General features: G+C 32.0%; 3 protein-coding genes across 4 annotated transcripts; all 3 read right to left on the minus strand.

Annotated features, from left to right (window-relative positions):
* Window positions 1-12,013: 12,013 nt before the first annotated feature.
* On the minus strand, window positions 12,014-14,351 carry LOC126883448 (zinc finger MYM-type protein 1-like). Its single transcript, XM_050648991.1, has 2 exons — window positions 13,521-14,351; window positions 12,014-13,405 (listed from the first exon to the last, which is right to left on the minus strand). The coding sequence occupies exons 1-2, from the start codon at window positions 13,828-13,830 to the stop codon at window positions 12,219-12,221; spliced, it is 1,497 nt and encodes a 498-aa protein (XP_050504948.1). The 5' UTR covers window positions 13,831-14,351; the 3' UTR covers window positions 12,014-12,218.
* A 465-nt stretch (window positions 14,352-14,816) lies between these two features.
* On the minus strand, window positions 14,817-90,324 carry LOC126884125 (gustatory receptor for bitter taste 66a-like). 2 transcript variants are annotated; one of them, XM_050649970.1, is made up of 2 exons: window positions 90,119-90,324; window positions 14,817-15,132 (listed from the first exon to the last, which is right to left on the minus strand). In XM_050649970.1, the coding sequence occupies exons 1-2, from the start codon at window positions 90,200-90,202 to the stop codon at window positions 14,869-14,871; spliced, it is 348 nt and encodes a 115-aa protein (XP_050505927.1). In that variant the 5' UTR covers window positions 90,203-90,324; the 3' UTR covers window positions 14,817-14,868. The 2 variants fall into 2 exon arrangements, with proteins under 2 accessions (XP_050505927.1, XP_050505928.1); XM_050649971.1 differs by lacking the exon at window positions 14,817-15,132 and adding an exon at window positions 34,690-35,944.
* Window positions 90,325-127,348: 37,024 nt separating this feature from the next.
* LOC126884126 (uncharacterized) lies at window positions 127,349-133,368 on the minus strand. The gene is made up of 2 exons (XM_050649972.1): window positions 132,449-133,368; window positions 127,349-127,606 (listed from the first exon to the last, which is right to left on the minus strand). The coding sequence occupies exons 1-2, from the start codon at window positions 133,298-133,300 to the stop codon at window positions 127,349-127,351; spliced, it is 1,110 nt and encodes a 369-aa protein (XP_050505929.1). The 5' UTR covers window positions 133,301-133,368.
* Window positions 133,369-144,179: the final 10,811 nt, after the last annotated feature.

The raw sequence follows: 144,179 nt of genomic DNA on the forward strand, positions 1-144,179 counted from the left end.
TATTAAAATACGCCTCCATTTTTTACCAGAATCTTAAAACTGAATATTTAATCTTCAATTTAAGCACTTGTCAACCTCAAAAATGATAACTTACTTATATAAGTTTCCAAGCCTCGAAAATACAAATTTTCGCCTTTTTTAGAATTAAATCTATTTTTAGAGGTTCAGTCGAAGGATCTAAAAGCAAATAGCCAAAGAAATTTTCTAAGAAGCTTATAATATATCTTAAAAACTACCGTCAAAAAATTTTTTGTGCAATTCGAAGTTGGCAGAAAAAAGTTGCACGTCTTTGAAAATGCGAAAATAGGCGTTTTTTGTAAAAAGAGCACTTTTAAACGACCGTAGCTTGAAAAATTGTGAAGCACGAAAAAAACTTTATAAAACAAAATTGTAGACGTTTTTTAGATCTTTCGACTAGTTACTACCTAAGTATAGCTGCGTTACTTAAATGCTGTTTTACAGCTGTTTGAATATGGTCATTTTTGCTAAAAAGTGGGTCTTCTTTAATTTTTACCAAAATGGCGCCTTGACGTTTGACAAGAGTTGAAAAAATTCAAGTTAAAAGTAGACATCAGTAGATAAAGTATGACGTTTTCAAAATCATTTTCTGTGAAGAGGGACCCTTGAAAATAATTCTTCAAGAAGTGGTAGAATTGTTATTTTTTGGTTTTTTTAAGGCTCACAAATGGCCGCCTGAGCTCAAAAAAATCTGAAAAAATCCAGAGAGCCATTTTTCTTGTAGAATAACAACATACTAAAATTTGGGGGCAATCGCTAGACCTCCCCCCAAAATTTTCGAAAAAGTAAAAATATTGCTCATAAACATTCTCAATTTCTTTGCAAAACTAAAATGCAGCAGCTGCATAATACTCTGGTTAAAGCGGAGAGTGCAGGAAGAGTCTATACCGGTTTAGGAGATCTTTTTCTCTCATCAGTAAACCCATATCCTCTTCTCTCCGCTTTAACAATTTACCATATCTTGGGCCTTCCCGAATTGCAAAGAAAGAAATGTCACGGATGAACTAGTGCCATCTACCGAAAAACAAACTAAATTATCAATCGAAGTAGCGCAGAAAACGACAATAAATATCGCCACCTTTATTACCAGATAGTTAATAATTACAAAATAATTAGTAATTTTATTAATTTTGATAAACTTGACAAAAAACAAAAAAATTATAGACTAAAATCACTAGCCAGTTGTGTCTGAGTTTAGCGAACCGACTATACTAGGTATCTCGTACAGCATGGTCGATGCAATATTCGGGTTCGGCGACCTCAAAAACACCGATATAATAAATTTCAACTATTTTCATAACGAATTTCTAAAAAAAATCCAACAGATGGCGTAGATACCGGGCACCAGGTACCTCGTACAGCATCGCCGAAGCAATATTTGTATTCAGCGACCTCAAAAACCTCGATATAAAAAAAATGTTTCTACGAGTTTCATAATTAATTTCCATAAAACTCCAGGAAACAACGTGCATTCCGGTATACCGGGCAACAAGTACCTTTTACAGCCTCGCCGGCCTGATATTCCTGTCCCGGACCTCAAAAACCCACCAAATATAAAAATTAAACTTATTTCCACGAGTTGTGACTTTTTAATTTTTAAACATTTTGGTATGCAATAAAACACTGAAAACGTTTGTTTTCTATACTTCAACAAAATTTATTACGACTCTGTGACTACAGTTGTTTCGGCAGAGTGCCTTTCTCAAGTGATTTAGATTACTATGGGTTTGCCTTTTTAAAGTCTATTAACTGAAGAGGTTGAGGAGTGGGGAGCTGTTTGTCTCGAGTTGGTCATTCAGAATTATATTTGTATTTTTCAATTTATTAATTTTCATAGATTCTAATAAAGATAGCTTAAGGCCTTTCTTTTGAATATGCAGAATTTGAAACTGTTCATTAACCTTCGGAGTACGAAGACTGGGTCAAGCGTGACCCGAAATTTACTTATTTCTTAATATTTTATGAAATAATTTTTTTACAAATCCGATTGATCGTAAGTTCTCCTTATTTGTTTCAGTCTATTTTTTCGTATATAATTCGTGAACATGCAAATTACAGTTTTTCCTCTACGTAACATCTATAATGCCGGGTTACTCCTGACCCGGTCTTCGGATTTCTAAAAATATTTTTAATATGTTTGTAGGTACACGTAAATCGCAGCCGTCTCCTGTTTACGGGTATACGTATTCAAATATATGGCCGGAGCGAATTTACCTATGCCCGTTTTCTGTAAGGTATTAAAATCTGGCCGCCGGAGCGAACTAGTATATACCCATGGGAAACCATCTTAAAAAATTTAAATACAATAATTTAGGATTATAATTGTTATGTTTGTTTGTTTTTTGTTGAATTAAAGATACTGTTTATTAATACTAACTATTTAAAACATCCTTATAAATAAAATGAGAATGGGTCACGCTTGACCCATCTTCGTAATCTAAGTAAGTCAAATAATCTCCGTACTCCGAAGGTTAAAAGAATGATTATGATCTAGAAGGTGAAGTGCGTATGTAGAAGTGTTTGTTTTTCTATTGTTGAAAGCCAGTTTGTGTTCTGTTATTCGTTTGTCAAAGGTTCTGCCAGTTTGACCGATGTAAGTTTTCGGACAGGGACCACAAGTTAGTTTGTAGACACCACTCTGTACTTGTTTTCTCTTTCGGCTCTTACTGTTCTTAATATATTTGCTTAAGTTGTTGTTAGTTCTGAAAGCTGGTGTTATTCCTTTCTTTTTATGTATCTGGCTATTTTTGTTGTTATCATGCCAGTATATGTGATAGATCAGAAGGTATTGGGTTCCTTCTGTGGTGGTGGATAGACTAATTTCAGGGCTTTCTTATGGAGTTTTTGGTTTAAAATTTTGTTAATTGTTTGTTCGTTATAGCCATTGTTTACTGCTATTTGTTTAATGATGTTCAGTTCTATCTCGAAGTTTTTTTTGACATGGGAATTTCTGTCAGTTTATGTATCGTGCTATGGTAGGCTTATAATTTCTGTTGTGTAGGATAGGATGATGAATTGTGTATAGTTGTGTCAGTATGGGTAGGTTTATGATATACGGAGAACTCATGTTTGTTGTGTAGTCTGGTAATTGTTACGTCTAGAAAGTTTATGGACTTATTCTGTTCTGTTTCCATTGTAAACTCAATATATTGTTATATTTCTATTTGATATGAAAATTAAATTTTGATAATTATAAACAGAATTCAATTTAATATAAAATATTTTCAATTTTCTCAATCACGGGCATATAAATTTAGAACAACCTGTATACAACAAATTGTTATATTTAATTTTAAGAAGTGATTAGAAGAAGCATACGAAACTCGGGACAATGCGCTTAGAATAAACAAAGTGAATGGCGCATACCATTATCGTTGTTCGCGGAAGGTTCGATCATTAGCCTATGCTAAATAAGACTCAGTTGAAATAGATAATAGTTCATTATCGTTGTTCGCGGAAGGTTCGATCATTAGCCTATGCTAAATAAGACTCAGTTGAAGTAGATAATAGGTCATTAAATTTTGTAAATAGTAGAAAGTAATTTTAGAATGGGAATTAACTATTTCTTTTTTGAAATCCATTAAGCATATTTAGAAAGATTAAAAATTGGTTTTGAGGAATACTGCGAATGAGAGTTGGTGGTGGAAGGTTGATTTGTGAATCTGGAAGGGATATTTAGAAAGTAGGGGAATGAATGAAAAAGATAGATCAGAATGTTTTGAGCTGTCGAGAAGTGAAGTCCAGTAGTAGACGGTAGTGTACGGAGAGTGAGAAAGCCGGTGTAGTTCCGTGAGTGTGGAGTATCTATCGTGGAACGAGAGGTAGGCCAGGTTGAGAGTAAAGAACCTCCTTGAGCCAAGATTTCCCGGTAGCTGATTGCAGTTTCGAAAAAGGTAGAACACAGCATCACGACAGAAGCAGGAACGAGAGCTATACGAGCTAGTTTCAAAGGAGAACATTACTGGAAGCCAGGACGAGGTTTGATCGCAGCCAAGGATAGCAGGAAACGGATCTTGTGTGAAGACATTCTCAGTTCACCAGAAAAAGGTCAGTCTCATTTGTTTGGACATGAATGTATGGGTTTTTCGTATTAAATACCACATTTAAAATTGAAGAACATAATCAATAATATCAGAAAAGCTTCATCAAACTTAAATAGAATTGTTGCTAATAAATCATAATAGTTAAATGTTAATAAAAACTTTCAATTGGAAACCAAAAGGAAATAAGATTCCCATGTGTAAATGTTATGTTTAAGAATAATAAGATATAGCAAATATTAAGCAGTGATTGCCATTTAAATAAAATAAACAATATTTTGATTATAATTGTAACCCATATGTGTGTATTATTTTACTCTTTTCTTTCCTATCCCGATTAGGAACCATTGAGAAATACTTAGAAGCCACGTAAGTAAGTAATTAATTTTATAAAAAGCCCTGAGATTGAAAACATATTGATATGTGATCTGGTAAATTAATTAGATTATTATTAATGCATTGATTAAATTAAATGACATATAGGAATATTATCTCATATCAATAATCAAGATCACATCAACTGTCGTCCAACGTGGAAAGCATTGAAAAGTATTTCTAGTGGCAAATTTGAAGGATAGAAAGAGTAAAGCCGGTATTTGAAAATTTATATGCCTGTGGTAAAAAGTGAGATACTTACATTTGATAACATACAATTTTAGTAATTACGTATTTTTTATGGGAAATAAGCCACAATTTTACTAAAAAATGAATTTATTAACGTTTCGAAGCCCAAATCGGGTTTCGTTGTCAAAATACAAAATACTATTGTATTTTGTATTTTGACAACGAAACCCGATTTGGGCTTCGAAACGTTAATAAATTCATTTTTTAGTAAAATTGTGGCTTATTTCCCATAAAAAATACGTAATTATAAAAATGCCACAAGGAAATAGCTTCAGAACAACATACAATTTTAGATCTCTTTAGGTACAAATTTTACATAACTGATTTAATATTTTATTTTTACGATATTTACATTTGATATATTTATTGACGCTATATCTATTGACGAGAAAACTTGAAGCAACAGAAATGGATTTCTGGAGGCGCTCAGCAGGAAAATCAAGATTAGAAAGGGTAACCAACAACAGAATTAGGGAAATAATGAATGTGAAACACACAATAGTAGATGACATTAGTACCAAACAGCTTAGATGGTATGGACACGTACAAAGAATGTCCGAAGAACGACTCCCGAAACAAATCCTAACGTGGACCCCTCATGGTAGACGAAAAAGAGGAAGACCCCGCCTGAGTTGGAGAGAAGGCATAAATCGAGAAATGAGAGAAAGAGAATTGGATGAAGACCTTTGGATGGACCGAAGTGAATGGCGACTAGGCATCGGAAGACGTAGGAGAACGTTTTAAAACCGATATATATATATATATATATATATATATATATATATATTTATTGACAATTTATAATATTTGGGTGAGAAAAAGTCGTCTTGGTAACATACTAGTCAAATCTTATATTTGGCGGGGACAGTACTTCTTGAAAACAAATGTCTGTGACAAGAAGCCAAAGCAAAGACAACAAAAAACAAAAAGAACATTCAAATCAAGAGAATAATTCAGACCAAGAAGATATTTTAGACACGACAATCATGGCATCAGAACAGCAAGAATTATCAGGTATAGATAAATTATTACAAATGATGCAACTCCAGTCACAAAGAATGGAACAGAAAATGGATGAAACACAACAAAAACTGGATGACAATCAAAGAGAAACAAATCAAAAAATGGATGAAACACAACAAAAAGTGGATCAAAAAATGGATGAAACACAACAAAAAATGGATAAAAATCAGGAAGGAACATCAAGGAAAATGGATGAAACACAACAAAAAATGGATGAAACACAACAAAAATTGGATCAAAAAATGGATGAAACACAACAAAAAATGAAACAAGCAATAGAAGAGAACAACAAGAAAATGGAGGAACGCATAGAAAAGGAAGTAAAAGGATGTTTAACAACAATGAAAAACGAGATGAAAGAACAAGAAATGAAAATTCAAAATAAAATAAAGGAGATAACGAATTGCCAGAAAAAAGAAATGGAAAGTTTGGAAAACAAGTTTGAAAACGCTATTCAAGCAATCAGAGAAGAAATGGAAAGAAAGATTGCGGAAATCAATATTCAACAAAATGTAGGAGAAAGAAGAGAAATGGTTATACATAGCACAGATGACGTGAAGATAAGGTTTGGCGGGGATGTAAGAAGATTACACCCAGTGCCGTTCATAAATAGCCTGAAAAAGAAAATACAGCACATCGGAAATTTCGAAACAGCAAAAGAAACTATCAGAAACCATCTAAAATATGAAGCAAGCCTATGGTTCGATTTCAAAGAAGAAGAATTTGACAGTTGGCAACAATTTGAACAAAAATTTTTGAATTATTTCTGGGGAAAAGTCCAACAATTGGAAATTAACAAGGAATTGCAAAATGGGAAATACAATGATAGGATGGGTATATCAGAAAGGACATATGCATTACAAATTTACTATAACGCAAAACATTTACAATATAATTACTCATCGGAACAATTAGTCGAACTGATTGCAAGACATTTCGAAGAAACGCTGGAAGACCATATCACATTGCAAAACTACAAAGACATAGATAGTTTATGCCAATTCCTACAAATAAGAGAATCACGTTTAAGAGAAAGAAAATCAAGAAGGTCGCGAGAAGATTACAGGCCCCGAGAAACACAGGATTACAGAGATAGAAATCAAAATAGGAGGGACTATACAAGACGAGATTTTTATCCCAGAAGGGAAAACGAAAATAGAGACAACGGAAGAGGAAATTATGAACAAAGAAATAGGCAATGGAATGAGGACAGAAATCGAGAATACCAGAATAGAAACACCACACGCTCAAATCTAGAAAACAGAAATAATGGTAAACAAAATGAACAGGGATATCGAGAAAACCGAAACAGATCCGACAGACCAAGAGAAAATAGAAGAGAAGTAAATAATACCCAGACAGATGAATATGACGGAGAGAGACATTATGACGAAAATATAAACAACGATGAGCAACCGGCGTCTTTTCACGACGGCGCTCACTAAAAACCAAAAATCAAACAGGAATCTTTTGTAACCCCAAGGAGTTTATTAAATTGGCAAGAAACAACGAAAAGAAAAATGGAGTTAATTTAAAATTTGTGGATGGATTTATCAACGAGAAACCAATTAAAATTATGATAGACACTGGATCTGAAATAACATTGGTCAACAGAAAACTAATAGAAGAAGTTAACTTAACAAATTTAATTTACAAAATACCTAGGGTAAATTTAGTGGGCGCAAACAAACGGACATTGGCAACTATAAATGAAGGCATACGAGTAATGGTACGACTGGGTAAGAAGATGTATGCACTACAATGTGTAATAATGCCAAACATGTCACATGACATGATAGTAGGAGTTGACGAATTGGCAGAAAAACATGTAGTGATAGATTTTAAAAATAATACGATGAATCTAACAGAAGAAAAAGAAGAAGAACAGGACAAGGAACAGGAGAAACAAAATACGGACGAATCAGGTAAAGAACAAACAGTGGAAATGAATTTGGCAACGAAGCAAGGACAAAGAAGAAAAGGGAGAAAAAGTCAGAAAAAGACAAAAGAAAATGAAACCTGTGGCTCCTCAAAAGAAGAGTTGAGCCCAGAAGAAGAAAAATTGAGAGTATCAAAAGCAAAAGAAAACTGGGATTCCTCAAAAGAAGAGATGAGCTCAGGAGAAGAAGAAATAAAGCTAACAAATGAAAGCGAAAAAGATATGATCGAAACAGTGGCATTTGAAGAGGAGGCATATGAAAACGAGGATGCAGAATACACGGTAAAAGTATGTGAAAAATCTGAGGAAAAAGACAGAAGATTGATATGGGAAAAAGGGAAAAACAACATAATAGCCGACACTCTAACACAGGATGAGGACACTGAAAATAAGGAAACAATTACTCTACAGGTGGGACTAATTAGAGTAATACAAGAAGAAGGGGTATAAGACGTAGATTAAAGTAAGGAAATATACAGGGAGTTGATTTTGCCTCGAGAAAATTTATTTAAAAATTCAGATAAATTTTATCGAATACAAGGCAAGGATTTGTTATATTTCTATTTGTTATGAAAATTAAATCTTGATAATTATAAACAGAATTCAATTTAATATAAAATATTTTCAATTTTCTCAACCACGGGCATATAAATTTAGAACAACCTGTATACAACAAATTGTTATATTTAATTTTAAGAAGTGATTAGAAGAAGCATACGAAACTCGGGACAATGCGCTTAGAATAAACAAAGTGAATGGCGCATACCATTATCGTTGTTCGCGGAAGGTTCGATCATTAGCCTATGCTAAATAAGACTCAGTTGAAATAGATAATAGTTCATTATCGTTGTTCGCGGAAGGTTCGATCATTAGCCTATGCTAAATAAGACTCAGTTGAAGTAGATAATAGGTCATTAAATTTTGTAAATAGTAGAAAGTAATTTTAGAATGGGAATTAACTATTTCTTTTTTGAAATCCATTAAGCATATTTAGAAAGATTAAAAATTGGTTTTGAGGAATACTGCGAATGAGAGTTGGTGGTGGAAGGTTGATTTGTGAATCTGGAAGGGATATTTAGAAAGTAGGGGAATGAATGAAAAAGATAGATCAGAATGTTTTGAGCTGTCGAGAAGTGAAGTCCAGTAGTAGACGGTAGTGTACGGAGAGTGAGAAAGCCGGTGTAGTTCCGTGAGTGTGGAGTATCTATCGTGGAACGAGAGGTAGGCCAGGTTGAGAGTAAAGAACCTCCTTGAGCCAAGATTTCCCGGTAGCTGATTGCAGTTTCGAAAAAGGTAGAACACAGCATCACGACAGAAGCAGGAACGAGAGCTATACGAGCTAGTTTCAAAGGAGAACATTACTGGAAGCCAGGACGAGGTTTGATCGCAGCCAAGGATAGCAGGAAACGGGTCTTGTGTGAAGACATTCTCAGTTCACCAGAAAAAGGTCAGTCTCATTTGTTTGGACATGAATGTATGGGTTTTTCGTATTAAATACCACATTTAAAATTGAAGAACATAATCAATAATATCAGAAAAGCTTCATCAAACTTAAATAGAATTGTTGCTAATAAATCGTAATAGTTAAATGTTAATAAAAACTTTCAATTGGAAACCAAAAGGAAATAAGATTCCCATGTGTAAATGTTATGTTTAAGAATAATAAGATATAGCAAATATTAAGCAGTGATTGCCATTTAAATAAAATAAACAATATTTTGATTATAATTGTAACCCATATGTGTGTATTATTTTACTCTTTTCTTTCCTATCCCGATTAGGAACCATTGAGAAATACTTAGAAGCCACGTAAGTAAGTAATTAATTTTATAAAAAGCCCTGAGATTGAAAACATATTGATATGTGATCTGGTAAATTCATTAGATTATTATTAATGCATTGATTAAATTAAATGACATATAGGAATATTATCTCATATCAATAATCAAGATCACATCAATATATACCTTCTGCTCTATCACATATACTGGCAAGATAACAACAAAAATAACCATATACATAAAACAGAAAGGAATAACACCAGCTTTCAGAACTAACAACAACTTAAGCAAATATATTAAGAACAATAAGAGCCGAAAGAGAAAACAACTACAAAGTGGTGTTTACAAACTAACTTGTGGTGACTGTCCAAAAGCTTACATCGGTCAAACTGGCAGAACCTTTGACAAACGCATAACAGAACACAAATGGGCTTTCAACCATTGAAAAACAGACACTTCTACATACGCACTTCACCTTCTAGATCATAATCATTCTTTTAATGAACAGTTTCAAATTCTGCATATTCAAAATAAAGGCCTTAAGCTATTTGTATTAGAATCTATGGATATTAATAAATTGAAAAATACAGATATAATTCTGAATGACCAACTCGAGACAAACAGCTCTCAACTCCTCAACGTCTTCAGTTAAAGACTATAAAAAGGCAAACCCATAGTAATCTAAATCACATGAGAAAGGTACTCTGCCCAAACAGCTGTAGTCACATAGTTGTAAAAAATTTTGTGAAAGTATAGAAAACAAACGTTTTTAGTGTTTAATTGTTATATAAAATGAACTTTCATCAAGTAACGGTCGAATCCATCAATTACTTTGATATGCACTTTGTAAAATGCGACTTCCGCCTACAACAATGCAATTTTTATTGGTACCTCATGTTAATGGGACAACTGGTTTCCTAAATCGAATGCAAAAGGTTTCATAACGATCCGTCTTTCTTTAAAAAATTAAGAGGTGTAATTCTTTGTTTCCTCGCCTAAAACGCAGAGATGACACGCCACTGTCTTTATTATTTACGATGAACCACTTGGTCGGAAATCGTCTCCAACTAATACCATGCATCACAGTAATTAGTTTTGAGATTGCAATCTCTGCCTCTGGTGGCTCTGGCTCTGCTGTTAGTGCTAGTGCCATTTCTACGAGTGTGTGTCTTTCGAATTATTGTTATTAGATATTTGTTTACAAAAGCTATTATTAAAACGAGTCTCTGCTGCAAAATCACTCCTTGGTTCTAGAAAATGTTGTTTTAAAATTAGAAATGTAAGATTTTGATTTCCGACCTCAGCAGGTTTATTAATTGTCATAGAGTTATTTCTCATTCAGTTACTATTTTTCCCCCAAAAATTATCGACCCTGGTCTGTGACAGCGACTTGTCGCTTAAAATATCTTAGAAGCTAAGGTTTTTCTACATTTGCGGTTCACTTTCATTTAACTAACTTTATTTATTACAATCTGTTCAGTGCCGGTTTAACACAGTCTGCCGCCCGGTGCTGATACGGATGCCGCGCCCAGGCTCAAAAATATTTCTTAACTTTATTTCAATTCAACAGAACATATTTTGAATACAAGTTTATTAAAATAAAAAAAACAATTACAAGTTTTTTTGGTTTCAAACTTAAATGAAAACTAACAATATACAAGGAACAAATTAAGGGCGAACTTCACAAAACTTGAAGGAAAAACTTCAAGTAAAATAAAAATTTACTTAATAACATTCAAACAGGGAACATTAGGTAGGTGAGCAAATACCTTTACTATTGAAAAGCTTGTTTTCTTGATTTTACTGAAGCGAAGTTTTCGATGATATCAGTTATATTTAATTCATTTAGCAGGTCCTCGTTAATGGATAAGACTGCTAAGGAGTTCAAATTTTCTTGGGAAATTGCATTTTACCCTTTACCCTTTCCAGTGTCGAAAGAAAGCGTTCGCCACTTGCATCTGCGACCATTATGGAGAAAAAAATACGCAGGCAAATATTAACGTTTGGAAATGAAGATATTAATTTATTTGCGTATAAAGCCTGTACCAATTCTAAAGGAGTGTATATTTTTAATTGGGGAAGAGACGTTAACAAATGATTTAAATGAACACATTCTTGGGGAAAATACTCGTCCAAATCCTCCTTGTAGTTTTGGTGTAATTCGGTTGCCGATCTGAAAATATCTTCATCTTCCGTAGCTTTTAGTTTAAACAAAAATTCAAATGCTCTTGAACAAGATTTATAACTATCAGATCGGCGAATAATCTCCGACTTAAGATTGTCTATTATACAAACATAACATTGTGTTCGCATTTTTTCTTTTTGGCTTAAGCTTGCCTCCGAATTCATTTCTCCTAATTGCAATTTTTTTGATAATCCTCTTCTCAGCATAATTTTCGTTCCCTGTTAACAACATTCCTAAGACCTCGTAGTGATCAAAACGATCACGTAAGAAATCAAAGTAATCTGCTAAAGATGATAACAGATGAGCGGTTGTGCTTAAATCCATATTTTCCTTTTGTACTGATTTATTCACTTCATTAACCCTTTGTAAAACGTCAAGCCAAAATGATAAAATTATTCCGTTTTCCAACAAATAAAGTTTTTCCGATAGAGAAGCTGCTTCAACTCTTACTATGTTTTTCTCATTTATATCCGTTGATATTCCAATCAAACATGTTTTAATCAAACCGTAATTGCTTTTTAACGCTTTTACGGCATTAAAACGAGAAGACCAACGGGTTGTATTCACTCTCTTAGGTAACAGTGTCTGCCCCGACTCAGCCGAATCCTTTATTGCACGAGACAATAACTCCCACCTATGTGTAGACACGGAAAAAAATTGTAGATAGCTTGTACCAACATAAAAAAAAATGTTGCTTCCAAACAACAATCTGCTGCATTTTGGACAACCAAATTTAAAGAGTGAGCAGCACACGGCACAAAGATAGCTAAATCATTGTAAGCTTTAATTCGTTCTTGCAAACCAGAATACTTTCCACTCATATTACTGGCATTGTCGTAAGACTGGCCTCTACAGTTCTTAATATCTAATTTCAAAGACTCTAACATCCCAATAACTGTTTCCTCAAGTTGTTGTGAGCTATGCCCAGTGTTTTTATAAAATCCCACGAATCTTTCCACGGGATTCCCTTTATTGTCACAATATTTCAAAATCACTGTAAGTTGGTCATGGTGTGTTATGTCAGGTGTTGAATCTACTCTTATAGAATAGTATTTGTTTGCCTTAATTTGTCTCACAATTTCATCAATGACTCGATTGGATAAAATATTCAGTAATTCGTTACATATATCTTTTGATAGATATGACGTTTTGCCCTTACCTAAATTTGCTCGTTTATTAATATGATCTTTCAAAAATGGATCATATTCTGACAATAGTTCCAGTAAACCTAAGTAGTCTCCATTCCGTTTTTCGCTAATTATTTCATGAGTACCTCTAAATGCCAATTCCCTGGTAGCCAGAAACTTTATTACACTTATGATTCTTTCTAGTACTTTCACCCAATATTCTTTCGCAGTGCTAATTTCCTTTTCGAGTTCTACATCAACTCTTCCTTGCTTTAATAAGCGAGTCATATACATTTTCAGATTATCTATATGATCATTGGATCTTTCATGTTCGTCTAATCTTTCCTTACTTTTATTCCATAATGAAAATCCTGTTTTAAATTGGTTCTTTTTATTTCCAAATAATACACAAAAAAGACAAAATATATTGCCAGTGCTCTCGGAGTAAATTGCCCAATCGCGGCGAACCACTTCTCCATTAACAAGTCTTTTATAAAATATTTGCTTACCGGCATACCTGTGTTGTTCCCCGAAATTTCTTTTTGACATTGAAAAGTCCATATCTGTAAGATTCTGTTCGACCCATTTTTCTAGAATTATTTCTGCATAATTATGGGAATCTTGCCAAAGTGCCGGATCTTTAAAATTAAGTAAATCCTGTTTTGGATCTGAAAAGAAATTAAAAAAAATTATTTGTCATTGTCCTGTTTTATTTACCATTTGTAAAGGCACCTTTATCTTTTTGCATTTTAGCCTCGTTAAAAAAATTTAAATATGCCTTACCCGAGTTACTGGTGGTTGCTTCTTCATATTCTAATACTTTTGAAACAGGTGATACTAAGTGCTCTGGCTCTGGCACTAATTCTGAAGTCTCCAAAATAAGTTCATGTGGTTGAATATGAATATATTTATCACTAGTAGCACTAGAACTACTACCGGGTTGGGAAATATTTGTAGTGTCGTCTTCTTGATTTCCATCAGGTGTAAAAAATGCTGTCATTTTGGGTATACCTTTCAAAATTTTATTTTGTCTTTCTTGCTTTTCTTGATTCCTTTTATGCCAGAAAGATCCAGGTTGTTTCCGCCCTTCCATATTTTTCTATTGAATATTGATTATATTAATGTTTAATTTACAAATTATAATTACCTATACAGTTTCAAATGTAAGTCAAACATCTTACCTTAGTTTAGTTGTACGTTTGTAAGTATTTCTATTTCTACTCGTATTTATACAACTGCCTGGTCTGTATTAATAGGATAGAACAAATTTTACTAATCAACTCTACTGACCTACGCCTTATTATTTTCTGGTTCAAGTGTTCAATAGTAAGCAGTTTCTGTTTTGTTATTTCGGTGCGGCGCGCCGGCCGGCACCCGTCAGGCCGTCTGCCAACCCAAACGTGTATTTTGCGGTGTTCGCACATTATTCTTAATATAAGCTGTAGAATGATATAATTTTACGGCGCGCGGCATGTTTGTACGTTATCTGACATTTAGATAACATAAACTGAACACAGTGCATAAACCATATAGGTACGTCGACGTTAATAATAATAATTTATTTATAAATTATTGTTAAGTTTTCAAGTTAATGATAAAACAGAAAAAATTTTATTATTATATCATGTGGATTGTATGCGAATTTTATTTTACCATAATCATATAATTTCGGAACAGCACGCGCTTCGCGCGTACCGCCCTAGAACCTTCAACCGCCCGGTGCTACAGCACCCAAAAGACCCCTGGTTAAACCGGCGCTGAATCTGTTATCAAGATAACAATAAACAATATGTTTGACAGAAGGATGTAACTGCATATTAGAATATAGTTCTTAATTCCAAACAACTTTTCATAATAGCAATTTTCAATATTGTGAGAAATAAAGCTACTTTACTCTTGAGTGAAATTCAAACCTTTTGACATACCTCGTATAACATTCAAAAATTTTGATATTTGATGGTTAAATCTCAGGTTTTGGACCATGTAGAGCTTTTTATGAAGAAAACTTTTTTTCGTAAAATTAATAATAAAAAAGTTTTCCATATGGATACAACTTACAGGGACATACTCTATATCTAAAAATTCCTTTATTCAAATAACTTACATATTTTCTAAAATACTAATACTATCTTTATTGTAGCTCAAATTGTATGATAATTATTATATATGAAGTAAGACTGGAGATCAAAACCAGGACGAAACTTTTATTAAGAGTGAACCATCCTGCTACTGACATCTCTGGAAATAGGTCTTGCATAAACCTTGATAAAGAAGTTAGTTCTTCTGTTAGTACTTGATCCTCAGCATTAGGATGGAGTAGATAGCAAGTAGTGATTAAGTTTTCAGCTGCTCTAGAGACTTTGTCGCTGGAGAAAGCAATGTAAAAGATATATACCTAAAATACCAAAAATAAAACAGAATTAGTATAGTCATTATGTACTTCAAGCAAGTAGTTATCAAAATATGAGTTCAATACAATAGAAAAACCTGATTTTGTTCCTCATTATTTTCTCTGAAATAATATATCTTGAAGTTTCTTTTCTATTTTTCCCTCCTTCTTCAATTTACTAAAAGATATATAGTTCAGATTTTTGCATTTTTCCTTTCCATTAACAATGTTTTCGATGCGGGATCAAACCACATGCTATTAAGGAGCAAAATATGGATGGTATTAGCCAAAGACAAAAACCGAAAGGTAAACGGAAGACGAAGATCCAATGTCGATGCTCTTAAACAAGAAAGAACAAGAATCGAATTCTCATAAAGACTGAAAATGAGCTGAACAGCAGCGCCCCAAACATCAGGAAACAGTGGAGGAAATATGAAAGAACTTTAAAGACAATATCAAAAAATGAAAAAATATTGGGATGAAAAAATACAACAAATACAACTCAGAAAATGGATAACCCGTGACACATTACAAATGATAGCCAGACAAACACTCGAATACCTACCAGACGGAAGAAGGAGAAAAGGAAAACCCGATAATGGTTGAATAAAAACTGTAAAAATATTCCAGGGTAATAAGCTAGAAACTGACCATGTTCGGGACACTCAAAAATCCAGGTAACTGACTACTTTTTCAGTTATTGTAGATCTATAGGAAGAAAACCTACCTGTTTTCTGCCTGGAGCTCGCATCCGTTTTTTAATTATTAACAATTTAGTGCAAAAATCGCGATTCTTTCGATTTTTTGCACCCTATTCAAAAGCTAAATAGTTGACATATAATTACAAAATTTAATTTTTTAGAACATTTAAAAACCTTCAAAATGCCGATTTCTGAAATTTAAAAAGTTAATTTGTTAAAGTTAATATCTTTATTTTCTTTCCGTACGACTTTGTTCCAAAATGAATCGTTCTAAAGTTATAAGCAAAGAAAAAAGAAGAAAATCGATGTTTTTCGAATTTTTTCGATATTTTAATTTTTTTATTAATTTGAGACGGGCACATTTGAGAAGGAGCATAATAGTCTAGTAAAATAAAATTACACTACATATAAATCAAAATGTAAATTCGTACAGGTTGAAACAAATTTTATATCAAAGTTTAGGTGGGTACAAAAGATATTTTCAAGAAAGTATCCAAATCATACAAGGGGATCATTGTTTAAATAATTAAAAGGGGTCATTTTTGCAAAAAACTTACTTTTTTAACTGCTGAGGTCATTCAATTACTAATGAAGGTATATAGGATTGTTTTCTGCAAAGTCGAAGGATAAATTTTTCACATAAGACTTACAAAATTAAATTTGACCCCTATTTATTTAAATAATTAAACATAAAATTTTAAAAACAAATTTGCAAAAAATTATTTTTAGCGTTTTAAATAAGCACTATAAAATATCTAATTTTACATTAGAAGTTACTATGTTATCAGTATTAATGAAAAAAATTGGTCCAAAAATATTTAATATTTTTTGAGATATTGAGTTTGTTTATCAAATGTTACTCTATTTACAATTGCAAAAACGCGGTTGTTGCCAAAGAAGTATTCACCTGTATTAAATCTTATTATTTTTATTTTTTTGTATATTTTCCATAAATGTATTGATAAATTCAAATTTCAATTAAACTTCCCCCTAAACTGGCATTTGAAAATTGTTCAAATTTGTTTATAATTTGTTTTTTTAATAACGTCGCGGGGATTACACATTTTGAAATACCGTTTCGATAATTGGATTTCTGGGAATTTTTCACTAATTAACAAATTTTTTGTCTTTTTTTCTTCTTCTTTTTTTTTCTTTGAGTTGTATTACTACCCTTTTAGGGTTAAGTTTCATTAAGAATGTCGAATCTCTAAGTTGTAGATTCTAGACCTAAAAATATTAAGATTGGTCTAAAATCACTTAAATAAAATATGGCTGCTTACTGAGTTACATGGTGTTTTATTTAAAAATTTAAAAATTATTTTTACCAAGTACTTTCAAACTATTTAATGTATACATATCATACTTGGAAGAAAGTGTGGGTACTATACAGTCTACTAAAATGTGATAAACAAAAGTTTCTAGCTACTACCAGAGGCGTACGACAGGGAATAGCTAATGGTTGACCCTTCCCAAATCCTACGCCACTGAGAGAATTACTATTTTAGCGAAATTTTTCGATTCTCTAATACTTTCTACTCAGTGGCGTAGAATTTGGGAAGGGTCAATCATTCACTATCCGCTGTCGTACGCCTCTGGCACTAGCTAAAAAAGTTTATTAATCACAATTTAGTAGGGTGTACAATAGCTACACATTCTGCCAAGTATGATGAGGATACGTCAAATAGTTTTAAAGTACTTGGTAAAAATAATTTTTAAATTTTTAAATAAAACACCCTGTAACTCAGTAAGTAGTCACATTTTATTTAAGAGATTTCAGTTAAATCTTAATATTTTTAGGTCTAGAATCTACAACTCAGAGATTCGACATTCTTAATAAAATTTAACCCTAAAAGGACCCGTAGTAATATAACTCCAAGGAAAAAAAAAAGAAGAGAAAACGACAAAAAAAATTTGTTAAATAGTAAAACATTACCAGGAACGCAATTATCGAAACGGCATTTCAAAATACTTAATCCCCGCGACGTTATGAAAAAAACAAATTATAAACAAATTTGAATAATTTTCAAATGCCATTTTAGGGGGGAGTTTAATTGAAATTTGAATTTATCAATACATTTATCGAAAACATACATAAAAATAAAAATATTGAGACCTTAAGCAGGTGAATATTTTTTTAGCGACAACCGCGTTTTTGCAATTGAAAATATAGTAACATTTAATAAACAAATTCAATATGTCAAAAAATATTTAATATTTTTTTACCAATTTTTTTTGCTTAATACTGGTAACATAGCGCAACTTAGTGTGTAAAAAAAGATATTTTATAGTGCTTATTTAAAACGCTAAAAATATTTTTTTGCAAATTTGTTTTTAAAGTTTTATATAAAATTATTTAAATAAATAGGTGGTCAAATTTAATTTATTAGTCTTATGTGAAAGATTTTCTCTTCAACTTGGCAGAAAAAAATCACACAGACCTTCATCGATAAGTGGATTACCTCAGCAGTTAAGAAAGTATTTTTTTGCAAAAAGACCCCCTTTTAATTATTTAAACAATGATCCCGTTGTATGATTTGGATACTTTCTTGAAAATATCTTTTGTACCCACCTAAAATTTGATATAAAATTTGTTTAGCCTGTACGAATTTACATTTTGACTTTTTTTTATTTTATTAGGCTAGAAGTCAATTATTATTGTTGAAGTTGTCACCAGCTTTATCTGCAAAAATCTGAATGCCACCTCGCACAACCAAAAGATAGACGTTTTTCACAGATCCGCTCTGGTCTATTAAGTATTTCAAAAGAAATGAGAATAACTGTACCTTAAATTTCATACAAATTTCAGTTTTCTTACTCTATAACTAAGATATACGCTAACAAGAAGTAGAACTAGTGGAAAAGTAGATTTACTTAGGTCATGAAATCAGAATTGGCAGAGATAACCAAACGTGCGAAATATAAAGAAGATTAGCTCTTGTTTGGGCAGCCTACGGAGCGCTGACAGACATACTTAGGAGCAGTATACCGATCAGTTTAAAAAGACGAGTGTTTGAACAATATGTGCTACCGGTAAAGGCATATGGAGCAGATATGTTATAGTCAAAGCCCGAATTTCAGGCACTCCTAGGTTTGACTAGGCCATCCTCAGGTCTGACTGACGGTCTTAGTCAAAGCCCGAAATAAATTACAGTTTCGGCGTTCGACTATTCAAACCTAGGAGAGACTAAGTTGGTTAGGCAAAGGTCGAAATTTAATTTAATGAAATCGGGAATTGACTAGTCAAACCCCGATCAGCTATTAAAATGTCGTAATTTATTAGATTAGGTTTAATAAAACCTAATTTTTTAATTTCATTGTTTATTATTTTTATATGGTCATAATTAAAATAAATAAATTAGTGTTTATTCTCCCATGTTGAGGCATTATGGCATTTAATATAATATAATTATTAAGAACACTTATATTTAGAAAAACGAAAACTGGTACGCTTGTTTATGTTTATCTTCCAGAGATAAATCGATTCCATCAATAATTACGAATTTCTAGTACCGGTCATAGGCGTCCGTTTTGAGTAGGGCAACGGTTATTTTATAGCCTAACTTTTTTGTCTTTAACTTCGAAGCATTTTTGACACTGAATTATTAAATTATAAGTCATTCTAGTACTAAAGCGTACTCTTACTTTAAGTCTATAAAATGCACCGTTTTCTAGAAAAATCGATATTAAAATTTTTAGTTTTTTGAATTTGAAAAAAATTTTCAGTAGTAATTGCACGAGAGTTCTAAAATTATCAATTTGTTTCCCGAGTGACACTTTGACAGTTTTAATTTCACGACCCGAAGGGGAGTGAAATTATGTCAAAGTGGCACGAGGGCAACAAGTCGATAATAATTTTAGAGATCGAGTGTAATTCGCTGAGATTATTTCATGAATAAAACTGTCTTTTTAAATAATTTTAACTAATATTTTATTGATATCTTCACCCGGATATTTGCTAAACCTGTTTCTTGGTGTTCTCTGTGACAAGTTGTAAAACATTAATTGTCACTGAATGTTCATATTTGCACAGTAACGAAGGGCATCTGACGCAATGCTTGACGACGGGATATTATCAAAAATTATCACTTTAATTTTTATTTCTGTAGCTTTCTATTGGTCAGAATCTCCTATGAATGAAATAATCAGAAAAATACGGTGTATTTTACCGACTTAAAGCAAAAGTACTTTTTAGTACTATAATACCTCACAATTTAATAATCCAGTTTCAAAAGTGCTTAGAAGTCAATGACAAAAAAGTTATGCGATAAAATATCCGTTGCCCTACCCAAGACAGACGCCTATGACCGGTACTAGAAATTCGTAATTAGTGAAATCGATTTATCTCTGGGAGATAAATAAGCGTATCAGTTTTTATTTTTCTAAATAGAAGTCTTCTGGAGATACTTAAGAAAACCAAATGCCATAATGCCTCAACATGTGAGAATCCACACTATTTTTTATTTTAATTACGACAATATAAAAATAATAAATCTTAAAATTAAAAAAGGGCGTTTTATTAAACCTAATCTAACAAATTACGACATTTTAATAGCTGATCGGGGTTTGACTAGTCAAACCCCGATTTCATAAAATTAAATTTCGACCTTTGCCTGACCAACACAGTCTCTCCTAGGTTTGACTAGTCAAAGGCCGAAACAGTAATTGATTTCGGGCTTTGACTGAGACCGTCAGTCAGACCTGAGGATTGCCTAGTCAAACCTAGGAGTGCCTGAAATTCGGGCTTTGACTATAACAGATACACTAACTAAGTCAACAGCGTCGAAAATGACGGTTGCTCAAAGTCGTATGGAAAGATCCATGCTGAGCGTAACTTTAAGGGATAAAATAAGAAATTAAGATGTCAGACAAAAAACCGGTATCACAGATGTTGTAGAACGTGTTGTCACGCTCAAATGGAACTGGGCAGGACACGTCGCCAGGCTGAAGGACTCAAGATGGACAAAAGAACTAACGGATTGGAGACCAAGAGAAGATAAACGCAGTAGTGGAAGGCCGCCTACACGATGGACAGATGATATCGTGCGGATTGGTAAAAACTGGCAGCAATCAGCACAAAACCGTTAAGTGTGGAAACAATTGGGGAGACCTATGTCCAATAGGGGACGTAAATTGGTTAAATAATGATAATGATGATGATAACTAAGATACTCACAAGCAGTATTATCAACTGTGGTGCATAAAACCAAAGAGCGTTAATAAAGTATACTTTTCCGTACAGGATTACCTGTGCCACAATCTGAACATATACCAAACTAAAGTAGAAGAAGCTAACTACCACTGTCATTATGTAGTGTCCAAAAAGATTCGTCATGTCATTTACCAAATCAGATACTATGGAGTAGCATGACTTAATATTTGCTAAGTTTACTGTAAGCATCCGTGTGTTAACAGAAACCTCTACAAGTTCTTGAATCATTTTAATCCTTCTTTCAACTACGGTCGACATTTGCTGGAATAAAAAAACTATGACGAACATATTAATGGAACTGATCACTTCTACTACACTGATTATATCAAGAATGATATTGTTGGATGTCGTGTTTACGAAACACTGATAAGCTAGCAAAAATAGAGCCATCATTGCTGTATAAGTTATTGTAAATACCATTTTTCTATGAGTAATAGTAGAAGTTCCTAAGCTTTTTTTTAGAAGAGACAATTTGTAAAAAATCGACTTCCAGGTCTGTCTTTTGAACAAACTAAAGACATAGGTCATCTGAATATAGCACATAATAACTGCATTAAATACAAATATAACAGAATTCAGGTTAATTTCAAAGTATTCACAGAGTTCATAAAATATTGCATTAATCAAAAATTCCATCAATACCAAAAATATGCTAAATATTCCATAGAGGAATATATGTAATTTAAACCTGAAGTCGTTTTCAAAACTTGAAGCAAATAGGCCCAAAATCTTTCCAATTTTGTAGAAAAGGTTCATAAGCTCTGTGTCGACAACAGTTTCTAGTGCAGTCTTGGTTTGAAACATGTTTGTTAATGCTCCTTGCACTTATTGATGCATTCTAACGTTTGTAGTGAATTGTACAATAATAGAAATTATCTACATATCAAATTAAAGATAATGGTGTTAAAACTAGTGCCTTCAACCAATTTATTAAATTAAATCAATCAAATAATGTTGTTTAAAGGGGAATAGAGTGTCATTTGAATTTGTTTAGAAAACATTAAAATATCTACTAGAGAAATTGTCTAACCCATTAATGATGAAGTTATTTTTAATAATACCTTATTTTATTTTAGGATCTTAAAATATATATAAATTTAAATATACATAACTTAAAAAAAAACTTGATTTTATCTATTTTAAAGTCTATATAATGGGAAAAATCCGGAAAAAAAGGTGTTTTTGTTCGGGTTTGAAGATGGGGAACCTTACAGAAAAATCTGAAAAAATCAAAAATACAGTTTTTGATACAATATACAAAATAAAAAAACTAAAATAGCAGCCATTTCCAAAAGAAAGTTATATGCTTTAATCGATAAAAAAAATCAAATAATGTTGTTTAAAGGGGAATAGAGTGTCATTTGAATTTGTTTAGAAAACATTAAAATATCTACTAGAGAAATTGTCTAACCCATTAATGATGAAGTTATTTTTAATAATACCTTATTTTATTTTAGGATCTTAAAATATATATAAATTTAAATATACATAACTTAAAAAAAAACCTTGATTTTATCTATTTTAAAGTCTATATAATGGGAAAAATCCGGAAAAAAAGGTGTTTTTGTTCGGGTTTGAAGATGGGGAACCTTACAGAAAAATCTGAAAAAATCAAAAGTACAGTTTTTGATACAATATACAAAATAAAAAAACTAGAATAGCAGGCATTTCCAAAAGAAAGTTATATGCTTTAATCGATAAAAAAAATATATATTTGGAGATTATGTGCACTCTTCAATATACAGGTTTATAAATGTAGACCTGTTTGTAATAGCCTAAACTAACCTACGCCTGCGAATTTTTTGAAATTTTTAAATTGATTGCATCTCACCTAAAAAATAAAAACGAAAAACTGATGTTTTTGTTGGTGGGAGAAGAATAAGGGAGGGACCGGTTGAAATTGCGTCAGAATGAAAAAAAATTAAATTCTGAAAGTGAGGGCATTTTGACTATCATGACGAAGGCCTATTTTGCCTATTTTTTCACATAAATTTGAGTTTGTTTACTCATCATTGAGATACTTACAAGTAGTATTACCAACTGTGGTGCATGTTGACAAGGTATGCTTTTCCGTACAGGATTACCTGTGTTACAACCTAATCACACACCAAACTAAAATAGAAGAAGCTAACCACCACTCTCATTAGTGCCTTAGTGAAAATCAAATAATGTTGTTTAAAGGGGAATAGAGTGTCAGTTGACTTTGTTTAGGAAACATTAAAATATCTACTTTAGAAATTGTCTAACCCATTAAAAATGGAGTTCTTTTTAATATTCTCTTATTGTATTTTAGGATCATCATAGAAGACAACAGAAACCTTTGACAAAAGACCAGAGAAAAACTCGGATTTTTTTAGATTTTTTGTAGGTTTAAACTTGTTTAGCCAAATTTTATGAATATTGTAAAGGACTAATTATCTTTGAAATTTGAAGTGTATGAACGTCTTAACAGTTATTTGTGATATAGGTGTTAAAAGTACACGTTTAAGGCACGCACATGAAAGTTTACAGAATGAGCGAAAGCGAGTTTAGCAATTCACATGAGTGCCTTAAAAATGTACTTTTTAACACGCATATCATACAATATTTTTTCTAAAAACGTAATTACAGGACAATATCTACAAAAACTTTTACTTGAACTTGACTGATATTCCAATTTTATATTTTTTGACATTACATCAAAGTTGCATATACGGTCAAAATACAAACTGCAGTACCTTAAATTTTTTATAAAGCACTAGTGCCTTAAAGTAGCATTTTTAACGCTCGTATGGAGTGGCAAAAATGCATTTTTAACACGGTTGTAGAAAAAATATATAAAAATTTATACATACATAACCTAAAAAAACCTTTATTTTATCTATTTTAAAGTCTATGAAATGTGAAAAAATTCCGAAAAAAAAACGGTTTTTTTGTTCGGGTTTGAAGATGGGGCACCTTACAGAAAAATCTTAAAGAATCAAAAATATAGTATTTGATAAATTATACAAAATAAAAAAAAACTAGAATAGCAGCCATTTCCAAAAGGTAGTTATATGCTTTTAAAAAAAAATATTTTGAGGTTATGTACACTCTTCACTATACAGGTTTATAAAAATAGACCTGTTTGTAAAAGCCTGAACTAACCTAGGCCTGTGAATTTTTTGAAATTTTTAAATTGATTGCATCTCACCTAGAAAATAAAAACGAAAAACTGATGTTTTTGTTGGTAGGGGGAAGAATAAGGAAGGGACAGGTTTAAATTGCGTCAGAATGAAAAAAATTAAACTCTGAAAGTGAGGGCATTTTTCCTGTCCTGATGAAGGTACCTTTTCACACAAATTTCAGTTTGTTTACTCATCATTGAGACACTTACAAGTAGTATTACCAACTGTGGTGCATAAAACCAAAGAGCGTTAACAATGTATGCTTTTCCGTACAGGATTACCTGTGTCACAACCTGAACATACACCAAACTAAAGTAGAAGAAGCTAACCACCACTGTCATTAGGTACTGTCCAAAGAGATTCGTCATGTCGTTGACCAAAGCAGACATTATGGAGTAGCATGACTTAATATTTGCTAAGTTTACTGTAAGTATCCCTGTATTAACAGAAACCTCTACTAGTTCTTGAATCATTTTAATCCTTCTTTCAACTACAGTTGACATTTGCTGGAATAAAAGAACTATGACGAACATATTTATGGAAGAGATTGTTGCTTCTACTATACTGATTATATTAAAAATGATATTGTTGGATGTTATGTTTACAAAACACTCATATGCTAGCAAAAACAGAGCCATAATTGCTATATAAGTTAATGTAAGTACCATTTTTCTATAAGTAATAGTAGAAGTTCCTAAGCTTTTTTCGAGTAGAGACAATTTGTAAAAAATCGACTTCCAAGTTTGTCTTTTGAACAAACTAAAAACATATGTAATCTGAATATAACACATAATAACAGCATTCAGTACAAATACAACAGAATTAACGTTAATTTCAGAGTAGTCCCAGATTTCATAAAATACTGCGCTAATAAAAAATTGTAGAAATACCACAAATATGCTAAATACTCCATAGAAGAATATGTGTAATTTAAACCTGAAGTCGTTTTCAAAACCTGAAGCAAATAGGCCCAAAAGCTTTCCAATTTTATAGAAGAGATTCATAAGCTCTGTGTCGACAACAGTTTTTAGTGCAGTCTTGGTTTGAAACATGTTTTATAATATTATGCTACTTGCACTAATTGATGCCGTCAAGCGCTTGTAGTGAATTGTACAATAATAGAACTAATCGAAGAATCAAATTAAAGATAGTGGTGTTGAAAATACTGCCTTCCACCAATTTGTTAAATTAAAATCAATAAAATAATGTTGTTTTAACTGAAGGAGAGTGGCATTTAAGGTTGTGTAGCAAACATAAAAAATATCTACTTTAGAAATTGTTTAACACATTAAGGATAGATATTCTTTTAACAAAACTCTTATTATCTGTATTACGATTGCCTTAATCTTTCTACCTATAGTTAGGGTTACCATACTTTATTAAGGCCAAATCCGGACAAGGGTAGTCCAAGGGGTTGTAGAAAATGTAAAATGTGAATTTGATTGTGTTGCTACCTCTACATTGTACATATATGTACAGGGTGTAACAAAAATACAGGTCATAAATTAAATCGCATATTCTGGGACCAAAAATAGTTCGAATGAACCTAACTTACCTTATTACAAACATTTTCTTCTTCTTAAGGTGTCTATCCGTTCCAGATATTGGCGATCAGCATGGCTATCCTAACTTTACTTGCTGCTATTCTGAATAGTCCGGTTGTCGATGTATTAAACCACTTTCTCAGGTTTTGAAGCCAAGATATTCTTTTTCTCCCAGGTCCTCTCTTTTCAAATACCTTGCCTTGAAGAATGAGTTGCAACAGGCCATATCTCTGTTCATTCCGCATAACATGGCCAAGATATTCTAGTTTGCGCTTTTTGATTGTGTTAATAATCTCGCATTCTTTGACTATTCTACGTAGAACCTCAACATTTGTCACACGATCCACCCACGAAATTCTCAAAATGCGCCTGTAAAACAAACATGCACATAAAAAAAGTTACAGCCCTTTGAAATTACAAAATGAAAATCGATTTTTTCGAATATATCGAAAACTATTAGAGATTTTTTAATGAAAATGGACATGTGACATTCTTATTTCAGGAGCATCTTAAAGAAAAATTATAGTGAAATTTGTGCACCCCATAAAAATTTTATGGGGGTTTTGTTCCCTTAAACCCCCCAAACTTTTGTGTACGTCTCAGTTAAATTATTATTGTGGTACCATTAGTTAAATTCAATATCCTTAAAACTTTTTTGCCTCTTAGTATTTTTTCGATAAGGCAGTTTTTATCGAGTTGAGGCCTATTTTTAATATGTTTACATAAAAATTTTATGGGGTTACGTTCCAAATAAAATATTACTGCGGTACCATTAGTTAAACACAGTGTTTTTAAAATTTTTTGCGTCTTTATATTTTTCGAGAAGGCACCTTTTATCGAGATGTGGCTTCTTTTTCAATATGGTTCAAAATATACCTAAAAATGTAAATCATACATAACTTTTCATATTATTACTACCAAGTCTCCATTAATCGTACTTAACCATATACAAATATGTGGTGTATTTGAAAAATATTCAAAATATCTCGATAAAAACTGACTTTTCGAAAAAGTACTAAGAGCCAAGAAAGTTTTAAAAACATTGTGTTTAACTAATGGTACTACAATAATAATTTAATTGGAACGTACACAAAAGTTTGGGGGGGTTTTAAGCGAACAAAACCCCCATAAAATTTTTATGGGGTGTCCAAAATTCACTATAATTTTTTCTTAAGATGCTACTGCCATAAGAATGCCACATGTCCATTTTTAATAAAAAATCTCTAATATTTTTCGATATATTGGAAAAAATCGATTTTCATTTTGTAACTTCAAGGGGCTATAACTTTTTTTATGTGCACATTTGTACTAAGGTAAGTTAGGTTCAATCGAACTATTTTTGGTCTCAGAATATGTGATTAAATTTATGACCTGTATTTTTGTTACACCCTGTAGTATATACTATAATATGTTGTATATATTATATAGTATAGAATGTTTTTACACTGTGTCGGTCAGAAATCTGTATTGACTTCGCATTTTGAAGACGTTTTAGTTCATTGTAGAAGTAATTTAAGCAACATATCTAAAGTAGGTCAAACCCAACCATATAGATATTCACTGAGTTTGTTAATAAAGTTAGCATTATTAGGCACGCTTGTTTTATTGATTGTAAATAATAAAATAATGGAACTTCCCACAAGTAAGTAGCAGAACCAATTACTTAATAAATAAAAATAATACGTTTCAAAATAGGTAGGTATATGAAGGTAATTTGGGATTTAATGTGCAAAGTATATAGGGTGACCGTTAAAAATATTTTTGATTTAGTTTAACTTGTTGGACTGTTCAATGACAAGGTTGATTTTACGCCAGTCAATGGGAGCAAGAATATAATATTACCTGCGAATTCTATCCTACTACATGGATTTTAATGAAATTTTGGGTCTAGCCTCTACTTATCTCCTAATTCAAAGTCTACCCTATGCCGATGTGTGCTTTTATCTTGGGGGTGGTTCCCACCCCTTCTTAGGGGTGGACAATTTTTTGTTTAAAATTACCATGTAATTCGCTAGAGAACCAAATTCTAAGCAAACACTGTTCTATAATTTTTTTTAAAACTCAATACTTTTTGAGATATTCGTGCTTGAAAATTGGCCATTTTCATTGAAACATAATACCTTTTCGATCGGTTTTTTGGGAATACCTTTAAAACAGTGCATCTAACTAAAAAAAACTATATTAAACAGTTTTGTAGGTTATAAAAAAAAACAAAGAGACACTTGCCTTCACAAACCTTCTAGTTATATTACAAAAAGAGGTATGGTAGGTGAATATAGTTTGTTTTTTGGTAAATTCTCAAATTGGTGTATTCAACTTGAAATAACAGAGAAACGGTCGATTTTAGGTATATAATGTTACTAATACTTTTTGTAGTCCTTGAAAATACCTTTAAAATGAGATATATTAAAGGTCCATTACATTAAAAATAAGCGAGATATGCTGCAAACAAAGTTGATAACTAATGTATTTTAAGAAAAAATGAGAAGTAATTTTAACCCCCATTCACCAAAATGTAAATGCATGGTTTTCCTTTTACAATACCTTTAATTATAGTGTTATTTCTATGTTCAAAAAGTTGGACGGGTTTAAAATGAATGATTTTTGAAAAAAAAAAGATCAAATTATAGAGCGCATTTTTAAATTTTCTTAAAAATCTTCCTTTTCCTCCATGTAACTTGAAAATGGTACAGTACAGATACAGTACTGAAAAATAAAAAGGAAATTTTTATCTGAAAAAGCCCTACATTTATGTGTGGTATCTTTTTGTCGTATCTCTTATCTTTTTCGGGTTACATGGAGGAAAAGAAGATTTTTAAGGAAATTTAAAAATGCGCTCTATAATTTGATCTTATTTTTTTTTCAAAAACCGTTCATTTTAATCCATCCCAACTTTTTGAACATAGCGTCGCCTCAAAGCAACAGTAGGATATGTACATATCCTACTGTTGCACTAGTGCACCGATCAACCAGTTAAGTCATATGGGACCGATGCGATGTGTATGGTATATACGCATGTACGGTGCACTCGTGCAACAGTAGGATATGTACATATCCTACTGTTGCTTTGAGGCGACGATAGAAATAACACTATAATAAAAAGTATTGTAGAAGAAAAACGATGTATTTAAATTCTGATGGACGAGGGGTTAATATACTTTTTATTTCTTCTTAAAATACATTAGTCATTAAATTTTTTGCAGAATTTCTCGCTTAGTTTGCATGTAATCGACAGTTAGTATTGCTCATTTTAAAGGTCTTTTCAAGCACTACAAAAGTTATTAGTATCATTATACACCTAAAATCGACAATTTCTCTGTTATTTCAAGTTGAATACACCGATTTGAGAATGCGGCAAAAAATCAAACTCTTCTTAACTACCATATCCCTCTTTCTATTTTAACTAGAAGATTTATGAAGGAACGAATCTCTTTGTTTTTTTATAACCTACAGAAAGATTGTATATAGTTTTTTTGTTAGATGCATAGTTTTTAAGGTATTCGCACAAATCCGTCCGAAAAGGTGTCATTTTTTAATGAAAATGGCCAATTTTCAACCACGAATAACTCAAAAAGTAATTGTGTTTTCAAAAAATAATCATAGATAAGTTTTTCCTTAATATTAGGTTTTCTAGCCTTTTCCGTGGCTATTTTAACCAAAACATTTTTCACCCCCGAGAAGGGGTGGGAATCACCCCAAGATAAAAGCGTACATCGGCATAGGGTAGACTTTGTTTTTTGAGCTATTCCCTACTTACTGTGAAAATATCAAGTAAATCGATGTAGTAGGATGGAATTCGGAGCCAAATACCCTCATTGACTGCCCTATTTAAGAGGAAACAGTAGCGATCAACAGGTAGCGAAAACGCGTTCCAAGATTGCGGCTGTAATTTTGAATATTTTTTCGAGATATTTGGCACACATATTTGTAATATAATAAAGAATGGCGGTACAGAGCTCAATTTGAAAAATATAATATGTGGAAATTACTCTGTAATTAAATACAACATTAAAAAAACGAGCCTGTACCGCCATTAAGAAGGACATAAAATACACTTTCTTCAAATAAATTTTTTTATCCGATGCCTAGATTTTGTGTCATTTTGGAACTACTAAAATTTTTTATTTCATTAGTAGTTCCAAAATGACACAAAACCTAGGCATCGGATAAAAAAATCTATTTGAAGAAAGTGTATTTTTTTTTGTTCTTCTTAATGGCGGTACACGCTCGCTTTTTAATAATAAATTTAATTACAGATTAATTTCCACATATTAATATATTTTTCAAATTATGCTCTGTACCGCCATTTTTTATTATATTACGAATACGTGTGCCAAATATCTCGAAAAAATATTCAAAATTACAGCCGCAATCTTGGAACGCGTTTTGGCTACCTGTTGATTGCTACTGTATCACCTTAAAGTTTTTATTTACGGAGAGCTTGGAAAGAAAAAGAAGAGTTATGCACAAAGAATAGTAATTTTTTTAATGAAAGACAAATCGTGTTAAAATATCGAGTTTTCTCTGTCTGTGTTGTGTTATCCTTTGTTTTAACCACTGCGATGTTTAAACTATGTACCATCCGACTTAGAAGCAGTATCTGGTATTTAAGCTTTGTTTTAAAGCGCTGTCTATTCTGATTTTAAGAATCCCAATCAATAGTTTACTTATATTGTTAGTCAAGCCATTTAATTACGTAGAGTAATATTTTGTAAATAACAGGCTGTTTTCGTCGGATATCACATTGCTCGTCACATATTAAATACTGAAGCAACGAATCTACAACTCAGACTTATATTTTCAGAGGGACAATGTGATACCCGACCAATAAATAGATCCCGTTATTTACAAAAACTTACTCTCCGCAAATTGCTTAAGTTCAATATAATTAAGCTGTTGAGTCGAATTCCTAAAATAAAAATACAACAGCATATCCTCTTACAGTTTCTCGAATTATAGGGCATATAGGGCTAGCATCGCAATCGTGTACACAAAGAATAACGCAGCACAAAATGTATTGCAGCAAAATACAGAAAAATTCTTATGCAGTAGCACACTATTCTATCGCAACAGGCCACACATTTAATTTATCAGATGTTAAGATCTTGAATATAGGAAACAACTATAAAAAAGGATTCATATATAATAAGGATTGACAGATTAGGTATTTCCTTTTTTGTTTTCATTTTTTAAACCGTTGATTTTTACAGAATAATCACTATGTTCTTTAATGCTATGTTAAGTCTGCACTACTTCCCGTTGCAATGGAAAGTGGCACAGATTCTACTCATTCAAAAACCTGGAAAAGATCCAAAAGATGTCAACTTATACCAACCGATAAGTCTACTCCCAGTCATCTCTAAGGTGTTTGAAAAACCTTTGTTAAGAAAAATCAAACCAATATTAGAAGAGAAGAGTCTCATACCTGACCATCAATTCGGATTTCGTAATCAACATAGTACAATATGTATAACAAGTTCACAGACTATACACAACAATAAGAACTATTCTCGAAAACAAGCAATACTGCACTGCAGACTTTTTAGACGCCTCTCAAGCTTTTGAGAAGGGGTGGCACACAGGACTTCTGTACAAATTAAAGAAAAACCTACCTTACACTTACTTCAAACTGCTTCAATCATAGCTTACAGAAAGGAGATATCTGGTAAAATATAGTGGAGCCTATGCAAAACTCTACCCCATCCTATCTGGTTTACCTAAGGGTAGTGTGCTCGGACCTATCCTATACTTACTATATACGGATGACTTGCCAACAAGCAACGGCCTAACACTTGCAACATTCGCAGATGATACTGCTTTCCTGGCCTCTCATGGTAATCCAATAATAGCATCAGAGAGACTGCAACTACATCTAAACAAAACAAATGAATGGCTTAAACTCTGGAGAATTAGAGTAAACCCCTCAAAATCCACACACATTACATTCACTCTAAGATGAGGTACATGTCCACAAGTTAACCTCGATGGACAATGGACATCCTTTACCTCAAAAGGATGACGTAAAATATCTAGGTATTCACCTTGACAAACGACTAACTTGGACCAAACATATATGGACGAAAAGACTTCAGCTGGGGATTTTATACAGAAAACTTTACTGGATGTTGGGGAAAAACTCTCACCTATCGATCGATAACAAGCTGCTTATATACAAAACAATAATAAAACCCATTTGGACATATGGTTCCCAGCTCTGGGGATCAGCTAGCAAATCTAATATTATGAAAATACAAAGATTTCAATCCAAAACTCTAAGAACAATCGCTAATGCCCCTTGGTACATCCAGAATGACCCAATACATAGAGATCTTCAGGTACTATCAGTCTCCGAAAAGTGCAAAAAATCTTCTGAACAATATTAAAATAAGTTGCGGGTACATCCTAACACCCTGGCACACAATCTTCTCAACAACCAACAAGCGAAGAGATTGAAACGATATGATCCCTTGGACCTACCTAACCGATCCTGACAGAGCTTACAGCAGAGGAAGCTACGCCTTCAACAATGTCCAGCCATTGTGTTCTGTGCCAGTTTTAGTTTTAGTTTTCGTGCTCGCGTATCAGTGTACACCGAGAGAACAGTTTCTTTTCTCCTAAAACGCTGATTTCTTTGAGCTATCTTTCTTAAAAATTACCATATCATATTAACTTAAACATACCTCTTCACATATAAAGAAACGAGTTTTTTAAACCCAACTCAATAATTTCTTACAGATAATTTCTTCAATACTAAGAAATGCATTAAAGGTTACATTTTTATTTTCTTATCCTAAAGTTTCTGTTTCTTAAATTGAAAACTACACATATTTTGCAGTATAAGAAATATATGTTAAGTTAATCCATATTTATATTTGTGAACAAGAAATTTTCTTGCAATCAAATAAATATTTTAGACCACAAGAAACAATTCTTTAGAAATACCCTCTGTAGTAACTGTGGTTATTAAATAAGAACTTTATCATTAATGCTACTTGCAAAGAGATTTTCTTCCACAAAAGAATTGCGCAGTAACCATTATTCAGTATTTGTGATTTAATCTCAGTGTTTGGCAAGATAAGATGGCGTGCATGGCATTAGTTCATTTTCATACATGGATTTTGAATTTGATATTTGTTGGTTTTCTTTAAAATCTAAGGGATAGTTTGAAGGTACGTACATAGGTATATAAACGTTGTATCTTTATATGCATGTTAGATATCTATAATGATGGACAACTCTGAAATAAAGGATCTTATTCTAACTGGGAAATAAGCCACAATTTAACTTAAAAAATGATTTCATTGACGTCTCGACTTCCACCTCGGAGAGAATAATATAATATAAAGCTTCAGAACAATATTGAAAGGAGCTATTAACCAACTAGGGGCTTCCATATATGGTAGAACTGTATACAGGTAAGTTCTTTCATAAAGATGTGTATACTTACATATGTATAAACTATAATATGTTTCTTGAATGTATCGTCTTCTATATACAATTCTACAATTCAACGTTATATCAAACATGGCGTGTGCTTTATTTGTCATAAAGAAATATTAGTTAGTCTAAAAGAAACATCTTAACGGTTAAGAACTTTTATTGCCGAAAACCGTAAATTAGTTAATATGTATTAAATGACTTAAGATGTAACCTAATAATACTTTCCCGTAATAAAATTTCTTAATGATTAGGTTTGCTGTATCTTTTGGATTATATAAATAAATAAAACTACAATATATGTCTGCTTCAATGTTTTACATTGGTTGTATTTTTCTTCTTGTTTTAGCTAAACAATGTCTATTGTGTGACTTTCATATACATTATGTGAATTAGTATTTCATAAATATACAAAAAGAAAAAAATTAACAAAGATGGTAGGATAAATAAAGCCATGTTTGAACTAAATATGATCGATTATTATTTGTTGAAATGCCAAGAAATATTTTTGGATTGTAGACTGTTTTAATGATACCTACCGTTCTTATACCAAAAATTAATAATTTTTATGTGGGTCCGTGTATTTTTTTTGTATTTCCTTTTGTCAAAATAAGTATGTATTTATATCCTTATAAATTTTTTTTATTAAAATAAGTTTACTCTTTCTACATAACGGTTTTTTTAGGTAATTACTGATATACAAAGTGCTATTAACCAAAAGAATGAAAAATTAAGGAAGTTGGATTTGCATCACCATCCTTTTATTATTGTATAGAAGGCAGTGGCTTAAGAGTGGATAAATTATTTGTATGTATTAATACCTAACGTTTTATATACTGTTTTTATTATCTAATAAAGAATAATTTTACCTTAACATAATGATTTATTTCGCCGTATGTAATATCACTTTATTTTTAAGAAATGTAACGTAATTCTAAATATACAATTATATCTGCGAAATATATTTCTTAACATTAAATAAATTAATTAATAATGGTAAGATAACAATATTCCTTACTAAGAAATATTATTGCTCAGAGATAAGAAGTTTTGTAATCCCAAGAAAATATATTCTTATGACAAGTATAATTTCTTTCTGACAAATGGTTTGCAGTTTGCAAGAAAGTGATAGTTCAATCATGTTTAAGATATATTTCTTTGGGTATATTAAAATTTATTTGAAATATTTTAGAAAATTATATCTTACATACAAAGATATATTTCTTAAGCAATATGCCAAGTCGATCTTTCTTAAATATTAATATAGTTTCTTTATGTCAAAAATTTTTTTCTCTCGGTGTATGTGCGCATCTCACCGGTAAACAAGCTAATGTATGTGTCGTGATGCTTTGGTCACTGGACCTTACATCTCTCTGTCATTGTAAAGACAGACAATTTTACTTATTGTTTTCATTGTAAAACAGATTGTAAAAAATCTTGGATGTTAATAAAAAATTTTTTTAAAGGGTTTATAATTGAGACAAAATATACATAAGTTTAAATATTTAAATCATTATTTACTGGTTACACAATATTGATGTAGAAATAACTGTCTCTGATGCCATTTTACACTTTAAACGTCAGGGCATTAATGACTATGCTCTATTTTTCAACTAGGAGGAGTAATTCAAATTTACGGCGGCGTAATGCTTGTTTGCAATTGGTTAAACCTCAGGCAAGTTTACGCAGTTTTACTGTTGTGAAATTTTGATACCAATTGACATTTGAGGGGTATAAAATCAAAGGCGGCAATCTCCACTTTTTCATGTTTTGAGTTAGGGACGCCATTTGTTGCGTTTTTTTATTATCTGTTAGATAAAACTATTTGTAAAAACCAAAAGCGGTCTTAACTGTATACAAATCACAGTGAAAAATTTATGTTAGGATCAAAAGCGACAATATCCACAGTTGAGTGCGTACCAAAGACGGCAATCTCCGCTGCGGGCCAATAAGAACCACGTTGCACTCGCACGTGATCAACTGTGAATGTCGTGAACTCTGTCGAAACCTGTGAATATATACCCGAACTTCCGGATATTTTGGTTTACGTGATATGCATTTAAATTGCTTTTACATTATTGTTGAATATCAAAATATATCTTTCTTCAGTAAGTAACCGGCACAATGATGTTTAATTAGTTTCAAAACTGGTAATATCCTTATAGATCATTTTCATATCAGTCAATCTACTAGCGTTGCAAACAAAAGCGGCAATCTCCAAACAAAAATATTTAAAAAAAGGAAAATAAATAATTTCTTAAGCTCCTCCCTCTGGACATCCGATCACAAACCAAATTTTACATGATTCTTATCAGTTTTATTGCGTTAATTTAATTTTGCTAGTTTCTACAGTTTTTCGCGGTTTCCCAAAATTATGGAAATGGGAGATTGCCGACTTTGATTTTACACCCCTCATTTATGGAATTTTGACTTTCAAGTTTACTCCTCCTGGTTTAAAAACAAAGTATAATTTAAGCCCAATTTACACGTAGACTTATAATCCATATCCTTGTTATATTAAGCAGTCTGATTTGTTAGCTTTAATTGTAAAAGTACGATGATGTATGTAACAACATTGGACCAGAAAGTCATCATCACGCTTTTTTTGATCTCAAATAAACCAGCTGCATTAAATTTTGGACGTAGTTGTTGAACAATGTTTGTCAGGGTAAAAGTATTTTGGTCTGGTTTTGTTGAATACAAGTATTTGCAAGTTATTTCCAGTTCTTTGGCGGCACTTTTTACTTGTTCTATAGAGTTTACTATTATTAATGTATGGATCTAAAAGAGAAAATAAAATTAATGCAAATATTTAGACAATAGAGAAGAAAATAACTAAGAACAGAAATATTTACATGCTGTTTGTAGACCTTAGGAAGGCATACGACACCATGCCAAGGAAAGAACTTCACTTTAATGATTAATGACAAAAATAGGAATATCAGCTAACCTAACACAAGCAATAAAGAACATATACATGGGAAATAAAGTATATCAAAATTAGAAATAAGAGAGTTGTCAAATTCAAAACAACAACAGGACTTTAACAGGGGTGCCCAACGTCATCAATTTTATTTAAAATATTTTTAGATCACGCACTAACATCTTGGAGGTTAAAATGTAGGAATATGGGTATACCGATAAGGGAAGATTACCTCTACACATTGTGTTTCTATGGTAACACTGTGGTAATTTATGATCGTATCTACATAGACCAGGGCGCATCTGTAAAAATATTAGTACATTTGGACGTTGAGAGGTGACTCAAATTTTTTTGCAGAAATTGCTTGAAAATAAATCAAATACTAATATTTGAGTTATCCTCCCTCTCAAAAAGGTCCGGAACATTGTTTAAATAATCAAAATGTCAAAAAATTAAGGAAAAATTCGATTTTTTTCTTGGTTTTTTGATTATAACTTTAAAAATATTCATTTCCGAGAAAAGTTGTACTGACATAAAAGTTGCATAATTAAATTTCCTACAATATAGAATTAGTTAAAAATTTAAAAAATAGTCACCCTTGTTGCCAAATAGCAATAATTGTGAAAAAAACATACAAAAACAAGTATTCGTATTTTACGTTTTTCAACCATTTATGCTACACTTAGGACCTTCATATTTCACCCTGAAAAACTTTATGATACAGTAAAACAATACTGTAAATTTCATTAAGATCAGTTCAATAGATTTTGCAAAATAAATTTTGCAATCCAGCTTTCGTAAAAAATATTCATTTTTTCAAAATGTTACAGGACTGAAAATAAAGCAGATAGCAAGTTGAAATTTTTTTTGCGTATAGAAGTGTACTGTACCTTTCATTCGCAATTTTGCAAAATTAAAATTGATTAACACCACGGCGTCAGGAATTTTTTTAAATAAACATTAATTATTGGTGCTACGCGCAGGATAGCGGAGAGTTTGCTCTGATTGGGCATTCCAATGACCTTTGATAATGATTGATACATTTTAATTTTGATTATATTTCGATATAAATAAATAAATGTGTTTATTGCAAAATAAAAACACATACTCTATCCTTTGAAATTACACTTTTATTAGCAAAAACTTTCTTTGTTCATATATTTTAACTTAAATAATAAAAGTTTATTATTTTTAAACATATGCAATTGTTTAAACAATATTTCACAAACAATAATAAACTTAGTTTGATTTTTGTGGAATTAAAATATTAAAATACAACAAAATATAGAGTAAGAAAATAATATATTAGATAGAGATTGGAAGAAATTTTGGTGGAAATCAACTTGTGTGAATCGAACACCGCTGTCCTGCGCGTAGCACCAAAAATTATTGTTTATTTCAAAAATTTTCTGACGCCGTGGTAATTAATCGATTTTAATTTTGAAAATTGCAAATGAAAGGTATAGTACACTTCTATAAGCAAAAAAAAAATTAACTTGCTATCTGCTTTATTTTCAGTCTTGTAACATTTTGAAAAAATGAATTTTTTTGCGAAAGCTGGATTGCAAAATATATTTTGCAAAATCTATTAAACCGATCTTAAAGAAATTTACAGTATGATTTTACTGTATCATAAAGTTTTTCTGGGTGAAATATGAAGGTCCTAAGTGTAGCATGAATGGTTGAAAAACGTAAAATGCGAATACTTGTTTTTGTATGGTTTTTTCGCAATTATTGCTATTTTGCAACTAGGGTGACTATTTTTTAAAATTTTAGCCAATTTTATATTGTAGGAAATTTAAATGCGCAACTTTTATGTCAGTACAACTTTTCTCGGAAATGAATACTTTTAAAGTTATAATCAAAAAACGAAGAAAAAAATCTAATTTTTCCTTCAATTTTTGACATTTTGATTATTTAAACAATGTTCCGGACCTTTTTGAGAGGGAGGATAACTCAAATATTATTATTTGATTTATTTTCAAGCAATTTCTGCAAAAAAATTTGAGTCACCTCTCAACGTCCATCTCAAAACAGATCCGCCCTGGACTAACAATAAATGCGAGGAATACTTGGATGACACAGTTTGGTTTCCGTAACGGGTTTGGAACGAGAGAGGCATTGTTTGGAATGAACGTACTTGCTCAAAGATGTCGAGATATATCTGTAAGCATATACTGTTGTTTTATTGACTTCCAAAAGGCATTTGATCGTGTTAAGCACCCTATATTGATCGAAGCTATAAAAGACATAGGCTTGGACGGCAGAGATGTTCGAATAATTGCAAATTTATATTGGAATCAAACAACATCAGTTTTAGTAGATGGTGTGGAATCACAGGCTCTTAATATTAAAACAGGAGTACGGCAGGGATGCCTCTTGTCACCACTGCTTTTCAACGTTTACTCCGAAAGAATTTTCAGAAAAGCTCTTTCTGAAAACAAGAAGGAATACTTGTGAAAGGTGAAGTCATCAATAATTTGCGATATGCGGACGATACAGTACTCCTAGCTTCTAGTCAAGAAGATCTGCAAACAGTACTTGATAGTGTCGTTGAGAGTTGTAGGGAGGCAGGTCTGGATCTGAACATATGGAAAACCAAAATACTCGTAATAAGTAAACAGCAGCATATAAAACCGTCTATATATGTAAATAATACCAAACTTGAGCAAGTTGATAAAATCGTTTACCTTGGACAGCAACTAAATTGTAACGCAGAAAGTCATGGCGAAATTAGATCTAGTATAGAGCAGGCTAGAGCCGCTTTAAGAAGGATGTCCAAGGTGTTATGTAACAGAGACCTAAAATTGGCATTGAGGATCCGCCTACTTCGCTGCTACGTGTTCTCGGTCTTACTTTATGGTGTCTAGTCCTGGACTGTGAATAAAATCGATCTAAATCGCCTTAAAGCTTTCGAAATGTGGGGCTATAGAAGAATTTTAAAAGTTTCCTAGGTGGAGAAGATTAGAAACTCCACAATACTAGAACGTCTCAGCAAGACTACTGAGATCATAAAAAGCATCAAGCAGAGAAAGCTGGAGTACTTCGGACATGTAATGGGAGGTCCTAAATATAGGTTGCTACAAAATATTATGCAAGGAAAAATAGCAGGCAAACGCGGTCCAGGACGATGAAGAACCTCATGGCTGAAGAACTTGCGAGATTGTGGTAGTGAATAAAATTAGGATAGTTATGATGGTAACCAACGTTCTGAAAGGACATGGTACATGAAGAAAATATCACTTAAATGGTAAGAACACTAAAAGATAAATACAGAAAGCTGCGCCTGAAAATAAATCTGACGAAAACGGAATACTTAGAAAAACGGAAAATAAAGAATTATAAATATTTGGGTTTAATAAACAACAGACAAACTAGATCTTGTATAAGTTAACCCTATAGTGTAAATTGGAATAAAAGCATAAAAAAAAACAAAAAAAAGAAGATATATCCAACAATAGTACAAAGTATCGTGACATATGGGGCAGAAATTTAGATCATAAATAAAACTAAAACTAAAGGAGTGTTCTTCGGTTACCAAAATGGATTACTGGAGAAGATCCTGTGATCTGACCAAAAATAACAGAATAAGACACTGGAGCAATATAAGCAGCAGATATGAAATACCTTAGAAGAACGATAGTGACAAGAAGGACATACAAAGTCGGAAATTAAGGAATAAGGAACATTATTAAGATTATACCGTCCGGTGACACAACAAAGGAGATACAGTTAGGATGGCTTGCTCATGTAACACGAATGTACAGTAACAGGCAAGTAGAAAAAGTATGAAAAGCTAAACTAATAGAAGGGGCAGACCAATAAAAGAGCAGAACAGCGGTATAGCAGCTATGCTACAAAAAAAGGGTAAATCTTGGCCAGAAGCAACAAAAATGGTCTATAAGTGTGTACACACACATAAACTTATATGGAATCACCATGTATTTAAAAACAATATTTATTTCTTTTAAAAAAACTTGTTATTATTGCGAAGAATAAAGGATTTTATTGAAAATAAACAAATCGATAAGACAATCAGATAGTACAGCTCGGTACGGTATAGGTTATTTGCTCGAGTTGCAAATTGAACGAAAATAAATAAACTAACTTTTGCGTCCAAAAACGAAAATATGTCTCATGTGGGGTTACAAAACCTACAACATGGAAAAACTATTGGTCTTGTGGAGCAAGTAATGTTCTCAGAGGGATATAGCTGCAGAGCTAGGGCGTTCTTTCTAAAACGTATGCTAGGTAACTAGACCAGGGCGCATCTGTAAAAATATTAGTACATTTGGACGTTGAGAGATGACTCAAATTTTTTTGCAGAAATTGCTTGAAAATAACTCAAATAATAATATTTGAGTTATCCTCCCTCTCAAAAAGGTCCGGAACATTGTTTAAATAATCAAATTGTCAAAAAATGAAGGAAAAATTCGATTTTTTTCTTCGTTTTTTGATTACAACTTTAAAAGTATTTATTTGCGAGAAAAGTTGTACTAACATAAAAATTTAAAAAATAGTCACCATTGTTGCAAAATAGCAATAATTGCGAAAAAACCATACAAAAACAAGTATTCGCATTTTACGTTTTTCAACCATTTACGCTACACTTAGGATCTTCATATTTCACCCAAAAAAAAACTTTATGATACATTAAAACAATAGTGTAAATTTCATTAATATCCGTTTAACAGATTTTGCAAAATAAATTTTGAAATCCAACTTTCGCAAAAAAAATTCATTTTTTAAAAATGTTACAGGACTGAAAATAAAGCAGATAGCAAGTTGAATTTCTTTTTGCTTATGGAAGTGTACTGTACCTTTCATTTGCAATTTGCAAAACTAAAATCGATTAACTACCACGGCGTCAGGAATTTTTTTAAATAAACATTAATTATTGGTGCTACGCGCAGGACAGCGGATAGTTTGCTCTGATTGGGCATTCCAATGACCTTTGATAATAATTGATACATTTTAATTTTTATTACATTTCGATATAAATAAATAAATTTGTTTATTGCAAAATAAAAACACATACTCTATCCTTTGAAATAACACTTTTTTAGCAAAAATTTTCTTTGTTCATATATTTAAACTTAGAGAATAAAAGTTTATTATTTTTAAACATATGCAATTGTTTAAACAATATTTCACAAACAATAATAAAATTAGTTTGATTTTTGTGGAATTAAAATATTAAAATACAACAAAATATAGAATAAGAAAATAATATTTTAGATAAAGATTGGAATAAATTTTGGTGGAAATCAACTTGTGTGAATCGAACACCGCTGTCCTGCGCGTAACACCAAAAATCGATGTTTATTTAAAAAATTTCCTGACGCCGTGGTAATTAATCGATTTTAATTTTACAAATTGCAAATGAAAGGGACAGTACACTTCTATAAGCAAAAAAAAACTTTCAACTTGTTATCTGCTTTATTTTTAGTCCTGCAACATTTTTAAAAAATGAATTTTTTTTGAGAAAGGCGGATTGTAAAATTTATTTTGCAAAATTTATTAAACCTATCTTAATGAAATTTACAGTGTTGTTTTATTATATCATAAAGTTTTTCTGGGTAAAATATGAAGGTCCTAAGTGTAGCATAAATGGTTGAAAAATTTAAAATGCAAATACTTATTTTTGTATGGTGTTTTTTTCGCAATTATTGCTCTTTTGCAACAAGGGTGACTATTTTTTAAATTTCTAGCCAATTCTATATTGTTGTAAATTTAATTACGCAACTTTTTTCGTCAGTACAACTTTTCTCAAAAATGAACAGTTTTAAAGTTATAATCAAGAAACCAATAAAAACATCGAATTTTTCCTTCATATTTTGACATTTTGATTATTTAAACAATGTTCCGGACCATTTTGAGTGGGAGGATAACTCAAATATTATTATTTGAGTTATTTTTAAGCAATTTCTGCAAAAAAACTTTGAGTCACCTCTCAACGTCCGTCTCAAAACAGATGCGCCCTGGACAAAACATGAAATAGGAAAGCTCAAAAATAAAGAAGGGAAAGTCGCCAAAAAGTAATAACCGCTCGCCACGATCGTTTATTTGTCCATTCAGCTGGAAGAGACCCAACCATTTCTCACCTGCAGCTCCAAAGGCAGCTTTTGGAACCTACAGGTGTAACTCTTTCAGTTGAAACGATAAGAAGAAGAGTTCGTGCCAAGAAGTATACAGCAGGGGACAGTTATGGGTTCCCGAGTTATTTACGCAGCACAAGATTGATCGTCTAAATTGGTGTCTTCACCACCAAAACTGGAACATTGGGAATTGACAAAATGTGCTATTTTCAGAAAAAGTAAGGATTTGTGTAAATTCAGATGACCCACGAAATCGTGAACTTAGAGGTCGAAGAAGACAAGCAAGGACGAAAACTGACAGATTTGTTCACAAATATAAAAGGGGAAGTGTAATGTTCTGGAGAGGAATTGTGATCCGTAAAAAAACTCCTATAATTTTCATCCACTCAACGTTAATTGCTTACAGGTATATTGATAACCTGTAGTTAGGCTCTGGAGAGGTGAAACAGGAGAAAATTTAATTTTCATGCATGATAATGGACCTCCACATACCATTAGAGTGACTAGTTACATCATTGAAGCAGAAGGTATCTCTTGTAAGGAGTGGCCTGCTTGCTCACCCAAGCTTAACCCTATTGAGTATTTGTGGGATATGCTTAAAAGAAAAATTAGAGCTCGCCGGTGAAATCCACAAAAACCGCACAGCTAGTACAAGCTGCTCTTGAAGAATGGAGCAACCAACCACAACAAAATGTTGATAACTTGATTAGGAGCGTGCCCCCGCAAACTGAAGCTTGCATAAGGACTAGAGGTGATAACATTGACTACCAAAAAATAAAAAAAAATAATAAAAACAATTTAACATTATTAGTTTTACATTGAAATTTTTGATGCTATTGACTTTAAGACAACTAGTTTCAATTTGTTGTTAAAATACTTTATTGTTTTATTTAATTGTTATGTATTTGTGACTACATTTCTTTAAAATAAATATTGCTTGACTTCGTGTGTTCGTTTTTTTTAATCCGCACGAAATAATAAGAAATATCAGATGATTTCATATAGTCCAGGGCGCATCTGTTTTGAGATGGACGTTGAGAGGTGACTCAAATTTTTTTGCAGAAATTGCTTGAAAATAAATCAAATAATAATATTTAAGTTATCCTCCCTCTCAAAAAGATCTGGAACATTGTTTAAATAATCAAAATGTCAAAAAATTAAGGAACAATTCGATTTTTTTCATCGTTTCTTGATTATAATTTTAAAAGTGTTCATTTCCGAGAAAAGTTGTACTGACATAAAAGTTGCGTAATTAAATTTCCTACAATGTAGAATTGGTTAAAAATTTAAAAAATAGTCACCCTAGTAGTCGAGGAAATAAAGCATTTTGGCTCACAATTTTTTCGTCCAGCATGGATTTACTTGAAATTTTCACAGAAGGTAGGGAATAGTCCAAGAATCATTTTCTATATCATGCCGCTGTACGCTAAAACCTTGGGGGTGGTTGCCAGCCCATCTCGGGGGTGGGAATTTTTTATTACATTTTAACCATGTAAATCGATGTACAAAGTAATTATAAGAAAAAAAATATTTTTTACATTTTTTTCGTAAAACTAATATTTTTCGAGTTATTCGCGCTTGAAAGTAACAGTTTTTCGTCGAAAAAATTGACTTTTTTAGAGGATATTTTGAGAATACCTCGAAAAATACGCATTTAGTCAAAAAAATCGCAGATAACAAAATTTTATCTTTCAGTAACACAAAATAAATTCTTTTTCTATAATATCTTTAAGACCAATACAAACCGAGATACGGCATGTTAAAGGTTAGCTCTTCTCGTCAAATACATAATTTGAAATATTCAAAGCCAAATAACGGGAAAACTTTGCATCTTTCGAGGAAAACTTAAATTACCTTTAATCAAGTATGTAATTAAACCTTTCACAGAATAATAATAAAAAATTTCTAGCATGAAAATAGAGCGACTTATGATCAAAAAAAGGTCGGTACCTGCTTTTCTCTACGGAAAAATCAGTGAAAATAACCCCTAATTACCCTCCTAATTAAAAATTTGTCTTCACCTTTCTGTAATTCCTTGTATATTTGTATTGTTAACACATCCAAGAAGTTTGACTTATTTAAAAGGCGTAATTTTAGAAAAATTGGAGTTTAAAGAAAAATTGATTTTTTGCAAATTCGTATTCTTCACATTTTACTTCAAAATATCTCCGAAAATACTGGAGACACGAAAAAAATGATAGACTACTAAATTGTAGCTTTTTTAATAAGTAAAATGATATTGTACATAGATTTTCATTACAGTGAAAACTTAGCGAGATATAGCTGTTTAAATCCTCTATTTACAAGCAAACACCCCCTTATTCGAGCCCTTTAAACCCACCCGAATTAAAAACTAAGGAATCTAACGGGATTTAATTTACATAGTCTAATAGCTCGTCAAAAATTCTATAAAATCATTTTTGAAAAAACTTTTTATCGCCAAAAATGAAGGAGCTATGTTAGAAAACCAATTTTTTTTCGAAATATTCGAATAGTCCGCTTATGGAACATTTTCAATGCATGTATAATACCACAGAACTGGTTCGTATACTGGAAGATGACTTAAAAACTATTTGTATTTGTACTTCTACATATTTGTAAATTAAAGCTACTTTACTCTTGAGTGAAACTCAAACTTTTTGACATACCTCGATTAATATTCAAAAAATTTGATATTTGATGGTTAGTCTAGGTTTTGGACCATGCAGAGCTTTTTATGAATAATAACTTTTTTTCGTAAAATTAATAATAAAAAAGTTTTCCATATGGATACAATTTACAGGGACATATTGTATATAGCTCCAACCAGGATGGTTTTAAGGGTAGAAGTATTATGATAGTATATCTTAAAGCATAACACAATCATTATGTAACTAATAGGAACCAAATGTTGACAATATTAAAGTTTAAAATGTTATTTTATAATTTTTTACAAGTAGTTGTTTTAGGGGTAGTTTTCACCCTTAAAAAAACCAAAAGCGTACAACGGCTCAATATAGAAAATGAAATAGAGGGTGAAATGAGCCTACTCCCAAATTTTTGTACAAATCGATGATGGACGAAAAATTGCGAGGCTTTGCCATTTTTTCAGTTTCATTTCCTCGACTATAGTTGCAAAATAGCAATAATTGTGAACAAACCATACAAAAACAAGTATTCGAATTTTACGTTTTTCAACCATTTATGCTACACTTAGGACCTTCATATTTCACCCAGAAAAACTTTATGATAAAGTAAAACAATACTGTAAATTTCATTAAGATCGGTTCAACAGATTTTGCAAAATAAATTTTGCAATCCACCTTTCGTAAAAAAAAATTATTTTTTCAAAATGTCACAGGACTGAAAATAAAGGAGATAGCAAGTTCAATTTTTTTTTATAGAAGTGTACTGTACCTTTCATTTGCAATTTGCAAAATTAAAATCGATTAATTACCACGGCGTCAGGAAATTTTTAAAATAAACAATATGTTTTGGTGCTACGCGCAGGACAGCGGTGTTCGATTCACACAAGTTGATTTCCACCAAAATTTCTTCCAATCTTTATCTAATATATTATTTTCTTACTCTCTATTTTTTGTATTTTAATATTTTAATTCCACAAAAATCAAACTTATTTTATTATTGTGTGTGAAATATTGTTTAAACAATTGCATATGTTTAAAAAAGAATGTGTGTGTACTTTGTACGCACGTAAGAAGTTATACTTCTATTATATGATTTAAACGAAATTAATATACTTTTTATTTATATTTTGTTTAAATATTAAACTAATTTATACTTACTACTTCTCAAACATTTTTATTAGAACAGTGCCAAAAATTAAAATAATAAAAGAATAAAACACACACAAACACATTAAACAAGCCACAAATGATGTCTGAACATTAATTGTCGAAAATTTTTTTAACTAAATACGTATTTTCTGAAAATACAATTATATAATAAATATACTTACAATCATAAAATGTATTAAAAAAAACAAAAAAGAAAGTTTCTATTGGGACTTGAACCAGCGCTGATAAGAGCGGTTGGTATTGGAATTCATTCGCCTTCTCCGCTTAGCCATGGACACTATGTGTAATTATTTACGAAGATCGACTAACTAAACGGATTAAACTTGTGATATTTTGATATTTTGAAAATTGATCAAATTATTTTAATTTTGAATTGAAATGATTTAGAATTGAAAAATACAACAAAACATAAAGTAAAAAAACCATATATTAGGTGAATATTGATAGAAATTTTGATGGTAATCAAATTATATAAATAAAAGTATTACATACTATGTATTTTGGCAGATCAAATAGGTAGGTTTATACCCATGATACATTAACATTTATTACGTACCTGTTGCTTTTAAAAACTATTTAAAAGTCACTACAATATTATAAACTTTTTTGTTTCTGTCCTCACAACAATAAAACTAATATATTATACATTTGTTTACCTTTACCTTTACCTCCAAACCACAGCTGCCATATCGGATAATTTTTGACATGTCATTTGAACATCCAATCAGAACAAAATTATAATGCGCATGCGCCGGGCTGATAGGTTTTAACATATAAAAAAATCACCCTCTATCGCCGGTAAAGAAGTATAACTTCAAAAATAATAAACTTTTATTTTTTAAGTTAAAATATATGAACAAAGAAAGTTTTGGCTAATAAAAGTGTTATTTCAAAGGATAGAGTATGTGTTTTTATTTTGCAATAAACAAATTTATTTATTTATAGCGAAATTTAATAAAAAATAAAATGTATCAATCATTATCAAAGGTCATTGGAATGCCCAATCAGAGCAAACTATTCGCTGTCCTGCGCGTAGCAACAATAATTAATGTTTATTTAAAAAAATTCCTGACGCCGTGGTGTTAATCCATTTTAATTTTGCAAAATTGTAAATGAAAGGTACAGTAGACTTCTATACGCAAAAAAAAATTCAACTTGCTATCTGCTTTATTTTCAGTCCTGTAACATTTTTAAAAAAATGAATTTTTTTTACGAAAGCTGGATTGCAAAGTTTATTTTGCAAAATCTATTGAACCGATCTTAATTAAATTTACAGTATTGTTTTGCTGTATCATAAAGTTTTTCTGGGTGAAATATGAAGGTCCTAAGTGTAGCATAAATGGTTGAAAAACGTAAAATTCGAATACTTGTTTTTGTATGGTTTTTTTCGCAATTATTGCTATTTTGCAACAAGGGTGACTATTTTTTAAATTTTTAACCAATTCTATATTGTAGGAAATTTAATTACGCATCTTTTATGTTAGTACAACTTTCCTCGGAAATCAATACTTTTAAGTTATAACCAAAAAACGAAGAAAAAAATCGAATTTTTCCTTAATTTTTTGACATTTTGATTATTTAAACAATGTTTCGGACCTTTTTGAGAGGGAGGATAACTAAATTATTATTACTTGATTTATTTTCAAGCGATTTCTGCAAAAAAATTTGAGTCACCTCTCAACGTCCAAATGTACTAATATTTTTACAGATGAGCCCTGGTCTAATATAAGTTTGGGTGTATGTATGTGTATAATACAAAAATAAGACTTACAATAATAATAGCGGTCTTTGGAACAAACAATACGTAAATTGTTGATTGGTCAAAAGGTATGGTATTATTCGCACAAAAACTAATGAATTCCAGAATACCCATAAAGCATATGAAAAAAATCAGCAAAATCGGTACTCCAAATACAAAATTTATCTTTTTGACCACCATATGTAGAATTTTTAAATAACTGTAATATTCTTGAAGCCTTTTGTCGCATTCTTCCCGACTAATTGTCGTAGAAGAAGATACAACCTTTATGAAGTCATTTATATTTTTATATTTCTTTGCCAGGATCCCACAAAGGACCCAAATCGTCGTAGAAATAATAACGAGTTCGTAGAAAGTAGCCCACACTGTGATAATTCCTGGTACTATATAATATTTAACACTAATTGTTTCAAACAATAGCAACATAGTAACAGTATAAATAAAAATGGAAATAAAAAAGTGTAGATATCCTTTTAACAGATACCAAAAATTAGATTGTTGTGTTGTTAACTTTTTATCTAAATAATCTACACCATTGAAGATAAATTCCCAAGCTTCTTCGACAAAAATTGGACTGCAGGTACAAGCCGCGCGGAAGGAAAGAAAAACACAACTCTGTATGATATTTAACCACTTATTTAAAGGATCGAGTCCTTCAAATATGTTACTCAGAATTATATAATTGATATACCACACCAGACAGATCATGAAAAACAAAAATATTATGCGTTGGATGTGTTTGCGTTTGGCAGGAAAGATTCCGAAGGAGCATCCACATGTATACAAAAACTTTAGGAAAGATCTGTCGGGTTGATCTGAAAAAATATTGCAGAAACGCTTCATGTTGTGTCGCAGTAGGCTGCGTAAACGATATTGTTTTCTAATCTCATAATTTTACTGTCTATAAAAACTCGAAAAATGAATGATAGTAGAGAGATAGTAGATAACAATTCAATTAATTAGTAAAATCAATTAGACGTGAAATATTATATATATACCGGGTGGTGGCCTGACCGACCGCGCCACAAATGAGGTGGTCCTCAGAAGAATAAAAAAGAACCGAATGAGGTACTCACCGCTAACAAATCTCGAAAGCTCCAATACTTCGGACATATTATAGACCAGGACGCATCTGTAAAAATATTAGTACATTTGGACGTTGAAAGGTGACTCAAATTTTTTTGCAGAAATTGCTTAAAAATAACTCAAATAATAATATTTGAGTTATCCTCCCTCTCAAAAAAGTCCAGAACATTGTTTAAATAATCAAAATGTCAAAAAATAAAGGAAAAATTCGATTTTTTTCTTGGTTTTTTGATTATAACTTTAAAAGTATTCATTTCCGAGAAAAGTTGTTGACATAAAGGTTGCATAATTAAATTTCCTACAATACAGAATTGGTTAAGAATTTAAAAAATAGTCACCCTTGTTGCAAAATAGCAATAATTGCGAAAAAAACATACAAAAACAAGTATTCGCATTTTACGTTTTTCAACCATTTATGCTACACTTAGGACCTTCATATTTCACCCTGAAAAATTTTATGATATAGTAAAACAATGCTGTAAATTTCATTAAGATCGGTTCAATAGACTTTGCAAAATAAATTTTGCAATCCAGCTTTCGTAAAAAAAATTCATTTTTTCAAAATGTTACAGGATTGAAAATAAAGCAGATAGCAAGTTAAAAATTTTTTTGCTTATAGAAGTGTACTGTACCTTTCATTTGCAATTTTGCAAAATTAAAGTAGATTAACATCACGGCGTCAGGAATTTTTTAAATAAACATTAATTATTAGTGCTACGCGCAGGACAGCGGATAGTTTGCTCTGATTGGGCATTCCAATGACCTTTGACAATGATTAATACATTTTAATTTTCATTACATCTCGATATAAATAAATAAATTTTTTAATTGAAAAATAAAAACACATACTCTATCTTTTGAAATAACACTTTTATTAGCAAAAACTTTCTTTGTTCATATATTTTAACTTAAATAATAAAAGTTTATTATTTTTAAATATATCCAATTGTTTAAACAATATTTCACAAACAATAATAAAATTAGTTTGATTTTTGTGGAATTAAAATATTAAAATACAACAAAATATAGAATAAGAAAATAATATATTAGATAAAGATTGGAAGAAATTTTGGTGGAAATCAACTTGTGTAAATCGAACACCGCTGTCCTGCGCGTAGCACCAAAAATTATTGTTTATTTCAAAAATTTTCTGGCGCCGTGGTAATTAATCGATTTCAATTTTGAAAATTGAAAATAAAAGGTACAGTACACTTCTATAAGCAAAAAAATTCAACTTGCTATCTGCTTTATTTTCAGTCCTGTAACATTTTGAAAAAATGAATTTTTTTTGCGAAAGCTGGATTGCAAAATTTATTTTGCAAAATCTATTGAACCGATCTTAATAAAATTTACAGTATAGTTTTACCATATCAAGTTTAGCATAAATGGTTGAAAAACGTAAAATGCGAATACTTGTTTTTGTATGTTTTTTTCGCAATTATAGCTATTTTTCAACTGGGGTGACAATTTTTTAAATTTTTAACCGATTCTTAATTGTAGGAAATTTAATTACGCAACTTTTATGTCAGTACAACTTTTCTCGGAAATGAATACTTTTAAAGTTATTATCCAAAAACCAAGAAAAAAATCGAATTTTTCCTTAAATTTTTGATATTTTGATTATTTAAACAATGTTCCGGACCTTTTTGAGAGGGAGGATAACTCAAATATTATTAAATGAAGTAAAAGTCAGACTTACTCTCAATCTTTATTATAACTTCCGACGACCGGTTTCGCTCTTTAAAATTCAAGATTCAAATATTATTATTTGATTTATTTTCAAGCAATTTTTGCAAAAAAATTTGAGTCACCTCTTAACGTCCATCTCAAAACACATGCGCCCTGGACTATTGACCAAGATTTTAACCGATACCCATTAGATGGTTTGTCTCCGAATTTTTTGGTTACGCTTGCGCATAGATGCAGTGAATCCATCAGAGTCGAATTTGCTTATTTTGAGAATTGCCTGACAGAAGAAATTAGTTAGGTTATGTTATTTTGTTTTTATCGCGGGAGATATTCTATTTTTTATAAGGAAATTATTACATATTATTATTATATCGTTATTATATAGGTAGAAAGGTATCATAACTGTAACAGGTATGTTTACACATACCTACTGTAACAGGATTTAATGCATGATTCCTAGTAATACTGTAAAAACATAATGATACAACTATCTCTACAGCAAAATAATTATTTACCAAACAGTTGAACATCTTATTTACTGGCCAATCTATTCCTAATGGCGATACCACCGTGGTCTTTGAAAAGCAAAATCGACAAAAAAATTCTAAATCGTCCCAGTAATTGTAAAAAATAGTGTCTTCAGTTGTAAAACCGAGATAGATATTATGAATCAAATGAAGATTTAAATATTTTTTTTTAATTTGGTTACGAAATTCTTTTTATTATTCTGTCAAATTTATCATAATTTCTCGAATTGCACATGCGGAAGTACAATAATTACTGTAGCGAACATAAAAGAAAAAAAGTGGATAGCTAACCGAGATTTTTTGAAGTTATACTTCTTTACCGGCGATAGAGGGTGATTTTTTTATATGTTAAAACCTATCAGCCCGGCGCATGCGCATTATAACTTTGTTCTGATTGGATGTTCAAATGACATGTCAAAAATTATCCGATATGGCAGCTGTGGTTTGGAGATAAAGGTAAAGGTAAACAAATGTATAACATATTAGTTTTATTGTTGTGAGGACAGAAACAAAAAAGTTTATAATATTGTAGTGACTTTTAAATACTTTTTAAAAGCAACAGGTACGTAATAATTGTTAATGTATCATGGGTATAAACCTACCTATTTGATCTGTCAAAATACATAGTATGTAATACTTTTATTTATATAATTTGATTACCATCAAAATTTCTATCAATATTCACCTAATATGTGGTTTTTTTACTCTATGTTTTGTTGTATTTTTTCAATTCTAAATCATCAGGCGAATGAATTCCAATACCAACCGCTCTTATCAGCGCTGGTTCGAGTCCCAATAGAAACTTTCTTTTTTGTTTTTTTAATACATTTTATGATTGTAAGTATATTTATTATATAATTGTATTTTCAGAAAATACGTATTTAGTTAAAAAAATTTTCGACAATTAATGTTCAGACATCATTTGTGGCTTGTTCAATGTGTTTGTGTGTGTTTTATTCTTTTATTATTTTATATTTTTGGCACTGTTCTAATAAAAATGTTTGAGAAGTAGTAAGTATAAATTAGTTTAATATTTAAACAAAATATAAATAAAAAGTATATTAATTTCGTTTAAATCATATAATAGAAGTATAACTTCTTACGTGCGTACAAAGTACACACACATTCTTTTTAATCAAGTTTAAAGCACGAAAAAACGCCAGGAGGGTTAAAATACTGGTTAAAAGTTAAACTAGGTTAGCTAACCAAAATTTTAGCCAGTCGCTGAAAAACTGGGCCAAGCAATCTGAATTTAAAACAATTTTTGATATACTTGGATCTATTTGTGGCGGAGATTAAAATTCAAAACATCTAATGTTGGGCTCTAGATTTAATAATAACAGAAGGCGTCAACTGCAATAAACACTAACATACAGGGTGTCCCAAAAGTAGTGGAACGGTCGAATATTTCGCGAACTAAACATCGGATCGAAAAACTGAAAAATACGTGTTCAATCATTTTCAAAAATCTATCCAATGACACCAAACACCAACCCCTAGTACACCCCCTGGAGGTGGGGTGGAGGGTAACTTTAAAATCTCAAATGGAAACCCCTAGTTTTTCTTACAGATTTGGATTCGATGCGTAAAAGTAAGCAACTTTTATTCAAAACATTTTTTCGAACTGTGGACAGATGGCGCTATAATTGAGAAAAACGATTTATCCTGATACCATAGGTAAATTATAGAAGCGGTCTAATATCTCGAGAAATACACTTCCAAATGAGAAACCAAAAAAAAGGTTTTTAATACTTTTCGAAAACCTATCGAATAACACTAAACATGACCCTCCAATCCACCCCCTGGAGGTGGGGTGGAGGGTAACTTTAAAATCTTAAGTAGCAACCCCCACTTTTTATTACAGATTCGGATTCGTCATGAAAAATTAAGCAACATTTATTCGAAACATTTTTTAGAATTGTTGATAGATGGCGCTTTAATTGGAAAAATACGATTTATTAGCGCCATCTATTAGCAATTTTAAAAAATGTTTCGAATAAATGTTGCTTAATTTTTCATGACGAATTCGAATCTGCAATAAAAAGTGGGGGTTGCTATTTAAGATTTTAAATTTACCTCCCACCCCGTCTACAGGGGGTGGGTTGGAGGGTCATTTTTGGTGTTTATCGATAGGTTTTCGACAAATATTAAAAACCTGTTTTTTGGTTTCTCATTTGGAAGTGTATTCCTCGAGATATTAGACCGTTTCTATAATTTACCTATGGTATCAGGATAAATCGTTTTTCCCAATTATAGCGCCATCTATCCACAGTTCGAAAAAATGTCTTGAATAAAAGTTGCTTACTTTTACGTAAAGAATCCAAATCTGCAAGAAAAACTAGGGGTTTCCCCAGGGGGTGTAGTGGGGGTTGGTGTTTGGTGTCATTGGATAGATTTTTGAATATGATTGAACACGTATTTTTCAGTTTTTCAATCCGATGTTTAGTTCGCGAAATATTTGACCGTTCCACTACTTTTGGGACACCCTATATAACATAAACATAGTTTTCATAAGTGAGCTATCGTAGACAGTTGTTAAACCTTAATTACGCTTCTAACATAAATATACAGGGTTATTCACTATATTTTGACCCGTCTGTAAACTGCTTTATTTACAGAATTAGAAAAAAATGTAAACTGCAAAAGTTATTTGAGTTTTAAATTATGATTTTTTGACATATACATCATACTAGTGACGTCATCTATCTGAGCGTGATGACGTAAACGACTATTTTTTAAATGTGAACAGGGGTCGTGTGCTAGCTCATTTGAAAGGTTATGCAATTCACTATTCATTAATATAAACATTAAGATAATTACTTAAACAGGGTGTCCAAAAACAATTTTTTTGGGTGTAATTAATTGACAAAAAAGAAGAATGTATGTAATTTATTTAATTCAAAATATCTTCTACTGCTGTTAAAATACATAAATAAAAGTCTATTGCACAAATAAACATTGCTTTTTTGCTTAAATTCAATGTTCAAACTGCCAAGAGGCAGATGGATGGCAGCTTGAACATTGAATTTAAGTAAAAAGTAATTTTTATTTGTTTAATAAACATTTATTTCTGATTTATGACAGCAGTAGAATGTATTTTGAATTAAATAAATTACATACATTCTTCTTTGTGTGTCAATTAATTTATTTAAAAAAAAATGGAAAACCTGTATAAATAATGATGTGAATGTTTATATTACTGGATAGGGAATTTAATAACCTTTCAAAGAAGCTAGCACTCAACCCCTGTTTCCATTTAAAAAAATAGTGGATTACGTCATCACGCCCAGATGGATGACGTCACTAGTACGATATATTTGTCAAAAAATCATAATTTAAAAATCGAATAACTTTTGTATTTTACATTTTTTTCCGGTTCTGTAAATAAAGTAGTTTACAGGGGGGTCAAAATATAGTGAATAACCCTGTACATAAAAGTATTCCAATAAATAACATCTTAGACATATCCATGACTAATGACTCTTCAAAGCTCAATCTCCCATATTCTCGCAGAATCTACCATGCAATGAAGCTACTTAACTGGCAGGAATTTCCACCCTTATATCAATATAAAGACATATCTTCATCTCCATTTTGGACTGTAAAAATTCCAACAGTCAATTGCAGTCTATTACAATTCCAAAAAATAGCGCTAACCCTAATCTCATCATACAGCAATTCAGAGATCTAATGAACTCGCATCCTGATTATACAGTTTACTATACATACGCGTCTAAAACTGAAAATGGAGTCTGAGTGGTAATTATTAACAACACAGAGATTCTCAAACATAAAATTCCAGATACCGCAACTGTATTAACTAGAGAACTTTATGCAATCTACCAAGCAATACTGCACGCAAATGCGAATAAGATGAACAAAATATTAATCGTGACAGATTCTATGTCATTACATTTACATACAAAAGTAGTGTAATTGTCTTCACAAAATGTTGTATTTTTTGGTTGGGTGTTTTTTTGTAAAATTTATTACTAATTTTCTTTCTTTATTTGTTACATTTACCTAAAATAGTAATTTTTAATTGTTTAAAAAATGTTTCATGTTGTGGTTGTGTTTTTTTTTGTAAAAGGTATTACTAATAAATAGGGAGCGGATTTATATGCGACTAATTTTGATGAAATATGCGCATATATATGCAGTAAAAAATTACGAAATATGCGCAAGATATGCACAAAAATTTAAAAAATGCGCATTTCGAGAAACCACAAATTTTCTGTTCTATTCTATTCTAGGGGGTTCCTTTATAGGGGGCCGCAATCTTATTTATTATCTTTCAAATAAAATCATTATTTTTTATATATTCAATTTATTAACATTTTTTACAAAAACTGATACCAATAGTTACCCATTCAAAATAAAACAACAATATCACTATGTATATCTTCGATTATAATTCACTACAATGTGTTTTTCCAAATTTTTTACGAGGAAACATTTTCTTTGATGAGATAAAATATTTATATGACTTGAAAAACTCCTTTCAAGATCAACAGAAGTAATTGGGACGTATTTAAAATAACTTGTTAACGCCGAAAATTCTGCACCAAATTCAATTTCAAAATTTCCATTAAAAATTTCGCATATTATGTGCTCCAAAGTTTTAAAGCCGTTAAAGACGGGATGTGATCTAAAGCATAAATATATCAATTTCCGTTAGGAAATCGTAAAATTATGGTGTAAATTCTCTTAACAATATAATAGGGGATTTAAAAGAATCACTAAAATTATAGGTAACTACTAAATTGGGATACAAATTGTACTAAATAATAAAATTGTACAAATAATAAAAGTAAATAAAATTCGGATATCCCGGCAAACAATCCTTCATCATTTTAACATCCTACAATCATTTGATTACGGCGTACTATTAGAAATTTGTGTAAAGATCGGGTATTGTATTTTCTAAGAAAAAATGAAAAGGCATTGAATGAGCCTCTCTCTTCAGGTAGTTCTCGAATTAATAGAACATCCTGTGCGTGGAAATATTTTGTGTCGAATTAAAAATTAAAAAAATTTTTTTTGGACTTAAATGTTTTTAAATAGGCACAAAATATGCATGTTTTTTGTTAAATATGCAAAATTTAGTAAAGTTCTCAAATATGCGAAATATGCATGCAATATGCATTTAGCATAAAATCCGCTCCCTACTAATAAATAATTTTTATTTCTTTATTTGCTACATTTTTACATTGATTACCGGATTGATAATCAGTAATAGTCAATTGTCAATTATTCAGTCATGGCTTACTTAAAATTTAGATAAATTTAGACTCTTAAAATAATTTGCTCTGAAAATGAAAATATCTCGAAAACTAATAAATTTAGACATAGGGAATGTTATATAAAAATTAAAGTACGGTAATGTTACTTTCCAATAATGATATAAAATACAGGGTGTTCTATTTAACATTACTGAGAAAATAATGTACTTGCCTTTCGACTCACCCTGTATTTGATATAAAGAAAATTAGCAATGTCAATAACTCCTGAAATTTTTGACAATTAATAAAGCAATATGGCATTAATATTCCATTGCTGTTGTGCTTATTTTTATTTATACAGGGAGTTGAATTTGTTACGATTTTCATACAAAATTGGTTATAACTTTGTAAATACCCTATATAACATAACATAACAAGTTAACAAGATTTCGAATATAAAATAAAATATAGGGTGTTCTATTCAAAAAAACATAAGTTTGGTCTGCCACTGTGTTATCGAACACCCTGTAACATTCTAACAAATTTTGTAACGTAAAGCTCAAAGGTAGCTAAAATTGTTGTTATCAACTTTTATTGCTACCTATATCGGATCTATTGAGCTTTACTCCACTAATCAATCACCCTGTAGAGTGATTAACTCCAACAACAGAAATAAATAAAGCAACGAGCATATATCGCAAATGACTTACCTCCCAAGAAGTAGACAAACAAACATTTTGTGAACAGTAGAAATGAAAACAGTCTATACATCTTACATATTTATTCAACGTATTCACCCTTACCAAATACAAACCAAGATTAACTAAGTAACAAACTAGTTAAGTATTATTAAGTAAAGTTAACTACACATTATTTTGGCCTGAAATGCTACCTTGTGAGGTCATAAATATTTCATAAATTCTTCTCTCTAAGAGCTTTTGCTTCATTCGAAGCATTTGGGAGAATTAGGCGAAATTGATTCACACCAGTATCACTAGCAGTTATCTGTCTCCAAGTTCCAGAAATTATCTGGCCTGTGGAAGCATCCTCGTTAACGAATGATTCAGTAGGTGAAGAGAATCAGTTAGAATCATTCAGTAATCGGAGGAAGTTGTGGAGGCACACACATGGAATACTGTATTTGAGACAGTATCTTTAATTTTTTACCTCAATTGGCTTACGGAGAACTCTGAATATCGATGATAATAAATCAAATGCATTTTCAACCAGACGCCTTACTCTCGACTGTCTGTAATAATACGGAACTTGCATAAAAATTATATTACAGAAATATTACTGATAAACGTTATATAATGCTATTAAAAGAACCCCCGTTTACAGAAAAACTCATATTTTATTATTATGAAATAAATATAAGCAGTTAACAACTGCAGAATTTAAATTATTTTTTCAACGGGCGGAATCGGTTGTGACGTCAAACAGTTTGTTGGTTGTCTCTAGAAACAGGCGAAAGCGCTAAGTATTGCAACGCTGCAATGGTGCATTATGTGATAAAATCATAAGGAATCATAAAATCGTAAAGAATTAGTATTAAAAACATATAGTCCAGGGCGCATCTATTTTGAGATGGACGTTGAGAGGTGATTCAAATTTTTTTGCAGAAATTGCTTGAAAATAACTTAAATAATAATAATTCAGTTATCCTCCCACTCAAAAGGTCCGGAACATTGTTTAAATAATCAAAATGTCAAAAAATGGAGGAAAACTTCGAATTTTTTCTTCGTTTTTTGATTATAACTTTAAAAGTATTCATTTCCGAGAAAAGTTGCACTAATATAAAAGTTGCGTAATTAAATTTGCTATAATATAAGATTTACTAAAAATTTTAGAAACTGTCACCCTTGCCGCAAAATAGCAATAATTGCAAAAAAACCATCAAAAAACAAGTATTTGCATTTTACGTTTTTCAACCATTTATGCTACACTTAGAACCTTCATGTTTTATACAGAAAAAATATATGATAAAATAAAACGATAGAAATACTGTAAAGTTCATTAAGATCGGTTCCATCAAAAAAACCATCAAAAAACAAGTATTTGCATTTTACGTTTTTCAACCATTTATGCTACACTTAGAACCTTCATATTTTATACAGAAAAAAAAAGAATGTGTGTGTACTTTGTACGCACGTAAGAAGTTATACTTCTATTATATGATTTAAACGAAATTAATATACTTTTTATTTATATTTTGTTTAAATATTAAACTAATTTATACTCACTACTTCTCAAACATTTTTATTAGAACAGTGCCAAAAATTAAAATAATAAAAGAATAAAACACACACAAACACATTAAACAAGCCACAAATGATGTCTGAACATTAATTGTCGAAAATTTTTTTAACTAAATACGTATTTTCTGAAAATACAATTATATAATAAATATACTTACAATCATAAAATGTATTAAAAAAAAAACAAAAAAGAAAGTTTCTATTGGGACTCGAACCAGCGCTGATAAGAGCGGTTGGTATTGGAATTCATTCGCCTTCTCCGCTTAGCCACGGACACTATGTGTCATTATTTACGAAGATCGACTAACTAAACGGATTAAACTTGTGATATTTTGATATTTTGAAAATTGATCAAATTATTTTAATTTTGAATTGAAATGATTTAAAATTGAAAAAATACAACAAAACATAGAGTAAAAAAACAATATATTAGGTGAATATTGATAGAAATTTTGATGGTAATCAAATTATATAAATAAAAGTATTACATACTATGTATTTTGGCAGATCAAATAGGTAGGTTTATACCCATGATACATTAACAATTATTACGTACCTGTTGCTTTTAAAAACTTTTTAAAAGTCACTACAATATTATAAACTTTTTTGTTTCTCTCCTCACAAAAATAAAACTAATATATTATACATTTGTTTACCTTTACCTTTACCTCCAAACCACAGCTGCCATATCGGATAATTTTTGACATGTCATTTGAACATCCAATCAGAACAAAGTTATAATGCGCATGCGCCGGGCTGATAGGTTTTAACATATAAAAAAATCACCCTCTATCGCCGGTAAAGAAGTATAACTTCAAAAATATATGATAAAATAAAACGATATTGTAAAGGTCATTAAGATCGGTTTAACAGATTTTGCAAAATAAATTTTGAACTCCAGGTTTAGCTAAAAAATTCATTTTTTCAAAATGTTGCAGGACTGAAAAGAAAGCAGATAGCAAGTTGATATTTTTTTTACTTATAGAAGAGTACTGTACATTTTATTTGCAATTTTCAGAATTAAAATCGATTAACTACCACGGTGTCAGGATTTTTTTAAATAAACATTAATTTTTGGTGCTACGCGCAGGACAGCGATTTTCGATTCACACAAGTTGATTTTCACCAAAATTTCTTCCAATCTTTATCTAGTATATTATTTTCGTACTCTATATTTTGTTGTATTTTAATATTTAAATTCTACAAAAATCAAACTAATTTGATTATTGTTTGTGAAATATTGTTTAAACAATTGCATATGTTTAAAATTAATAAACTTTATGGCAACTCAGTTGCCATAAAGTCATCGGAAATGTAAACTCAATTTTTTGCATCCCACATGTTGGGAATTTAAATACCTTACCTTAGGGCATTATTCCTGTTGCCTTTTGCCCATCACAAGGCATTTTAAGTAAATATGCATCTGTAAAGCATACATTTTATATTTGAAGGGTTATTACCCCTATATTTCTTTGTTGGCTCAGCTAGCATCCAGACTGTCTTACACTGATGATGATTTTGTAATAAAATCGAAAACGTTTTGTTCTGATGTAGCCCTTTAGGGATTTTAATAAATTTTATACCTTTTACAAAGGATTTATTCCAATTTTTGTAATAAACTTTTATTCTCCAAGTTCAAATATATGAACAAAGAAAAAAAGCTAAACAATGGCTAAAAAAGTGTTATTTCAAAGGATAGTGTACGTGTTTTTATTTTGCAATGAACAAATTTATTTATTTATATGGAAATGCACTAAAAATTAAAATGTATCAATCATTATCAAAGGTCATTGGAATGCCCAATCAGAACAAACTATCCGCTGTCCTGCGCGTAGCACCAAAAATTAATGTTTATTTAAAAAAATTCCTAACGCCGTGGTGGTTAACGGATTTTAATTTTGAAAATTGCCAATCAAAGGTATAGTATTGTTCTATATGTAAAAAAAATCAACTTGCTGGCTGCTTTATTTTTAGGCCTATAACATTTTGAAAATAAATTTTTTTTGCGAAAGCTGGATTTCAAAATTTATGTTGCAAAATCTGTTGACCAAATCTTAATGGAATTTACAGTATTTTTGTAATATATCATTAAGTTTTTCTGGATCAAATAGGAAGGTCCTAAGTATATCATAAATGGTTGAAAAATGTAAAATGCGAATACTTGTTTTTTTATGCGTTTTTCGAAATTATTTCAAAATTTATTTTGCAAAATCTGTTGACCAAATCTTAATGGAATTCACAGTATTTTTTTAATATATCATAAAGTTTTTCTGGATCAAATAGGAAGGTCCTAAGTGTATCATAAATGGTTGAAAAATGTAAAATGCGAATACTTGTTTTTTTATGTTTTTTTCGAAATTATTGCTATTTTGCAACAAGGGTGACAAATTTTAAAAATTTTAACGAATCATATATTGTAGGAAATTTAAGTGCGCAACTTTTATGTCGGTAAAATTTTTCTCAGAAATGAATACTTTTAAAGCTATAATTAAAAAACAAAATAAAGATTGCATTTTTCCTTCATTTTCTGACATTTTGGTTATTTAAACAATGTTCCGGGCCGTTTTGAGTGGGAGGATCACTCAAATGTTATTATTTGAGTTATTTTCAAGCAACTTCTGCAATAAAATTTGAGTCACCTCTCAACATCCAAATGTACTAATATTTTTACAGATGCGCCCTGGTCTAATAAGGTTCTTTGTAACACTGTAATAAATATCTATTATATTGTATATTGTATTAATGTAACATATTATAATATTAGGTATTATATAATTGCATTATATTATTATTGCATTGTATAGCAAAGAAGTGAACATAAAATAAGTACTTATTGAACTGATATGTAGATAAAAATATAGTTTGATTTTTATACTCACATTAAAATGATCCTCACATGTCTTCTGTGAAATATCTTTCTCATTTCTTTTGCATGCCTTTAACCATTTTAAACGACGTTTTTGATCTTGAGTTACACGAATGAATAGTATTCAGGGCATTTTATAAGTGGTATTGGAACACATGGAAAGTATAAAATATTTTAATATTGTTTTGTGTTGCTTCCATCTAGATTGCTTCCATCCAGATTTAGCCATACGGCTCACACTCCCTCTAAGGGGAAAATTGTCTCATCCCAGATACCTACGGTATCAAAAGGATTGAGCTCTGGTGGGACTCTTTCCATGTTATCGAGCCCTAGGTGACTTGGTATGCAGGTGTATTTCCCAAAAATTTTCGTACACTTCTTGCAGTCGCGAGTAGTACAGCTTTCTGCATGGTCTGTCCATTATTATTATCAGTAATATTAATGCACAGATAAAAAGAAATTAAAGAAACGAATAAATTGGCGTCTGATCGGCCTATGGAGTAGCAGTACGGCAAGGGTAAAGGTTTGCGTCTTGGTGATACTCCTCCATAGATCCCTACCGAAGGGCATATATAAAAGGAAATTATACACAAAAAAATCTGACCTTCAAAACACAATGTTTTTAAATCAACGAACTGTCAATTTTAAATACAAACAATCTTCCAGTGTTGCCAGTTCTTTGTTCTTTTATCCTGGAACGAGCAGCGTGACGTCACATAGCGTGCTGTGCTTTTCGTGTTGGATAGCTGGCGATCATAACTTTAAATGCTCATTGTAAATTAAATATTGCGACTTGAGGGTTAATATTTGGTATGCGTTGTTTCTATATGTAGACAAATATAATAAATAAATAAAAAAAATTGTCAAGTCCCCTATTGTGCACTCTCCTTGGAGAACCTTTTTTCAGATTTACTGTGAAAGATTTCAAAATGTGACGTGTGAAAGGGACAGCATTATTTCCCTCCAAAACATAAGGCATTGATTTTTCCCGACCAGTCAAAGGTTCATCACTTGATTTCAAATCTTCATTTTCGAGCTTTTTGTTATAGTCTGTGTTTTATAAACGATTCCGTCAGATATTCTACCTTGCTAGCCGATGCCGACGTAAATAAAATTGTAGTTACTGTCCACAACTGCCATGAGCACAATGCTATGGGTACCTTTATAATATAAATGGTCTTAAATCTAATAAATTATATTGCTTTAGCTACATATACATAAGCAGTAAGTTGATCATTTTACTTATAAAACTTAGAAAAATATGAATATTTGGAGTCCCAAAAATTTATTTTCTTTGCTAGGTACTCAATTATAAAGGGGATATCTTAAACTGGAGGGTAATGATCAAGTAGGTCGACAGATTGAAGAAAAAAATCAGCAGTAATCGCTGGTTGATATCAAAGAACCCAGCGGCAGATAACTTGGGTCTTAGCTGATTCGCTAAGTTCACCAAAGTGGCAGCGTGTTCATCTCCTGTTGTAGCTTGGATGTATTTCATACAAATTTCAGTTTTCTTACTCTATAACTAAGATATACGCAAACAAGAAGTAGAACTAGTGGAAAAGTAGATTTACTTAGGTCATGACATCAGAATTGGCAGAGATAACCAAACGTGCGAAATAAAAAGAAGATTAACTCTTATTTGGGCAGCCCACGGAGCGCTGACAGACATATTTAGGAGCAGTATACCGATCAGTTTAAAAAGACGAGTGTTTGATCAATATGTGCTACTGGTAATGAAATATGGAGCAGATACACCGACTCTAACTAAGGCAACAGCGTCGAAAATAAGGGTTACTCGAAGGCGTATGGAAAGATCCATGCTGGGCGTAACCCCACGGGATAAAATAAGAAATGAAGATGTCAGACAAAAAACCGGTATCACAGATGTTGTAGAACGTGTCACCAAGCTCAAATGGAACTGGGCAGGACACGTCGCCAGGCTGAAGGACTTAAGATGGACTAAAAACTAACGGATTGGAGACCAAGAGAAGATAAACGCAGTAGAGGAAGGCCGCCTACACGATAGATAGATGATATCAGGCGGATTGGTAAAAACTGACAACAATCAGCACAAAACCGTGAAGTATGGAAACAATTGGGGAGACCTATATCCAGCAGGGGACGTAAATGGGTTGGATGATAATGATGATAAATAAGATACTCACAAGTAGTATTACCAACTGTGGTGCATAAAACCAAAGAACGTTAATAAGATATACTTTTCCGTGCAGGATTACCTGTGCCACAACCTGAACATATACCAAACTAAAGTAGAAGAAGCTAACTACCACTGTCATTATGTAGTGTCCAAAAAGATTCGTCATGTCATTTACCAAATCAAATACTATGGAGTAGCATGACTTAATATTTGCTAAGTTTACGATAAGCATCCGTGTGTTAACAGAAACCTCTACAAGTTCTTGAATCATTTTAATCCTTCTTTCAACAACGGTTGACATTTGCTGGAATAAAAAAACTATGATGAACATATTAATGGAAGTGATCACTTCTACTACACTGATTATATTAAGAATGATATTGTTGGATGTCATGTTTACAAAACACTGATATGCTAGCAAAAACAGAGCCATCATTGCTATATAAGTTAATGTAAATACCATTTTTCTATGAGTAATAGTAGAAGTTCCTAAGCTTTTTTCCAGTAGAGACAATTTGTAAAAAATTGACTTCCAGGTCTGTCTTTTGAACAAACTAAAGACATAGGTCATCTGAATATAGCACATAATAACTGCATTGAATACAAATATAACATGATTCACGTTAATTTCAGAGTATTCCCAGAGTTCATAAAATATTGCATTAATCAAAAATTCCATAAATACCAAAAATATGCTAAATATTCCATAAAGGAATATATGTAATTTAAACCTGAAGTCGTTTTCAAAACTTGAAGCAAATAGGCCCAAAATCTTTCCAATTTTGTAGAAAAGGTTCATAAGCTCTGTGTCGACAACAGTTTTTAGTGCAGTCTTGGTTGAAAACATGTTTATATATGCTGCTTTTTATGCTATTCGCACTTCTTGTTGTAGTCAAGTGTTTGTAGTGAATGGTACAATAATCCATTTTATCTAGATATCAAATTAGAGATAATGGTGTTGAAAATAGCGCCTTTAAACAATTTCTTAAATTAAAATCAATCAAATATTGTTGTTTTTAATTGGAAGAGAGTGGCATTTGAATTTGTTTAGAAAACATTAAAATATCTTCTTTATAAATTGTCTAACCCATTAAGGATTGAGTTTTTTTAAGTAATCTTTCTACTGAGAGTTTAAAATGCAGGCTGTCTACTCCAGCAAATGTCAGGGTGTATTTCTTCCTCTCTTTGTAGAACTGGACTTGCATATTTCTTACTTTTAATTTTGCCTGTTCTATATTTTTACAGTTTATACTGCTACAAATAGTGGACTAGAATGTTCTTAAACAAAATGCCTAGACGTTAATCAAGAAGTACATGCATGTTTTATCGATTTTGAAAAAGCGTTTGACAGAGTTAGCCACGATAGGCTAAGAGACATTCTTGAAAGAAAAGACATAGATAATAAAGATCTGCGAATAATTCTCAACTTATATTGGAATCAGAAAACTAACATCAAAATAGAAAACGAGCAAAAGCAATAGAAATACGTAGAGGAGTAAGATAGGGATGCATTTTGTCACCACTGCTATTTAATGTATATAGTGAAAGCATTTGTCAGGAAGCCCTTTTGCAAGCAAATGAAGGAATCGTAATCAATGGAGAGGTTGTAAATAATATTCGATACGCAGACGACACTGTACTAGTTGCAAGAACAGTAGAAGAATTACAAAAATTACTTACACACATAAATATTGCTTGCAACAATTATGGCATAAATATTAATATCAAAAAAACCAAGTATATGGTCTTCAGTAAAATCATGACACAACCAGCACATATTAGTATAAACGGCACTCAAATTGAAAAAGTATCAAGTTATAAATACTTGGGAACTTTAATAAACGAAACTGGAGACCAAAACAATGAAATAAAAAGACGTATCGACATTGCCAGGGCCACCTTCATAAAGATGAGAAAATTCTTCTACAACAGAGATATAAGCATCCCTCTACGATTAAGAATGCTAAGTGGCTACGTATTTAACACGCTATTATACGGTGTAGAGGCCTGGACTCTCAAACAGAACAACATAAAAAATATTGAAAGTTTCGAGATGTGGTGCTACCGTCGAATGCTGAAGATAAGTTTTGTTGAAAGAATCACAAATCTTGAAGTAATACGAAGGATAGGAAGAGACCCAGAAATTTTATTAACGATAAAACGAAGAAAACTCGAGTATTTGGGTCACCTGATGAGAGGTCATAAATACGCATTACTTCAAAATATAATGCAAGGAAAAATAGAAGGAAAACGGAATCCAGGCCGTAGAAGAATGTCGTGGATGCGGAATTTGAGAGAGTGGTTTGGCTGCACCACTAATGAACTTTTTAGGTCAGCTGTAAACAAAGTCAGGGTAGCCTTGATGATTTCCGATCTCCGATAGGAGTGGCACAAGAAGAAGAAGAAGACTCCATTTTATGCAGACTGAATACCAGTATTTTACCTATACTTATTAGAGGAGGAAGACATAGTCAAATAGAATTTGTGCTGTATAAAAGAAGAGCTTATCAACTATAAAGTGATAAAGGGTGAGTGTGTAGTGGATGTAGAGATCAGGATGAGGTGGAAAGGAAAGCAAGTAGAATACTAGAAAGAAAAGTGGTGGAAGTTCAAGGGTGAGAAATTGGCAAGAGTGTTTAAGAGTAGACGGCTGAAAGAGCTTGAGGAAAAAGATACGGTAAATGACTGGCGGAAAGTGAACAACGCAAAGTTGTTGTGATATCAGCGGGAGAGAAAGTGATAGAAAAACCATCTAGGGACAAAGAAACGTGAGAAACAGAAGGTTAGACAGAAGAAAAAAGCTATAAACAGGTATGGCAGATTTAAAACAGAGGAAAATAAGGAGATATATACAATATACAAGGTAGTAACGAGGAAAGCAATGCGCGCTGTAGCTTCTAAGGAATGATCGTATGTATAACTGCAGGAAGAGTTGGAAACACCTAAGGGATGAAAAGGTTATACAGCGTCTCTAAAGCAACTGCCGTACATGAACCTAGTACTTTGCTGACTTAGAATTTTATTTCAGATTTTCTGAAATAACAGCTTAACTCAAAAACAGCTTCAAGAAGAAGCTGATAAAATAATGGCTGAAGACAACGATGCAGTTTTAGCATGCACTTCTGAGGAAATACCGGAAGCTTACTCGGATTCAGGAAGTAGTTATGCACCTTCATTACCAAATAGTTCAAGCGCTGAAGACTTCAACTCGTCTGATGAAAGTGTAAATAATGAAGATACTGCTGAAGAATTTGTTGAGGAGGAAGTCGAGAGAAATCCTGATGGTGGTCCAAATGAAAACGACGACGAGTGGGTAGATATCGACAGTGAACCCACATTGTTTAAATTTACAGAGCAAGCTGGTATACAAATTAATATACCAACCACAAGTACTGCAGAAGAAATATTTGCATTAATATTTGACCAATCATTGAAGGAACAAATATGCGAGTGGATAAATTTAAGTGCCAAAATATTCAGGCGTAATTTGACAAGGTACTCGACAATGAAACATTGGACACCAGTCGATACTAATGAGCTGTGTACATTTTTTGGTTTATGCATACTAATGGGTAACATTAGTATGCCCAGCATCAAAAATTATTGGAGTACAAATGTTTTATACTTTCATCCACTTTTTGGAATTACAATGTCTAGAAATCGCTTCGAATCTATCCTTAGATGTTTGTGTTTTTACAAAGAAGCTGATGACAAATCTTCACGTTTACATAAAATTTCACAGCTGTTGAATCATATGACCCAAATATACAGAGTATTTTTTATCCCGATGCTAATCTCTGACTGGATGAAGCATTATTACTTTGGCGTGGGAGATTTCTATTTCGTCAGTATATTCCAAATAAAAGTGCCAAAGACGGAATTAAATTATACGAACTCTGCACTCCAGATGGATTTGTACTAGAAATTCTAATTTATTCGGGCAAAGGGACAGTTTCTCAAGAGACTAGTCACGCTCAATCAGTAGTAACGAAACTAGCAGGACTTTATCTAGGCAGAGGACATACGTTGTTCCTTGATAACTATTAAAACAGTGTAAGTATGGCTGAAAATTTATATGGACAAAAAACACACATCGTTGGAACGTGACGAAAAGATCGTAAGGGGAATCCCAAATCAGTTATAACTACTAATTAAGAAAAGGACAAAGTTTGTTTCGAAAAAAGAAAAATGTACTTGTGATAAAATGGAAAGATAAGCTTGACGTGTTACTAATATCGACAAAACATAACGCTGCTTTTGGTAAAATTACTAATAAGAGAGGTGTTGAACTAGAGAAATCAAATGTCATACCAGACTATAACAAAAATATGTCGGGCATAGATCGAAGTGACCAAATTGCGTCGTAGCACCCAACGCCCCGGAAAACAGTCCGTTGGTACCTGATGTTTTTCCACTTATTGGATGTTTGTATTTGGAATAGCACGTACCTATATAATAAAGTGCAAAGAAAAAGAATACTTATTTGAAGTTTAGAGAGTTGCTTCTATTCCAATATTTAAAGGCAAACACAAACACACGTGCCCCATCATTAAAAAAAACGACATATACGGAAAAGCCACATTATCCAAAGAAGGTGGAGAAGAGGAAGATATGTCGTGTTTGTTCTTCAAAAAAGAAGAGAACTCAAACGTACTTTGTTTGTGCAGACTGTGAGGACAGATATGCAGAAACTGATGGACTTTGTGTAGACCCTTGTTTTCGTGAATATCACGAATCGAAGATCTAATTTCTTTTTAACACTGTGTATGCTCGTTTTGTAACAACAGAAATAAAAAATAAAGAAAAATCAGTAGAAATTATTATTCTTGGGGCGGCTCGTACGTGAGACACATGGTCTATCAAAGAAAAATTCATCTAATAGACCAGTGTCTCATATATGAGTCGGGTTCAAAAATCCTTCAAATGTCTTTTTTCTGCATCTGATATTTACTACATTGATTCACAGCACAACTAAAATAATTTTATTTTAAAATAATAAAAAAAAATTGTGGTCTCTCAATGTCCAAAATTTTAAGATTTGGTAGCGAACGTGTTTTAATAAGTTTTAATAACTCCAAAAGTTTCGTTTCATCAAAACAACTTTACTTAACAAAGATGTACCTTTTAAAAAAATAAACAAAACCGTTTTTTTTATTTTCTTTAAGACCAATAGTAATCGAGCCATACGTTAGCTCTTATTCGTCAAATGCTAAAAGTAGTTTCAAAGTCAAAAGACGGGAAAACTATGCATTTTTCGAGGATAACTTGTTTAAACTAATTTAAAGTATTTAAATAGTCTCTAGCTAAAAAATTAAATAATTTATAATGAAAAGAATGCCAGTCCCTATTTTTTTCCAGCGAAAAAGTGATCGGAGGCAACCTCATTGACCTTATTGGTCTTCTTTATTTATGCATTATTATTAGGTTCTAGAAGTTTTATAACTTAGAATGATTAGTTTTTTAAAAAAAATGGAGCTAAAAGCGAATAACGAATTTTTGTAGTTTGGAAAAAAATTATTTTCTTCAGAATAGAAAGATTTTATCATCAGAGATACGAAAACACGTTTAATATGAAACTGTAGCTTATTTAATTGCCAAGAATCTGGTTTGCAAAAAAATTTTCTGTGACAAAAATTGACTGAGATATTGACAATTAAATCTTGTAATAACATGTAAAAACTACCTTTAACAACTCTTTCAAAGTCACCTCTTTTTGCGGCTGAGGATTTTAAAAAGTTTTAATATTAATAATCTCATAGATCTTGTAAAAACCTACAAAATTCTTTTTTACCGTACTTTCTAAGATCAAAAATAAAAAAGTTACGGTTAAAAGATCAATATATTTTTCTGAAAAAAAAAAGGAAAAATCCAATTGGAAGCATAATAATATAATATAATGTAAGGTAGCGGTATTTTAAGTTATTGGCCTTATTCATTCTTCTTTATTTATGCATTAATAATATATTCTAGAAGTTTGACTGGCTTAGAATGATTAATTTAAAAAAAACTGGTGTTAAAAACGAGTAACGAATTTTTGTAGTTTGGTAAAAAATGACAATAGGGAACTTGCATAAAATTTTAAATTCGAAAAAAATGTTATAAATCACAACAGAACATAATTTAAAACATATATCAAATAATAAAAAAGTTTTATTTGGCTTTCGTTTGGCCCTTAAAAATGATTAAAAATTCAAATTAAAACAGGTGGCCCAAAACGCGTCGTGACGTTATTCGTTTAAACTATGTTTACATTCTTCCAAAAAAGTGAACAGAATTTAAAATTAGACATTATAAACGTCAGTAGAAAATACAGTTACCTCACAAGTGTTTTTGATCGTTTGAACTATTTTAAATATCATTTAATAATGTCAGTGTCAAAACGAATGCCAAACCTAATAGGGGAAATTGCACATTTTTTTATTGCATAATAATATTCAGTTTCCTTTAAAAATAAGATTTCCAAAATTTCACGCCTTAAAACCTAATAATAACAAGTACAAATTTAAAATCTATATATATTTTTTTGTTTTCTGGCCTTGGTTTAGAGAACCTTTAGTCAATTTAAAATAGTTCAAACGATCAAAAACACTTGTGAGGTTACATAACTGTATTTTCTACTGACGTTTATAATGTCTAATTTTAAATTCTGTTTACTTTTTTGGAAGAATGTAAACATAACTTAAACGAATGAAGTCACGACGCGTTTTGGGCCACCTGTTTTAATTTGAATTCTTAATCATCTTTAGGAGCCAAACGAAAGCCAAACAAAACTTTTTAATCTTTGATACATGTTTTAAATTATGTTCTGTTGTGATTTATAACATTTTTTTCGAATTTAAAATTTTATGCAAGTTCCCTATTCCTTCAGAATTGAAAGACTAGCGTCAGAGATACGAAAAAATGTTTAAATATTATTATGAAATTGCAGGTTACTTAGTTCTCAAGAACTTGGTTTAAAAAAATTTTTTTCTACGGCAAAAATTGAGTGAATCGTAAATGAGTGTTATCGAACACCATTGATTTTTTCGATATAAAACTAACACATTCGATAGCGAATAAATCGAAAACTATTAATTTTATCAAAAAAATATATAGACCATTTTTTGCTTAGAATGAATTTTTTTATCAGCGCTTGCAGTCAAAATATAATAAAAAATCTCCACCGGGGTGGCAACCACCCCCATGGTAAAAGCGCCTTTCGGCATCATATAGATTTTAATCCTTATACCCCAGGCTGTGGGTGAAAAAACGTGATATAATTCAGGAATTTTTGAAACCTATCAGGTGTTGTAAAGGACGATGCCAGGAATAACTTCTACTAAAATGTAACCAAAAATATTGTGCGCTTTTTTTAATTGCGATTTTCATTTGTTAAATTTACAATTTTTATTAATCTTTAATTTTGTAGCTTAGGATATTGATTTTAGAGAAAAACTTTTTAATAGAAAGTTATAGTAAATTAAAAAAACCTACAAATTGAGGTACGGTAAGTTTAATTTGGTTAATTGGTTATTGCAAAACAGCCTGCGAAAAGTCCAAAATGGCCGTTTTTTACAATTGCATTATTTATTGTACAAATAATTTTTTTATTTTTTAAAGCTTTAAATGAAGATCTTTCGATTCCAAACATAAAAAAAATTTTAAAGCCAGCTTAACGAATTTGTTGCTTAGATATTATAAATTGTTTATCCCAGGAGGTCAAATGTCGAAGGCTATAACTTTTTGAAAAAAAATCGTAGAAAGTTAGTAAAATATCCAATCTCCTTTGAAAGAGTTATATTTTCATATTCTGATGTAAATAAATGCGTAAAACAATTGTAAACCTTTAATTTTTGGATTTGAAAATAAGGGGGCAAATTTCGTTATAAACATTTAGAGCTGAAGCGGCCCTGTACATCCTATGAGTTTTTAGCTTACATATTATTGTTGCTGAAGATGAAACGAAGATTTATAAAAAAATAAAAAAATTTTACGACCAACCGAAGCCGAGATAATTTTTGGGTTTGAAAATAAGGGGGCAAATTTCGTTATAAGCATTTACAGCTGAGGCGGCCCTGTATATCCTATGAGTTTCTAACTTACAGATTATTGTTGCTAAAGACGAAACGAAGATTTATAAAAAAAATTAAAATTTTCTACAACCAACTGAAGCCGAGATAATTGTTTTTTTTTTCTTAAATCATAGTGCCTTTATTTATAATAATTAAGAATTTATTTTACAGTCATTGACTAAAGAAAGACTTATGTTATCTTAAAATAAAAATTATTATAAAATAGAATTACATTTAATTATTAAAAATTATTTTTTAAATCGATGCTTTTGCAAGCGGCCGAATTTTGCAAATCGCCCGGCTCGCTTCAAATCCGCGCGCTCAGAAAATTTTTACGTAACTTTTATTAAATTTTGACAGAAAACAATTTAATAATATTACTACCATTATGATATACAGTCTATTTACCACTGTATTTGTTTTTCTTAATAAACTTTTATATGTGAAATCCAAAAAGAATAGTCACTACAAGAAGAAAAAGTTTTATATTGTATATTATAATAAGAAGTAACATTATTATTATTATATTTATATAACAATGAAAAAATTAAAATATAGCCATATATTTCATATTGAAACAGGCTGGAAGAATCACAATCTAAATATCGCAAAAGTCCGTCTCTGTCGTTATAGATAGAAGTAAGACGAAATGTACTTCCCAACGCGTTTCTCTTGGGCCACCCACAAGAAAGCGGAAGGATTAATATTTTAAGAAATTCTAGACGCCTAAGCTGATAATTTAGCTATTGCAGGCAGTAAAATCACAAAGACACTTTAGAGCTCGAAGACAGCTTTCCTAAGAATTATTTACTTTGCACAGGATATGCCTCATAAAAAGAAGAATAGGAAAGATTGCTAAATGTTTGAGTAGAAGCCATCATCATGTTCAGTTGAGTTCAGTAGAAGCCATCATCATGTTTAGTTGAGTTCCGTATAGGCTATCATCATGTTCAGTCGAGTTCAGTAGAAGCCGTCATCATGTTTAGTTGAGTTCCGTATAAGCTATCATCATGTTCAGTTGAGTTCCGTAGAAGTCACCATCAAGTGAAGTTGAGTGATGAGTTCTCCCAGGGCCATCATCGAGTTAAGTTGAGTTTTGGTTCCCTTAGGGCCATCGTCATGGAGTTGAGTTCCATTGGGCTGATTCTAGCCCGGTGAATGTGATGGTGTATCGTGAACCCCGGCGATTATCCCGCTGTTTCTAAGCAAATCGTCGTTATCATTTTATACCAATGTTGGTATCCACTAATTTCTTTTAAGCAGTCAGAACCAGAAGTAGGAGAGAAGAGTTTCAATTTTCTCATTGCTATGTTTAACAGTGCAGTTAAAACATGTAGTATGCTCACATACTTTATTTTGGTCAAAGTTAATGAACTTTCAATAATCATGTTTGAGTCTAACTAAATAATTTTATTCGAGTAAAAGTAAATTTGATCCAGTTTAACGAACTTTTAAACTATTTATCTTCTAGTGAAAGCTGAATTTTTCTATAATAATGTTTGTTTATAAACAATGTACTGTTTGCTGTTTGCTGTAACTAACGCAGTGAAGTAAGTGTTTCGCGAGTGCAATAGCGCCTTGGACTTTCCAATCAAGCTACGAGGAAGAAGCCAGGACACTAATTGTTAAGGTATAATTTTTATATTTGTAAAACTGTTCGTTTCATCTTTGATTAATTGGTAATCTGTTTATATATAATGTTATATAATGAAATAATGTTTGATTTTCAACATATAATTTATTTTCTTCCCTTCTCTCTTGAATCGTGGGAACAACAAAACATTGACTGAATATATAATTTTGAGTATATAGTAAAGGAGGTAAGTTACATTATAACATTTTGTATATTATGTATATCATTTTATTTGACTATGTTTCTTTGTTTTATTTTAATTTATCTTTCTTTGTTTTATTTCTATTTTTTTTTGTATAAAGTTTAATGGCGCCCAATATTTTATTTTTTGTATTTTTTTATTTTTTTATTTCACATCCTTATTTCGATTTTTCTATCTTTCTAATTTTTCTAAGCTAATAAGAGTATATCATAACATCTATTAAAGAATCCACTCCCTAAAATCTCTGAGACAGTAGCAACCGAGGTACTTCATAACTTATGTAGCACGAATTTTGTCCAATTCTTAATTAGTCATGTTTCATAAAACAACAGGGGCTATCTTTTGTCTTACATTAAAATGGCCCCATATGACTTCCATTCTTTGTCGTGTTTCATAAAATGGCTTCCATGCGTGGGGCTGTTTCATAAAATTAATCGTGTTATATAAAAATGGCGCCCCACGTTGGGCGCCATTTTTATGTAACACAATTAATTTTTATGAAACAGCCCCACGCATGGAAGCCATTTTATGAAACACGACAAAGAATGGAAGTCATATGGGGCCATTTTAATGTAAGACAAAAGATAGCCCCTGTTGTTTTATGAAACATGACTAATTAAGAATTGGACAAAATTCGTGCTACATAAGTTATGAAGTACCTCGGTTGCTACTGTCTCAGAGATTTTAGGGAGTGGATTCTTTAATAGATGTTATGATATATTCTTATTAGCTTATCTTACATAAAAATGTCGCAGCCAACCTGGGACATCTTACTCTTAATTAGCATTCTATAGTATTTTCTATCTATTTTTTAGCATATTTGATTCTAGTTACATTTTATTTGCCTTCGTTCGATCGTAGTCCAAACGATCAGCTGCAACCCATATTTTTCCGGCGCGAGAGAATTTTGAACTCTCCGCATTTAGCGATCCCAGCCGTCAGCCGATGTTCTCTGACCGGCGAGAATCATAAACGTTTTTCGATTACGAGGGTATGACAAACAGTTGTTGAATTTTTACCCCGTTGCATTTAGTATAATTTTGTGTTTACGCTTGATTTATGAAAATAAATACTATTATTTTCAAATTTTATTATTTTTTGTGTTTGTAACTTACCTACTCAGCAATGTCTTACGATCAAGAGAAAGGATAATTTATTGTTTGTGTTTATGTTTTACAATGTTTTGTAAAAAATGTTTTTTCGTTAAATTAACGAAGAAAACTGTAAATTTTTTTTTTTGTAATTGATTAAATAGAAACATTCAGCAATTTAAATTTTAGACAATAACCTTTTTTGTCTAAAACAACGTAATTCAAATTAATTTTCATTTTTTTGTCGTTAATATTTTCATTTTCGACTTTAGCTTATTTTTAAATAACAATTTTTAAATATTTTCTTATCATTTAACAGATTAACTATTAGGTAAAGCCTATATATTTTGTTTTGCCATTTTGTTTTCGTATTTTTGGAATCTGTTGAGATGTTCGACGGATTAATAATCTGTTAGGATTGAAAATTATTTTTTTTTGAGTTATTGTGTGTTACGGTCCGAAATTTTTGTTTATTTTTCTTATTTTTTGTAGGAGATTAGCTTGATAAACGCGGTGTTTGTCTTTGATTGCGAACTTTCCTATAAGTTAAATTTTTTAGTATGGTCGATTGTAGTACTTATTTTATTTTTTCTTACATCAGTATTTGTGGTCTAAATTTTTGTTTTCTTAAGAGATTTTCTGAAAATTTTCAGGGCTTACAGTCTTTTAAGAGATTTTAGTTTCGATGGTAATTTCCATTAGGAATTTACACGTTCGATAATTATTTTCCGATGGTGGGGTAGATACACTCTACACGTTCGGTATATTAGTTTCGATGGTGGACTTTCGAAAGAAGTCTACACGTTCGATATTTTGGTTCGATGCAAGTTCGTCTGACGTTCTTGGCAATCGATTTTGTTTGAGTTGTTATTAGAACAAATTTTTGGGTATAGCCCACAGCCTATGTTGTGTTTGTTTGTTAGTCAACTCACCTTATGTTTGGACCACATTGTTATTTTTTGTACTACACTAGATTGACTCAGAAAGAACTAATACTGTTCTTTATTTTATTTTACTTTTTTTTGAAGTTTTACCGACGGATGGTAAACATTTTTTTTGCTTTTGGTTTGCTTTGGTTTGCTATTGCTTATGGAGCCTATGAGTTCCGATTTTTTTGTTGTTAGGAGTTGTTGTTTGGCAGTGTGAATGACCAGACACTGGGGAAGCTTAGGGTTTTGATTTGGGATAAACTCGGCAGTTGACCCGTCGGAATGAGAAGTCATTCATGGTTGCAATTCAGCAATAGATCCGGTGCTTTTAGGAATTCTTGCGCTCTGTTGGTAAACTTATCACAAGCATGTCTTTGAATCCAACCAGTTTGTGAAAATGTTTTGCTGTTCAGTTATTTTTTGTATGTGTAGAATCACAATTTTTATTTTTGGACAGGACCGTAATCGACTATTTTAAATCTGTTTTGTTGTGAAGAATAGTTCTTAAAGTATTCTTTATTTTCTTTTTAGTTTTTGATTTTATCGTTTCCTTTAACTGCTTGCTTATTTCTTTCGGTTATTTTCTTTTTTATTCTGTTTACGCCTTTGCGTACTTCATCTTCGATATTTTTATTTTGTCCGTGTTAGAGGAAAAGTTACACTTAGGTGAACTTTGTCCTATTTATTGTAAATATTTGTATATATTTTAGTCAGATTTTAGTTCTTGCTACCCCGACCAAACTTTTTGTTGCTTTTAAGGGTGTTAGTAAAACTTAGTCTCATTTTAATTTTCTATATCTTTGGTGGAATATGGTTATTTTTTTTTTTTTTGGTTGTGTATCCCGGAATATTAGACACTACTGATCATGTAACTACCCGATTAAGACTTACCGAAAATGTACCTATTATTAGGCGTCTGATAACGCGTTAGATATCATTTATTGTGGTTATCACAACCAATCTAAACATCCACCACCCCAATTGTAAATTTTTTGTCTAGTTGCCAACGATAATTTAGCTTTGAAGAACTAAAATGGTTCGTAAACTATCGGTAACTCTTTTTTTTGTGTGTATGTGTGTTTGTTTTTTTTTTGATAACAGCTTATAGCGTTATCAAACTATGTTGTCCCTGGTGTTAGTCGTAAATGAAAGACTTTACGCATCCAAACAACATGGTATTTTTTTTATGGTATTAGTCAGGGATGAGATACTCCTATGCATCCATTATATGTTGTCCTTGGTGTTAGTCGTAAATGAAAGACTTTACGCATCCAAAACAAGGACAACATGTTATTTTTTTATGGCGTTAATGATGCTAAGACATCATTATTCTTATGTTATTCGTGGTGTTAGTCTAGGTTGAAAGAAACCTATGCATCCGAAAAAACGTTAACATATCTTGCCCTATTTTTGTGTTTTTATTTTTTTTGTGTCTACGATGACGAATTGCGTCGTTGTATTCTTGTGAATTTTTTGTGTTATGATTAACGCGTCCATGTCTAGATTGTAAGACATGTATTGATCGTTAGAGAAAGCCTAAGGCCTCTGAACGATATTACGATATGGTGACTAACAAATGTGGTTTTCATTTTTTTTGCCGTTTCATTTTTTTTATTTCCGATTTCAAACTGGTTAGCACGAAGTTGAAATCGTGGGGGAGGCAGTGAAACAGGCTGGAAGAATCACAATCTAAATATCGCAAAAGTCCGTCTCTGTCGTTATAGATAGAAGTAAGACGAAATGTACTTCCCAACGCGTTTCTCTTGGGCCACCCACAAGAAAGCGGAAGGATTAATATTTTAAGAAATTCTAGACGCCTAAGCTGATAATTTAGCTATTGCAGGCAGTAAAATCACAAAGACACTTTAGAGCTCGAAGACAGCTTTCCTAAGAATTATTTACTTTGCACAGGATATGCCTCATAAAAAGAAGAATAGGAAAGATTGCTAAATGTTTGAGTAGAAGCCATCATCATGTTCAGTTGAGTTCAGTAGAAGCCATCATCATGTTTAGTTGAGTTCCGTATAGGCTATCATCATGTTCAGTTGAGTTCCGTAGAAGTCACCATCAAGTGAAGTTGAGTGATGAGTTCTCCCAGGGCCATCATCGAGTTAAGTTGAGTTTTGGTTCCCTTAGGGCCATCGTCATGGAGTTGAGTTCCATTGGGCTGATTCTAGCCCGGTGAATGTGATGGTGTATCGTGAACCCCGGCGATTATCCCGCTGTTTCTAAGCAAATCGTCGTTATCATTTTATACCAATGTTGGTATCCACTAATTTCTTTTAAGCAGTCAGAACCAGAAGTAGGAGAGAAGAGTTTCAATTTTCTCATTGCTATGTTTAACAGTGCAGTTAAAACATGTAGTATGCTCACATACTTTATTTTGGTCAAAGTTAATGAACTTTCAATAATCATGTTTGAGTCTAACTAAATAATTTTATTCGAGTAAAAGTAAATTTGATCCAGTTTAACGAACTTTTAAACTATTTATCTTCAAATGAAAGCTGAATTTTTCTATAATAATGTTTGTTTATAAACAATGTACTCTTTGCTGTTTGCTGTTTGCTGTAATTAACGACAGTGAAGTAAGTGTTTCGCGAGTGCAATAGCGCCTTGGACTTTCCAATCAAGCTACGAGGAAGAAGCCAGGACACTAATTGTTAAGGTATAATTTTTATATTTGTGAAACTGTTCGTTTCATCTTTGATTAATTGGTAATCTGGTCTCTAATTATAACAGAGAGATCAGAGATTAATTTTTTTGTTTTTAATAAATAATGTTTGATTTTCAACATATAATTTATTTTCTTCCCTTCTCTCTTGAATCGTGGGAACAACAAAACATTGACTGAATATATAATTTGAGTATATAGTAAAGGAGGTAAGTTACATTATAACATTTTGTATATTATGTATATCATTTTATTTGACTATGTTTCTTTGTTTTATTTTAATTTATCTTTCTTTGTTTTATTTCTATTTTTTTTGTATAAAGTTTGGTTTCCCTTAGGTAACCAATGGCGCCCAATATTTTATTTTTTGTATTTTTTTATTTTTTTATTTCACATCCGTATTTCGATTTTTCTATCTTTCTAATTTTTCTAAGCTAATAAGAGTATATCATAACATCTATTAAAGAATCCACTCCCTAAAATCTCTGAGACAGTAGCAACCGAGGTACTTAATAAATTATGTAGCACGAATTTTGTCCAATTCTTAATTAGTCATGTTTCATAAAACAACAGGGGCTATCTTGTGTCTTACATTAAAATGGCCCCATATGACTTCCATTCTTTGTCGTGTTTCATCAAATGGCTTCCATGCGTGGGGCTGTTTCATAAAATTAATCGTGTTATAATATATATGTATCATTTTTGTAATATTATTTCTTCAGAAATGAAATTTCACATATAAAAGTTTATCAAGAAAAACAAATACAGTGGTAAATAGACTGTATATTATAATGGTAATATAATTAAATTGTTTTCTCTCCAAATTTAATACAAGCTACGTAAAAATTTTCCGACCGCGCGGATTTGAAGCGAGCCGCGGGCGATTTGTAAAATTCGGCCGCTCGCAAATGCACCGATTTTAAAAATAATTTTTAATAATTAAATGTAATTATATTTTATAATAATTTTTATTTTAAGATAATATAAGTCTTTCTTTAGTCAATGACTATAAAATAATTTCTTAATTGTTATAAATAAAGGCACTACGACTTAAGAAAAAAAAAACAATTATCTCGGCTTCAGTTGGTTGTAGAAAATTTTTATTTTTTTATAAATCTTCGATTTGTCTTCAGCAACAATAATCTGTAAGTTAGAAACTGATAGGATGTACAGGGCCGCTTCAGCTCTAAATGTTTATAACGAAATATGCCTCCTTATTTCCAAACCCAAAAATTATCTCGGCTTCAGTTGGTCGTAGAAATTTTTAATTTTTTTATAAATCTTTGTTTCATCTTTAGCAACAATAATCTGTAAGTTAAAAACTCATAGGATGTATAGGGCCGCTTCAGCTCTAAATGTTTTTAACGAAATTTGCCCCCTTATTTTCAAACCCAAAAATTAGAGGTTTAAAAATGTTTTACGCATTTATTTACATCAGAATATGAAAATATAACTCTTTAAAAGGAGATTAGATGTTTCACCAACTCTCTACGATTTTTTTTCAAAAAGTTATAGCCTTCGACATTTGACCTCTTGGTATAAACAATTTATAATATCTAAGCAACAAATTCGTTAATCTGGCTTTACATTTTTTTTATGTTTGGAATTGAAAGATCTATATTTTAAAGCTTTAAAAAATAAAAAAAAAATATTTGTACAATAAATAATGCAATTGTAAAAAACGGTCATTTTGGACCTTTCGCAGGCTGTTTTGCAATAACCAATTAACCAAATTAAACTTACCGTACCTCAAATTGTAGGTTTTTTAATTTACTACAACTTTCTATTAAAAAGTGTTTCTCCAAAATCAATATCCTAAGCTGCAAAATTAAAAATCAATAAAAATTGCTAATTTAACAAATAAAAATCGCAATTAAAAAAAAAAGCGCAAAATATTTTTGGTTACATTTTAGTAGAAGTTATTCCTGGCATCGCCTTTACAACACCTGAGAGGTTTCAAAAATTCCTGAATTATATCCTGAAATCGGCCTATTTTTCACCCACAGCCTGGGGTATTAGAGTATCCACTACCTATTCTCAAATTTTCAAGCAAATCGATCAATTCTGTAAAAATTGCGAGGTAAAAAGATTCGGTTCCTGGACTAAATAGTATTAAATCATAAGTATTTAAAAAATAAAGTTATTTTTCCTTGCAATTTCACACAGATTTCAGTTTGTTTACTCTATAATTAAGATACTCACAAGTAGTATTATCAAGTGAGGGGCATAAAACCAAAGAACGCTAAAAAGGTATGCTTTTCCGTACAGGATTACCTGTGCCACAACCTGAACATACACCAAACTGAAGTAGAAGAAACTAACCACTACTGCCATTATGTAGTGCCCAAAAAGATTGGTCATATCATTTACCAACTCAGACACGATGAAGTAACATGACTTAATAGTTGCTAAATTTACAGTAAGTATGCCAGTACTGACAGAAATCTCTACAAGTGCTTTAATCTGTTTGATCCTTCTTTCAACTACATTTGACATTTGTTGGAATAGGAAAACTATGATGAACATATTGATGGCAGTGATTGTTGCCTTCAAAGCACTTATTATATTAAGAATGATATTCATTGTTGAAATGCTTATAAAACATTGGTATGTTAGCAAAAACAGTGCCATCATTGCTACATAAGTTAATGTATATACCATTTTTGTATAGCTGATGGTAGAGGTTCCTAAACTTTTCTTCAGTAAAAACAGTTTGCTAAAAATCGATTTCCAGATCTCTCTTTTGAACAAACTAAAACAATAGGTGATCTGACAATAGGACATCACAACAGTATTCAAGGCAAATATAATGAAATTGACGTTAACAGATTCAGAGTATTCCCACGTTCCAAAATACATTACGTTTATCAAAACTTCCATCAATACCAAAAATATGCTATATACTCCATAGAAGAATATATGTAATTTAAACATGAAGTTGTTCTCCAAAGTTGAAGGAAATAGTCCCACAATTTTTCCACTTTTGTAGAAAAAGTTCATAAGCGCTGTGTCGCTAACAGTTTTCATTTTACTCTCGGTTTGAAGCATGTTTTATAAGATGTTCGTATTTATTGATAAAGATAAGCATTTGTAGTCAATTGTACATTAATCAACTTTATCGAAATATCAAACTAAATAATAATATAATGGCGTTGAAAATAGTGCTTTCAAATATTTTCTTTAATTGAAATCCATCAAATAGTGTTGTTTTTGTTGGGAATAGAATTTCATTTGAATTTGTTTAGAAAACATTCAAATATCTACTTTCAACAATATTGCTCAACCCATTAAGGACAAATTTTTTTTAAGACATAATAAGCGCAGTTTTACACACTATGATCCGTTCACAATTTCTTGAGAGCTCACTACAAGTTTGACCCTCATTAGCTAACTGAAATACAGAGAGGATAAGTAATATGATATAATAACAAAACCACCTTGTATCTGAAGGAATACAATAGAGTTGTAAAGCTGATAATCCGATTTTGGGCAAAAATTACCAACCAGTGTCGTAGAGTATATGATTAAGACATTTATTTGAACTAAATGAATAATATATTACTATTTTTAAACTGTATTTAATGTAAATTGTATTCTTGTTTTAATAAAATTTCTTTATTTTATTCAAAAATAAAAAGTTACTTGCAATTTGTAAAAGATACATTTATTTAATTATTACCATAGAGGTAGGTATTTAACATAAAGTAAGCCTACGCTCCTGTATCCCGAATGAAGTACGTGCCTCCTAGTGGCGGGATACGCCAACTGTCACTATTTTCCCCTCATAACTCGAAAAATATCGACCGCACGAAAAAAAATTATAATAAATGAAATTATGTAAAATCGTATTTTCAATAATTTCAGTTTCTACACTTTTTGTCGAAAAATTGGAAATGGCGGAGATATTGAGCGGTTCTCGTTTAAAATCAAGATGGCGGCTAACGCAACGGTGGAATTCAGTCGAGATTTTAAATTTATACTAATATTGACCCTCCCTAAAGATTAGAAAAACAGAATTTGGGGCAGCTCGTAATGCAAGGTCAAATGCTATCCCGACTGGGCTATACCTATAGGAACAAATTATAACTATTTCCTGTTTTCCCCTTTTTTTTAAGTCAACGGAAAACAGTGAAACTTATGATTTTTTAGTACAAATACCTTCGATACTATGGAAAAAGCTTTAAAATGACGTATTACAGAGTTTGATATACTCATTTATTGTTAATATAATTGCGAAGAAAGGTCGGAATTGAAAAAAAAATATTTTCTCAATAACTGTTGTAAAAATTAGTGTACAGCTTTGAAATTTTTGTCAAATGAGGGTTCTTTGGTGCTTAATATGTGATAAAAATTTCAAAACGGTTCATTCAATTGTTTAAATTTTATTCAAATTGTTTATCCCAGAGAAAATTTTTTTTTGCAATAACATAAGTCAGAAAAAAATGACCTTAGAACCATTCCACAGGTGTCAAATGAAATAGCATGAGCTACATTTTCAACATTGTTTAAAAAAGTGAATACAAAATGCATTTATTAGTAATAAATAATTATGCAAATGGAGTCTCGTTCGAACGTTCGGACAGTAAAGTCGTTATCGTAGATAACCATTAGTTTATAATTGCTTTTTAATTTCACAAGTTTTTGTTAGTGAAGTGCAAAACAACACATCTATTAATCATTGGGTGATGATAGATTTTGTTATCATTGGATGATAACAAATTTAGTGAGTACCTATTTAATTTACCTACTTCATAATATTTAACATGTCACAGAACGTCAATAACCCTACTAAGTCGTATTCAGCGGCGTTAGCCCAGAACTCGAATCTACTACCAAACAGAGATCAAGCCGTAGTTTTTACATCAATAGATGGTTTTAAAATACAAGACTATCTCCTACAGATTGGACCAATAGTGAACGCATATAATATAATATACTGTTCACGCATCTCTAACAATCGAGTATGCATATACTTGAGAGATAAAAACATTGTCGACGATTTTCTAAAAAATTATGGAAGTATCACAATTAATAACACTCGTATAGTTGCTCGAAGATTAATTACCCCATCAGATAGATTGCTAATATCTAATGCAAGCCCCACAATTTCTAATGAAGAAATCACAGGATGTTTACAAAATCTAGGCTTAACATTATTATCGCCAATGATACAACTGAGAATTGGAGCTACTGACCCAGCTTACAACCATATACTTAGTTTTAGAAGACAAATTTACATCTCGCCTCCAGAAAATGCATCTTTACCGGAATACATTGATATAGAACAAGATGGAATAGTAAATAGGTCAGTAAATAGACAGCCACAACTGTTTCAAATGCAAGCAGGCAGGACACAATGCTTTACAATGCACTGCCTCATTTCCACCACCGATGAGTATAATACCTACAGGAAGTAATATTCAATCAGACAACATAACTCAGGCCCAGAATTCAGCACTTTCTATTTCTGACACCACTACCGCTTCTTCTTCCAATAATACACAACCCATCAAAGACCACAGTTAACTAATAAAACAAAACGTACCCCTAGATATGTCTAAGCTATCTACGCCACAAAATCCAGAACTATCAAACTCACCCCTCTCTCAATCTTTCAATACCCCTATGAATCTTGAGATAAACAAAAATATTTTGGTGGACAATACAAAGTCCGATCATCCCTCAACACAAAATAACTCACAAAAACGTACCGCTTCTGCTGTTTCTTCTCCTACTTCTGAAGATGTCCAATTCGCAACTCCAACTATAACACAAAATAAGAAAAAGACCAAAACAGAAAAAAAACCTGAACAAAACATAAAGTTTTCAGACAATACTAAAACATATATAGATAATCACTCGCCTCCTTTTTGCCTCAGCAGTCAGCAAGTTGAAAGTCTACTAGAAAATTGCTACGGCTGTTCTGATGTAGTAACGGTGGCGAAGGATTATAACTCTGACATCGTAGCTATTATCACTATGTTGGATGAAATTCACCCACATTTAGATGACAGAACAACAAAATATCGCTGCACTAAATTGAGGAAAAAATTAGCTCTACAAATTAATTTAACGAATTTGGATTCTGAAAGTGATTCATCCACTTTTTAATTTTTGTGCTCATTAATAAAATATAATCATTTATGTATAACAAAATTTTACAGTGGAATTTAAATAGCTTTAAAACTCGTTTACCTATGTTACAGTTGTTAGTCAATCAATACACACCACAAATTATATGTCTTCAAGAAACTAATTTTAAAGATTCCACCTGCATGAATCTAAAATCTTTTAATTCATATTTTAAAAATAGGGATAATGCTGGTCACGCGTCAGGTGGCGTTGCCATTTATGTAAAAGAACAAATAATATCCAAAGAAATTCCTCTAAGCACAAATCTGGAAGCTGTAGCTGTACAAATTGGTACAACACAAAAAGTTAACATATGTAATATATATATATATACCACCAAATTATAACCTAGAAGAACAACATCTTGTAAACCTAATAAATCAGGTACCTAATCCAAAATTTATACTGGGAGATCTAAATGGACATAACACTAACTGGGGTTCCTTTAAAACTACATCTACCGGAAAGAAGATTGAAAATATAGTGAACACGTTAAATCTTGCAATACTAAACGATGGTAGTAGCACCCACTTAAACTTATCGACAGGGACATTTTCTTCTATAGATATCTCACTTTGTACACCCACTCTTCAAATAAATCACAATTGGTACGTAGAAAAAGACTTATATGGGAGTGATCACTACCCGATTTTAATAGAAAAACACTTGATTAAATCTACGCCAGTTAAGCCTGATCCGAAATGGAGGTTAGACAAAGCTGACTGGGGCCTTTTTCAAGAAATTATCCGTAATGAATCTTCAATGATTTGTTTAGATAATACAATAGACGAAATAATTCTACAATTCAATAAAATCATAACCGATGCAGCTATAAAAGCAATAGGAAAAACAAAGTTCATTGAAAGGGATAAAGTTACTCCCTGGTGGAATGAAGAATGTAAAGAAGCTATTAAACTAAGTAAAAAAGCTCTTCAAAAGTACAAAAGACACAAAAATCTAGAAAATTTAATCGAACTTAAAAGGAGTAGGGCTAGAGCCAAACTGGTTACCACAAGATCTAAAAGACAATCCTGGATAAAATACGTAGAAACGATAAATAATTACACACCTGTATCAAAAGTTTGGAGGAAAATAAAGAAGATAACAGGCTCGAGTTCATATCAAGGAATAGATTCATTAGAATTAGACAATAAATCATCTACAACAGACCATGCAGAAATCGTAGAAAAAATAGCCGAAACATTCCAGTTAACATCCTCAAATTCTATTTATGATAAAGATTTCCTAACATACAAAGAACAAAAAGAAAGTATTCCCATCAACATAGTAAACAATAATGAACCTATAAATGTACTTATCACAATCAGAGAAATAAGAGAGATGTTAGATTCTTTAAAGGACACATCTCCAGGTCCGGATGACATTCCAGCTTCTTTTCTGAAACACCTACCTGAAGAAGCTTTAGAAATTTTATTAAAAATATACAATCGTATATGGACTAAACATGAATTTCCCAGATTATGGAAATCCTCTATAACTATTCCCATTTTAAAACCTAATAAACCACGAAACAAAGCAGATTCTTATCGTCCTGTCTCTCTAACTTGTGTCATGTGTAAGCTTTTAGAAAAAATTATAAATAAACGTTTATTGTGGTGTCTGGAAGAAAACAACCATCTGATTAATGAACAATCTGGATTTCGTCCTTTAAAATCGGCCACCGACAACTTAGTAGATCTAGAAACGCATATTAATAACGCCTTCTGTAAAAACCAGAAATGTATTGCAATTTATTTTGATTTGCATAAAGCATTTGATATGGCCTGGAATCACAAAATAATATCATCACTGAAATCATGGGGTTATCAAGGAAATATACTCGCTTTTGTTAAAAATTTTCTCCTAAATAGAAATTTCAAGCTAAAAGTAAACGGTCTTCTATCTAATGTGAAATATCAAGAAAATGGCACACCTCAGGGATCAGTGATCAGTCCGACGCTTTTTCTTGTAGCTATTAATGATATAATCAAATCAATGAATAAACCCATTCAAGCCAGATTATATGCTGATGATCTCATAATATTCTTAAAGGGAAACAATATACAGAGTATGGCCAAATTACTACAAGATCAACTCGATAAATTTATATCTTGGTCTAAAAAGAGTGGTTTCCAATTTGCTTCATCCAAAACTCGCTGTATCCTATTTTCAAAGAGACCAAAGCAGATAAAGGAGATACCTACTTTAAAATTTGGAGGTCAGAGACTCGAATATGTAGAAACAATTAAATATCTAGGTCTAATATTTGATCAAGCTTTAACCTGGAAAGAACATATTAAATATATTTCAGCAGCATGTCATAAAAGACTAAACCTCTTGAAATGTCTTTCTGGTACAAACTGGGGAGCGGACGGTAGGACTCTACTCACATTATATAAAAATCTGATCCGTTCCAAGATTGATTATGGATGCCAAGCTTACTCATCTGCTTCAAAAACAACTCTAAAAGTTTTAGATATCGTACAAAACAACGCTCTTAGAATAATATGTGGTGCATTTAGAACAACTCCTATTATAAGTCTTCAGGCCGAACTCGCCGAACTACCTTTAGATTTAAGAAGACAGGAATTAATACTCTCATATGCAGTGAAGCGGTACTCTTCACAATGTCACCAAACTATTTGCTCTTCAAGTACTCAGCATACAAAAACTCACATTCCCTTTCAAGAAAAATGCAAACGAATCATAAATGAACTACACCTTAAAGTTCCTAAAATATATCCTAGCAAAATACCAACTCCCCCGCCTTGGCTAATATCTTCTCCTCATTTAATAATGGATCTAGCGTTAGAAAATAAGAAAGAAACCAATCGTCATATAATTATTTCTAAATATCAAACCTTAATTTCTCAATTTTCCTCATTCGAACAGTTATTCACTGATGGATCAAAGACTAAATATTGTGTAGCATCTGCCTTTGTAACACATAATGAAATAAAGAAATATAAACTAGAGGGGACTAACACTATTTTAACAGGAGAACTCTTTGCGATATATAAAGCCCTAAGTCATGTTAGGAAAAGTTCTCAAATTAACTTTCTAATAATTACGGACTCTTTAAATTCGTTAGAAATCATCTCTAAAATCTACTCTCCCCACCCTGTGGCCAAACTCATAAGACAAGAATTGCACAATCTAAATCACAAAAATGTTGCTTTCCTGTGGGTTCCATCTCATATTGGAATCGCTGGAAATGAACTGGCAGATAAACATGCTCGAGAAGCCATAGAGGACGCAACTATAGAGATCTATCCAACAACTCCAGCGTCAGATCTCAAATCATATTTCCACAGCAAAATAGTTGATATATGGAATAGTAGATGGCATGAACACCAGAAGCAGTTATTTGAGGTAAAACCAACATTTCAACGATGGTCTGATAATTCCACAAATCGATTTTCCCAAGTGATCATCTCGCGATTGCGGCTTGGTCATAGCCGCCTCACGCATGGTCATCTGATGACACGAGATCCTCAACCGGAGTGTTATGCTTGTGAGACCCCTCTGACAATAAAACACCTTCTAGTGGAGTGCCCGTTATACAGTGCGGAAAGAGTTCAATTCGGAATCCCGGACGATTTGAAAATACTATTCTCAAAGTGCGGTTCCAAAGTGATCCTTCAATACTTAAAAGCAATAAACTGTTTATATAAAATTTAATTGTAGTATTCTATAGTTATTATTATTGTTAACAAAACTATCATTTTCGCTAATAGCCGTACAGGCTGATGCGAGTTTGTAAATAAAAAAAAAAAAATTTGCAAATGTATGGTCAATTTTTCTTTATAAACTTTTGGATAACTTTTTCCAAAAAAATTAACTTTTTTACCCTGTTTTAAGTGCACAACTACCAAGTAATGTTATCTATATCATAATTGATAAAAAATTGTAATAAATATGTATAATTTCTTATATATCAAAATAAAAAGTTTATAAGGAAAGGTTTACGATACTTTTGCAGAATTATTTATTACTAATAAATGCAATTTTTATTCACTTTTTTTAAACCAAGTTGAAAATATAGCTCATGTCCTTTTATTTGACACATGTGGAATGGTTCTAGCTTCATTTTCTTCTGACTTATGTTATTGCAAAAAAAATGCTCTCTGGGATAAACAATTTAAATCAAATTTAAACAATTGAGTGAATCCCTTTGAAATTTTTATCACATATTAAGCACCAAAGAACCCTTATTTGACAAAAATTTCAAAGCTGTACACTAATTTTTACAACAGTTATTGCGAAAATATTTTTTTTGCAATTCTGATCTTTTTTCGCAATTATACTAACAATAAATGAGTATATCAAACTTTGTAATACGTCATTTTAAAGAATTTTCCATATTCTTGAAGATATTTGTACTACAAAAAACCATAAGTTTCCCTGTTTTCCATTGATTTGAAAAAAGGGAAAAATGCCATTTTTTGACACTTAATTGTTTATAAATAAGAATGGCCGCCAGATCCTACACAGGAAATAGTAACAATTTGCTCTTATAGGTATTACTTATCGAAAAAACGCTTCAGTACCCTGGCTGTTCAAGTGTCATGGAAAAAACCTTATTACCCTGGACTACATGGTAACTTTCATATTACACGGCGACTTCACCGAACGCTCCTACCACCGTGTCATGTGAAATTTAGCATGGGATTGCTCAAGCCACCATTGGAATGTCATCGTGCGTTCTAGCGACCGCCCGTTCAAATTTTTGGTATGTGAAATTGGGGTTCGCATTTGTTGATATTAACCGATTTGGTTAGTACTAAATAGTAAGAAATTTTCAGTAAAAACTTTTAATCTTGCAAGCATCATCGTTATCATCATCATTCAATCTTCACTTGTCCACTGCTGGAAAATAGATCTCCCTCATAATTTTCCATCTATTTCGACCTTGTGCCTCTTTATCACTGATGCTTGTGTTGATAAAGTTTGTACGTTGTAGGCACATATGCATTTGTCGTTTGTTTTGGTGGCCTGATCTTTTGTCGGGGACTGAAGGACCTTCATTTGATGTATCCATCATGAGGAGAAAGTACCCCGCACAAACCTTATGGAAATTAGGTCCCAGTGAATTTCGTTCATATTTTGGGAAACTACTCTTTGAAGCATCCTGATAAAAAGTTCTCATGGGCACAACTCAGTCGTATGAAGAATTTTTAAGATATAGAGGCACAAAATCGGAAAATTATAAGATTTACTGGCTATTCCAATTCCCTGAGTTACTAGTTGAAACCTCTATACTCTGGGTATAGGGATTTTTGAAGACAAAGAACTGACGAAATAAGGGGAAAATAGATGAGAAGAGATTTAAGACAAAAAAAGAGTGGCTTAGCTCAGAAGGGAAAAAAATCAAAAGGGCAGAGGGACACTAAATCTCAAGTGGGTATCGGGCTAGCTTCAATACACTGAATACTGGCTTTAGAGATATAAAATGATAGATGGGATAATGAAATGAATGTAACTAGGAAGAAAATGAGACCTGTTAATACAAAAACTTAATTTAGCTAGGTAAGACCACTGGAGATAAATCGAGATAAAAGGGACGATAAAGGGCGCCAACTCTGACAGCTCAACTTCTGGGACACAATATTTGAAAGCTCACCCTACTTAACTGTAGCGAAAAAGAAAAAACTAAGTTTTGGGACCAGAATTTGAACAGCTCGAGATTTTTGAAGTAACTAACCACAGGAACTAAATGACACTGGTTACAACCACCTGAAATACAAATATATGTATCGTAATATAATTAGCAAAATGAATTAAAATAATATCTAACAAAATAAAGAAGTAATGATGATGGATGATGAGTTTTATACCAAGAAATAATAAGTAGACTTACCTGAAGCTTAAAACACAGACAACCTTTGCGGTATTCCGCAGTTACTATTAATACTGAAATTTTAACGACAAATATTAACTTCATCTATTTTTCTTATAGGTATAACTGTTGTTTAATGCAGTGTTTCTTTATATAATCGATGTTATACTTGTATGGACGCTTCAGATGCCGTTTCTTGCGCAGAAATTTGTCTGTGTTTTCCTCGTTCAGTCTATTTCCATACTATCGCTATCGCTTCAGCTTCAGTCAGAATTTCATTTGCGCGAAGTACACGCTGACAGCGCTCGCATGTTTAAAAATCGTATTAAAGCGATCACCGGCGTATCTTGGATATTTCTGGAGGGATATCTCTTTAATTTTTCTTTTAATGGAAGTAATCAGTAACCGCTACATGGTTATCTGGCAACATGTAGAAGTTTGGATCAAGGAAAAGTACTAGTAGTTTAGAATTTTTTCCTGGTTATCCAATGGCCACCACTTTGACCTTGACCTTCAATGGACGTCATTTTATAGAGTTTCGAGGGTTTTCGGCATTAAATTGATATAAACAGATTACTCATGCCCTTTTTGGGATCGCTAAACACGAATATGCCATCAGAATTAACCTCTGGAGGACGTGGGGCCAGGGCCACTGCAAGGGACGTCATCTTCTAGAGTTTTGATGGTTTGCGGCATTTAATTGATGCAAATGAATTACTGGAGGGTTTTTGAGGTCGCTAAATACGAATATGCCACCATAACCGACTCCCGGAGCACCTGGTTTCCAAGGTCAATGAAAGGGGCTCCTGGAGTTTCGAGGGTCTTTGGTACTACATTAATGCAAACGGATTAGTTATAGGCTTTTGGGGTTGCTGAACAAAAATACGTGATCAGCACAGACACAGGAGCACCTGGTGCCTAAGACAGGTTACCTTCTGGAGTTAAAAACCTAAGAGTAATCCATTTGGTTCCTCCGAAACTCCAGAAGATAACCTGTCTTAGGCACCAGGTGCTCTTCTGTCTGTGCTGATTACGTATTCGTGTTCAGCATCTCCAAAAACCTATAACTAATCCGTTGGCATTAATGTAGTACTAAAGACCCTCGAAACTCCAGGAGCCCCTTTTATTGACCTTGGAAACCAGGTGCTCCGGGAGTCGGTTCTGGTGGCATATTCGTGTTTAGCGACCTCAAAAAACCCTTCAGTAATTCATCTGCATCAATTAAATGCCGAAAACCATCGAAACTCTTGAAGATGACGTCCCTTGCAGTGGCCCTGGACACTACGTCCTCCGGAGGACAATTGTGATGGCATATTCGTGTTTAGCTATCCCAAAAACCCATAAGTAATCTGTTTATATCAATTTAATGCCGAAAACCCTCGAAACTCTAGAATATGACGTCCGTTGAAGGTCAAGGTCAAAGTAAAGGTCGCCATTGGATAGCCAGGAAAAAATCCTAGACTACTAGTACTTTTCCTTGATCCAAACTTCTACATGTTGCCAGATAACCAGTAACTCAGGGAATTGGAATACCCAGTAAATCTTATAATTTTTTGAGTTTGTGCCTCTATATCTTGAAAATCCTTCATACGATTGGGTTGTGCCCATGAGAAGTTTTTATCAAGATGCTTCAAAGGGTATTTTCCCAAAGTATGAACGAAATCCACTGGGACCTAATTTCCATAAGGTTTGTGCGGGGTACTTTGTCCTTGAAACGTCGCGCTGGCCAACCATGTTGGCGAATTTTAGAGTGTGTAGTAGAAGGAAATATAGTGACCAGTCTGACCTCGGAAACCTAATAGGCAGTCGGGGTCCGAAGAAATAAGAGTTAGCCAAGAAAGGCTGATAGAAAAGATACATGAAAGACATTTCACTCAAGACAAGTTGAAAGAGAGTAAAATGGGAAGGCCCTTATGATCCGCCAGCCGCATTTCATAAGCGTATGAGTATTAATTCACTTTGTGTTCCCGCTCATACCTCGGGGTGTTGACTACAGACTGTATGGCTCGTCCAGCAGGCCATAGCATGAAGAATATGGTGCACGTCATTTTTACAATGTAGGCACCATACTCCATGGCCTGACAATTTCTTGAATTCTTGCAAGCATGTTACAATATATTACTAAAATATTTAGAAGTAAATATTATTGTAGTGGCAATTAAATTTGTTACAAATGTTTAACAGTAATATCAGCTTCAGGGTACTGAAGCGATTTTTCGACAGGTAATCTATAGGAACAAATTATAACAAGTTCCTGCGTACGATCTGGCGGCCATTTTTATTTATAAACAATTAACTGTTAAATAATGGCATTGTTCCCCTTTTTTTTAAATCAACGGAAAACAGTGAAACTTATGATTTTTTTAGTACAAATATCTTCGAGATAATAGAAAAAGCTTTAAAACGACGTAATACAAAGTTTGATATACTCACTTATTGTTAATATAATTGCGAAAAAAGGTCGGAATTGCAAAAAAAATATTTTCTCAATAACTGTTGTAAAAATTAGTGTACAGCTTTGAAATTTTTGTCAAATGAGAGTTCTTTGGTGCTTAATATGTGATAAAAATTTCAAAGCGATTCATTCAATTGTTTAAATTTTATTCAAATTGTTTATCCCAGAGAGAATTTTTTTGCAAAAACATAAGTCAGAAAAAAATGACCTTAGAACCATTCCACAGGTGTCAAATGAAAAAGCATGAGCTACATTTTCAACATGGTTTAAAAAAGTGAATAAAACATGCATTTATTAGTAATAAATAATTATGCAAAAGTATCGTCAATTTTTGTTTATAAACTTTTTGAATAATTTTTCCAAAAAAATTAACCTTTTTACCCTGTTTTAAGTGCACAACTACCAAGTAATGTTATCTATATCATAATTGATAAAAAATTGTAATAAATATGTATAATTTCTTATATAACAAAATAAAAAGTTTATAAAGAAAGATTTATGATACTTTTGCATAATTATTTATTACTAATAAATGCATTTTTTATTCACTGTTTTAAACCAAGTTGAAAATATATTTGACATTCTCTTTCATTTGACACCTGTGGAATGGTTCTAACGTCATTTTCTTCTGAGTAAAAAAAATGCTCTCTGGGACAAAGTTGTACTCTAATTTTTACAACAGTTACTGCGAAAATAATTTTTTTTGCAATTCCGACCTTTTTTCGCAATTATATTAACAATAAATGAGTATATCAAACTTTGTACGTCATTTTAAAGCTTTTTCCATAATCTCGAAGATATTTGTACTAAAAAAACCATAAGTTTCCCTGTTTTTATTGATTAAAAAAAAGTGAAAATTCCATTTTGTGACACTTAATTGTTTATAAATAAAAATGGCCGCCAGATCCTACGCAGTAAATAGTTACAATAATTTGCTCTTATAGGTATTACCTGTCGAAAAAACGCTTCAGTACCCTGGCTGTTCAAGTGTCACGGAATAGCTATTTGTATAACAAGGGAGGAAAGTGCTACTTTTCCTCCCGAGAATGAAGTTTACTGCCCGACGCGTAGCGGAGGGCAGTAATCATTCAAGGGAGGAAAAGGCACTTTACTCCCATGTTGTACATATGGTTTTTCCACCTTCCTCAAATAACAAGTCATTTTTTCCGTTTTTACTTAATTTATTTAGGTAACTAACCAACAAAATTTATTAGAACTAAAACTAACAAGTAGGTACAATATTACTGTCAACTGTCAAATATAAGTCAAATTATTAATGTAAACATTGTTAAATCATAATTTACTGTTTTTTACCATTCTGCAAAATACAGAGTGTTTTTAAATAATCGTTAAAATGTATAGATACTTACATAAGAGAAAATAGATATTGTACAGGGCGTCAATAAGTTATATTTCATGAATGAAATACCAAGACGTCACTTTTACTTTTCCTCCCTAGGGAGGAAAAATATTTTCCTCCCTAGGGAGGAAAAGTACAACTTTGCTCCCTACAATCAGGTCCGGAAAAGTATACTTTCGGTAGAGGTAGGTGGAAAAAAACATTATTACCCTGGACTAGGCCTATGTTTTGTATAAACTACGTGAATTTGCCGGTGACTGACAAAGGCTGTATGCAACGTCTGGCTTGAAGCTTTACGTAAACTACGGCATTTATTTTAGACCGCAGCCTAAGTGCATGCTAAAAAAATATTTCAATTATAAATTTCAAACACATTTACGTTTGTTTAACCTATAATTGAGATACTCACAAGTAGTATTATTAAGTGTGGAGCATATAACCAAAGATCACTAAGAAGGTCAATGTTCCCGCCCAGGATTACCTGTGCCGCAGCCTGAACATACGCCAAACTAAAGTAGAAGAAGCTAACAACTACTGTCATAAGGTAGTGTCCAAAAAGATTTGTCATGTCAGTTACCAAGTGACACACTATGGAGTAGCATGATTTAATAGTTGCTATGTTTACTGTAAGTATGCCTGTATCAACAGAAATCTCTACAAGTGCTTGAATCTTTTTGATCCTTCTTTCAACTACGCTTGACATTTGTTGGAATAAAAAAACTACGATAAACATATTGACAGCAGTGATTGTGGCTTCGAAAGCACTCATTATATTAAGAATGTAATTATTTGACGAAATATTTGCAAAACAGTGATATGCTAGCAAAAACAAAGCCATCATTGCTATATAAGTTAATGTAAATACCATTTTTCTGTAGGTGATAGTACAAATGCCTAATCTTTCTTCCAGTAGGGACAATTTATGAAAAATCGCTTTCCAAGTGTGTCTTTGAAACAAACTAAAAAACCAAGTAATCTGACAATAAGATATAACCACTGAGTTGCAGAAAAATATAAGAAATTTGACGTTAATAGATTCAGCGTATTCCCAGATTTCAAAATATACAGCGTTTACCAAAACATTTAAAAGTGACAAAAATATACTAAATACTCCGTACAGGAATATATGTAATTTAAATCTGAAGTTGTTCTCAAAAGTTGAAGAAAATAGTCCCACAATTTTTCCACTTTTGTAGAAAAGGTTCATAAGTTTTGTGTCAATAACAGTTTTCATTGTAGTTTTGCTTTGAAACATTTACGTTTATACGTTGCATTTACGTATATAACGTTTTATATGTTGCTCACATTTATTGACACTGAGAAGCGTTTGCAGTGAACTACATGTACATTTGTACATTAATTGAATTTATTGAAACATCATATTATAAATATAGTGACATTGAAAATAATGCTTTCAAATATTAATATCTTTAATTAAAATCGATTAAATAATGTTGTTGAGGTGAAGAGGATGCAACTTATGCTCTTAAATTGTTTTCTTGTGGCATAAGTTAAATATGTGAAATAAAAATGAATAAACATTTTCATTTAGTTGCAAAACGAAAGCTAAGTCGACTATCTTTTAATTCGTTTAGAGAACGCTACAAGCACCCAAATCGGTTTCAAAATTTGTTAGTTTATCATCAGAGGATGCATATGATGCTACATCTGAACCATATATACAGGGTGTCCCGAAAAGGTTGGTCATAAATTATAACACAGATTCTGGGGTCAAAAACAGTTTGATTGAACCTCGCTTACCTATATACAATAGTGTACACAAAAAAAGTTACAGCCCTTTGAAGTTACAAAATTAAAATCGATTTTTTTTCATATATCGAAAACGCTTAGAGATTTTTTATTGAAAATGGACATGTGGCATTATTATGGCAGCGATATCTTAAATAAAAATTAAAGTGAAATTTGTGCACCCCGTAAAAAATTTATGGGGGTTTTGTTCCCTTAAACCCCCCCCCCCACGAATTTGTGTTCGTGTTAATATTGTCGATATTCGGTTTAAAATATTCTGAAGTCTTTGTTTGTTTTACTGATGCTTCATATTTTGCAAGGGCTGAATTTCTTAATCGGCGTAAGATCATACAATCTACTTTATTGGATTGTTCTTGTCGAGAATACCACTCGATGAATGGTTGCATATGCTATAGTGCAGGGGTCGGCAAACTGCGGCCCGCGGGCCGCATGCGGCCCTTTGCAACTTTTTGCGCGGCCCGGCAAAGCACTAATATAATATTAGGAAAAATCAACAAACTTATGAAAAATAATAAATTACAGACAGAAACATGACAGACGATTACAAACAGAAGTTGCATAGACTGAAATTCACTAGAATAGGATAAGGACCTTAATAAGGCAATAAGAAAAAAAAAATAAAACAAAACATCAGGGACAACAACGAACAAACCGAAAATATTATAGAGAAAAAAGAAAAGTACTAAATTGTTAAAAACACTAAATAGTTAAGATCGATAACAAATACACCAGATAAAAAATAAAAATAGAAACACTATAAACGACAACAATAAGATAATGAATATATCATTAAAACAGATGAAAAATGAATATAGATTAAGAACAACATAGAGGTCCATCAAACTTTGCTTTGTAGCTTTAAGCTTTGTTAGGAGGATCTCTGAAAGAATATATACGAAACTAAGGGCGTGTGAAGCAAGACGAAGGTGGAAGATGTAATTGGAAGAATTACATCTGTAATTGGAAGAACTGGGTTGGACTCGTGGCATGACAAAACAACGAAATGGGTAAGAGAAACAGTATACATTAGAGACCATACGAGCACAGTCGTAGTAGAGGAAGACCACAAAAACGATTGCTAGACGATATCAAAGCAAAAGTGGGGAGAATCTGGCACTAAATAGCACACACAACACAGAGAGAAATGGTGGCCTTTGTCCAGGAGAGGATGCAAACAGGCTGAAGAAGAAGAAAAATACTATTTAAACTACATTTGAATATGCGGCCCGCATAAAAAAGTTTTAGTTTGAATATGGCCCGCCATCCAAAAAAGGTTGCCGACCCCTGATAGTGCGATGCTTGTGCGATGCAGCTACTCTAGCTTCTTTAGGCAAATCTTTGTCAGTTGCAAAAACATCATCGATATCGCCACCGTCAAATTACAAGTTTGTGTCAGCTTCTGAACCTGTTTCGGTGCCTCTGTTTTGCCATTTCAACGATTTCATCATCTGTCAGCCATTGATAGCCGTTTGCGCCCTCATTACAATTTAACCATTCGTTTATGTCAACTTGAGGCAACGAAAACAAAAGAGTTGATTCAGCCATAACTTCATTTGTTACCGCACTGTACATTTCAGCGAACTTCGTTTGGCTTATCGCAATGCTAAAAAAAATGAATTGATGACTCAAATTTTTGCTTATGTACTCAATACAACTTATGTACGGACCCTGACGGTTAACAGAGGTGACGGTTAATGGAGAGACGGATAATCGAGGTTCCACTGTACTTTTATATAACTCTAAAGAATTTTTGTCAAATCTTTAGGCAAAACGATACGTCATTTTGCAAGAATCCAAAAATTTGGTAGAGTTAAGAAATATTTTGATGAATTATTACATAATCAACGCATCTCAAACCCTGAAGAAATATAATATTAAGTATTACAGAGTAGGCGTGTTTTTCGGAAATCTCGATGTAGTCATTGAACAAATTCAAACTGGATTTATAAGTACGTACAAAGTGAACAACGATTTTAAAGTCTTACATCTTGGAAGTGGATATCTTTTCAAATCGGATTCAGAAGTTTTTGCAGGAGCCAGTAAATTAGTTGCTGCATACCTGTCAGATTTAAGTAGTGAGTTTTTGGAGCAATTTAGAATATCATTAAGGACACAGTTGGAATCAGCTAACTCAATTTATGATGCAGCCAAAATTATCCTTATAGATTTTCATTGCACTAGTGCTTACATCTTGCGTACCAGAAGTGTGTCATGCGTAAACTTTGTTTTCAACTTTATAAAAACCTCTGTGACAATTATGGGCCTCTGTGACAAATAGTCACCCTTGTTGCAAAATAGCAACAATTGCGAAAAAAAAACATAAAAAACAAGTATTCGCATTTTATGTTTTTCAACCATTTATGCTACACCTAGGACCTTCATATTTTACCCAGAAAAACTTTATGATATAGTAAAACAACACTGTAAATTTAATTAAGATCGGTTTAATAGATTTTGCAAAATAAATTTTTCAATCCAGCTTTCGCAAAAAAATTCATTTTTTCAAAATGTTTCAGGACTGAAAATAGAGTACATAGAACCGCACCGCACTCTCATGATTCTTACCTAGTGAGCAATTGGTGGAATTTAGAGGAATCTGCCAGATGCTGACAAGTACTTTAACCCTCTGAGAGTTTTCGACGTACACAAATTATGATTATGGTAGAGGAACACAGTATGCTAAATGTGCAGTCAGTCGAGGGTTATGGGGACCTATTGGGTTGTGAAGAGTAGGTCCTAAAACCAAAAAAAAGTTAAATAAAGTTTTCCATTTTAGTGGGTACTTTCCATTTTTAATTTAATTTTCCATTTCCAACAATCGTTTTTATAGATTATATATCTATCCATAATTCGAAAAAATGTCTCGAATAAAAGTTGCTAATTTTTACGTAAGGAATCCAAATCTGCAATAAAAAATGGGGGCTCCCATTTAAGATTTTAAAGTATCCCCACCCCACCTCCGTGAGGGGTCGTGTTTGGTGCCATTCGATAGATTTTTCAAAAATATTGAGTAAGTGTATTTTGCAGTTTTTCGATCTGATGTTCAGTTCTTCGTATTTAAAATTTTAAATTTACCCCATACCCCTCTCCGTGGGATGTCGTGTTTGGTATCATTCGACAGATTTTTGAAAAATATTGAGTACGTATTTTTTAGTTTTTCGATCTGTCATTCATTTCGCGATATATTCGCTTTTCTCTTGTGAAACTTTGGGATTCTCCCATTTCCTTACAAATATGCTCAAATCGTCAGTTTTTGAAATATACAGTTGAGTCCGCGAATCTTTACCCGTGCATCATCATTTAAAGCATACGAAATAAGTCGATGACTAGCCGGAAATTGAAATTTACCTAACGCAACAGCAAGTCACTTACTGTCACTTGCTGTTGCGTTTAGTAAATTTCAATTTCCGACTTATTTCGTATGCTTTAAATGATGACGCACGGGTAAAGATTCGCGGACTCAACTGTATACTGTTTTGCATGTACTTAACTTACCTTATCTTAATCTGGCGATTTCGAATTTTTCTAAGGATAGATTTTTTTCGGGCCCCCCTTAACGAAGTCCACTGCATTAAGAGCCAATATACGGTAGAGGTACATTTGAGGCGCTCAGAGCAACAGTGGCCTAACCCCAAAAACGAAGTTCTGAGATAAATGCAATGTTTGAATTCGTACACTGAAAAAAAGATTGTACATAGTACCAATGAACGCCAATCATTGACTTTTTTTACATTGATTCAATGAAAATTTCGTTAATACTATAAATACGTAGTCATTAAGTAATGGCCATATTCATTATTACAATGTAATTCTATTCATTAACCAATAATGAATAGAATCATTAATCCAATGAATCTTTTTATCTATCCAATGACTTTTTTCATAATACCAATAATTTTTTCATTGTATATATGAAATTATACATCAGGATTATGCGGTTAAATTAATGAATATAAAACGTTGCACTAATGTACAGTGTTCTTTAAATTACGAACTCGTTTATTGAATCAATGTTTTCGACTTTGTTTAATAATTCGATACATTGTTTTGATGTAACGCAATCATTGTATTAATGTAATATACCTGAATCAATGATCAATTCATTGTAGCAATGATCTTGTACATAAACCTATACATTTCTTAAAACTCTATAAGTGTTTTTATTGGTGTAAAAAAATCACGTGACAACAGTTGCAACCTCCTAGCAGACAGTCACCCTGCAGACTCTGAGGAGCGGTGTTTTGCACTAGTGATTTGGTTGATTTTTCTAAGGTATGTATTTACATATATTTTTAACTATCTATAAATTATTTTGCTGGATTTCTATAAAAATAAGTTGTACTTCTATTTACAATTTTGCAGATTGATATGGACTTTGGAGTGGCATTTGGAAATGGAAATGGACTTATTGATTGATGGGACAGCAATAATTTCGAAAGAATTATCTCCTTTCTTCGGTGTGAATGTCATATTATCAAGAATAAAACAAATAAATTTTTATTTGAAAAGATTAACCATGAAGACATTACGGAATGTAAGTACCTATTTCATTATTCAATCCTGCATAATATGATATTATCTAGTATTAATTAATTTTTGTTCTCTGTACATTTTTTCAAAAGCTAATTAATTGATTGGTTGACTTACCTGTTAAGGAGGGACAATCATAATTGTCCTATCTTACATTTCGAACATTTGTACTTATGGTAGTGGTCTTTTCGGGCCGCTGATCACAGTTTAAAGAAGCAGAAGAAGAAAAAGAAGATTATTAAGCTTCTTGACAAGTGACGTCCGCTCATCACTGTTTTTTTTTATATTTTTATCGCACAAGACATGGGTGGGTTCAAAAGGATCAATGGGGGGGAGCGTACAAATGTTCGAAATGTAAGATAGGACAATTATGATTGTCCCTCCTTAACAGGTAAGTCAACCAATCAATTAATTGTCCTTCACATAACATTTCGAACATTTGTACTTATGGTAGGCTGTTGAAAGATTAAACAATATTGTGCGATAAATAAACAAAAGTACATTGCAATCCAAAAATGAATAGTACTTAGTAATTTTTTTTTTTTTTTTTTAGAAACTTTACACAAAATATATACATATGTATACCTAACTAACATATTAGAGCAATTATTAATTAAGATTCATGTTTATATTTTAATTATATGAGATGTGTACCTTCAACCAGGTACAAATAAACATAATAAGAAAATTAATGTTCTTACTAATATTAGTAACCTACACATGTAATATAATTACAATTACATACAATTACATGGACTCACCAGACAATACGGTTTTGCAAAGAGTCCGTAATCTTTTGCTAGAGGTTTATTATAAAAAATATTGAATACTTGAGAATTTTCTGTCCATCTCGCCGTCTCTCTAATATCTTCTATAATCCAGTTCTAACTCCCGCTGAGGTAGATGCATGTCTGACACTATACACTTCAAAAATATTAGTGTCTATATTTTTAATTTAAAAAAATGTTATATCCATCTACTCAACGCCTGGGTAGATGTTGCTTTCTACGTCTCTTTTTTTTTGTTTTTAGTTATAAACAAATTGTCTTCCGATTGAGGACGAATGTTTTAGAAATCTCTAAAAACTCTCAACTGTGTTTTTTGTTTTAAATAGGTTGCTATTTGTTTATTTATTATTATTATTATTTTTTGGGGAAGTTTATCCTATGTTATATCAAAATGTCAATTTTATCTTGATCCATGAAAATATTCTGAATTTTTATTAGGTACAGGATTTGCAACCTCTGAACTGAAGTGAGTGCAATCAACATTACAAGTTTGTAAGTAAGATCTTTCAGGGAAAGACTTGTGAGACGAAATAATGTTTCTAAATAAAGTAATACTGGTAGAGGGTCCCAAGTTAATTAATATTTGGGCAATTAAGGTTTGAGGTTATATATACATTTGTAAAAAAAATTTAAAAATGTTTTTATAATATTCTAGGATATCTTCTATCAACGCCAATGCAGCACTGTGAATGTTTATACGAGCTATAATTATAATCCTGTTCTACGATAGATTTAATAAAATTAAAATTTGATAATTCATAAGCAAAATGGTTACTATTTTATACTAAACCGTCGCCATCTCTTGAAAACTGTATCATACAGATTTAGTGATTTGTTGTAATAGTTGGGATCGAATCCTCAGGAATGCCTTTTCTTAAAAAGCTTGCCTGACAAGAATATGGAAACCCAAAGGATGTCCTGGATATAAAAGCCCAAATAAAAATTCTAGATTAAATTTTTATCAGGTCCATAATTATCTTTTTGGTTGTGTAAGGTGTTGTTGTCAAAGGTTGTGTACCAAGGCTGAAAAACATAAAATTTAAATCCATGCCAATCTAGAGTTAAGGCATTGGCTTTCTCTGATCCGGGGTCAGGGTTCAAAATTACATACCTTGCACATTTTTTTTTTTTTTTTTTTAGGATATGTGGCAGACATATCGATTTCTGGAATAAGAAGCTGCTCAAAAATTATAGTAACACAATTATCACTTAAAGAATACCTACTCTGTTTCAATTTTTAAAGATCTTGATTCCGAGTCAGGCAAAAGCATTTTTTTTACTGTTATAGATGCAAAAATAATTTTTAAATTCCTATTTTCACAGAATTATTAAACTTATCTGCAAATGTTGAGTACTGTACACTACCCATCTTGTTATTGCAAGACACAGCTGTTGCGTTATTTATTCCTAGCAAAATGTTACAATTCCTATATTCGTTCAAAAAGGATTTCAAGCCACTATATGCTGCTAGTAACTGAAGTACATTTATATGTAGTTGTTGTTCATGACTCCAAAAACCATGAGTTTTGTTATCAATGCAGCATACCCGCCATGCTAAAAGATATATGCATCGCAAAATATTTCAAGTACATAATTGGATTATTTTATATTTTGCTCACTAATTGGTTTGTTATTTAACCACCAATTGTAATCGTTTTTAAGTATTTAGGTATGGTCATTTCAGTGTTATAACTATTAGTTTAAGAAAGAGGGTACTTTTCTTTTTTATTTATTTATATATATATATATATATATATATATATATATATTGCATTTGCGTCCCTCGTGGCTTCTGTATAGTTTTGACTCTTCGTGACTTCCGATCAATATACAGCGTGTATATTAACAAGAATGATTCCATACAGTTAGCGCTCGCTTTGGCATCCGTTATACTGGCAACAATGTACTTATAATATCAAGTAAAATATTTAACCTTGGTCGTGTTTACGTGAGAATTTAGTTGAAGAACCCAGACAAATTCTATTTATAACTTTTGCCAACTAGGTGGTTTGCTCGGATATACGATAAAGATTTGCTGTAAATTCTTTGTTTTCGTTTTTATACTCTTAAATCAGGTTAGAAAAACTTATTTCTTGGGTGTAGTTATGAATAATGTATTTTCTAGACTTTAAAATTTTCTATTTTATTTCGATGGAAGATTATGGATTTCGGAAGATTTCGATGGAATAAGTTATAATGTAATATACCTAATACCACTATATACCCTTGACAAATTTTTTTTTTAGTTAATAATTGTTTGATGAGCCTTTCGATAGGTTAGGTTAGGTTTACCTTAAATTTTATTTTGATAAATAATCAGTATTGTTTCTCTCTCTCTCTCTCTTTCTCTCTCCCTCTCTCTCTCTCTCCCTCTCCCTGTAATACCTTCCCTTATTATGAAGTATTGGGCGCTCTTGCGTTTCTTAGCCAAAAATCAAAGATGGCTGATTCGCAGGATTAGCGCATTCTTTTCTGTTTTATTCTTTCGAAATTTGCTATACAAGTATTTTCCATTGCTCTCTGTTTCTCGCTCTTTGTTTGACTTCTTTTCATCTCAACGCCAATTCTTTCATGATCTCTTGTAAGAGTTCTTCTCCAGCTATTAATATTTAGATTTTGGTTAACTGTGATATACCGCCTGTGTTCCAGATTTTCCTTAAGAGGAAACAGTAGCGATCAACAGGTAGCGAAAATGCGTTCCAAGATTGCGGCTGTAATTTTGAATATTTTTTCGAAATATTTGGCACACGTATTCGTAATATAATAAAGAATGGCGGTACAGAGCCCAATTTGAAAAATATATTAATATGTAGAAATTACTCTGTAATTAAATACAATATTAAAAAAACGAGCCTGTACTGCCATTAAGAAGAACAAAAAAATACACTTCCTTCAAATAAACTTCTTTATCCGATGCCTAGATTTTGTGTAATTTTGGAACTACTAAAATTTTTTATTTCATTAGTAGTTCCAAAATGACACAAAATCTAGGCATCGGAAAAAAGTTTATTTGAAGAAAGTGTATTCTTTTGTTCTTCTTAATGGCGGTACAGGCTCGTTTTTTTAATATTGTATTTAATTACAGAGTAATTTCCACATATTAATATATTTTTTAAATTGGGCTCTGTACCGCCATTCTTTATTATATTACGAATACGTGTGCCAAATATCTCGAAAAAATATTCAAAATTAGAGCCGCAATCTTGGAACGCGTTTTGGCTACTTGTTGACCGCTACTGTATCACCTTAATGCATTATATGATTATATAATGAGTGCATATTGTGCCTTTACTATCCTTTTTTCTACAACTGCTCTACTAGCGCCTTTTTTCCATGATCGATCCCAGATATGTAAAGTTATCTACATACCTCCTGTATTTGTCTTCCTTGTATTTTAATTTTAGTTTCTTGGTTGCTGTTTTTTTTTAAGTTTGGTTTTTTTTTGTCTTTATCTTCAGGCCCATTATCTTGGGAGTATTTTGCAAGCTTGTCGATCTTCTTTTGCTTATGGCTGCTATGTTCGATTAGGGGACAAATGTCATCTGCGAACTACAAATCGTCCAACTAGTTATGCAATTTCCATCTAATACCTGTTTTATTATCGCTTATTTTTTGCATGATTCAGTCCGCTTTTATTATAAATATTGTCGGGGATAGCACACATTTTTGTTTAACTCCGCTTTGTATAGCTATATCTACTACCATTTTTCCCGCATGTTCTAGTCTGGCTCTATATTTCCTGTAAAATAGTCTGATTAAGTTGATTTATTTTATCGGTAGTCCATATAGTTTTAGAATCTTCCACATTTGTTCTCTGTTTGTACCATCGAAGGCCTTTTCAAAGTCAAAGTGAAAGTAAACATGTTTATATTTTTTTGCCATTCACCAGCTTGTTCCAAGATAATTAGAGAGTACAAGAGATACAGAGGTACAGGGACAAGATACAGAGGTAGGTACAGATATAATACAAATGTGGTCGATAGTGGAGCGTTTTGCGCGAAAACCTTCTTGGTTGTTTCTTAGTCTTAGTTTCTTGTCTATTTCTGGCTTCAGTCTATTCAATATGATATTTGACATTATTTTGAATGTGGCACTTAGCAGTGTTATTTCTCGCCAATTCTCGCATTTATTTAAATCGCCCTTTTTTGGTATCTTAATGGTTAAACCCACGTTCCATTTCTGTGGGAGCTCCTGGTCGGCCCATATCTTGTTAAAGAATTTGTGTAACATTTGTACTGATTCGTTTGCGTCCGCCTTTATTAAATATATCGGTAGTTTGTCGCTTTCAGCGGCTTTGCCATTTTTTTAGTTGATTCAGTGTGTTTTGTATTTCTTCTTTGGTAATTTCAACTGTTCTAATGTTTATTTCCTGTATTACATTATCTCCGTCTATATGTGGTGTTTGGAATATATTTCCTCGCAGAGTTCTTTTCATCTTTGTATTATTTTATGTTCTGATTTAATTATATTATTTCCTTGTTTATCTTTGATTTGTTTATTACTGTTTAGTGTTTTCCCTGTCAAATTTCGGATGATATTGTACTGTATTTGATGGTCGTTTTCTTGCGCAACTTTTTCTGACATTTTTACCATATGATTTACGTAGTATCTTTTGTCTTTTCTGGCTTGCTTTTTAACCGCTATATTTTTCTTTGTATTTCCTTTCTACTACTTTTCCTTAAAATAAGGTTTTTGTCAGGACACTTGACCAGCCAGGTAGCAAATGGTTCTTTTAGAGTTATACCTATTACATACATTATAAATACAACAATGCCCGTCACAGTCTGGACGAGAGTTTTAATTATTAACAAATAAGGGTCAAATATGACAGTTTTTTCGTTTAAATGGCTACAGGTAAAAATAACGTAATTAAATATCTTATTTAGATTATTCATCTTTTAGTAGATAAGCAAAGGTTTAAAATGGAAGTTTTTGAGTTTTGTTCTGATTATTTGTTACTTCGGAAATTGCAAAATAAAACTAAATTTCGAAAATAAAGAAATTGCTATAACTTTTGCAAAAATGAACTTAAGACTTTGATATTGCATGAAATGTTGAGTCAAACAGTCCACATAATGCATAAAAAAATGCAAGACGATTTGTCAATTAGTTTAAATTGCATTCGATTTGTTTATCACAAAGAACTTTTTTGCAATGTTGTTGTTTAGAAAATAATAATGATACAGCAATTCTGTGGAAACCACAGAAAAGAAGAATACTTACATTTTCAAGTTATTTAAAAAATCAATAAGAAGTCATTTTTACCATTCTGAAAACATTTTACGAAAGTAGAATCATTTTTGGCTTATAAACAATTTGAATAACCATATTAACATATTGACTAAATCTGCATTGGGATTTGAAAAGCTGATATTTTGACACGAATTTAAAAAAATAAACTTTTCGCCTAGGTTAATTACGAGCAAATTAAGCCACTTTTATTACTTATTTAATTTACAGTTACTTCTATATACATAAAAGTCTCCTGTAACAGTGTTAGTTATCATATTCCTCCGAAACGGCTTGGCAGATTTTTATGAAATTTTACACATATATTCTGTAGGATTGAAAATAGATTGTAATCTATTATTTATACCCATAAGTTATAAGGGGGTTACCCTCTGCCACTTTTTTATTGTTTTAGAAAAAATTGTCTACCTTAATTTTATAGTATGTACCATTAAAAATATATATACAACCCTTAATTTTCACCCTTCTATCACCAAGACCCTATTTTTTAATAGCCATCTATTTATTTACATCTATAAAATTCTCCTGTCGTAATGTTAGTTGCCATAATCCTCCGATACCGCTTGAACGATTTTTATGAAATTATATATGTATACTCGAAGGTCTTAGAATCATAATTATCGGCCCCATAACATTTTGTATTGTTAGGTAGGTATATGTGTACATAACATACTCTACAAGACTACAAAAAATATATATAAATTTTAAAAAAATAATGATCAAAATCCATCAACTATCTCTGGAGATATAAAGAGCAACATATCTTTGAAAAATATATTTCATTTTTTGAGTGCACGGATTTTAATAATTCCCCTCCACCGACCACGAGTCGATTTCGTTAGGGCGTTATTTTTAAAGATATATTAACCACTCTGTTCAAGTTTACTCAAACTTTTACATATAAAATATATACATACCTTGAACTTCAAACTAGCGCTAGTTAGCTTTCTTAATAAAAAAAAGTGGCTAACTTTGACCGTAATTAACCAAGGTGAATGTTTTTTTAACATTTATGTAAAAGTACACATCGAAAACAATGTGATAACTACATGGGTATTTCCTGTACACCAACAATCAGCAAAATATACGGAAGGATCTTAAAAAACCGAATAGAGACGAATACAAGAAAATGGAAGCAGAAGAACAAGCAGGATTTAGAGCCGGAAGATCTACAATTGATTACCTTTTTGCAATCGCACAAGTCATGGAAAAGAAAACAGCGATTAACCAAGAGATTCATTTCGTATATTATATTGATCTGAAAAAGGCATACGACAGTGTACCTTCGGTAAAGTTATGGAAGGCAATGGAGAATACAAATATAAACATAGAAATGTGAAAAGTGAAAATTACCCCTAACTGTAAAAAATTATAAAACAACATTTTTAACTTTAATATTGTCAACATTTGGTTTTTATTAGGTACATAATGATTGTTTTATGCTTTAAGATATACTGTCATAATATTTCAACCCTTAAAACCACCCTTGTTGAAGCTATATATAAAAAAATTACTTATCCTAAAAGAATCATTTCGGCTTGCATCGATTTATATAAAAATTTGGGATTAGGATCATATCACCCTGTACTTCATATTCTAGATCATTCTTAAGGGCGTTGATTATTTTAGGGGTGTAACCTACCCCTTATTGACAAAAATATATAAAAACATTGTAAATTTTAATATGGGTAAAATTTGGTTTTGATTGGTTAAATAATGATTGTTTTATACTTTAGGATAAAATATCATATTTCAACCCTTAAAAACCACCCTTAATAACATCACAATTTTGTAGAAAAAAAGTAGAATTAAAGAATTACAAAAACATTTATTTACAAAAAAATACGAATTTACAAATATGTACAAATACAAATAGTTTTTTAGTCATCTTCCAGTATATCAACCGGTTCTGTGGTATTATACATACATTGAAAATTATCCATAAGCAGCCTATTCGATATTTTAAAAAAATCGTTTTCTAAACATGGCTCCTTCATTTTTGACGATAAAAAGTTTTTTCAAAAATAATTCTGTAGGATTTTTGAAGAGTTCTAAGACCGTGAAAACTAAATTCTGTAAGATCCCTTAGTTTTTAATTGGGGTGAGTTTAAAAGACTCGAATAAGGGGGTGTCTGCTCGTAAATAGAGGTTTCAAATAGCCATAGTATCTCGCTATCTGTTCACTGTAATGAAAATCCATGCACAAGAGAATTTTACTTATTAAATAATAAGCTACAATTTAATAGTCCATAATTTTTTCGTATCTCCAGTATTTTCGGAGATATTTTGAAGTAAAAGGTGACATAGGAAATTGCAAAAAATCAATTTTTCTTTAAAGTCCAATTTTTCTAAAATTAGGCCTTTTAAATAGGTCAAACTTCTTGGGTGTATTGATAATACGAATATAAAGGGAATTACAGAAAGGTGAAGACCAATTTTTAATCAGTAGGGTAGTTAGGGGGTTGTTTTCACTGATTTTTTCATAGAGAATAGCAGGTACCGACATTTTTTGATCATAATTCGCTTAATTTTCATGCTAGGAGCTTCATATTATTATTTTTTGAAAGGTCTATCATTATACTTAAAAAGATTATTTAAGTTTAATTTAATTTGTGTTACTAAAAGATGCATTTTTGATATCTACAGTTTTTTTAAATAAAACCATATTTTTCGAGGTATTCTCAAAAAACCATCGACTTTTTTCGTCGAAAAACTGTTACTTTCAAGCGCGAATATCTCAAAAAATACTAGTTTTACGAAGAAAATGTAAAAAACATTTTTTTCTTAGAAATTATTTTTACATCGATTTACGTGGTTAAAATATAATAAAAAATTCCCGTCCCCGAGATGGGGTGGCAACCACCCCAAGCTTTTAGCGTACAGCGGCATGATATAGAAAATGATCCTTGGACTATTCCCTACCCTCTGTGAAAATTTCAAGTAAATCCATGCTGGACGAAAAAATTGCGAGCCAAAATGCTTCATTTTCTCGACTATAGAAGAAGGAGAAACAATCAGTAAATGTAACGAATATAAATACCTGGGTATGAAAATCACGAATGATGGAACACTGGACGGAGCCATTAAAGAACGAAATACTCAGGGCAGGAAAGCAATTAGGCTCCTAAACTCAGTACTCTGGGACAAGCAGATAAACAACCAAAACAAGAAAAAATCTATAACGCCGTAGTGAAAAGCATTATAACATACAGCTGCGAAGTATGGCATATCAAGGAAAAATCAAAACAAATGTTAGATGTCACTGAAATGGATTTTTGGTGAAGAGCTGCAGGAAGATCAAGAAGAGAACATGTCACCAATGAACGGATACGAGAAATAATGAAGGTCACACATACAATAAATGACGAAATCAACGAAATAAACTACGATGGTTGGGTCACGTACAAAGAATGCATGAAGATAGAATCACAAAACAAGTGCAAAACTAGAAACCGCAAGGTAGAAGAAGAAGAGGTAGACCGAGAAAAAGTTGACAGGCAGGAATAAACAAAGCCATGGATGAAAGAGGTCTGTAAGTAGATCAATGTGCGGACAGAGAGGAATGGCGAACGGCGAACGGTTATCGGAAGACGGAGAAGGTTATAAACCGATAATACAATAGAGAGTTATTGCCACCGGCAAATAAAGGATCCTTTATTACAGGATACTTTAATAAAGGACAAATACAGGACGGGTCTAAAAGAGTGGTATTGCAAACGCAGTTAAAGAATCTTTTATTTTGACAAATGACATGAAATATTTTTGTAAATATAAAAATAACCTATAAAATTCCATTTGTCGATATAAATTAAAATAAGATAATTGAAGAGTAAAACGTTAAATTTAATTATTTTGTCATTTAAAGATGTTTAGAGAACAACATAATATATCCCATAATACTCATCGTTCAATAATATGGAAGTGCAATAAATTGGAAATACTATTTTAGGAGTTTTTAAATACTTTTGCATTATGGGTATATGTAATGGGGAATTTCTGGAGAATATATTATTAGGGAATAGTGGATATCCATTCCTCAACTACAACTACCGAATGACACCATTCCAGAATTTTCAGACAAGTTGTGTTTTTATAATCCATCACAAATCCCTTCAAGAGTTGTTATTGAAAGAACATTTGGTATTGTGAAGATATTTCCCATTTTACCATATGTAATGAGATGCAAGTTACCTTTTATTCAAAGAATAATATCAGCTTGTTCAGTTTTACATATTGCAGTAGTACATAATAGAGAAAACGTTGAAATACTGGCAAATGAGTGTGCTGTTGATATTGATATAGAAGCTGTGGCAGTACATTTTCAACCAGGAGCTAATCTAATGCGACTAAATTGTGTGTGTGTTTGTTTAAAATTATTGTTCGACATTGAAAGCTAGCGCTTAAACTAATTTTATTTTTATTGGACTGCAGTTTGTTAATAAGTTTATAAATAAATATAAATATTATATTGGTGACTGATTTTAAGTATTTTATGATCATTAGCAGGTTTTAAATAATAAATTTATAAATATGTACATACATGCTATTGGCGTTTGATCTTTTATCCATTATGGCCCTCTCTTTCTTTCTTTTCACCTCTGGATAACTAGTTATCAGGAAGTTTATCTGACAGATTAGATACTAATAGATATCTGACAGAGAAAAACTTCCCGTTAACTAGTTATCCGGAGCTGAAAAGACAGATACTAAGGATACTGTTATATAAACTTCCCAATAATTAGTTATCTGAAAATGAAAAGACCTCTAATCTGTCAGATAAACTTCCCGATATACAAAAAGATAATAGAAGAATTAAGCTTTATGCTGGTTTTTATTAATTTTTTTGGCAATGTTTAAATAAACAAATACTGATGGCATGAAATGGATCACGAACAAGGAGGAATGAAGAAGGAATTGGAGATTGTGTTTACCGTTAAACGCATAAAACTGCAGTATCTGGGACACATATGATAAATCAGCACCGTTACTCCCTGCTGCAGTACATATTGCAAGGTACAGTCAAAGGTAAGCGAAGACCTGGTAGAGGGAGAATATATCAATGGAACTGTTTCGAATCGCAGCTAGCAAGGTTACGATTGCTATATGATTTCCAACATTCGAAACGGATAAGAACCAAAAGAAGAAGATGGCATGAAAATGAAAGTGTATTAATACTTTTGATTAAAAACTTTATAGATTCTAATCTATAAAAGATTAAATTTTCAAAAATAAATACTTGAACCTTTGTTTTATTTTGTTAACCTGTTGTTATATATCTGTTGAATAGAACTCTATTTTGAATCTAGAATTTTAACAAATCCTAACTTTCATTAAAATTTATTGATCTTTTATCTTCAATCTCTTATATCTTCAATAAATATTTATTTCTATAGAAAAATGTAAAATATATTGAGTTTAATAAATGAGTTACTGATATTTTAAGTCTGATCATTGTAATTAGTAACAATTTAAAATTATTTACGTAATATTCCTTTTTACAACTTCTTGTAATAACTCAAGCTTCAATAAAATGTTCTTTTCTATATTCGTTTGGGTCAAAACATCAATAATCTATATCTCAGAATATTACTTAGAGTTGTTTTTAATAAATAAAACCCAACATACAACTTTAATGATGAAAGTTTAATCAAATATCAATCCCACAATACATAAATTATCAATCCAAAGAAGCGACAAGATAAATTCAAAATACAAGTGAAGTTACACCTTTCTTCACATTTTTGACACGTTATGTCAAAATAAAGGAACTTTTATTAAAATAAAGGTGTCCTCTAATTTTCCTTAAATACAGGTGGCCTGTATTTTATTAAAAGACAAAAATAAAAGACGCAATACTGCGCATGCTTATATGTCAAAATAAAGGATCTTTTATTACAGGTCGACTTAAAAGACGTTGGCAATAACTCTCTAATAATAATGTAAAAGTACCAGCTTTTTAAATCCTAAAGTCTAGGGATGGTGCATGGCGGTTGTTGAACAAAAAACCGGGTTTCGGTTATACCGTTTTTTTTACTTACGGTTTAACCTGGCGGTTATAACCGGTCAAATAACCGGTTGTTCCAAAAACCGGTTTTCGTTTTTTTAATCAAAAGCAAATAGGTTATAATGTTACATTTATATTGCACTTTAGTTTGCTCAATTTTCCTCCCGAAAAATTTCCCAACCAATTCAACCTATAAAAATTTTCCTAGGCGCTCTCAAATTACCCTAAAAATACCCTAATAATTACCTCTCAAATTACCCTAATAATTACCCGAAGGTACCCCAATCTCTGATTCGTCGCTCGTTGTAGACGGCTTCGGCGTATAGTGCGTTGTCAATAATTGGGATATTCTCAAAAATGATGATCCTACCCGATCTACCGAATGTCCCTTAGATCTATCAAGTTTAGAAAAATATCCAAATGACTTATATTTTACTTAAAAATAAATTCGATAAACCAATTCATTATTTACTTCTCTATTGCCATCAAAAAATTTCAGTAGGTTATATTTTTTAATAAGTTTGTAATACCTACCTTTTATTTCCTAATATTTAAAAATTACATATTGGAGATTCCTAATCGTATTTCGGTATTCACATTTCATACAAGACTCTCAAGTCTCAAGTACTCAAGTATAAACAATTTTTAGATGATGGTTGGAATATCGATTTCAAGCAGATCACTTACTTTTTTACGTAACTATATTATCATCTAAAACTAAATAACTATTCCCAAAATTGTTTCATAAAAGCTGATGTGACAATTTCGTCCAGTTCTCTATTAGTAAATAAAAGTTGAATTATGGTTGTTTGGGTTAATTACTTATTACTTCGCATATTATTTATAATACATATGATTGAGATCGAAGATAGATAGAAATTTCTTCATTTTTCTCTAAATAATTTTTTTTTCCACAGGTAACTTATTCGGTTTTTCACCGGTTATTACTTTAAAAAGAAAAAACCGGTTATAATCGGGACAAAAAAAACGGTAAAACCGATTATTTCGAATTAAAAAACCGGTTTTAGGTTATAACCGGTAGGTTTTTCCCATCCATAAATCGATTAATTTAGTTTGCAGTCAATACTAACAAAGTTATTCAAATTGTTTATAAGCCAAAAATGACTCTACTTTACTAAAATATTTTCGGAATGATAAAAATGACTTTTTATTATTTTTTTAAAAACTTTGAAAACATAAGTATTCTTTTTTCATGCGGTTTTCACATAGCAAATTTTTTATTTTTGAAATTTAAGTTTTATTTTGCAACTTCCGAAGCAACAAATAATCGTACCAAAATTCACAAACTGACATTTTTGACCCTTATTTGCTAATAACTAAAATTATCGTCCGAACTGTAACGGACATTTTTATATTTATAATGTAATAGGTATATAGTATCCAAAAAATCCATTTGCAACCTGGCCGGTCAAGTGTTCCGAACGTATATTTTTGCCTTATTTCCCTGGAGTACAATGTGTCTCCGGTTATCCATTTCTTTTCTCTTTTTTTTTTCATCCCTATAATTTCGTTTGCAGTTTTTGCATAATATCCTTGAAGTTCTTCCATATTTCTTCCACTGTTTCCTCATGTTGGGACACTGCTGTTCGGTTTAATTTCAATCTTTTTGTGAATTCGATTCTTGTGTTTACTTTCCGGTTTTTGTCTTTGGCTAATTTCATCTTTATTTTGACCCTTACTTCAAAGACGCATGTCTTTGATATGTTTAATTGCAGACCAAATATTTGATTTTCGTTTTCAACCAGTCGTGTAAGATCAATCAGCTCTGATTGACTATTTGCAAGAAGGGCTGTGTCATCTGCGAAACGTAGGTTGTCTATTTTATGATTATTTATTGAGATGACTTTTTCCCATCCTTCAAGTGCTCTTCTCATAATATGCTCTTCATATATGTTGAATAATCGTGGAGATAGTATACATCCCTGTCTGACACCCTGTTCTGGATGAAATTCCTTTGAAAGTGTGTCAAGCACTTTAACTGATCCAATAGTGTGTTCGTATAGTTCAGTTATAAGCGAAATAAGGTGTTGGGGTACGCCTACTTCTTTTAGTATTTGCCATAAGTGTCTCCACTTGACCCTGTCGAACGCCTTACGATAATCTATAAAGCATATGTACAGTGGAATATTAAATTCCCTATATTTTTCGATTATCTGTCTTATATTCAACAGGTGTTCTCGAGTACCTCTACCTTTGGTAAATCCAGTTTGCTCTTGTGGAATTTCTCTTTGAAGGAATGTTTTTAGTCTCTCATTGATTATATTTAGTATTATTTTACTGGCATGTGATATAAGAGAAATAGTTCTATAATTGTCGCATTTATGGAAGCTGCCTTTTTTATGAATTGTTGTTATTGTAGATTTTGTCCAGTCTTCAGGCCATTGTTTAGAATGCCATATTTGGTTACAGAGTAGATGAAGTAATTTTACGCCAGTTTCTTCTGTGGCTTTGAGTATTTCTGCTGTTATCATATCTGGACCTGGTGCTTTATTATATTTAAGCTTAATAATCACTAGTCTTACTTTATTTTCAAGTATATCAGGTTCTCCTTCTACTTCATCAAAGATGTGGTTAACAGGTTCTTGGGGTTAATCATCTTTATATAGGTACCTGCAATACGATCTCCATGTCTCTGCTATATCTTCTCTGATTGTTCTCAGAGTTCCAGTGTTGTCTTCAATGGCCCAAGTTCTGGCTTTGAAGTATCTTGTTAAGTAGCGTATTTTTCTAAATAGATCTCTCGGCTGATTATTCTGATCATGTCTCTCAATTTCTTTGCATATACTTTGATAGTACAGTTTTTTATCTGCCTTGCATCTTCGCTTTACTTTTTTATTGAGGTTTCTTAAACTAGCTTTTTTCCTTTCACTATGCATACCACTTTGACAAAGATTTCTTCTATTCTCAATGATTTGAAAGGTTCCATCTGTTATCCAGTGTTTCCGTTTCACAGGATTAGGTGTTGTTACACAATGTTTAAAAGTCTCCCATATTTCTTGTGATGTTCCGTTACGAATAGAGGGCATTATTTTATGTAATTACTTCTTGGAGAAGTTCGTCCTGCGTTTTTAGTTCTATCTAATGATATATCTGATTATATCTATTATACAGGTGGTGACATTATAATTGATATATTATAGTATGAGAATAGAAAAATTATATTATTAAAAATATTGTAATAAATAATTATATCTATGCATCTATAAGCGAGGTTCCTATAGCCTCTGCTACTTCTCGCATTTCGACCGCTATCTTTTTCAGTCCATCCATTCGTCTTCTTTGATGGCTTTATCTCTCATGATGTACTGTACATCTTCTTCCCAGGTAACTGAAGGCCTTCCCCTTCTTCTTCTTTGTTGTGGTATGTAATTTAAAGCTTTCTTTGGCCATCTATCTTCATTCATTCGTTTGACGTGACAATACCACACTAGTTGTCTCGTTTCAATTCTATCTACACTGGAATATACAGTTTTTGTCCTCCTTCCTGATGCGATCTTTTATATACCACACGCTCTCCTTAGATAATCTATTTCTACTACCTACTTCTATTCTCTTTCTATCTTTTTTTGTGATCTGCCAAACTTCTGCTCCATAAGTCATAATAGGCTCTACCAAGGTACGATAGATTGTCGTTTTTTGTTTTATCTCTTTAGACCATAGTAGAGAGCTTATAATGTTTACCGCTATTTTGCCCTGCTGTGTTCTGTTTTCGATGTCGCTTTTGCCTTCTTTAGATAATATAGATTCGAGATATTTATATTCTTTAAATGTATTTGTTTTTCTAATTTCTAAATCTGGATCTCCTAATAAAGAATTAAGAATTAAATTCTAACACTTCTATAATATGTTACAATTGAGCAATTAGACTACCAGTTTCGGCAACTGGTTATGATAAATTCATCAATTTTAATGAACATACTTCTTAATTGTTTTTATTCTTGCAGTAAAAAAATACACTGTTAATTATACAAAGAGAATATCATTAATCTGTCACAACAATAATTGTTTTAACATACTACAATAATCATTTATAAAAATATCCGAAGTCTAAATATCAACATTTGAGGTGGCAACAGCGTAGTAGAAGCCATGAGGACATTAACTGAAATATACGGATTCCGCGACAACCTTAAAATGAATAAATATAGATTTGGACGTCATCAAAACCGTTAAAGTGATTTTAGATATACAGCAAGCGAACGTGGCGCACCTGACGGCAACTGCCTCAAGTAATGTGTATATTATTATACAGATAACGTGTCTGAGGACATCCGGCCAATATTTTGTTCAAGCATTGTAGGAAGTGGTACCTTTCACCTGCGATAAATTTTAGAGAAAATCCTCGTGGCAACCGTATATCGGAGTCCACTAAGACCGGGACGCCACGAGAGACTACAGTTTAACATGGGGGGACGTCATGAGATGCTAAAAATAAATATATATATATATATATATATATATATATATATATTTTTTTAGTATAATTTTCCATATTTAACTTCCATAAATGGACTAACTGTTACAAACTGACCGATTAAGGCTGCAAATGATCATATTTTACATGTACTTTTATTTTTGATGTTCTGAATACTATTAGATATTTTTTTTTTTTTGTCAGCAGGTGCAAAATATATCAGGTTCGAATCAAACGTAAAACCAAGAAAAGTTATATTTTGTGTGGGTGAAAGTATACTTTTCCTTTTTTTTTTTTATTTATAGTAAATCCCAAGCAGAAAAACATAGAAAATGTTTAAACAATATTTTCTTTACATTTTAAATATGATTTTGAAATTGGTAAATGGTCCTCTAAAAAATTGACAAAAGTAAAGCCTCCTGTTATTAGATTATTTAGGGCTGGTTTTAAAGTTTTTGTAAATATAAAAGCCGAGATATTATTCAAACCAAACGGTAAACAGTTTAATTAATATAAAAAAGTTCTGTACTTAAATTTTAAATATTTTTTAGAATTTTAATGAACAGGAATAGCAAAATAGACAACTTTTAAATCTATTTTTGCCATAACCCTTGAAAATGAGCTTGAGGACTGACCTATTATAGTCTTCCAGCTTAAAATATGTGGCTTCTATAAAGCAATTCAATTGTTTTAAATTCAAAACAAAATCTCTGATTTCCGTCCTTTTTGGGCACAAAAAACTACGAAAAATAAATTGTCCTTTTGTATGTGAAGAAGGAGAAATAGTAATTTTTAATTACTTTTCAAGTATTTTTTTTTTTTTTTTTTTTTTTGGTCATACGACCAGTTTGGGTCTATGGGAACTTTTGGTGCTCTCTCTTCAGAGGGCGTTGTTTTAAATAAAATATTAAAACCTTAGACCCAACTTAAAACTTTCTTATCTGAAGTAATCCCTTTCCATATTTTAATACAGTTAGCAATATTACCCTATTAATTTTTATTGACCTTTAGTATGACATCCTGGTTTTCTCATTTGCTTTTGGTACTGCTGTCTGTTCGATTGTTTGTATCTCGATGCTAGTAGAGGGTCATTTGAGTACTGACTTTGTCCAAATCTTGGTCTGCTCAGGGTTGGATTGAAGTTTAAACGCTGCTGATTAAAGTTGCTAGATTCTGAAAGAACTCTTGATGGATGCTGAGTGGAAACAGCAGCTTGGCTTTGTGGTACAGTTTTTGGATAAACAGTGGTCTTTTGTGGCTTCGTAATGACTTCGAGATGACTTAATAAAGCTGATTTTGTATCTTTGTTTAATATTTTTGACAAAACCAAACAAAAATTTATTGTAAGTACACTTACTAACTTTGTAATATCAAGGTAGACGATAAAAATCAATGCAGAATGTGCAAAAAGTAGTTAAATATATTTTATTCTATTCTAAACTTCTGGGCTACTATAAGTAACTCTGCGAAATAGGAGTAGCTCAAAATAAAGATTTTCTGGGCTACTAAAAAAAAGTACCCTCTTCTAGTTTTATTGTTTGAGGACAAACCAAACAAACATTTAATGAAAGCAGTAAACTTACTACCCTCGTAATATGAAATCTAGCCAAAATGTGCACAAAGTAGTTGAATAAATACATTTTATTGTATTCTAAACTTCTGGGCTACATTAGAGTACCTCGGAGAAATAGAAGCAGATAAAATAATCATAAAGATTGTCTGGGCTGCTAAAAAGTACCCTCTGCTGTAATTTTATTGTTTGAAGACAAACCAAACAATAAACTTGGTGTAATTAAACTTGCTTGTAATCTTAAATCGAAGTAGAATTTACAAAAGTAGTGAAATAAATATAATTATATTGTATTCCAAACTGCTGGGCTACTGTAAAAATACCTCTGAGAAATAGAAGCAGATAAAATGATCATAAAGATCGTCTAGGCTACTAAAAAATACCTCTGCTCTAGTTTTATTGTTTGAACACAAAACCAAACAAATAATTTAGTGCAAGTAAACTTGCTTGTAACGTGAAATCGAAGTAAAATTTACAAAAGCAGTTAAACTAATATATTTTGTTCTATTCTAAACTTCTGGACTACTGTAGAGTACCTCTGAAAAATAGAGGCAGGTCAAATAATCATAAAGATTTTTTGGGCTGCTTAAAAACACCCCTGCTCTAATTTTATTGGTAAACCCTTTATTTTGTTCTATTTTAAACCTTTGGGCTATAATTTTATTGTTAAACCCCTAATAATTTAGTCTGTATTACTTTGGGCTACCTTAAGTTATCCTTATTGACACAAACAATATAAATTTTTGCATAATATCATGTCTGTCGGACATTTTGCTACAAAATAAACATTAATAGGAAAATCAGAGCAGTGTGGCAACATAGCGCCTGTTACATCTCTGTGTGTTTTGACAAATACTATTGACGTTTTGAGTATTTCGAATAGGGAAGAAGGCGAGATATAGTAACTATGACAACAGAGAAAATATATTGATAACAACAAAATAGGACCCCAAGTTTGAATTTGATTAAAATTGTCATTTCGTAAATATTAAATATTTATAGTTCGATCTATTCACACATAATTTAATTTATCTAACATAAAATAATTCAAAAATATCTTATAAATAACTTGGTCTTTTGGGATAAAACCCAAAAATATCATATAAATACCTTAACTCTACCAGTTTCTGTTGCAAATTTTCATATTTCCGCCTCTTTCGGGATACATAATTATGCTCTGATGACTTTTGTTGTATTTTAAACACTTTCTAATAATTTTTATAAAACTATTTGGAAACCACTTGTGATCAGTACAGGCACAGAAAAAAAACAGTGATGAGCGGACGTCACTTGTCAAGAAGCTTAATAATCTTCTTTTTCTTCTTCTGCTTCTTTAAACTGTGATCAGCGGCCCGAAAAGACCACTACCATAAGTACAAATGTTCGAAATGTTATGTGAAGGACAATTCGACACATAGGTAACAGAAAATAGGAACCATTTGAAAATATTTCTAAATGGTATAATCTTATAAATAATTAGCAAATTAAATCTTAGGTGATTAAACCGTAAATAATTGAAAACTATTATTAAATCTTGTAGTCGGTAGTATCTATCAAAGTAAAAATAAACATCTCAACATCTGGCAATTTTTTTCAGGATAAATTAAAATATTTCTATAAAAAAAGTGATACCCAAAAATACAACTATGTTCACTATTTAGATTTATTTTTTATAATAAATATTAATATAAATTATTGCAGATGGCTAACGTGCAGTTATTCTTTGGGTTCTACATCGATATTTTGTACGAACTAATAAAATATACCATCAGAGATTTCCAGTAATTATTCTTACATCGGGAAGACCCAGCAAGAAGCCGAAGATCATGTTAGATTTTTGAAATCAAAGAAAAATGCCATTCAGCCATTTGTTTTTTGTATGGGTGGTGGTAATTAATCCCAGAGAGATGTTGTATTTGTGGAGATGTTATTGTAGATGTATTTATTTTCACGATATCAGGTATACATTTTTTATATAATACAAATATATATATATATATATATATATATATATATATATATATATATATATATATATATATATATATATTTATATTTTTTATAAGAAGAATCAATTTCTGTTATATTTAGTGATTCAGTTTTTTCCAAATTACATTATAAAAAGTTGTTTGTGTTAATTAAAAATATATGTTTTTTTTTTCGTTAAACTCAACATTAATTTGAGTTACTTAACATTAGTTTGAGAATCGTCATAAAATCGTTGCTTCAACCTATATTTGTAATATTTATGTAGATATTAAGTAGTCATTTTGTTTACTTATTAACTATTTGTATGTTATATAAAAATTTACATGAAGATGACATTCACTGAACCAAAAAAGTGCGTAAATATAATGAAAAAACATTGATTCAAAAACGGGGAGCATTAATTTTCGTCCAATGATCAGTATCGTTGGTCCAATGTAAATAGATACATTAACTAATGCTCAAAAACATTAATTTTTATGAATTAGTACGTTCATTCAATGTACTTTCTAGTTAAGAATTAATGTACCGATACATTGATTCAATGTACCGATACATTGATTCAATGTACCGATACATTGATTCAATTTACCCATACATTGATTCTTAACTAGAAAGTACATTGAATGAACGTACTAATTCATAAAAATTAATGTTTTTGGGCATTAGTTAATGTATCTACTTACATTGGACCAATGATACTGATCTTTGGACGAAAATTAATGCTCCCCGTTTTTGAATCAATGTTTTTTTCATTATATTTACGTACTTTTTTGGTTCAGTGCATTTACGTTATGCTTATAGGACGGCTCTACAAATTATGTAGCACAATTTAGCCAAATATAGAGGTAGGTTGTGTAGACTCTTGTCAATCCGAAGATTTAATGTTGCTGCTTTTATTGATGCATTAATCTAAAAATACTCAATTTGTGGCTAGGCCACTGTTGCTCTGAGCGCCTCATTTTCAGGGTACAAAGTTTCGCCCCATTTAATAATCTTACGCGCTCGAGTAACTGCAAAAATCCCCGCTTATGCTCCCCTACCATATTTAAACCAATTAAATTTTTTTGGATGTTTACAGTATTTTTTTGGCAGTTTACTATTTATGATTTGCAAGGTAAATTCAATACATCTGATAAAAATAAGACACAAATATAAACATTTTCGATACTATCAAGATGGCCGACGATGCGAACGTGTGTCGAGTTTGCTCCGACAACTTTATAGTAAATTCTAACCCACATAACAATGATGTTCGTATCATGTTCTAAGCATATACTACCAACATTCGTCAGAGTATATTCTTTTTAGTATATGCGTAGTACAAGCATAGCATGTACCTTAAAAAACATTCTAAATTTCATGTTCTTTGCACATACTTTAAAGTATATTCTCGTACCGAATATACTGAGTACATTCGTGTACGTAGTAACTCGGAATATTCGTAAAAGTTTATTCTTAGAATGTACCTTTACCGAATATTCTTAGCACATACTTATAAGTACATTCTTAACACATACTTATAAGTAGATACTATTCTCAGAATATACTTTTACCGAATATTCTTAGCACATACTTATAAGTACATACTTAACATATACTTATAAGTAGATACTTTTAAAATATCTTAAAAATAATATATATGTATGTATAGGAAGAATAATGTTAGCCTATAGATTATCAACTTCGTTAAGAATAATTAATGAAATTTAAAAATTTATGTATGTAGGTACTATTAATTAAACTACCGAATTCATTATTTAAAATTGTTTTAATTGTATGGTAAAAATGTTTAAGAATTAATTGTATTAACGAAAAAGGAGAAATTGTCGTTTCGCTTTCATAACTGAAATGCATTTACTATTTTGATTAAGTTTATTGAGTATTCTTATGAAGAATTTTATTTTTACATGGAATTGACATTCAGGTAAGCTGTGTGGCTGAGCCAAAACCCACAACCGGCACAAACAAAGCGGAAACGACCGCTGCATACCTGCATAGGGGTTAGCGGGTAGGGGGTTGGGAACAAAGGAAAAATACAAAATATGAAAATAGTTACTGAATAGGCATTTGGCATTTGTGTCTACACTTAACATTAACAATGTCTATGCTGTGTTGTGAGGAAGACCAAGTATTTCAACCAGGAATAGGAACATGCATAATTAAACGTTTTATTTTGTTTGCGGTCAACTTACAAATAAAAAATTCATTTTGGTACTTCAATATTACTTAAATAGTAAGTATGTATATAGGTACATATAAGCAACATATAAATTTTAGTTATTTACATACATATGTTACATAATATTTATTTAGGTACGATAGGTATATGAATATGAATATATAAATTTATATATTCAGCATTTTTATTTTTATATGCACATAATAACTAAATATATATACCTACTTACCTATATAATATTGATATAACTAACTAAAATTTATATAATATTTTATATTTACTTTTTAAGTAATATTGTAGAATGTACTAACTACATTCTCATATGTAATATGTAAATTTAGTAGAAAGTAGAACCTAGGATGAGATTCGGTGATGCTGAAAACATGCTTCTGAGCAATATAGCACTTCCTTGTAATATTCTTCCCATATACTAAAAAGTACATTCTTCCTATATACTAAAAGATGTGAGGTAGTACATTCTAAGTATATAAATAGAAGGTTTATAGCACCTTCTTAGAATATCCTAAAAAGTATATTCTTGGTATATACTGAGAAGAAGTGCGGTAGTACATTCTAAGTATATACATAGAACGTTTAAGTACTGTAATGTAGTATATACTCAGTATGTGCTCTGCACATTCGCAATGGTAATTACGCATATTCTTAGTATATACTTTTTCTGAAAAGTATGTTCTATGAATCTACTAAGAACATGAAATTGTTATGTGGGAAGTCAGTTGTGTGCAAATTATGTAAAAATGTGTTTCATTTAATGTGTGTGTCTTTAAAAGATGCATGGCAAAAAGTTTTAATGGAAAGTACCAATTTATTCTGGTTATGTGATGGCTGTAAAGTGAAGTGCTCCTCATTCCTGAATAATGCAGACTTCAAGACGAATGATTCTGATTTAGAGATGCAGTTTCTTAAAAAAGAAATTATGCTCAAGGAGCAGCTATTAGACGAAAAGGAATATTCCAATAGTGTTCAAAAAGCGCTCATTAAAAGCTATGAAGAAAAAATAGAAGATCTCAAAGTATTGTCCAATGGAAAAAATGGTACAAAAAATCCAAGCAAATCAATAGTAAGTACAGGTACACAAAGTAGTCAAGGTCAAAAAGAGAATACCTTGCAGCAAGCAACCACCAATACGTCTCTACCACAAGCACAGAACAGATTTAATTGTCAAACTGATGGTAATTTTTCATCTTCTGCTATTAGTAACAATGCAAACAGAGGTTTGACCAAAATGACATCTCAACCGTCAACTTCAAACACGAATGACAAGAAGATGGCTGCGACAGCAGCGAATTTAAAACAAAAACAAACAAGAAATCCTAATAATAATAAGATCGACCCTACAGCAGTAACGATGGCACTTCTGCAGACACACCAAAATAATGTCATGCGTGAAATACAAGCGCTTGGATCAACCAACGACGATAATGTTGGCTGGGAAACAGTTAAACCCAGAAATAAACAAAGGAACCGCAGAATTCGTTATTGGAAGAAATGAAGTTGATACTGGTATCCAAGTAATTCCTAAGTATGTATCACTTCATGTGTCTCGATTGGCACCTAATACGAAACCTGAAGATTTGAAGCAAATGCTTATAAATAATTTTCCCGAAGTAAATTGCGAGAAACATGAGTCCAAACGACCAGAGATTTATGCATCAATGAAAGTGACTATTAATCAAGAGAATTTCAAAAAAGCATGGCGAAAAGAGATATGGCCCAATGGGACAATTGTATCACGGTTTTTAGCAAAGAAGAGGGTGCCGACAGCACTGGAGGATCCTCAGGTATAGGTACTAATCTCATATTAAAGAATTATAATCTACAGAAGGAACTGCGTATTTATTATCAAAATGTTCGTGGTCTAAGGACAAAAACTGATACATTATACACAAGCATATTATCTGAAGACTATGATATTATTGCACTATCAGAGACTTGGTTGAATGCAGAATTTTATGACAATGAGCTGTTTGATGATAGATATAATGTGGTAAGAAGAGATCGTGATTTGAATCGAGGCGGAGGTGTACTCATGGCACTCAAAAAAGAAATACCTTATGAAATAATTGAAGTAAGCTGTGATATTGAATGTATTATTGTCAAGATAGATTTTAGAAGAACCATATTTTATATATGTCTGTTGTTTATTTTGCACCTAACTGTTGTATAGATAAGTATGAAACATTTTTAAATCTCTTTGAAGATGTTATCTTAAATCAAAATTCAAATATGTTAATAATAGGGGATTTTAACTTGCCAAGTTTTGAAAATAATAATTATGACTGTGATAAAAACATTCTTTTGCATCAGTTTCTGAATATGGGCAACTTGCAGCAATGTAATGGAGTATATAATCATATGAATAGATTGTTGGATCTCATATTGTCAAACCTTACAGTATCAGATGTTATTAGGTCAGATAGTCCACTGATTGCTGAAGACAAATATCATCCTGCTCTTACTTTCACTATCATTATAGATAAATCAGTGTCTGAAAAGCATTGTATGAAGAGCTATAAATATGATTACTCAAAAGGTGATTTTTTGATGTTATATAAGCTACTTGAGCAATGTGATTGGTCTGACCTACTGACATGTGATGATGTGGACAGGTCTTTGGGTCTTTTCTGTGCAAAGATGTATGATTTTATGGATGTATCAGTACCAAAATTTGAGGTTAAAATGAATAAATCAGTGGCAAAATTCCCGTCTTGGTTCTCCATTGATCTGGTTAAAAATATTAGGTTAAAAAATCGTCTGCATTGTTTAGTTAAAAAAGGTAAGGCAAATGCAGAAGAGTTGAGTATGTATTTAACACTCAGAAAAAATATAAAATTTCAAACAAAAAATGATTACAAATTATATAAACAAAATATAGAAAAGAACCTAACAAATGATCCCAGTAGTTTTTGGGGATTTTTAAAAGGAAAAGCAGGTCTTAGTGGGGTACCAATGAAGATGGTATTTGGCACCGAGAGCTACGAGGGTTCTCAGAATATAGCAAACGCTTTTGCACAGTTTTTTCAGTCTGTATATGCAGAAACTGATGACACTGATTATAGTTCAAATAAAGAAAGCTGGGGGCTTTTTAAGTTTCCTAGAGTTGTAGATTCTGATATATTAAATAGCATTAAAAAATTAAAACCAAAAAAGTCCACAGGACCTGATGAGATACCGTCTTATATTTATAAAGGTTTTGCTGAGTTTATAATTAAGCCTTTAGTTTTTATATTTAATTTAGCAATTGAACAAAATCGATTTCCTAGCTATTTAAAAAATGCTGTGATCTCTCCTGTACATAAAAATGGTAAAAAATGTGACATATGTAATTATAGACCAATTAGTATCTTGAATGGAGTCGCTAAAATTTTTGAAAATATTTTATATTTAAATATATATAATTTTGTAAAAGAATCAATAACAATTTCACAACATGGTTTTCTCCCAGATAAATCTACAGTTACTAATCTTTGCCTATTTTCAGAACATGCGTGTAATGCAATAGTCAATAAAAAACAGCTAGATGTCATATATACAGACTGCGCAAAAGCTTTTGATCGGGTGGACCATGGCATACTCTTAAATAAGTTGGTTGAATATGGTTTCTCTGAGAATGCATCTAACTTTATGAAATCTTACCTGCTTCACAGATCACAGATAGTAAAGGTGGGAGGAACATTTTCAGGTCAGTTTAATGCCATGTCAGGTGTTCCACAGGGTAGTAATTTAGGCCCTTTACTATTCTTACTTTTTATCAACGATTTACCAGCATCAGTAACTGTTTCAACCAGCCTACTGTATGCTGATGACTTTAAACTTTTTAGAACAATCTCATGTAATGAAGACTGTCATATGTTACAGTCTGATCTAAGTCATGTGGCTGGTTGGTTTAGAATTAATAAGATGTCACTTAATATTAGCAAATGTTCAGTTGTCACATTTACTCGTAAATTAAATTTCATCATTGAAGATTATCATATAGATGGTGTAGTTATAGACAGGAAAAATGAATTTAGGGATCTGGGGGTCAATTTTGAGTCAAACATGAGCTTTCATAAACATCTTTATAGTATTGTAAATAAGGCATATAAAATATTAGGTTTTATTATACGTAATTCTAGGGACTTTGATATTGACACAATTATAAGGCTGTACAATGCCATTGTAAGACCAAATCTAGAATATGCGTCAGTCATATGGTCCCCAACAACAGCTTTTAAAACGAATTTAATTGAAAAGGTTCAAAAGCGTTTTTTAAGATATCTTTATTTCAGAAAATATAGAGTGTACCCTTATATGATCTCATATTATTGAATGCTAAGGTATTTCAAAGTCGAAAGACTCTCTGCTAGAAGGGATCGGCAGTCTGTGATGTTCATATATAATATTGTAAATAATTTTAAGTATAAAAGCTGTGAAGTGGTTAATTTTGTACATTTTAAGATACCAAAGATTAGGCTGAGAATTATAGATAGGAAACCTTTTTTTGTATGGAACAGTTTATCTCCTATCAATAATATGCTCAGAGTTTGTAATGAATTTTTAGACCAACATCCAGAACTGGATTTTTTCGATGCAAGTTGTAAAGATATTCAGAAACTTCTGGTGGGCTGGGATAATTTTCAGATGCAATTACAAGTTATATAACATATAGATCTATATCATATATGTGTATATATATATATATATATATATATATATATATATATATATATATGTATTTTCTTTTGTTATTGTTAGTCTGTTGTTTTGTTTGTTAGTTTGTAAGTTGCCATCACCTGTGATTACCATTGTAACATTTTTTTGTTGATTACTGGTGTTTGTGATGTGTACCAATAAATAAATAAATAAATAAATTTTGATATCAAAAAATTTATTATAAAACATTTCTTAAAGTACCCAGTTACAAAGAGGATATCTTAAATTGCAGGATAATGATCAAGTAAGTCGACAGATTAGAGAAAAATACTGGTAGCAATCTCTGGTTGATATCAAAGAATCCTGCAGCAGAAAACTTGGGTCTTAGCTGATTTGCCAAATTGGCCAAAGTGGCAGCTTGTTCATCGCCTGTTGTAGCTTGGATGTATATACACGTTTGGATGAATTCCGTAGATTTTTTCTCCACTTGGTCACAGGACATTATTACAATGATGGAAAGTACCTACAAAAAATAGAATATTTGAATGGTTTCATACCGTTAATAATATTAATAAGACATTATTTGTAGCAAATTAAATTGTCTACAATTTTATTACTATTACTTTTTATCGTAAAATGGGAAATAAAAATGTTATAAACAAAAATAACTAAAAATTAACTAACAAATTTTCTTCTGGGCGATATTACAATAATATTAATATTTATTACAATTAATATTTTTTGGTCATTTTACAATAAAATGACAGAATAATTTTGGAGACAGAGGTAGAAGTTACCGGTGAATATGTAAAGATTGTGAGGGATATATACAGGGTTGCGAAAAAGTTGCTCTGGCAGCACGTTATTTTCTCGGAAACCGCTAAAATGATTTTTATGGATTTTGGTGGGTAAGGCTCATTTAATGCGGCCGATATCATAGTGGTAATTACATTAAACAGATGAAATAGAGAATGTGGAAAAATCCCCTTACGAACAATTCACACATCCACCATTTCGGGCTGGGAAAAATTTTTTGAATAGAATCAAAGATCCAAACACCAGTTCTTAGAAATGTGTTTCGCCCTCTTCAACCCCTCTGGGCTCATCGGTAAAGATGGGAGGTTGAATATCTTTAGACACATTCCAATCAAAAAACAACATTCGAAACCTATACATAGAAGGTGCGTAAATCTACGGCAAATCCAACAATGACAGTCTCAAGTTTTAATTCCCTAATTACTTAAAGTAAGTAAAATATATGTTTAAAACATAAGATGTAGATCTTTGAAACACACTCAGTGATCAAAAGATCCAAGGTTAATGGTTTAACGACCACTCGTACGAAATCAAACAGATGAAATAGAGAATGTGGAAAAATCCCCTTACGAACAATTCACACATCCACCATTTCGGGCTGGGAAAAATTTTTTGAATAGAATCAAAGATCCAAACACCAGTTCTTAGAAATGTGTTTCGCCCTCTTCAGAACTGGTGTTTGGATCTTTGATTCTATTCAAAAAATTTTTCCCAGCCCGAAATGGTGGATGTGTGAATTGTTCGTAAGGGGATTTTTCCACATTCTCTATTTCATCTGTTTGATTTCGTACGAGTGGTCGTTAAACCATTAACCTTGGATCTTTTGATCACTGAGTGTGTTTCAAAGATCTACATCTTATGTTTTAAACATATATTTTACTTACTTTAAGTAATTAGGGAATTAAAACTTGAGACTGTCATTGTTGGATTTGCCGTAGATTTACGCACCTTCTATGTCTAGGTTTCGAATGTTGTTTTTTGATTGGAATGTGTCTAAAGATATTCAACCTCCCATCTTTACCGATGAGCCCAGAGGGGTTGAAGAGGGCGAAACACATTTCTAAGAACTGGTGTTTGGATCTTTGATTCTATTCAAAAAATTTTCCCAGCCCGAAATGGTGGATGTGTGAATTGTTCGTAAGGGGATTTTTCCACATTCTCTATTTCATCTGTTTGATTTCGTACGAGTGGTCGTTAAACCATTAACCTTGGATCTTTTGATCACTGAGTGTGTTTCAAAGATCTACATCTTAGGTAATTACATTGTTGTCAAATCGTCCGTTTTTCTGGAAATCTACTTAACTTTCTTATTTCAAATACAATACCCTATATATTTTTAAGCTTTGGAATCCTTAAGGGATACTGATTAATTTCATATGATATTCCCTATACCCAATTGCCATAATTTCGGAGTTATTGCTACATTTATACAAAAAATTTTTAAACAATTTATAAAAATCAATTTTTTCGTCCCGGGTAGATATTATTTTAGTGTAGATCATTGGGAACATAAAAAGGTCTTTTGTAATTTTTCTCTAAAGCACGTTGACTAAAAGCGTTATTATTATAATACCCGTGGTGATTTCAATGTTTAATGTCCAACTAAATTATTCTTTATATGCGAAAAATTTGAATGAACTTTGAATTAATTACTATTCAAATATAAGTATATTTACCAGTAACAGTAGTAACGTAATTTTGGTAACCATAGTTTTACTTAGGTTGATATTTGTCAACTTGGCAGTGTCTAAGTCGTTATTTAAATTTAATGCCCTAATGCCCTAGGGGCGTTCAAAATAACGCCCTAGTGCGTTATATCGTACTTAACAGACTTCGAAATAATGTCATTATTTGTCAAATAATGTACCAGTCGGATATTAACTATATTAAATAAATGTGAATAGTTCCTTTGCGCAATCTTTGGTTTTTTAGGGAATTTCTTTTGTGTGTGTTTATTCGCATAAAACTTTTATAGTATGATGCCATTCATATACCACTTATCGAATAAAATTTGTTCTGTCCTTGTTTTAAAAAAATATAAAATACGCCGAGACACCTCAATTGTTGTATAGAAATGTGCGCTTTTTAATATATAAACGTATAAACGTATAGGGTGATTCACGCAAGGATCGCAAGGTATTCTGTAAGAGTAAGGTACATCTTTAATCGGACAACCTGTATATTTTGATATTCTTAAAACTCCTTAACAACCCGGAAGAAGAACATCCTAGATGAAGAATCTAAGAACCTTTTTTAACAGAACACTTGCAGCAGCATTTCCGAACTGCTTCAGGTAAGATAAAGATTGACATGATGATCGCCAACATTCGTCAGGAATAGGCACATCCAGAAGAAGTATGTTTTGGCGAAACTTTTGCATAATTCTATAATGCTTGCTCGTGGAAAGCTACAGGACCCATAATTCTTTTTTGATAAAGGACCCCGCACAAACCATATGGTAAATAGGTCTCAGTGGATTTCGTTCATACTTTGGGAAAATACTCTTTGAAGCATCCTGATAAAAAGTTCTCATGGGCACAACTCAATCGTATGAAGGATTTTCAAGATATAGAGGCCCAAACTCGGAAAATTATAAGATCTACGGGGTATTCCGATTCCGTGAGTTACTGGTTATTTGGCAACATGTTGAAGTTTGGATCAAGGAAAAGTAATAGTAGTCTAGGATTTTTTCCTGGCTATCCAATGGCGACCTTTACTTTGACCTTGACCTTCAACGGACGTCATCTTCTGGAGTTTCGAGGGTTTTCGGCATTCAATTGATATAAACAGATTACTCATGGGTTTTTGGGATTGCAAAACACGAATATGCAAAACACATTGGAGTTTCGAGTGTCTTTGGTACTACATTGATGCAAACGGATTACTCACAGGCTTTTGGGGCTGCTGAACGTGAATTCGATATCATATCCGATCAACGGAGCACCTGGTGCCTAAGGCAGGTCTTCTTCTGGAGTTTCGACAGGTTTCGGTATTAAATTGATGCAGATGGGTATTACTCATTAGTTTTTGGGGCTGAAAACACAAATACGCCATCAGAACAGACACTGGGGTACCTGGGGCACGTCATCTTCTGGGGTTTCGAGAGTTTTTGGTACTAAATTGGTGCAAGCGGATTACTCTTCTGTTTTTGGGATTGCTGAACACGAATATGACTTAAATAAAAGACTCTGGAGTATCTAGTGGCCACGATGAATACCACTATCAAAATAGAATGTAGTAAATCAATATTAAAATAAATGAAAGAAAAACATTGTCAGATATAAATTGAGTTAATAAATTTTTTTAATAATTAAAACAATAATTGAGTACTTAGAGTTACTCACTTAGTGAGTACATACACAAAAGAGTAATCCAAAAGAGCAACCCCAAAAAAAAAAATTTGATTCCTCGGAAACTCCAGAAGATAACCTGTTTTAGGCACCAGGTGCTCCTGTGTCTGTGCTGATCAAGTATTCGTGTTCAATAGCCCCAAAAACCTATAACTAATCCGCTTGCATTAATGTAGTACCAAAGACCCTCGAAACTCCAGGAGCCCCTTTCATTGACCTTGGAAATCAGGTGCTGCGGGAGTCGGTTCTGGTGACATATTCGTGTATAGCGACCTCAAAAAACCCACCAGTAATTTATTTGCATCAATTAAATGGCGAAAACCATCGAAACTCTAGAAGATGATGTCCCTTGCAGAGGTACTGGCCACCACGTCATCCGGAGGGCAATTCTGACGGCATATTCGTGTTTAGCGATTCCAAAAACCCATGAGTAATCTGTTTATATCAATTGAATGCCGAAAACCCTCGAAACTCTAGAAGATGACGTCCGTTGAAGGTCAAGGTCAAAGTAAAAGTCGCCATTGGATAGCCAGGAAAAAATCCTAGACTACTAGTACTTTTCCTTGATCCAAACTTCTACATGTTGCCAAATAACCAGTAACTCACGGAATTGGAATATCCCGTAAATCTTATAATTTCCCGAGTTTGGGCCTCTATATCTTGAAACTCCTTCATACAATTGAGTTGTGCCCCTGAGAACTTTTTATCAGGATGCTTCAAAGGGTATTTTTCCAAAGTATGAACGAAATCCACTGGGACCTATTTTCCATAAGGTTTGTGCGGGGTCATTTCCTGAAATCTGTTTTTGGACCTGGATTTTTAGGGTTAAATTCTATAGTCAAGACATACAATAGAGTTAAGTATTTTCTTCTTAAGGATAATTTTTGCCCTCCAGCTTCATGCAGTAGACAAATCCGCAGAACTGGTGAAATATGCTCCAAGAGAAACTCTAACGGTTTAACTTCGTTGAAACAACGAAGAAATAATGCAAACACTGTTATAAGGCGAACAGTGAAGATCAATAGCACGAATGGAAAGAACAAAATTAATAATATGGATACCTTTTCATACCAGTGGAGTATGGGCCGGTTGAGCCTGGTAAATTTATTTTTGGCAGTTTGCTACTGCGCATTTCGCCTCCTCGACATGCGCAGTATCAAATAATATAAGTTTAAACTTTTCATTGTAATTATACTTACTATAAATGAGACAGAGTGTAGGGAATACCATAACATGTCAAAGAATAACATATCCGCGTGTACCATCAAAATTAAATTGACATACTGACATACAATCACAAACGACGTAACTAGTAGAGCCAAGATAAGAAATCCAGCTCCTTCGTTTAAACAGTTGACAGTTTTGTGAACGATTGCCACTACATTTATAATTTCCTTCATACTTTTTTGCCGCACACATATATCTCCACTATGGATTTTTTTGACAGTATTGTTGATATATTTATATCTAGAAGAAAGTATGTTGCAAGTTTCACACCAAACTACAACGAGATAGGAAAACTGTGAAATTGACAGAAGCCAAAAAGCTGTTGCTAGTGAATTCATGCAGGTTTCATAATCTTGGAATCCACCAAAGCTAAGAATTGCACAGTTTGGATAAAAAACGATTGCCAACATACAAATAATTTTCAGTAAAAGTAAAGGTATATTTCTATCCGTTGAAAATTCATCCAAATTCGTCATGTTTTGGTAAAAGTAGTTCCAGCTGTTTCTCTTACACCATTTTCCGTAATAACTGCAATAGAAGTGATGAATCAAAAGTATCGTTAAGTTGCAGAAAAATATTAAGCTATCGGTAAGATTTAAATAGGATGCAGCCCTTGTAAATTGAGAAAACGTACTCATCACTGCCGAAAGAGAAATCACTAATGAAATAGCGAAATAGCATATTTTGGCAAACAAATTTCCTTCTATGGGAAACGGCCCCCAATATTTTCCAACTTTCACGATAAATTTAAAAATTTGTACATCACTTTTCATTACACGGAACACTTCAAACATATTGGCCAGACTGACCACAAGATATGACATAGCCAACTGCTGTATCTGGTGTTTAATTAGCTATATTAAATAAACGTAAAAAATAATCCCTGTGGACAACCTTTGGTTCTTCTGGGAGTATGCTTCGTGTTTATTTATTCGAATTTCCACAGGGTGGAAACCACATCGAATAAAGTTATTTCGAAAGTCTAAGTTTTCACTCTAATTCACCAGAATTAAAACAATGGGAACCTTCTCAGGTTACACCTCCGAGGCTTCTACAATTTGCAAGCCATACGGATGCCGAGACTAAGGAAGATGAGAGAATTTTACAATATATAATTCACGTCCCATCTGCTCAGCGCGGTAAAGTTCCAACGAGAACAGTTCCCTTTGTACTCCAAACAGAGTAAAGTAAATCAAAAATGAATAACCATTTTCAATGTCGTTGCAACACGAAACTACAGCCGCGCGATATTCTAGTCCAATCAGAGAGTGCCGCAAGCACCTCTACCGGTTTCGAGACTTATTAGTCTCTCATCAGGAGGCACAGAACGAAATGGCATAGATGCCCTAGCGGCAAATGCTATCAAAAGTCTAAGTTTTCACTCTAATGGCATATAAAGCAACATAATGCTACTCTACATCCCACCAGAATGAAAACAACGCTGAGCAGATGGGACGTGAATTATATATTGTAAAATTCCCTCATCTTCCTTAGTCTCGACATCCGTATGGCTTGCAAATTGTAGAAGCCTCGGAAGTGTAACCAGAGAAGGTTCCCATTGTTTTCATTCTGGTGGGATGTAGAGTAGCATTATGTTGCTTTATGTGCCATTAGAGTGAAAACTTAGACTTTTGATAGCAGTTGCCGCTAGGGCATCTATGCCATTTCGTTCATTGCGATCCGTGACTTCACGCCGGGGTTTGTTTTGGTTGGATCAGGGAGAGCAACATATGTGCCTCCTGATGAGAGACTAATAAGTTTCGAAACCGGTAGAGGTGCTTGCGGCACTCTCTGATTGGACCAGAATATCGCGCGGCTGTAGTTTCGAGTTGCAACGACATTGAAAATGGTTATTCATTTTTAAAGTTATTTCGGTTTACTCCATTAAAATGTTACATTTTTTAAGCCGTACCTTGCATTTGTTAGAGGAGTCAATTTTATTTCTTTAATGTGTAGGGGGATCAGTAGAAGCTTAGTTTCAAATTTTTGGGGGCCCACCCTTGTCCCCCGGCCGCCATCTTGGAAATTGTGTGCAAAGGAGTTTCGCGCTATATCTCGTAAACTACGAACCCTACGGAAAATCTAATTCAACGTAAAATGTAGCAAATTAAATTTTCTTCAATTTTATTTCTATTACTTTTTATCGTCAAGTAACCAGCAAAAAAGATATAAACAAAAATTTGTAAACAATTTTTAACAAGATTCCATTTGGAGGTTATAACTTTTTTTCAGTTCATTTTAAAATAAAATACCATTATAGCAATTTTGTAGAGGGGTTTTCAGCGAACAATTTACACTATAAATTTGTTTAATTCTATTTATTTATAGACCAGATTCTCGAATGCTCATAGGGATATAATAAAAACAAAAGTTAGGCTTACTTTTCTATCTATATATATTTTTTATTCATACAATTTATTATGATTTTAACATTCCTATGCTATTATTCTAATCTTTTAAAGATATCTTCCAGAACCTGATTGAAAAGTTTCGGTGATATTGTGTCACCCTGTCTTACGCCTCTATTTATTTGAATTGATTGTGTTCCTTCGTATACTTTAATTGTTGTTGTGGCATCTTTATATATATTTGCTATTAGGTCTGTATATCTGTGGTCAATTCTGCTGTTAATCAAAGAACTTTTCACTGCCCAATGTTCGACACTGTCAAAAGCCTTTTCGAAATCTATGAACGCTACATATAGAGGGATGTTGTATTCATTTGCTCGTTCTATAAGGATTTTCATACTTAATAAATGATCACTTGTGCTAAATCCCTTTCTAAAACCAGCTTGTTCTTTTGATTGGTATCCGTCGAATTTTGTCGTCAATCTGTTGGTTAAAATTTTTGTTAGGAGTTTATACATTACATTGAGGAGTGTTATAGGACGGTAGTTTTTTATATCTGCTTTGTCCCCTTTCTTGTGTAAGATAATGGTTACGGACTCCTTCCAGTTGTTTGGGATTCTTTTTTCTTTTAATATTTTGTTAAAAAGGGAATAGAGATTATCAATTACCACTTTTCCACCATATTTCAGCATCTCTGTAGTTATTCCATCTTTTCCAGGCGATTTGTTGTTTTTCATTTCTTTCAATGCCTTCTTTGTTTCTGATTTGCTTATTTCTGGCTGTAATTCTGAACTGACATTTTTTATTTTCGACTTAATTTGGGTTTTTATTTCTTCTGATGGTTCCTTTTTTGTTTTATATAACTCTGCGTAGAAATGTTGGATTATATTTATGATGTCGTCTTTAATGTTTGTTTCTACTCCGTTTACGTCTTTTATTTTGTTTATTTCAAATCTGCCGAGTTTCGGTCTTAAGCATTTCATATTCTTGTTGTTCTGTATTACTTCTTCTATTTTTATTTCTTGTTCTTTTCTCTTAGTTTCTTTTATCATTTTGCTTATTGTCTTATTGATTTCTACATATTCTATAGATTTCCTTTTGCCTTCTTCGACAAGCTTTCTTCTTTTATCCATAAGCTTCTTTGTTTCTTCTGATACATAGTTGTCCTTTTTAACATCCTTTTTTGCTATTTCTTTTCCTGATGTAACCATCGTTGCTGTAAGTATGTTGTTTATTTCGTCTATATCTTTATCATCACTGTCTAATTTTTCGGTGAATTGTTCTTTTAACAGGTCTTTGTATTTCTCTTTATATTGCCCTAGTTTGTTTCTATCTACTATATCCGAGTTTCTTATTATTTTTCTTTTCATCTCATAGTTACCGTCGATATTAATTTTTGCTCTGACCATCCTGTGATCGCTACCTGTTGTGAATTTGTTAAGAACTGTTACATCTTTAATGATATATCGTTCCGTGGACAGTATGTAGTCGATCTCATTTTTTGTGGACCCATTAGGGCTGATCCATGTCCATTTTCTTTGGGACTTTTTTTTGTAGAAGGAGTTCATTGCGTATAGACGCTTTTCTTCTAGGTAGTACATCAAAGTAGCACCTCTATCATTTCTCTGGCCGTATCCGAAATTTCCTATTTTAGTTTCTTCTTTGTTTAGTTTCTTACCCAGTTTAGCATTGAAATCTCCTATTACTAGTGTGAGACGATTTTTATGTTCTTCCATAGCCTTTGAAATATCTTCATAAAATAGTTCGATATCTTCGTCATCATAAGCTGTCGTGGGGGCATATACCTGGATAATTTTAATTGTTGTTCTTCTTATTTTGAGTATGACATAGGCGACACGATCTGATATACCTTTGATTATTTGAACATGCTTACTTATGGTTTTATTTATTATAAATCCTACTCCAAAATTACTATTCTTTTCATTTCCTTTATAATACAGTAGATTCCAGGAGTTTAGCTGTATTCGGTTTTCTTCTTTCCTTCGAGTTTCCGATAGGCCTATGATATCCCATTTTATATTTTTTAGTTCTTCCTCCAGTTCATGTACTTTTTCATCTGTGGACATTGATTTAATATTGTATGTCTCTATTGACAGATTGATAGATTTTCTTGGTTTCTGTTGTGTTCGACTTAGTGGGTTTTTGTTTTTATCCATCAAGAGCGAATTATTGCCTCCCCCAGAATCCGTGAGGCAGACCTTTGAGGTGTGGGATTCAGAAATTTCCTTACCCACCTGGGGACCATTTCCGTTTGTTTTATTATTCGCCATGATAAAAAGAGGGGGGTAATGGCAGTTAAAACACCACGCTTGCCATGCGGGTTGGTGAGTTCTTATTCAGCCGCCCACTCTGGGTCAGACGCTGTTTGTAGCCGCTCACTCTGAGACAGACGCTACTGGTTTGTGAGATTATACTATCCCTAAAATCAAGGGTTGCCAGCTCCGCCATCTTCGCCGTACCGGAAGTATTCTTCGTCGCCTTGGATGCCGTTCTGGACTTCATCCGTGACCCTGGAGAAGGGACCCTTAGCAGGTGCTAGCTTCCCGGGTCAGGAAGCTCCTAAACGTGGACGTTTACAAAAGCAAACATGGACAAGATCATAAAGACGCAAAGAGCAATGGAAAGGCAAATGTTGCACATAAAACTATTGGATAAAAAGAGAAACGAGTGGATAAGAGAGAAAACCAAAGTTAGGGATGTTAGACAAGAAGTTGCAAAGTTGAAATGGAGATTTGCCGGACACACTATAAGACAAAAGGAAGACCGATGGAACAAAATTCTCATAAATTGGAGACCGTGGCAAAATAAACGAAGCAGAGGAAGACCACAAATGAGATGGGCAGATGATGTCAAGAAGCACGTTGGTTCTAGGTGGATAACTGTAGCGACAGACAGAGAAGAATGGAAAAGGATTGGGGAGGCCTATGTCCAAAGATGGACCGAAGAAGGCTAATTAGATAGATAGAGATGCTATTATTAATCTGTTTTTGACCTTTCTCCCCACTATAAAATTTATAACCCGAAGCATACATAGAAACGGCCGAAGAAGTTGTTTGAGGACAAATTCTCCGGTTCAGAAGAAGAATGACGCAACCGCATATTGCAAAATTCTTAAGAAGAGCAAAAAACGAATTTTTGTTATTAAAATCATAAAGTATGATCAAAATTAGCCATTTACCACAACGTGGTCAGGATCTCGAGATATAAGCGTTTTTTGGGATGTGCCGCTTGTTTATGAAGTAACATAACTTTTTTCCTATTGTATATTTTGACTTAAAATTTTCCAAAAACTTCTTCATGAATAATAATATTTTATTGTTATGTTGGTTCTTCTTCCTTCTTGTATGTAGGCTTTAAAGCCTGTTTCTTCTTCAATATTATCCTCCTAAATTGTTTAGGTTATCGCACCACCTTTTTCTTGGTCTGCCAATACTTCTTCGTCCATTTGGTGACTTATCTCGTGCTATTCGTACTATCCTATCCTCTGCCATTCTACTAATGTGTTCGTTCCACTCCTGTTTCCGTTTTGTCACCCATCCATTTATGTCTTCTATATTGCATGATCTTCTTATGTTTTCGCTCCTCTCCCTATCCAACAGACTTTTCCCTGATATTCGTCGGAGTATTTTCATCTCTGTTGTTTCTAGTAGTCGTCTCGTTTTAGATGTGTCAGGCCTTGTCTCCGCCGTGTATGTTAATATAGGTCTAATTGCTGCTTTATAGATTCTTGCTTTTGTGTCTTGTCTTAAGTGTTTGTTCTTCCAGATTGTGTCATTAAGAGATCCCGCCGCTGTACTTGCTTTTAAGCTTTGTTGTCGTACTTCCTCTTCAACATCTCCGTAACTGGTTATATCAATTCCCAGATATCTAAACCTTGCTTCCTGCTTTATTATTTTCCCATCAATTTCGATTTTACATCGTAGTGGGTATTTAGATGTTGTCATACATTTGGTTTTTTCTGCTGATATTATCATATTGTATTTCTTGGCTGTTGTATTAAAGATGTGTGTTAATCTTTGGAGATCGTCTTCTGTCTCGGCGATTAATGCGGCGTCGTCTGCATAACACAATACTTTGATTTCTTTATTCCCCATTCTGTAACCACGACCTTTACGTACTGCTTCTATTATTTCGTCCATTATTATATTAAAGAGCAGTGGGCTTAATGAGTCACCTTGTCTGACTCCACTTTGTACTGGTATAAACTGAGTTAGTTTTCCATTTATCTTTGCCTGTATTCGATTATGAAAGTAGATGTTTTCGATGGTTTGTATAATATTGATTGGTATGTTTCTTCCATACAGTAAATGTAAGACGTCTTCGACTTGGATGCGATCGAAAGCCTTTGTTAGGTCTATAAAACATAGATATGCTGGTTTATTGTACTCAATGGCCTTTTCTGTGATTTGTCTCAGTACAAATACGGCGTCTACGCAGGATCTTCCGGATCTGAATCCTTGTTGTTCATCTGATAAAGTTGTTAGTTTATTGATTTTGTTGGTTAGGACTTTTGTGGTTAGCTTAAGTGCGGTGTTTAGTAGATTTATACCTCTATAATTGTTGGGGTCTTCTTTGTCTCCTTTTTTGAACATTGGTATCATTATGCTGTTTCTCCATGCGTCTGGTATCTTGCAGTGCAATATTAGTTTTTGTATAAGTTTTGTCATCTCTAGGGTTATACTTTCTCCTCCGTATTTTTGAAGCTCGTTGGTTATTCCGTCTGGTCCTGGTGACTTCCTATTTTTGAGTGAATTTATGGCTACCCCTACTTCCTGAAAACTGATTTCAATTTCGTGACTTAATTCAGGTAGTTTATGTTGGTTAAAATTATAAACTAAAAAGTTTGTCACTCAACTTTTTTAAGTAAACATGAAACTAACGAAATATGATGACAAAATGTTTAAAAACTAACAACTCCTTTTTTAATGTGTTTAAATATTTAGGACAAATCCTATTGTTATCTACATACTTCAGAGATTAAAAAGTAAAATTTTCAAAAGGAAATATTTACAGCGACCAAAGATAGAGCGAGGTAAATTTGAAAAATCATCAAAATTTATTTTCACCATTTTTGTATAAAATTTGATTTTTAAACATATTCCACCAAATCTAGATAAAAATAAACTTCATATTCGTATTCAGCGACCTCGAAAACATAAAAATAGACCAAAATTGGTCATTCACCTTAAATTTGATTTTCGTGGTCGGCATAAAGATTGCTACCGCTCGACTAATATATTATTATAGATAGAAAAGTATTTTTTTATTGTATTCCTATGAGAATTCGAGAATCTGGTCAAGATTGGAGCACTGTTAAACCTAGATAATATATAAAATTAAACAAATTTATAGCGAAAATTTTTCATTGAAAAATCCTCTACAAAATCGCTATGATGGTATTTTATTGTGAAATGAACGGAAATAGCTATTTGTATAACAAGGGAGGAAAGTGCTACTTTTCCTCCCGAGAATGAAGTTTACTGCCCGACGCGTAGCGGAGGGCAGTACTCAGTCAAGGGAGGAAAAGGCACTTTACTCCCATGTTATACATATGGTTTTTCCACCTTCCTCAAATAACAAGTCATTTTTTCATTTTTACTTAATTTATTTATGTAACTAACCAACAAAATTTATTAGAACTAATACTAACAAGTAGGTACAATTTAACTGTCAACTGTCAAATATAAGTCAAATTATTAATGTAAACATTGGTAAATCAGAATAACAATTTACTGTTTTTTACCATTCTGCAAAATACAGAGTGTTTTTAAATAAACGTTAAAATGTATAGATACTTACGTAATAGAAAATAGATATTGTACAGGGCGTCAATAAGTTATATTTCATGAATGAAATACCATGACGTCACTTTTACTTTTCCTCCCTAGGGAGGAAAAATATTTTCCTCCCTAGGGAGGAAAAGTACAACTTTGCTCCCTACAATCAGGTCCAGAAAAGTATACTTTCGGTAGAGGTAGGTGGAAAAAAAAGTTATAACCTCCAAAAGGAAATTTTCTCATATTTTTATTTATAACATTTTTGTTGGTCACTTGACAATAAAAAGTAGTAGATATAAAATTGTATAAAATTTAATTTGCTACATTTTATGTGTAATTAAATTTTCTGTAGGATTGCTAGTTTAAAAGATACAGCGCGAAAACCCTTTGCACCCCTTTTTCCAATATGGCGGCCGGAGACAAGGGTGGCGACCCCAAAAACTTAAACTTAAGCTTCCACTGAACCCCCCTACACATAAAAAAAAATAAAATTGACTCCTCTAAGAAATGCAACCTAAATGTAACATTTTAATGGACAAGTTCTTATTTTAAAAAATTATAAAATCCGCTGAGAGACTTCAGTTTTTTATACAGTGCGCTGGAATAAGTGTTACCCCTTCCTATTAACTTATTTATTTTCAGCATATATGTATAAACAAACGCTCGGAAAGGTCGATTTTTAAAATAATCGTAGTATATTATAGCATCAATGTTTCGAATTCTTAGTTCAGAGAAATAAGGAAAAAAATCCTATTTGTGACACAACCCCCTCCAGGCCGAAACTAAATTTTTTGAGTAGTATTGACATCTATAATAATAACCTTTATGTTTCCTGTAGCCGATTTTGATGATATACATAGTTATAAACAAATTAAAATCAAAAAACGGTAAATTTTCGCTTTTTTCGTCTATTACCAAAAAGTTAGCAAAACAAATTTGAAAGTAAAAAAATCATAAACCGTATAAAAAAACTTCAATATGGCGTTCGCTGAATATGTTTATCCTTATTGGTTGCTTAAAAAATTGCAAAATAAATCATAAATTTTGAATTTTTTTTGAATATTGTAAAAATATACGTATATGTAAAAATTAACTTAGAACCTTCTTATTACACAGACTGCTGAGACTTCTGGTACTTAAATCATACCCTAAATTTTAAAGCAATTGGTTAAATAGTTTAAAAATTATTTAATTTGTTTATCCCAAATTAATTTGTGTTTGCAACAATATAAGTCAGAAAATGATGAAGTTACAGTAATACTTTGGATAGTTTATGAAAGAAGAAGACTTACACTATTAATTTAATTAAAAAAATATGACAAAAAATAATTCTAAAGATTGCAAAATTATTTTGCAAGAACATGTGAATTAAAAAAAGGGGGGCTTACTTCGTTCCTAATTATCCTAGGATAATTGTTTTTCTTTCTAAATGTGTATAAAAATTTAGTCTTTCTAAATATGAAAAAATAATTATTCTACGGGTAACGGTTAAAAAGTTATTCTAATTGTTTATAAGTAAGCAAAAAATCGACATGTTTTTGCAAAATAATTTTACACTCTTTAAATTACTTTTTGTCATTTTTTTTAATTAAGTTAATAGTACAAATGTCATTCTTTCATAAACTGTCCGAAGTGTTACTGTAACCTCATTATTTTCTGACTTATAGTGTTGCAAAAAAATGAATTTGGGATAAACAAATTAAATAACTTTTAAACTATTTAACCAATTGATTTGAAATTTAAAATATTATTTAAGCAGAAGAAGTCTCAGCAATCCGTGTAATAAGAAGGTTCTAACTTAATTTTTACATAACTTATGAACACTTATAAAATCTCAAAATGTATGACTTATTTTGCAATTTTCTAAGCAACAAATAAGAATAGACCTATTCAGCTAACGCCGTAATGAAGCAATTTATATGATTCATGAGTTTCTTATTCTCAAATTTGTTTAGAATGCTCTACTTTTTAGTAATCGATGAAAAAAGCGATGAAAAATTTACCGTTTTTTGATATTTATTTATTTATAGCTATGTATACTATCAAAATCGGCTGCAGGAAACATACTATAAGTTATTAATATAGATTTGATGTCCATACTACTCAAAAAGTTTGGTTTCGGCCTGGAGGGAGATGTGTCAAAAATCTTATTTCTCTGGACTATCTACGCGATCCCTCTTCAGGTGACAGGCATAACTTTGATTTTTTAAATGGGAAAGTACATCATGTGACACCTCATTTAAAAGATTTTGAAGAACTGATTACAAAAATATATAATACTTTAATCCTTTTTGAGAGCGTAGGCGCAAAATTTCGGTCGAATAATTTTTTAAGTGCCTTCATTTTTTTCGAATCCTGAGAATACTTTAACTATTTTTGAAAAATTTAAACGCAGAATGAAAGATTACATTATTACCGAAGGCATAAAGTCCAAAAGAAAGTCCACTACAAAAGTTTTTTTTAGAATGAGATATTAAAATTAAAATTCACATTAAATTTTCTCGTTTTTTTTCACACCTGTAACTTAATTAAAATAAACATTTAGAAGTTCTCAGGGACTTTACAGCCTCGACAGTGCTATAATTTTTCATTCTGCGTTTAAATTAAAAAAAATACTGATTAGTTTCCTCTGGATTCTATAAAAATAATTGCATTTAAAAAGCATTAGAACGGAAATTGTTCGCCTACGCTCTTAAAAAGTATTAAATTATTATACATTTTTGTAATCAGTATTTCAAAAGCTTTTAAATAATGTGTTACATAATGTACTTTCCCATTTAAAAAAATCAAAGTTATGACTGTCACCTGAAGATGGATTGTGTAAAGTTCGAGACATTGATGTTATAATCTACTATGATTAATGGGGAGGAAAATAAATAAGTTAATGGGGAGGGGTAACACTTATTCCAGTGTACTGTATAAATTGTAATGATATGCCTACCGTCCCGCATTCATCCAAGAAGACATGGCAAACCAATATGGAATAACCTGCCACACAGCACGTAACATGTCTACGAGAGTAGGGAAAAGGAGGCCACTACCCATGTTTGTCATGACACTGGATCAGGAAGACGTGGAAAAAGCAAAGCGGGTAACGAACCTGTGCCACATGAAAGTTGTGGTAGAGGACCTACACAAGGCAGCAGGACCGACGCAGTGCTTCAACTGCCAAGGGTACCATCACGCCCAGAACTCGTGTCACAAGGACCCGAGATGTGTGAAGTGCGGCGAAGAACACCACTCAAAGCAGTGCCAGAGAGCCAGAGAAGTCAAGGCAACGTGTGCCAACTGCAATGGAAGCCACCCAGCCAACTACAGAGGATGTCCTAGGTGCCCAACCTGGGGGAGGCCTCCACCACAGAGGTCACAACAGCGACCACCACCAAACCGAAGACAGCAGGCAACCGGGGTATCCTACGCACAAGCCACGCAGGGAGACCAACCAGCGCAGAACAACACACCGTCCAACCGACCAACCCTCCCAGATGAAGAGTACCTAGTCAGGATGGTCACAAACATCGTGACTAAGGTAGTCCAAGAGGTGATACTCAGCACCA

Source organism: Diabrotica virgifera, chromosome 4 (genome assembly GCF_917563875.1).
Source record: "Diabrotica virgifera virgifera chromosome 4, PGI_DIABVI_V3a".
In the NCBI taxonomy this organism is placed as follows: Eukaryota; Metazoa; Arthropoda; class Insecta; order Coleoptera; family Chrysomelidae; genus Diabrotica; species Diabrotica virgifera.

What these genes read in the sequence shown, in the direction of transcription:
- LOC126883448 (XM_050648991.1), bottom strand. Translation starts at nt 13,830, where the DNA reads ATGGAAGGGCGGAAACAACCTGGATCTTTCTGGCATAAAAGGAATCAA. An exon ending in AGCAACCACCAGTAACTCGG is followed by an intron (nt 13,406 to 13,520) that starts GTAAGGCATATT and finishes ATTTCTTTTCAG; the next exon opens with ATCCAAAACAGGATTTACTT.
- LOC126884125 (XM_050649970.1), bottom strand. Translation starts at nt 90,202, where the DNA reads ATGAAGTTAATATTTGTCGTTAAAATTTCAGTATTAATAGTAACTGCG. An exon ending in GTCTGTGTTTTAAGCTTCAG is followed by an intron (nt 15,133 to 90,118) that starts GTAAGTCTACTT and finishes TTGGTATTTTAG; the next exon opens with GTATATATCTTTTACATTGC.
- LOC126884126 (XM_050649972.1), bottom strand. Translation starts at nt 133,300, where the DNA reads ATGTCATATCTTGTGGTCAGTCTGGCCAATATGTTTGAAGTGTTCCGT. An exon ending in TACACTCTGTCTCATTTATA is followed by an intron (nt 127,607 to 132,448) that starts GTAAGTATAATT and finishes TATTTTTTGTAG; the next exon opens with GTACTTTCCATCATTGTAAT.